The sequence below is a fragment of the Tursiops truncatus genome, chromosome 1, assembly GCF_011762595.2.
Source record: "Tursiops truncatus isolate mTurTru1 chromosome 1, mTurTru1.mat.Y, whole genome shotgun sequence".
Taxonomy (NCBI): Eukaryota; Metazoa; Chordata; class Mammalia; order Artiodactyla; family Delphinidae; genus Tursiops; species Tursiops truncatus.
Window position 1 is genome coordinate 169,489,747 of NC_047034.1, and position 139,828 is coordinate 169,629,574.

At 53.9% G+C, this 139,828-nt stretch overlaps 3 protein-coding genes across 6 annotated transcripts; all 3 read left to right on the plus strand.

Annotated features, from left to right (window-relative positions):
- Nucleotides 1–3,847: 3,847 nt before the first annotated feature.
- Nucleotides 3,848–53,020, plus strand: IFFO2 (intermediate filament family orphan 2). Of its 3 annotated transcripts, XM_033842328.2 has the most exons (9): nt 3,851–4,821; nt 37,710–37,770; nt 39,004–39,099; nt 40,262–40,402; nt 41,766–41,905; nt 45,990–46,110; nt 46,247–46,339; nt 47,272–47,402; nt 48,607–53,020. In XM_033842328.2, exons 1-9 carry the CDS (start codon nt 4,166–4,168, stop codon nt 48,710–48,712), a joined length of 1,545 nt encoding a protein of 514 aa, XP_033698219.1. In that variant the 5' UTR covers nt 3,851–4,165; the 3' UTR covers nt 48,713–53,020. The 3 variants fall into 3 exon arrangements, with proteins under 3 accessions (XP_073651242.1, XP_033698222.1, XP_033698219.1); XM_073795141.1 differs by lacking the exon at nt 40,262–40,402 and having other exon boundaries at nt 3,848–4,821; XM_033842331.2 differs by lacking the exons at nt 39,004–39,099; nt 40,262–40,402 and having other exon boundaries at nt 3,849–4,821.
- Nucleotides 53,021–54,875: 1,855 nt separating this feature from the next.
- Nucleotides 54,876–87,346, plus strand: ALDH4A1 (aldehyde dehydrogenase 4 family member A1). Of its 2 annotated transcripts, XM_073795146.1 has the most exons (16): nt 54,945–55,024; nt 55,791–55,961; nt 64,945–65,038; nt 65,747–65,839; nt 72,390–72,437; nt 73,274–73,429; nt 74,993–75,142; nt 75,221–75,295; nt 76,412–76,599; nt 79,047–79,120; nt 81,591–81,787; nt 81,918–81,965; nt 82,751–82,903; nt 83,659–83,780; nt 84,968–85,086; nt 85,848–87,346. In XM_073795146.1, the coding sequence occupies exons 1-16, from the start codon at nt 54,960–54,962 to the stop codon at nt 85,958–85,960; spliced, it is 1,866 nt and encodes a 621-aa protein (XP_073651247.1). In that variant the 5' UTR covers nt 54,945–54,959; the 3' UTR covers nt 85,961–87,346. The 2 variants fall into 2 exon arrangements, with proteins under 2 accessions (XP_033698229.1, XP_073651247.1); XM_033842338.2 differs by lacking the exon at nt 55,791–55,961 and having other exon boundaries at nt 54,876–55,024.
- Nucleotides 87,347–91,483: 4,137 nt separating this feature from the next.
- TAS1R2 (taste 1 receptor member 2) lies at nt 91,484–116,445 on the plus strand. Its single transcript, XM_019918966.3, is given in 8 exon segments — nt 91,484–96,659; nt 98,167–98,467; nt 101,214–101,699; nt 101,702–101,995; nt 114,347–114,470; nt 114,936–115,310; nt 115,313–115,546; nt 115,549–116,445. Coding segments are annotated over 8 exon segments (2,307 nt in total). The 5' UTR covers nt 91,484–96,477; the 3' UTR covers nt 115,860–116,445.
- Nucleotides 116,446–139,828: the final 23,383 nt, after the last annotated feature.

Here is a 139,828-nt window from a genome sequence, read left to right on the forward strand (position 1 = left end):
TCTGTCTGGCTGACATTGATGACCATGACTTCTGGCTATAGAAGTCTCAGGAACTATATGGACTGGAAGAAGAGTGACCAACTCATCCCGGTTTGCCTGGAACTTTCTGGGTTTTAGCATTGAAAGCCCCACATCAAGGAAAACTCCTTGATCCTGGGCAAATGGGGACAGTTGGTCACTCTAGCTGCAAGGGCATTAGGCTGGCCTCCCCTCTCATCTTGCCCACAAAGAGCAAGATACATAGCATCTCGCTTTTGCACCTATGTGGCCACAGAACTACTTTCTAGCCATTTTGTTTGTACAAATCATGCTTCTAGGACTCAGTTGAAAAGCCCTTCAAGTCCAGGTACCACCTCGTCCATTTCCTTTGGATCTCCTGGCCTTGCGCAGCCGTCTCTTCCTGGTCAGGCTTCCCTCCGCTGCACTTCGGCCCCCCGTCTCAGGATGGTCCGTTGGGTTGTCTGTCTCCATTAGCTCCCCCAGGGCTCCTGGAGCTCTTGCATTGCTCACGGCTGTTTCTCTAGTGTTAGGGCAGGGTCTGTGCTAAAGCAGGAGCTCAAAAAATAATCTTGGAATGTCTGCATCTCTCCAGGCCCAGGACAGGGCTGGGTGCCTCCCACCCCACCCCGCCCCTCCAGGAGGGCTTCACACTCCAATTCCAGGGCAATGCTGTTGTCAGGGCAGATCCTTCAGAGAAAAGACAGCAGGGAACCACTCCCCAGGTGTGGCTTCTTAACCCTTTCTGTGGGTTGAGGCCCCTTAGGCATCTGGTGAAGCCTGTGGATCCACCTCATAATAAAGGTTTAAAAATTGCATTTGGACAACAGTGAAAACAATTTTACTAAAATACAACTATCAAAGCACTAAAAAAAATTGTGATATGGTAACATGTGTTAATACATTAAGTAAGATTTAGTGGTGAGTCGAATACGATCTCAATTTCAGAGCGTGGTAGCTTAAGTGATACTTTGAGATATATAGAAACTGAAGGTGATGTGAAAATACCTGTGATTTCTATTCGTGACAAAATCACAGGGACTTCTACTTGTTGCCTGCATTCATGATCAAGGGAGATGCTGAATGCCATTTAGGGATTAATGAAAATAAAGATATAATTTTTGTCCATGGCATGGACCTCTCAGAATTCTATCCTCATCCCCCCCAGGGTCCGTGAACTCCTGTTTTAAGGCAAAGGGTTTTGATTCTTTAGGTTAAACAAGAAAATCACCAAGAGAGGAGAGAACAAAGAGTGAAGAGCAGTGACCACATTGGGTTGGGTTAAAAAGAGAAATGTTTCAAGACAGGTGAGTTTCAGCTCTGAGTGTTGGAAAGGTGAGCCTATTTTCAGAAGGGAGCAAGGAACTGGGGGGTTGAGGGAAGGAAACTGGGGAGGGTTTGCTCCTGTGACTAAACAGCCGACTAACGTCACAGCCACGACCTCACCCCAGAGTATGCCTGTGTCTCCTTTGTGTCTCTTCTGTCACTGAGAACCTCAAGCCATTGTCCCTGTGAGAAAGGGTACCTGCCCGCAAGCTTACACACAAAGAAATGGAACAAACACAAAAATTAATAACAAGACAAAAATTAAATTGCAATTCAAAAAATGCAGCCTGAAGAATGTGGAACATGCCACATATCTGGTTATGTGCACACAGTGCAAGCCGCAGGCGTTCAAAGGTACGGGTTACCTCCCCTCTGAGGTTTTTTTTTTTTAGACATCTTTATTGGAGTATAATGGCTTTACAATGGTGTGTTAGTTTCTGCTTTATAACAAAGTGAATCAGTTATACATATACATATGTTCCCATATCTCTTCCCTCTTGCATTTCCCTCACTCCCACCCTCCCTATCCCACCCCTCCAGGCGGTCACAAAGCACGGAGCTGAGCTCCCTGTGCTATGCGGCTGCTTCCCGCTAGCTATCTATTTTACATTTGGTAGTGTATGTATGTCCATGCCACTCTCTCATTTTGTCACAGTTTACCCTTCCTCCTCCCCACATCCTCAAGTCCATGCTCTAGTAGGTCTGTGTCTTTATTCCCATCTTACCCCTAGTTTCTTCATGACTTTTTTTTCCCCTTAGATTCCATATATATGTGTTAGCATACGGTATTTGTTTTTCTCTTTCTGACTTACTTCACGCTGTATGACTGACTCTAGGTCCATCTACTTCACTACAAATAGCTCAATTTCGTTTCTTTTTATGGCTGAGTAATATTCCATTGTATATATGTGCCACATCTTCTTTATCCATTCATCCGATGATGGACACTTAGGTTGCTTCCATGTCCTGGCTATTGTAGACAGAGCTGCAATGAACATTTTGGTACATGACTCTTTTTGAATTATGGTTTTCTCAGGGTATGTGCCCAGTAGTGGGATTGCTGGGTCATATGGTAGCTCTATTTTTAGTTTTTTAAGGAACCTCCATACTGTTCTCCATAGTGGCTGTACCAATTTACATTCCCACCAGCAGTGCAAGAATGTTCCCCTTTCTCCACACCCTCTCCAGCATTTATTGTTTCTAGATTTTTTTGATGATGGCCCTCTGAGGTTTGTGGTGAGGATCCAACGGGGAAATGGACACGAGGCCAGCAGCATCGGTAGGCGGGTTAGAGCATGTGTTTGGGGATGGATCGCTCTTCCTCTGGTCTCAGCTGTAAAATCGGGATAACAACTATGGCACCTGACATATACTTAGCACTCAATAATGGGAACTACTATTGGCGTTCAAAAAATTACCATAGATGTTTGCAAACTGGTTTAAGAGACACCAGGACACTGGAGAACTTCGTCTTTACGGTGGTAAATATGAAAACAGATTTGAATGAATGAGTGAATGAATGAATGAATGCGTCCTCTGGTGGGCTCCGCCCTCTATACCTGTTCTGCCCTCAAGCTGCCCCCCAAGCAGTTCGATGGCCCGCTCTGGGGTCAGCTGCATCTCAGCATATGAGTGTGCGGTGGTGGGGAGGTGGTCATTCAGGGCGGGGGCGCGGCAGCAGCCCAGGCTGAGCTTGCGGGTGTCACATTCCGGGAGGGTCTTCGCTCAGTCTCCCCACTCCTGTCCCCACCATCCGTGCGGCACATCTTTGGACCCGAGGACCAGCGGGCTCGGCATTGCCCAGGCCAGTCTCGGGACGACGAGGCCCGCAGTTAGAGGCGGGGGCAAGCGGTAGAGGAGCGCTCCCGGGTCCACCGCGTGGGGGACCTGCCGCTGGAAACGCTGCCTTATCTTGGGAAGGTCGAACTAGGCCGCCCCAGGCTGGAGTGGGGGTGGGGTGCGGATACACCTTCGGAGGCTCTGGTCCCCCGGCTCTTCCAGGCCGAGGTCTCCCTCACCTCGTGGTAATCTGGGGCCGGGGAGTTGGGGTGGGGTGGAAGAGAAGCGGGGTCTCCTTGACAGAGGACGTGGGGGAGGGGACTTCCTAAAGGGGGAAACGAGCGCTGCCGTGGCTGCTTGTCCCTTTAAGAGGCCGGGCTGGCTCTGCGGCGGTTCCACCTAACCGCGTGCCTGGTGCAGCTCTGCGGTCTGTGTCCCCGGGCAAAGAATCCGAGCCCGGCTGGAGGGCTGGACCCGGCGCAGGGGAGGGAGTGGTCCAGCCCGGAGCTGGGCGGAGCCAAAGCTGCAGACAGCAAGTCCACCGAGCCGAGAAAACGGTGGAGCCCGGGAATGGGAGGAGCCACGGGGCCGTAGGCGGGGCCCGGCGCTGCGGGCCTCGGGGACCCTGCCTCCAGCTTTGGGAGCGCCGCAGAGGAGGGCGGGGTGGGCGGGGCGAGCTTGGGAGCGGGGCCTGTGTCTGCAGTGGGCGGGGCCCGCCGCAGAGGGGCAGTGCAGGCTGAGAGTCTTCTGCGCGCTAATACCGCGGAGCCTCCACAGCGTCTCTGACAGCCCCGGCGCCGGTACCAGCGATCCTCGATACCTCGCGCAAGCCGCCGCGGCCTCCACCACGACCGAAGTCCAGTCCCTCGCCTCGGCGCCCACATCGGGGGGCGGTCCGGCTCGCTGTCTCTGCGGAGGCCGCATCTGGCGCGCATCTGGAACCGACCGGCAGGTCGCGCTGGATCCTGCGCCCTCCCTGGCCCGGCCGCGCCGGGATCCCTGCCCGGAGCTGGAGCCGCACTTGGAGCCGCGGGCTCGGGTCCCTGAGCCGCGTAGCCGGCGCATGGTGAACTCGCTGATATTCGGGGAGATGGCCTTGGCCTCCGGCTGCCCGCCGAGCGGCTCCGGGGGGACCTGCCCTGGCGCGGGTGGCGGCGGCGGGGCCGGGCCAGGGCCATCGCCGGTGACGGCGGCGCTGCGGGACGACCTGGGCTCCAACATCCACCTACTGAAGGGGCTCAACGTGCGCTTCCGCTGCTTCCTGGCCAAAGTGCACGAGCTGGAGCGGCGCAACCGGCTGCTGGAGAAGCAGCTGGAGCAGCAGCAGAGCGAGCGCGAGCGGAGGCTGCGCTACAAGACCTTCTCCCGCGAGCAGGCCGTGCAGACCGGGCCCGAACTGCTGCAGCCACCCGCGCCCGGCGGCGGGCACGGCAGCGGCGCGGCGGCCGGAGCCAACGCCAACGCCGCGGCTCTGGGCGGCCTGCCCCCCGGCGGCGGCTCGCAGCCGCAGCACTACGGCCGCCTGCCCGGGACCATCTGGAGCTACACGCAGGTGCGGCGCACGGGCGGCGGCGGCGTGGAGACCGTGCAGGGCCCTGGCGTGTCGTGGGTGCACCCCGACGGCGTGGGCGTGCAGATCGACACCATCACGCCCGAGATCCGCGCGCTCTACAACGTGCTGGCCAAGGTGAAGCGCGAGCGCGACGAGTACAAGCGGAGGTGAGTGGGGCCCCGCTCCTGCCCCCGCACTCCCGGCCGGGGGGGGTCTTCCCTGTCTCCGCGGCCAAGGAATGTGTGCGTTCGGGAGGGGCCGGGGGCGGCAGCTGGTCCTGGCAGGTGGGCTGGAAGCTGTATTTGCAGAACGCCCTACACACGCTTGGAAAACTCAGTTATCTAGTTCCAAGAATGGGAGCGGGTGCTAACTATGGTGGGGGACACCTCCGCTCCGTCACTGGACCAGGCACATTGTTTTCTAGGTGACATAGTGACCATTGGTGTTTTCCGTGATCTCATCTAATCCTCATGGCAACGCAAAGTGTGGGGCATTCTTATCCTCATTTTGTAGATGAGAGAACCGAGGCACAGAGATGCAAGTGACTTGCCTAAGATGGCTTGGCTAATAGGTGGTGAAGCCAGGATGTGAACTACTACCTGGCTAGTCTGTCTTCCAGCTTAGGTATTTTCCCAAGGATGTAGGAGGTGGGCTCTCCTCTGTCAATGGATGAAAAGAAATAACTCTTAAGTAATCCACTGGCTTCTTGTTCCTTGAATTAAAAAGTCATGTGTTTAAGAATGGTCGGATCTGTCCACTGAGGCCAGGGTCTGCTGTCTTGCTCCAGCTCTGTAAGGTCCAGCTGGCTGGGCTGGATAACCAGACCTACATCAGACTGGCCACGAGCTTTTAGAAACAGCTACCTTCACCTCTCTTCTCCCCACCCCCAATTCTCATGGTTTTTTGGACCCCAACAAACTCAGCCCTAAAGGCCCACAGAAGGAGATAACCTTAGGCTGGAAGACTGGGCACCGAATGGACCCAGACCACTGTCTCTGCTGGACTATGGCACAGACTGCCTGCTGAACTGGCTGGCACCTTCCTGCCCAGCCCAGATTCCCTAGCTGGGAAACTGACATTGCTTCCTGCCTGCAGCCTGGCTGACAGTATTGTCAAATCGGCCTTCTGATAAGAGTAGAGGGGTCTGTCTGGAGCATCTCAGGCCTGGATAGGGGCAGGGCCCTCTGCCATCCCAGGCATGGGCAGCTCTGCCTTGGGAGCTGTGGCTCTGAACTTCAGGGCTTGGAGGATGCACTGAGAAGCTTCTTTCCTCCATTCCTCGAGTCCTAGTGCTCACATGAGCACAGAGAGCTGGGCATGGGTCTCCTTCCTTTTCCTCTACTGGCAGGCTGGCCACTGGGCGGGATTCAAGTTCCAGCTCCATTAGCTGCCTGTGAGAACCACTGGCTGAACCACGTGGTCACGGAACCACTCGGAAGCCTGTTTACTTATCAGAGAAATGGGAATAATAAAATCCATCCACAGTTGCCCAAGGGGTAGGTAGGCTGGTGGTGCTTTTTGGAAGGTATACAGTAATCAACTTGACATTATTAAAGATGATTGGCTCTGTCAAGCTGTCAGGGAGCAGTTGCCTGGAGTCTCAGGTCTCTCATGCAGGGCCTGGCTTCCTGGAGGTAGGTCTTGGACCCTGCGGGGAGCAAGCTACTCTTCCGGGCTGGTTGTTTCTCCTGAGGACTTGAGAATGGCCTGGCGCCTCGCCATGCAGAGGCCACCTCTCTGCCCCTGCTGGGCAGCTTCCTCGGGGTGGGGCAGAGAAACAGGCGCTTGGTCTTGATGGTGAAACTTGGAGGGATGGGCCCTTCTGTCTGCCACTGTTGATTGTGTCGTCATGCCCCAGGCTTGCGCTGTGTTTGTTTTATTGTGTGTGTGCTTTGGGGATCTGGCTACTAAGGAGATGAAAAAACTGTGCCCAGTCTTAGAGGGAGATGGGTCGGCATTGAGCAATGCCCTGTTCAAGTTGCACCCAGGGTGTGGGGTGTGATGTCAGCTTCTGGCACTGGCCTGGAGTGACATGGGCGCTGCTGAGACAGGTGGAGTGTGGGTGTCTCTCTTCCCGCCCTTCTGGGGTGAGTGTGTACCTTCTCTTTCCCCATTTTTTTTCTTTTTTTTGTGAACTGGGGAGACGCATCTTTTCTGAAGTTGATTCAGGGCTCAAGTTGGATTTTTTCAAAGCAAGTTTACTCCCGTCTTTGAGCCTCAGTTTCCCTATCTGTAAAAGCGAGAGGAGGGTGGTCTAGAACTGTCCCTGAAGCCCCTGGCTGCCTCAGAGATACCTTAGGCAGTTCCTTGAATATTAAATAAAAGTTAATATTAAATAAAAGTATTTTAAAAATGTTAAAATGGTCATAAAAGTGTGCTCAGTCACTTTTAAGTTCTTACTGTTAACTCATGGAAGTCTACTTAACATTGATTTGTTAGTACTTGGCCTCAAGTTAGAGCCTTCCCCTGCCTTCTCTTTGTCAGAAGAGTACTCTGAGATTACAAAGCAAACTGCTTAAAGCTGGTCCCGTTTGTAGCTACTAATCTGTGTGAGTCAGGATTTTCTTAATACTCTGTAGCCAAAACCAGAGATAGAATTAAAGCGAAGGTGGACCTGTCATCCATAATCCCAGTTCTAAATGTTAATGGATCAAAATAGCCTCATCAACCTCATGGATTGAATTTAGAGTAGGTAACTGTTATATCATTGAGCCTACAATATAAATTTATACAAGTAACATTCTGTTTTTACTTGTTTCTGTATTTGGGTTTATCATAAGAATTTTCTTTTGGGAAGAGGACAGGCGTATGATCAGCCTTTTGAAAAGCTTAAGAACCACTGGGTTAGATGATCTCAAAGGGTCTTCCCAGCCTTGACAATATGTAAATCTGAGTTTGAACTCCCTGCGCACTTCTGATCTCCTGTTCATAAGAGAATGAGACCAAGGTGTTTACCTGGGCTCTTGGCCACTGAAGGCTTCAGATCGTTCCAGGATATCTAGCATGGAGCCCCAAGCAGTGGCCAACAGAAGGAGCCTGTGCCGGGAAAGGAAAGGTTCCAGGCTTTCCTCTGGTCCACCTGGAGGAACTCGCAGCCTTGGAGATGTTCATTCTGCGTCTCCAAAGGGCAACCTGGGTTGTGTAGCTCAGTGTTCTCCAAGCTGGGGACTTTTGGGGTTCCACCTCCATGAACTGTGGCCATATTCATGTACCACCATCCATATTATTTCTTACGTAAAATATTTTATATAGCCTTATGGGGTATAATTTACATATCATAAAATTCTCCCATTTTACGTGTACAATTCAATGATTTTTAGCCAGTCCACTGAGTTGTGCAACTATCAGCACGATCCAGTTCTAGAACCCTTGCAACACTTCTGCCCTTTTGCAGTGAATCCCTGTTCCCACCCCAGACCAGGCACCACTGATATGCTTCCTATTTCTATAGATTTGCCTTTCCTGGGCATTTCATATACATGGAGTCATACGGTATGTAGTCTTTTGTGTCTGGCTTCTTTCACTTAGATGATGCTTGTGCAGTCCATCCATGCTATAGCTTATATCAGCCGTACATTCCTTTATAATGCTGAATGATATTCCACTGTATGGGTAGACTACATTTTGTATATCCATTCACATACATAGTCAATAAAATGTAAATTTAACAAGTCACCTGTGTGCTACGTCACATCATCTTGTGTGCTGTCAGTGCTACAGGATCCGTGCTTTGGAAATACCAACCCAAACCAGAGCCCCTGGCCCGGGGGTGACTGGGCCCTGGCCCCGATCACTCCTGCTTTGGTTTCCTTTTGGTCCAATCAGCTCTGAGCTCTTTACCATGAGGGAAATGTGGTCACTGAAACTGTAGCCGACAAGGTTGTCAAGCATTGATTTGAAAACCAAAACAAACATCTCTACCCTGTCACCATGCAGTGCTACCAAAATACCCTGCTCTGAGTTTGCAAGCTGGGGGGCCTTTCCCTGGGAGATTCCTGCTGAAACTAGATAAACTTTAGACAGGCAGAGAGTTTTCTAAATGGGCATCCTAGAGACCCAGACTCCAGGTCTGGCTCTACCATTAGGCGCTGTGTGACTTCAGGCCAATTCCTGCCCTCTCTGAGCCTTAGGTCCCCTACCTATACACAACAGGTTTCCTTTAGGTGATCCCTGCCAGCTCGCTCTACATTTCGGTCTGTGATTTGGAGGGGCCCAGTTCAGGGCTGCTCTTTCTGCCTCCTGAGATGACAGTGTGGCCTTTCTCTGTTCCGGGCCTCCCCCTCTCCTGCCTCAGGCCCCGTGTGGTTTGGAACCAGCTGGTTTTGTTGCCTCCCCTTGCGAGTTGCTGAGTGTCTGTGCCCCTGACTCCAGTCAGCCTGAAAGTCTTGGTTTAGTTTTCCCTGGAGATTTGTTTGAGAGCCAGGATGACCACAGTGATCATTTAGCCTAGTGGTTTGCAAGTGGACTCTTTGGAGCCCTGGAGTCTAGAAGAGGGTGATTCTGGGGACAGTCGGGGGGGCTGACCACCTAGGATTCGGCCAACAGCGAACACAGCAGCTCCACTTTCATGATTCTCAGATTAGTATTCTGAGGGAGATTCGATTGGAAACCAGGGTTTTACAGTTTAGAAGAAAAGAAAGCAAGAAATCGCTGATCCAGCTAAATACTTTCATTTTAGAGTTGGGGAAACTGAGGCCCAGAGGGAGCTGACCCACAAAGCCGAGCCAGGCAGAACTTCTGTCTGCCGTTGAGAGCTTTCTTCCCTGCCCTGAGGGGATGCCCGCATCATTTGCCTTCCACTGGGGCTTGGCAGAATTCTCTCCACCTTTTTATGTGTCTGCCTTTAAGCATTTTTTAAAAGCCACTTTCAGGGATAGGCGGGACTTTTGTCACAGCTATTTCTGATCATGAGCCGGAAGCGGCTGGGCCCGAATGGAGGGCTCCAAAAAGGGCTGGTGGGTGAGCCAGCTGGAGCGTCCCTTGCCTTTTCCCGTCATGTGCTGGGAGGCCCTTGAGCAGGTGGGTGCTGGCCCCTAAGTGCCCCAGAGCCACAAGACTGCCCCGGAAAGCTGGTCAGAGGGCTCCGTTCCCTGCCTCTTCCATTGTTTCCGAAGCTGCTGATACGGATTCTTTATTTCCGATTTTCCTGGGAGGCAGGCTGGGATGGTGGAAAAAGGGATTGAATCCCGGTTCTGCCACTCTCTGTGGGACTATGGGCAATTGCTTGGCCTCTCTGAGCTGCCTGAGACACTGCTTTCTGTAAAAGAGGGAGAATAACTCCCCTAGGGATCGGAAAGGAGTAAATAAGCTCATGTGTTAAGGCACATGAAGCTCCCGGGACGTCCCCCATCCCAGAGCCCTCCCCCCCGCCCCTGCAATATCTGTTCCCTTCATTTACAAGGATTTCTCAGCACAGCGCTGGACTGACACATCCATTTCAGGACCCGTCGTCGCTCTCTGTCCTGTGGAAGGCGCCAGAGATGGTGCCGGGGGCAGAGGGAGAAAGGGCTACTTCTTTGTCCAGCATCTAAGGAGGCTGTTCTTCCTACTCTTAGTGGTTGATTGGTGCCTCCGGGAATCTCTGGCCACCCTCTGCCCTTTCTCCCAACCTCCTTTAAAAGAAACACGCCCCCCCCCCCCCCCCCGCCCCCAACCCCAACCCCAACCCCGCCTTCATTTAGCTCCTCAGTATTCCAAGTCTCTTGGGTTAGGCTGGCAGACTCTTTGGGAACAAATTTGGGAGGGCTTTTCAGAGCCTCATGCTAGAAGGAGGGGAATGAGGTCCCAGAAAAGAAAAGGAAACAGGAAGCAGGAAGCAGGGATACAGCTGACACTGAAGATTCCTTCTCCCAGGAATTTGAGGCGGGGCTTTTGCCTTGGCCACCGGATACAGGCCCCTGGGCCCCACCAGCTTACATACACACACACACAGACACACACGCATACGCACACACGCACGCACGCACGCACAAGCGCGCTCTCAGGCTCTCTCTCCAAGCCCGTGGCTGCATCCCCACACATGTCGGTATTTGAAAGACATGGAAGGGTAGACCCAGAACTTTCACACATCCTTTGCTGCTAAGAGATGCATGGACTTCCAAGGGTATTGATTTGAACCATGCCATGTGTCAGTGATACCGGAGGCTGCGGACTTTGCATGTGGAGTCCTGGCTTTCGATCACGTTGATGAGATTCAACCGGGTTGGTGCTCCGTTTATTTCCCAGGCCCTAGATGGCAGGAGGCCCACGGCAGGGAAGGAGGCAGTCCTATTGTAACCTCAGGGTCAGGATATGTTGCTCTCCCCTGACTTTCTTGCATCGGGCATTCCTGAGCACCCACGGCCTCCCCATCACAGGACCGTACACCCTGAATTGTAATTGCCTGGGATGTATCTGCCCCCTCCACTGACTGTAAGCTCTGTGGGGGCCGGCTCCGGGTCTGTCTTCTTCGCCGTGTACACAGAGAACCCATCCAGGGCCTGGGCAGAGTCCATGCTGAGCAAGTATTTGTGCAGTGAGGGGCGCTCTGTGCCCGGCTGCTGCGTGCCGGTAGGCCCCAGTGAGGCTGGGTTGACACAATAACTGACACGCATGGACTCCACATCGGCGGACTCACAGCTTGTGGAGGGCAGGGTCTGGACCTGGAGTCAGGAGACACGCGCTCCAGTCCTGACTCATCAGTTCAGCAAGTTTGAATGAGTACCTGTCTCCTGGTGCCACATGCTGGGCCGCCGGTGCAGGAGTTAGAAGCTGAACGAGCCTGGGCTATCACTTTGCCTCTCTGAGCCTCAGTTTCCTCATCTGGAAAAGGGGGATGCTGAGCTCTGTGTCCCAACATTGTGAGAGCAGTAAAGGGGCTCACAGAGCTACAGTACGTTGTAGGTGGTGAAGTTCCAAGAGTTACGCAGCCAGATTTCACAGGGCAGAAGGGGGGAGCAGTGCTGGCTTTGTGAGTTGGGCAGAAGTCAAGAACGGGGCTTGAACCTGGGGAGAGGGTAGTCCATGACCTTGCTGGCAGCATCTGGGGGTTGTGAAGCCTCTTGGCAGGACTGGTGCTTAGAAGATTCCAGGCCAGGTGGGAGGCTGGTGAATATTTCTGATGCTGCCGCCTGCCTGCCAGGGCAGTGCCCTCCCAACCCCAGTGGGCACCCATGCTTGGCTTCCTGGGCAGGATGTAGTTTCTTGCTCTAGTTCTTGGTACAAGAGTAGTTGTCACCCAATACTAAATCTGGCAAATGCCTCAGGTTCCCTTGAGGGCCTGTGGCCTGGCTGAGCCCCCTGGGGTGTAGCAGGGGCCAGTTAGAGCCCTGTGGAGTCCAGGTCGTGGTCCTGGCTTGCCTAGGGTGTTGCCCACCTGGGCGTGAGGACACTGGGAAGATGGGCTCGCCCAGTGCCCTAGGAACAGTGTTGTCTCTATAACTCTATTGGAGTGATCTGCATTCTGTGCATGCCGTTTAATCTCTTGCACCTTGATGTGTTGCTCTGTAAAGTGGGGATAAGTTTTCTTATGCGTTCTGCTCCCCAGTGTTGTTATAAGAATCAGTTGAGGGGCTTCCCTGGTGATGGAGTGGTTGAGAATCTGCCTGCCAGTGCAGGGGACACGGGTTCAATCCCTGGTCCGGGAAGATCCCACATGCCGCGGAGCAACTAAGCCCGTGCGCCACAACTACTGAGCCTGTGCTCTAGAGCCTGTGAGCCACAACTACTGAGCCCGTGTGCCTCAACTACTGAAGCCCTGCGAGCCTAGAGCCCGTGCTCCACAACAAGAGAAGCCACCGTGATAACAAGCCTGCGCACCGTAATTAGGGAAAGCCCATGCACAGCAACAAAGAAAGACCCAACACAGTCAAAAATAAATAATAAAATAAAATAAATTAATTTAAAAAATAATAAAATAAATCATAGTGAGTTCATAGCCACCATTAATTGAGTACCTACTACGTGCTAAGCTCTGTGATGAATTCTTTAAATAAGTGAGATTTAATTATTAGAGCAATTCCAAGAGGTAGGATTGATTCTGTTCATTTTACAGATGAGAGTTTCCGAAGGGTGAAGAACTCTGCCCCAGATCTCCCAGCGAGTCCAGCCTGGGTCTCCAGACCCCAAGTTCAGTGCCCTGCCTGGCAGAGGCGCAGGCTGGCTTCGTCTCATGCGGCCTGGAGGCTGGTGATGCTGGCACAGGGTGGAGGAAGCAGACGAGAGGCAGGCTGAGGTGTGGGTCTCCCCAGCACCTGTCACAATATTGCTGGGGCGGGTGGCGGAACAGGAGGTGGCCACCATGCAGGGAAGACTTCCTGCTGTGACTTTAGAGTACTTCTGGTGAAGCCAGTGAATCACTGGCAACGCAGGCAGATGAGCCTCCTGGGCCGCCACAGAGGGCAGGCCAGCCCCCCTGATCTCTGAGGATTGAGCTCTGGGGAGGGGGAGTTCCTGGGTTGGCAAATCTAGGCTGGGAGACCTGGGGGTGAGGGTGGGGGAAGGGATGGCGAGCTAGGAACACTAATCGTTACCTGTCAGGCACTTTCCATGTGATCTGATTTAAACCTTGTGAAAACCCTGCACGATGGAAACCGAGGCTCAGAGAGGAAAATTAACTTGCCCCAAGTCACACAGCAAAGCCAGGACTGGATGTGGGTCTCAGATTCTAAGTTTCAATGCTCCTTTTCACGCCCAGCGCCTGAGCACTCCCAGGGCAGTGGTCAGGGGCTCACTGCCTGATGACGAGCAGGAGAGAGCAGTGGACATTCTGGTGGCCAGAGGGAAGCTGGGCTCAGGTCTGACTTTTGCTTTCGGTTGGTGCTGTGACCTTTGCCAGGGTATAGGGAACTTGTTACAGTCATTCTGTGCCTCTTGTTGGGGAAGATGAGGTTGCTGGGTGTGGGTGTCTGAGAAACCAAGGTTCTGTTCTCTGGACAGTGGCTGGGCACCCACCGTGTGCCAGGCCCCATGCTGGGCACCGGGGTGAAGCAGACACAGCCCCTGCCCTCAGGAGCTCGGTGTCTGGGGACACAGACAAATGGGACAATGTCACGTGACAAGTACCTGCCCAAATAGTGCATATGCATACCAGAGGCACAATAAATAGTAATTAATTTTAAAAATATTTATATACCATGTACCCTTTGCCAGGCTCCATTCAAAGCAGTTTACAAATATTTAATTTATATGACCTCATAACAACTCTATGAGTTGAGTACTATCATTAGCCCATTTTAGAGATGCTGAAACTGAGCCATAGAGACATTGAGGGAAGCCAGGCCGAGACAGGAAGTGGGGAGCCAAGATTCGAACCCAGGAAGTCAGGCTCCAGATCCAACCTTTTATCCTGTGTGGTACCCGGGAAGGGGCATGTGCATTGCAAGCAGCTTTCCTGCTCTGAGCCTCAGTTTTCCCTTCTGTGTAATGGGGGTAATAAATCTGGCCTCATGAGGCCGTTTGGAAGATTAAACGAAGTGATGCCTGTGGAAGCATCTTATAAACTGTTGAGTGCTGTGCCCATGGTGACTAAGTGATCGGAAGCCCTGGGCCACACCCACACTGCTGTTTCTTCTCCAACTTCTCATGCAACCTGGGGCTACTTGAAGTTCCATGAAAGGTCTTGTCCTCCCCTTGCCTTTATATCACATCTCCCCTAGATCCCAAGTCAAAGGACAAAAACCTTTGGAACTAAACAGCTCGGAGCAGAGCGTTTGTGTGGAACTTGGAAGCTGGGAAGAGAGGAGTCCAAGAGTGTTTCCACTGCTTATCAGCTCCGTGACCTTGAGAGAGTCGTTGCTTCCTTACCTGCAACATGGGGATGGATAGACATATTGCATGGGTGGCATGAGAAAGGGACTGAGGTGACGGCCCTCAGACACTGGCAGCTGCTGTGATGATTTTTAAATTAATTTTTATTGGAGTACAGTGGCTTTACAATGTTGTGTTAGTTGCTACTGTACAGCAGAGTGAATCAGCTATATGTACACATATATATCCCCTCTTTTTTGGATTTCCTTCCCATTTAGGTCACCACAGAGCCTTGAGTAGAGTTCCCTGAGCTATACAGTAGGTTCTCATTAGTTATCTGTTTTATACGTAGTAGTGTGTATATGTGCCAAGATGATTCTTCAGTGAGGCTGGGGGTCCTGGGGAGAGAAGCAAGGGGGCACTCCGGTGGCACTGGGGCCCTGGCCTGGGCTGTGCTGGGTCGGGGCCGTCTCCAGGGCGGCTCTGAGATGCTTGCTCAGCGCTCTCTGGCCTGCGTGCTCTGACTGCAGGATGTGCAGGTGCACACAGCCCCCTGCTCATCTGCTGCGCGACGGAGAGACGCCCCCACAGTGGAGACACTGCCTTCCACCCTCTTAATTGGCATTTTTATTACTTGGGTTATTTAAGGAGTTTCTTGGCTCGCTGCCACCTGTTTGCCGTCTAGGGGGAGGGGAAGAGCTGGGTCTAAGTGGACCTTGTGAAATTCCCCAGCAGACAGGCCTCTCTCTGGGCAGAGTCGGTACATCTTCCCGGGGCCCACTGGCGCCCCCGTTTTGTCCCCGCCTGCTGTGGTTAATGGGCAGAAGGCCATCCGGGGGCAGGGTGTGGGTGGAGACTGAGACTGGAATAGATGTGGGGAAAGCTTGTTGCAAAGTCAGAACACTGGACCAGAGAGAGAGCCTTGGAGCACTAGGCGGGACCCTGGTGGGACCCTGTAGTGCCTGAAATCCAGGGATTCCGGAAGACAGCTGAGCCAGCTTAGGGCCAGTCAAGGAAGGCTTCCTGGAGGAGATATCAGCTGAGTTGTGTTTTGAAGGTCCAGTAAGAGTGGAAGAGAAGGGGGAAGGGTGCTGCCGGTAGAGAGAACAGCTTGTGCAAAGACCTGTAGCTGAGATTGCCATGCTGGTGCACAGCCCAGGCCCGGGCTGGAGTCAGGACACAGCCAGAACCTGGCCTGCCTGCTCTTTCTTCTCCACCGTTCTGGCCTGCCTCCCTCCTCATGGCCTTCTTGGCTCTCTTTGCTCTGTTTTGCTGTCTCTCCTCCTCTCTCCTTTCCCTCTTTCCCTTCTTTCTTGTTTTGGTCTCTGTTCCCTATGGCTGGAGGCAGGGGAGGGCTGTGAGGGGTCTCTGTCCTCCACCCCCGCCCAATGCCAGGCCTTGGTGGGGGGCTTTTTGTTTGCTGCTGGGCGTTGTGAGCCCGTGCGTGAGCCCATGGGTGTGCGCGTGTGTCTGTGAGTATGGGGCCGAGAGCCTCTTTCTACCCGCTGTGGACTTGGAGGACCTGGGGTCAGGACCCCACCTCTGTCCAAGGCAGACCCCTTGTACTATGGGCCTGGGGTCTTGACATCAGTTTGGGTGACAGGGGAGGTTGCCTGGTGAAAGGGATAGCTGCCAGGTTAGAGGTCAAAGCCGTCATGGGGGCCTCAGCCTCCCCCGCCCCTATCAAGGTCTAGGCCTGTGATTAGACACCGGTTGGGGAGTGAGCTGGGGAGGCTAGGCTGCTCACCTTACCTCTCCCGCCTGACTGCCCCACCTGCCCCTTCTCCCTCACACCTGTGCCTTCTTCATACCCTCTGGTGGGCCCAGAGGGTTTGAGGCTCTCTCTGAGGTCATTTAATCTATCCCCCTGCTTCTAGGAGACGTCGTTCCCCTGTCATCCCAGATGACTAAATGTGCCTGGTGTCTTTTGAAGAAGACCTTCTGAGAGTCCGTCCCTCAGTGTTTTATCTTTTTCTCTCTACCCCCACCCACATACCCATGACCATTTTACAGATGAGAAAACTGAGGCCCAGAGAAGGAGAGCAGCTCCCTTGAGGTCACACAGCACAGTAGGGGCTAGAACCCAGGTCCCCTAAACAGGGTTCCTTTGAAACCCTTGGGCTAAGGGATCCTTCTGGAGGCTGCTGGTCCTTTAAGGAGGGCTTTGGAAAACTTGCAGAGGCCAGAGAACGTAGAGTGAAGAGGCCTCAGAGCCTGTCAAAGTGGAGCCCACACAGACCGATCCGTGCCCCTTGACCAGACATCCGGGTCCTCAGTGCTGCAGATGAGGCTCTCTTGGCCTACAAAAGAGACACCTGAGGTCACCTTGGGTTTGTCTCCTCGTAACCAGAGGCAGTTTCCTGAGATAGGCCTGGCGTTGGCATCTTGGGGTGTTGACTGAGTGGCCGACTGACCTACTGTCCCTGTCTGCCAGCCGTGTGCTCAGCTGTGCATTTCTCTGTGCCTTGGTTTCCTCTTGTGTAAAATGGGATGACGAGACCCAGAGGGTTGTTGATGAGCCTGGCCCACTGAGGGCCATTCCCATCCCCTTTTCTCTGGGGTGAGCCCTGGAGTTGAAGGTCTGAGAACTTTGCCCACAGTGAGGAGTTGGGTGAACCACAAAGGCTGATCCCCCAGTCTTTACAAAGACCATGTTTCTTGAGTCCCCAGCCTAGGGCTGGGCCCTAACAAATAGTATGTTTGGATCTGTACACAGTTTTCTATGGAAAGTCTTGATATTACATTGCAACTGGTTTGACACTTGCCTTTAAAGAAAGTGTTGATGTTTAAAACATCAGGACTTACTCAAGTTGGGAAAACTGGGGTCAGAGCTCACCAGGCTACTGACAGAGCCACGATTAACCTGATGCTGAGTTCAGGGAAGCCCCAACGTGTAGGTTGTTCCTTTCTGGGCCTTAAGGCATAATACATCCATGGGGAAATTAAAAAGAAATTATTTGTTCACTCTTCCTCGGCTGCATTGTCAGCCTGCGATCGGGGCCTTCACTTGGGTGGGAGCTCTGATCCTGGAGTGAGATCGCCTGGGTTCCCATCACCACCCCAGGGATGGGTGTAAAATGGGGATGACATCTGTAAAATGTCTGTAAAATGGGGATGACAGCCTTAGCTCACGGGTAGTAAAGAGGGTTCAGTGTGATGGTGCACGCCGAGGGCTAAGTGGGGTGCCGGCCCCTGAGTTGTTATTGCTCTGTCCCTTCTGTCCCAGCCTGGCCCTCACCAGCCCCCAAGGCCCCACACAGTGAGAACTGCCTCTTCCCTCCCCGTTCCAGCTGCAGAGTGGCCTTTGTGTTCAGAGCACTTCCTTTCCCCAGCAGAGCTGCCTGCTTGGCTGGCAAGGAGGAGGTCACATCCCCTGTCCTCCCCAGCAGACTGTCAGCGCAGGATCACTGGTAGGGCAAGACCTAGCATTCGAGGCTGTGGCCAGCACAGTGTGTCACCTGCAGCCTGTGGCTTCCAGTGGCCTTGCTGGAGAGCGGTCTTGAATGGGGAGTCTGTCTGTGTCCCTGCCTCCCTGGGGAGGGGCCCCCTGAGTCCCAGCATCCTTGTGCGGATACGGAGGCAGCCTTGGGACCCATCCCTGGCCTGAGGTCTCACTGTGAGGCCGGGGCAGAGCTGGGATTTGAACCTGAATCTGGTGGACTCTTGCAGAATAATTCCGGCCACACTCCCAGGCTCAGTCTTTCAGGTTGAGGAATGGGCTGCACGTTCCTGGCCCTGGCCCTTGGGCTGAGATACAGGAGTTCAAGTCCTATCTTACACCTCAGGGATCACCGGGGCAGCTCTTATTCCTGAAGGCCATGGGAATATGGCTCCCGGGTTCTTGTCCAGCCCACTGACTATCGCTGCAAGGCTTTGTGGGTGAAGCACCCGCTCCCAGACCTTGGCAGAGAGGTGATGGACGTTGAAGGCTGTCCTGGCATTGTTTTTCCAGAGTTGATGTCAAGGCAGCTGGTTTAGGGTTTCGCCTCTGAGACAAAGGCTGTTTTGTAGCTTCTGTTGGGTTTTAAGTCCAGGCATGTCACCCTCGCAAGGTGGGAAATGAGGTGGAAGGGATTGCAGAGAAACTCTGGGAGGCTTCACTCACCCTCACCTCCTCCAGGAAGGAAGCCAGGATCTCATAACCCCATTATACTCCTCTAGCCGTTCCCCGAGCACATCCCATGTGCCTGTTGCTGTTCAAAACTTCACGGATGTTTTGAACTGCACAAGACTCTTGAACCTCGCAAGACTCTTGAAGGGTAGCTGTGGTTAATGCCCACTGTACAGATGAGGACACAGTCTCGGCAGGTGAAATGACTTGTTACTTGTCATGGCCAGAAAGTGGCAGAGCTGGCATGTGAACTTGGGTCTTAAAAGATCGTCACTGGGGTTCCATTACTGTCTAGTCTCATTTCAAACCCAGCTTTGGGAGGGTGCTTCAGGAGGTTGAGGCGCCCCAGGGAAAGGCTGGAGCAGATAGCTGATGGGATCCATAGCTTCCCTTCTCAGGATGTTGGGTCACGGTGCTTGGAGCATGTGTTGCATATTTAAGAATGTGTGTGTGGGTGTGAGCACAAGTTAGAGAAGGGGGCTGGACGCTGGAAGGTCTATAGTCATGGAAAGGTGATTCCAGGGAGCCCTTGAGGGCAAGTGTAAGGAATCATCCCAGGGGACACCTAGGACCTTCTGCTCTTCTTTTTCAGGAATTACTCCGCTTGATCATTCATTCATCCATCCATCCATCCATCCATCCATCTATTCACTCATTCACCCATCCATCCACCCATCCATCCCTCATTTTTAGGGTGCTTGTGCTTGGCCCTATGCTTGGGCCCTGGGGATGATGCTGCGTGGACTGGAAAGGCAGACTCCTATCCCTAGGCAGCTTGCCAAATGACTGTGAAATCAGACTTGCAAGAGTCCTTAGAGATGTTTGATTTCTCCCCCAGCACACACTTTTCAGAGGAGTAGTGACTTGCTAAAGGTTACACAGCAAGTTGGTGGAAAACCTAGGACTCACAGCCAGGTCTGTGGATCCCAGCCCCGTGTTCTTGCATCTCTGCTGTGCTGACAGACGGCTCCACTCCTGGCTGGCAGCCCTCTCACCTGGCCCTTCCTTCCTTGGCTATTTTGATGTGTTCTCGGGCTTTTCTGGAGTCCTCTGCAGCCTCTCTCCTGAGAGACATCCAGAGATCCTGGTTGGACCAGCGTACAGGCCCCAGGCTGGAGCTGGGCCTGGCTGTGCTGTACCCTGAGATGACACCGTTGTCCACTTGGAATGTCAGGTTGGCTGGGCACCCGAGTACAGAGACTCTGAGGCCCTGCTTTGCTTGTGGACTCCAGCTTGCTGTCCCCAGAGGGTCTCCAGGGGTCATCTGTTCCTCCCTTGCCTTGAGGGTAGGACCTCTGCAAATCCCACTTAAAGGTTTTACTGCCTGGGAAGGACATTCCAGGGCCTTCTAGCATCCTTGTAGGCTTTCCCATTGGGAAATGCTTCCTGGTCTCTAGCCATAATCCCATACGCTGCATTTCCCCTTGCTTAGCCTTCCATTGAGTAGGGAAATGGGTGGGCACTGGCTGGTGAAGACCCTTCCTGAGTTCTCCAGGCAGCATCCGTCCCCCACTGAATCTCAGAAGCTTACCTTCTTCCTGCCTGAAGTTCCTCTTGACTCATGCATGCTCTCGTTGGGACATGCTTTTTGTGTAGAAAGGATCTGGCTGGTCCCTCTAGGATTCCACAAGTTCCTGGGGGAGCTGGGGGCGGGGCACGGGGAGGAGGTACATGTCTTCTCCTGGAGTCATGGAGCCCTCTGAGCCGGAAGTGGCCCTGGAGCCCAGGGATCGCCCTGGCCCCACCTTTCCTGATGGGGAGACTGAGGCCCAGAGAGGTTGAGCAAGCATGTCTGCGGCCATTCAGACAGCCTTCACAGGGCAGTGCTGTTTCTGGGGTTTGGGTCGGGGAGTGGGTTTTCCAGCCTGCTAAAGGTAGCTGGTGGCCTTCAGACCTGGCAGTCCCTGCCCCAGATGGGTGTCCTGGAAGCGAGGCAGCTGGCTTCACTGTGCTCCGCGGCCAGGAACCAGTACCCACCCCGCTCACTCTCTGGGTTGGCAGATTCCTGGCGGGCCAGGCCTCCCCTCAGAGCCGGGCAGTGGCACCTCCTCCACTCCCACATGCTCCGTGGTTCCCTCTCACCCCACTGCCTCGCTGACTCCCTTTTGGCCCCTGGGAGGCCTCTTACCTCCAAGGGTGGAGGGCAGGAGGCCTGAGTGTTACGACAGTAAGTAAGTTGCCAGGGGGATGCTAGCTCCCGTGCTGGGGCAGGAAGGGGTTAAGCAGCTCTGTGTGCTGGGGCAGGAGTCCCAGCTGGTGTCCTGGCCCCTCAGGCCAACCAGGCCATCTGGCTTGGCAGACGTCACACCGAGTTTCATCTCTCCCAAGGCAAAGTCACCAGGAGGAAGCCGCCTGCTCCCTTTGTGGGCCTGCTGGGGTGGGCGTGGACCAGCCGTCTGTCCCTAGGAGGCCAGGCAGGTTGGGAAAGGGCCCACCACTGGCAGGCTGCCCAGGGGGGTGGCTGGTGGAGGGAGAGTCTGAGCTCCCAGGGATGGTCAGAGCTTCCTTGTGCAGATGGGTCCCGGGACGGGCTGGAACGCAGGCAGAGCGGGACTTGCACCCGGGCCCTGCTAGCTGCTCCTCCCTGGGGCTTCAGCCCCCAAGCTCATCCGTTCGTCCAGTGCATAAATACCAGCTGAGGGCCTGCATGTGCTGGGTACTCGGTATCCAAGTCTACCAGACAGCGCCCCAGTCCCAGTGTGGGGGAGAGGGACGCAGAGAATGAAGCCTCTGAGGGGCAAAGTGACATATCTCAGCCAAGCCCAGGACCCAGGACCCTGGACCCTGGACCCACCCCCTAGCCCCAGCAGCTGGAAGTGGGATCTGCTCACTAAGGTGAGCAAAGTACCATGAGATGCTTGGTACTCATGATCTTGTATAATCTTCACAACTCAGTGAGGTAGGTACTGTTATCCCATTTTACAGATGAGGAAGCTGAGACTCAGAGAGGTAAAGTCGCTTTTGCCAGGTCACCAGCTGGGGCATGGCCATGGCTGAGTCTCTCTCTCTGACTTACAAATCTTTTGAGATAAAGAGGCAGCAGTGGGGCCGTGGGAGTGGCCTCACCCCTTCCCCCAGGCTTCTCCTTCTCATCCCTCTGTCTTGGACCATCTCGTTTTTGGCTCTTGCTGAGTCCAGGCCAGGGGTTGTGTGGCTGGAGGACCAAGTCTCAGGGGGAGAGAGGCCCCGATTGGCTTTGAGTTGAGAAGGGAATCTGTGCTGGTCCCTTGGCGGGGCTGGGATTGGTGATCGTCTGCCTCCTCCCCCTGGGCTGGGCACCTGGCAGGATCCAGGCAGCTTGGGGACCTTTAGTGTCTGCAGGAAGCCCTGCCCATCCGAGGGTCCTCGGGGCTGGGCCAGGCCTAGGAGAACCTCACTTCGGCAACCCCTCTGTCGGGGCCTAGTGGGGCCCAGGGTAGGGCCTCTGGGCTTCGCTCTTACAGTTTGGAGGTGATGCCACTTGGGGTCTATTCTGACCCCCAGGAGACTGAGGTACATGCTCCCTGACCTTCTCCATCATGACGCCACCTGGCACAGAGAAAAGGAGCCTAGGCTTTGGGGTCAGAGAGACCCGTGTTCTACTGCAGCATCTGCTGCTGCATATGGAGAGCAGAGGCAGGCGAGTCTGGTGGTTATGAGTTTGGGCTCTGGAGCCAGACTGCCTGGCTTTAAGTCCTGGCTCCACCACTTCTGAGCTCTGTGACCTTGCGCACGTTGCTTCACTTCCCTGGGCCTCAGTTTCCTCATCTGTAAAATGGGCATAATAATAGCACCTGCCTCATAAGGCTGTTGTGAGGATTAAATGAGTTGATGGTGCCTATCACATCCTAACATTTCATATCGTTAACTGTTATGATTAGGGAACCTGGACAAGTTGCCTTACCTCTGTGAGCCTCAGCTTCCCCATTGGCAGAATGGGGGTGAGGAAACTAGAGGCTCCAATAAGGTGCTCTGCCAGGGGTGTTACTGTCGCAGAAGGTTCTCTGAGAGTCTGCTATTTTTGACCTCTCTCTCCTCTAGAGGTGTACCCCAGCCCTGTGGATGGATGGGAGGAGCGCTGTGTGTGTGTGTGTGTGTGTGTGTGTGTGTGAAGTGCCCTTCCCACTGGTTCACATCATGTTGAATGTCAGGGCTGCATGGTGGCAGGAGGCTGGTATTAAGTCATGAGTCCATCCCCTTGAGCTGTGTGTAGTCACTAATCCCGCTTGGTGCGGTGACTGCATTCTAATTACCTGTCCGGGCTGTGCCTGCAGCCTTCCCAGCCAGTTATGACACTGATGGCGCTCCACATGCAGGTGGTGGCGCCATGACCCATCCCTTGTTGCACCAGCTGCACATGTAATTGGTTCCTGGGGTCCTTGTCACTCTTCCCTCCTTCCTTCCTGGTGACTGCTCAGGGCTGTCCTCCTCCCTCAGCAGCAGCATGGCAGGACACATACAGGCTCTGGGTTGCAGTCCCTGCTCTGCCGCTGCCTGGCTGTGTGACCTTGGGCACGTCACTTCACCCCTCTGCGCTTCGGGCTTCTCATTTACAAATGGCCTGGGCTTCTGAGCATCCCCTTCTGAGGTCCTGAGGGCTCATGTTCTGTGATTTTTTTTCCCCCCATTACGCCTGGAGCCTGATGTACTTGCCAATCCTCATTTAATCCAAGAGGGGGGTCATTCTCCCCCATTTCACAGGTGAGGAGACTGAGGCACAGACAGGTGACCTGGGGAGGTTTAAACCCAGGATGAGGTGTGTGCCAGCCCTTGCCTGGTGGGGTCTGCTTGGTTGCCGACCCCTCATTGGTCCAGGCGTGCTTAGCTCGGAGTGAGTGACATGGCTGTGATGGGGAGATGGCGTCGAGCTGCAGACCCGCAGTGTCGTGCATTTACCTGCAGGACGGCACGGGTCACTTGAAATAAACAACAGAGAGATCCAAAGTGCACATTAGGTTTCCAAAATAGCCTTGGGAGTTGCTGTTTTTCCTCAAAGCTATAAACATATCCTTGGGTGGGGCTCCCCCAGCCTCCTGGGCACAGAGCCCCTGGGCCTCCAGCTTCTTGGCCTGGTGTCCAGACCCCCTCCTGGCTTCTGGATTTGAACAAGAGATGGAGTCCCAGAGGCTGAGAGCTGCTGACACCAGGGATGGGGGTTGGGTGGAGGGTCCCTGGGGGCTCGGCCAGGCCTGGGCAGAGAGGCTGAGTCCTGGGGACGGAGAGCTGTGAGCACTAACCTGCCCATCGGGGGCCCCATGGGAGGCAGGCGCGGGTGTCAAGGTGAGGGAAGGAGATTGTTGGAGGAGATTAGAAGAGCTGGCAGGGACTGTGGAGGTTGTCTGGGAAACTGAGGCTGACAGGGAGGGGCGGGGTGGGCAGGGAGGTCATGTTCAAGGCCACACAGTGAGTTGGTGCTACACTGACTCCAGATAGGGTCTCCTAAGGAAGGCCCTGGAGGGGATATTCCATGAGCCCTTTATCCAGCGAACATTTATTTAGTTTCTACTGTGTACCAGGATCTATACTGCACTCTGGAGTTGCAGCTGGGAGCCAGAGATGGGTCTCATCTTACAAGGGCTGAGTTAAGTAGAGGAAACGAACAGGTGAACAGATAACCTCAGTAGCAAATGACCAGTGCCTTTGGAGTACAGAAGAGGGGCGTTTGACCCTGACTGAGGAGCCAGGGAAGGCTTCCTGGAGGAGGGGGTATACAAACTGAGGCCTGAAGTTGGCATAAGCTTCAGAAAAAGCTTCAGAGAAAGAAATGACAAAGTGGCATGTAGAGGGAGCCTTCCAGGCAGAGTATACAGCACAGGCAAAGGCTTGGAGGTGTGATGCAGCTTGTCCGGCCGGGCTGGAGGTGCCCTAGGGGACGCTGTTTTATCTTGCCCCACCCTAGCACGTGGCCACTTGCTCCGGGGCTCATCACACACCAGGTGGGAATGTCTGCCCTTTTGGAAGAGAGGTGACGGGGCCCATTTCTCATATAAGCCTGATCGCACAGCCCTTGCTCCTTGGAGAAGGCAGAGTGCCACCCAATGAGGAAGGACAGTATTTATGGTGGGGTCTTCCTCCACCCATGGGAGAGGCAGCCTTTTGACTAATGGGGAAACTGAGGCACAAAACAATGTTGCTGCTGAGCTGGAGTCAGGACCCAGGGACCCTGCTTTTCCTTGGCTCGCTGGGCGGCTGCTGAGCCCCACGAGAGTACAGCTTTGTCACATCCAGAGCTTTTGAGGTTCACAGAAGCCTCTTCCATGTCCATACCCTTGAGACAGCAACCCACTCCATGGAGGTAACTAGACAAATATGCAGATATGTGTGTACTAAGATCCTCTTACAGTGTTGATTAGATTGCCAGGACTTGGGAATGACACTGCAGGACCCGTTAGATCAGTGGTGCCACGGCCACCCGCTGTATCACCTGCTGGGAAGGGTGCTTGCTGTGTGTTGTTAAGTGGGAAAAGCACACTTGAAAATCGCACATGGTCTGATCCCACTTTCACTCTTAAAAGATCTCACACGAGAACAAAAAAATCTCATAAGAAAGCATTGGGAAGGATGTGCAGCCAGTGTTAATGGCGATTCTCTCAGGGATGGAGGACTGGGTGGGTTTTTCCATTCTTTTTTTGTTTGTTTGGCTTACCTGATTTTTTTTTTTTCTGTTTCTTGTGTAATCGTAAAATACTCAGGCAATTTAAAATAAGGGGAAAACGAATGGGTATTTTTGTCTTAGTGGCTTTGGTTTTTTTGACTAGGAGATACATTACATGATTCGAAATTTAAATGATACGGAAGAAATTTGGATGCCTGCTACAACAGGGATGAACCTTGGGGACATTATGCTAAGTGCGATAAGCCGGTCACAAAAAGACGAGTACTGTATGATTTCACTTATAGGAGGAGCCCAGAGCAGTCAGATTTCTGGAGACAGAAAGTATATAGAATGGTGGTTTCCAGGGGCTGGCGGGGAGGGGGAATGGGAAGTTACTGTTTAACGGGGACAGAGTTTCAGCTTTGCAAGATGAAGAGTTCTGGAGTTGGGTGGGGTTTCCATAACAGTGTAAACGTACTTAATGCCACTGAATTGTACACTTAAAAATGGTTAAAATGACACATTTTATATTATGAGAATTTTACTACAATTTAGAAAATGGTACAGAAGGGGACAGAGTAACGAGTCTCCCTCCCACCCTGTCCTCAGCCACAAGGCTCTCCCTCTGGAGGCAACCACTGTTTTCAGTGTCCTGGTGGAGACTGCTTGCTTTCCTCCCTCCTGCCCTGGGTACCTTGGGCAGGGGCAACTCGGATGAGGCCCCTTCACTGATGAGCAGAGCAAAGATGCCTTCCACTCCAAGAGCCTGGGATGAGCACCCCCTCCCATCCCCACTTCCAGGGCACGAGGCAGCGGTGCCCAGAGCTTCTAGCCCTGTTGGGTTGGGGGATTGAGGACCGGAGGCTGGGAGGTGGGGCAGAGGTCCTGCCTGGGGAAAGCCCCGGCACTCGCTGTCCCTCTCGCAGGGGGAGGAGAGTGTTCTTAATTCAGTCCTGTGCTTCTAAGTGGGCACTTGGGAAATGTTTGTTGAATCTGTCGTGGGAGAAAGAAGATAGAATGTAAGCCCACAGCCAGAGGGGTTGGGCTGCGGTGGACGCCGAGGCTGCTGGGCTGGGCATCCCAGAAACACCCCACACTCACTTACTGGGGCGTCCTCGGTGCTGGGTCTCATGCCAGCGCTGGAATGTGGCGCCGGATTGGACACGATGGGGGAGAGACATCCTCCTGAGGTGAGACAAGCCTCCAAAGACTTGTTTGACGGCCCCATGTGTCACCAGGCGTTGAGAGCAGGGAGTCTGGTTTGGTACCCGGGGATGCTGCCTGGTGCCTGGGGCCCTGACCGTCCACTCAGCAGAGCTGCCCCCCCAAGCTGAGCTGCCCATCCTCCATGGCAGGAGAGACAACATAAAGACCACGTTCCGTGGCTAACCGGTGTCCATCTACTGAGCGTTCCTAGGAGCTGAGCTCTGTGCTAAGCGCATAGCGGATGCTGACTCATTTAATACACCAGCCCCACAAGGCAGGTGCTTCCACTGGCCCCCACCTTAAAGATGGGAATCAGGAGCACAGGAGGTTCAGTGCTTTGCCGCAGCCACGTAGGGGTGGGACGGGTGGCAGGGCTGTGGGCAGGTGTGTCTTGGCCAGTGGAGGTGGAACGCTAGGGCGTTTCTCCACCTGGGTTCTGGGGCCCAGGAAGTGAGTAAACAGGCAAAGCAAATGCCTGGCTAAGCGGCTCTCTTCCAAGTCAGTGACTGTGATCCAGGGGTACACATCGGTGCTGACCCTGGCAGGGTAATTTGGGGGTGTTTCCTGAGCAGCGTACTGGGAGGCATGGTAGGCAGTGGGGTTTACGGAACCGATGAGATGCTCTGACTACTGCGAGGCTGCTCAGACATGGGAGTCAGATGGACCTGGGCCTGGAGCAAGTCATTTCGCCTGGGCCTCAGTTTTCTCACCCGTAAAGAGGGAAGGATAACGCCTGGTTCACAGAGCTATGGTCGGAGTAAAGTGACTAGACTAGCACAAAATAAGCAGTTTACAGTGAAAACAAGTCCTCCCTTTCTCCAGGAGAGCAGAGTGATGAGAGAGGCAGAGAAGTGAATATTTAACAGCACCTGAATGCCATGAGGAAGGCATGTGCTGGGGCTGGAAATACTAGGATGGGTGTAGTGACTCATCCTGGGGAAGTCCTGAAGGGCTTCCTGGAGGAGGTGATGAAGGTGTCGCAAGCCTAGAAGAGGTTGGAAATGGTGCCCCAGAAACTTCACGGTGGCCTGCACTTTGGGACACAGATTCCTCCTCACCATGAGATACTCATTGAGCCACTTTCCTTCTCGGAGCGGCCTGCTTGGTGGGGGACAGTGCCCACTTGGGTGTGGTTTCTAGACAGACGCACTGGAAGGACAGCAACCTAACCCTCCCCCCTCCCCACCCAGAGTTCTGGGTTACCGGCATCCACGGAGCTGCTGGGTCTCCAAAGGGGCTTTCAATAAATGACCCCAAGGTGGGAGTGATGCTATGCACCTGGGCAGGTATGGACACTGGGTAACTGGAACGGAAGACTGGTGTAAACAGCTGGAACCTCGGATTGGCATTGGGACAGGCGACCAGGGGCACCTGTCGGCCGGGAGAATGGCCTTCAATGCCTTGTGCCTGCTGGGGTGGCCCCATGAGAACAGCTGGGCTCTGGCTGGAGGGACCCCTCCTGCCTCAGTCTCATCTGCTGTCATGGCAGCCCTTGTCAGGACAGACTTCAAAGCCTGAGCACGTGCCCATTCATTCTTGGGGCACGTGTGGGGGCATGGCGGGCGGAAGCAGGACACTTGCTGGGTTTTGCTGGCAGTGGAATCGGGGGTGTCAGCATCTGGCTTCCTTGGCCACCCCCAGCCCCCTGTGCCCCTGGTCCCCCAGCCAGGTGATGGTGGCATCTAGATCTTTCCCCTCATCATCATCAACATGATGGTTTTGGCAGCATAGAGGCTGTGGGGTCAGCCAGTCCTGGGTTCAGGTCTGGCCCTGTCACTTGCAGTGTGGTCCAGGACCATCTGCCGTTGGGAGGTCACGGGGGTGAGAATGATGTCACTGACTGCACCTGTCATACACGAGTCCACTGACTCTTTGCAAAACCCCCTGTGAGATGGGTGGTCTTACCGAGGCTCAGAGAGGGTTGGCAGCTTGCACCAGGTCACAGAGCTGCAAGATGTACAGCTGGGGTTTGACCCCAGGACCTTGAGGCTCCAGAGCCCCTGCCCATCCCTCCACTACACACACTGGTTGGAACCCAAAGGCTGACGTCCCAGCTGGCTTTGGCACTCTGTGGTTTATCAGATAGCTTTGCCGTCAGCGTGGGGTGTTAATCAAACTGCTTATCCAGTTTGACACCATTGCATTAAGAATGGGAAAGTGATGCTAGAGGAGGGGAAGGGACTTGCCCGAGGTCGCACAGCAAGTTAGGGGCAGAGACAGGACCAGATACAGGGCTGCCTGCCCAGCGCAGGCTGCCTCGTTGCCTGAGGGGGTGTGGGTCTGGGGAATGCGGTCCAGGGACAGGCTTGCCGGTCTCTCCCTCCCTCCTCTCTCAAGGCCTGGTGGCTCCCCGCAGAGAGCCCCAGAGGCCAGCCAGCTGCCCTGTAAGGGGTACCCGTGGTCACTGAAACAGGTAGGGAGCGTGAGGATTACTCCACGCAGCTCAGCACCGCTGTCCATTGGCCAGACTTGCAATCGCCAGCTTGCTGGGAAAATTCATTCGCCACCTCTCTCAGTTGCTTCTAGATCCCCAGAGGGTCAGGGCAGGATGGAGAAGTGTCCCTGCTTAGGTGGTCCAGGCCTGACGCACCCACCTGTCCCTGCCTCCCCCAGACAGGCGTAGGCAGGGCAATGCCAGTGATGAGAATGGCCATCCAGCAAGGGCACCTGTGTACCTTTGCTCGAGCTCGTTTAATGTCCGTGAGCCCTACAGGGTAGGATTGCTGCCCCCGTTTCACAGAGGAGGAAATTGAGGTTTCTAGCTAGTGGTAAGCAGGCCTTCCAGGGACCACACAGTGGCAGACGGCTTTCTCAGTTTCCTGCCCTTCTCAGTGGGGCTGGTAGAGACTCCCGTAGCCTTTGATTCTATCAGGCCCGAGCAGCTCGTGGCAAGTGCTGCAGAACCAATCATGGAATGAGTGAGTGGACAAACGTTGAATCAGTGCATGCTGCCATCCCACCCCCTGCTTGCTGGTCACTGGTGATGAGGGCAGGGGCCAGCGGCCTGATGCTGTTACCCAGGGTATCTCTGGATGGCGGTGACGTCCCTGAGGCTGTCTCCTCTTTCGGGCTCCAAGGAAGGGCCACATCCAGGGTCTGCACATCATATCCAGAGGGACTCTTAGAGATCATATTACAGATGGGGAGACTGAGGCCCACGTGGAGAAGGGTCTTGCTGGGGTCGTGCAGTGAATTAGCAACAGAGCCAGGACTTGAACCAGGATCTCCTGCCCCCTCGCCCAGAACCCTCTTCCCCACTGGGTACTTCCCCATGGACCCTAGACCCCCACCCACCCCGAGTATCCTTGCACAGACCTCTCCGCTGGGATCCCTGGAGGCGCCTGGTGTTTCAGGTTGAGAGCAAGTCCGTGTGCGCGCGCGCGCGCGCGCGTGTGTGTGTGTGTGTGTGTGTGTGTGTGTGTGTGCGCGCGGTGGCAGCATGCTGGGAGAGGTGCCCACCTGATATGGTGGCTGCTCAGCCCGGCCCATCACCAGCTCCCAGCCTGTGCTCTGGCCTGCCCGGGCTGTTACTGCCCGCCTGTAATGGAATCAGCTGGCCTGGTTAAGTGTTCACATTAAATTAATACCTCCTCTGCAGAGACAATCAGCTGACATTTAATTTGTGTTTCCTTCCGAGCAGCAGAGTACAGCTGGGCAGCTGGGCCTCGGATCGGCACGTCTGGGAGGAGTCCCTTCCCCGGATGAGGGGCTGGGTGCCCGTGGGAGCACCAGAGTCCACAGGGAGGGGGCCGGGAGGTACCCGTGAGGGCGGGGCTCGGGGGGATGGAGGGCCTCTTGGCTCACAGGCTGGGCGGCCCGGCCCTCTTTTTACTGGAGAGAGAAGATACAGCAAAGCAGATGAGAGGAGGCAGTCAGGAGATGAGGCTCCACGTGTTTCAGCATTGGGCTGCCCGGAAGGAGGATCTCCCTCAGAGAAAAGTGGGTTCTCACCGTGTATGCCTGGCTCCACCCCGCTCCCACTGCCCTTTTGCTCATCTGTATTTTTTTTTTCTGCCACAGACATGAATTGTTTGTGATTTTCAACAAGGGTGGTGGCGTGGCATGAGGAAGTTGACCCAGTTGTGATTTTGAAGCTCTCTAGGGGGGCTCAGCAGAAGCTAAGGGGTGGGGGCCCGCCGCGTGCCCACTCTGATCTGTTACCCATCGGCTTCTGCAAAGGGTCCCCCTGGTCTGCCTCATCCTCCAGCTCGGATGTAAGTCTAGAGAAGGACCTGCCAGTCAGGACCCCAGCTCAGCCCCAGCTCTGCAGCGAGGGTGGCTCAAGGCACATCCACGCGGGGAGGGGAAAGGCACCTCTGCACCTGGGTGGGCTCGCACAAAAGCCAGGGGCAGCGCAGAGCCCTGGGGACAGGTGCGCGGAGTGGCTCCAGCACGCCCCCGGCAGCCTGCAGCCAGCTGTGCTGCTGTGGGGTGAGCTCCCCGTGCCCGGGTGAAAATTACCCTCTGCCCATCTGCCCTCCGCCAGAGGCAAGGCCCGTGCTTGGCCCAGAATGAAGTTTTCCACTGACAGCTCTGGCCTAGCCTCACCTGAGTTTGCTTTCCATCACCTGAGTGGGTCGGCCTGGGCGTGCCGGCGGCTGCCCTTCCTTGGAAGTGTGCGGGCCATCCCTGTGAGGGCCTCCCAGCTCTCTGTGGTCTGGCCACTGGAGCCAGCTGTGGGAGCATCAGTTGTCTGCTAGGTGCCAGAGGTGGGACTGGGTGTTTTCACCCACACCACCCCACTTCATGTAGTTCTCACAACCCACCCTCGAAAGGGGTGGTGTGCTTCCCATCTCACAGATGAGGCAACTGAGGCCCAGAGAGGGTAATTAATTGACTTTCTCAAAGTCACATAGCTGGGAAGCGGCAGGGGCAGTATTCGAACCCAGTCTCTTGCTGCCCAGGAGTCTCTAGGACTTTCTTTTCAGAAGCCCCAGGGCTATCCCAGGAGCCTAAGTTGTTTTCCTGGGGCTGCACCCACTTTCCTCTGGAGCTAGAGCCCCGGAGCCTCTTTCTGTGAGTGCACAGGAAGTGCAAAATCTGTGAGTCAGTCCCGCTGCCAGTGACTTCAGCTTGGCTTTCCGCCCCTCAGTAGGCCAGGCTTTGTGGCCCCTTTCCGGTGGGTCTGTGTGTCATCCTGAGCTGATGGGGGAGGGGAGACACTGGCCCTGAGTGTCAGCTGGGGGTGGGGACTGGCATTGAAGCTGCCAATCCCCTCCCCCCAGTGGCTTGCTGAGACTTCCCGTCCATCACGTGGTCCAGCGGTGGTTCCTCAGGAATGCGGGGAGACCACATCTGGCTGAGGCGGGGCAGCTACCTCCCCCTCCTGGCCACCTCTCACACATGTGCTCCTTCTGCTAAGATGGTGGCTGAGCCCCGCCGAGATCTCAGCAGCGGTGTAGGGCTGGGGAGTCATTTCCTCTCCCCGCTCGTTGCCCTGACATCCCTGCTTTCCCATCCCGGGCCTGGAGCTGTGGGAAGTGGGAGAGGGAAGCTTTCTCCTTCTCCCTGCCCACTTCCTGCCCTGGCCCACCCTCCTGCTGGCCTGGCCTCTCCCAGGGGAAGCTCAGGAGCCAGTGGACGGAGCAGCCGAGTCCCCAAGCTGGGGCTGTGCAGATTGAGGATGTCCAAGGGGCCCTGGCTGGGGAGGGGCAAGCAGTGGGGCTGAGGAGTGATTGCGGCTGGGATCATTCATTCATTCAACAAATCCATTCAATAACTCTTTGACTCCTTACCAAGTGTGGGTGGGTTTAGGTGCAGGGAGAACAGCAGTGAGCACAGTTCTCCGGCTGGGGGAGTGGGCAGCCCCCCAGCTTTAGACCCGACTCCTCCGATGACTTGTATAGTGGCAGCCCTCCTGTGCCCCTTTTCCCACCTAGAACAGGTGTCTCCCCCATGATTCCTCTGTGCTCCAACAGGCCAGGGCACCTGGCCTGGGCACCAGGGTGCTACCTGTACCCACATTCACATTCCCGATTTGTGGGCTCCCCAGTCTGAGCCCCGGCCAGTCCTTTGCATTGGCACAGAGGCCCCCCAGGACTAACCCTCATCCAGCACTGCCGTGTTGTGGGTCACACCCAGCGGGTTTGGACACTGGTAAGCAGGGGGATTGGAGTGACTGAGTCCAGGGGCAGGAGGCTGGGCTGGGGCTGGGAGATGGGCCCTGGGGTCCAGTCCAGCCAGAACCAGCCCGTGACTGGGGGCCAGTCACATGACCGTCAGAGAGTGTGGGAACAGAGTGGCTTTTCTGGAGCGAGCCTGGGGTATGCTGGGCTCACACTGTGTCTCACTGACAGATGGAGAGATGGAGGCTCTGAGTGGGGGAGGCAGAGCTGGGGTCCAGACTCGTGTCCTTCCACCTCGCTCCTCATGAGCGCCGCTTGGGCTGGGGGAGGGGAGGGCACTCTGCTGTCCACTCCCTGGGCGACCTGCACCTCAGTGTCCTTATCTGTACACTCAGAGGCGTGGCCTAGGGGAACCCTGGTCCCCTTTCAGCCTCGGCTTCTGGAGCTTCTCTGAGTCTCTCGTTTCTGTAAAATAGAAACAACCCCCCCTTGCTGGCTGTGTGATTTGGGGGGAGGTGCTTCGTGCTTTTGGACTTTAGCTTCTTCATCAACGACACGGAGAAAATAATAACCCGACTTAGAGGTTACTGTGAAACGAAAATGAGGCTCTGCCTGTGAAGCCCCTGAGGACGGTGCCAGGCACATCGTAAGCACTCAGTCTGTGTGAGCTGCCCCATCACATCATCATCATCCTGAGCGTCAAGCAGCGTCAGTATCACCACCGCCATCATCCATCCCACCTGCTTCAGAGGCTGGCGTGAGCGTCCACAGCCTGAGAGCGTTTTGAGGAGCTGGCATGCCTACAAGGCTGTTGTTGAAGGGTGTCTGCAGATGGGGGGAGAGTGAGAGGATGCTGGGGGCGAGAGAAGGTCCCTGTGATGTGGTCGGGGCAGGAGCTAGATCTGGGTCCTGAGCACTCTTTGGAGGTAGAGAAGATGGAGGGTGGTCCATCGCGGTCCCTGGCATCGTGGGCCGGCTCTGGGTGAGAGCCATGCTTGATGACACGCCACAGCCAAGCCGCCTGGGAAAGATGGCCTCCTGAGGTCTGCTGCCTCAAGCCTGAGCTCAAGGAGGGAGAACAATGGAGGTGGCTGCGGAGGCTCCGGGAAGAGATGACATTTGAGACAAGCCTGGGAGAATGGATAGATTTCAGAAGGCTGAAGAGGAGGGAGGGAAAGGGGAATCAAGTTACCTCTGATTCTCTGTTTCCTCATCTGCAAAATGGGGACCATCCTTAGGGGAGGATTAAGTGATATTTTATCTTTTTTTATTATTAATTAATTAATTTATTTTTGGCTGCGTTGGGTCTTCGTTGCTGCGCATGGGCTTTCTCTAGTTGCGGCGAGCAGGGGCTACTCTTCGTTGTGGTGCGTGGGCTTCTCAATGCAGTGGCTTCCGTTTGTTGCGGAGCACCGGCTCTAGGTGCGTGGACTGCAGTAGTTGTGGCACACGGGTTCAGTAGTTGTGGTGCACGGGCTTTAGAGAGCAGCCTCAGTAGTCGTGGCACGTGGGCTCAGTATTTGTGGCTCGCGGGCTCTAGAGCGCAGGCTCAGTAGTTGTGGCGCATGGGCTTAGTTGCTCCGCGACATGTGGGATCTTCCCGGACCAGCAAACGAACCCATGTCCCCTGCATTGGCAGGCAGATTCTTAACCACTGCACCACCAGGGAAGTCCCTTATCTTTTATTATGTATATGAAGGCCCAACATGGTGTACACCACCAAGAAGGTGACCAATAAATGTCCCTCTCTCCACTCCCTTCGAGAGAAAAGAATCTGGGGACTTCCCTGGTGGCGCCCACCACCAGGGAAGCCCTCACACCACAATGAGGAGTAGCCCCCGCTCGCCACAACTAGAGAAAGCCCATGCACAGCAGCAAAGACCTAATGCAGCCAAAGATTAAAAAATAATAAAAATAAATTTAAAAAGAAAGAGAAAAGAATTTGGAAGTTTTATGAGCTGGTGGGCCAGGGCGGGCAGGGGTGGATCTAAGTGATTCAGGCTGTCTTGGCCTTGGCTAGAGTTTTCTGTGTGCACTGGGCCTTCATTTTCCCACCTGTAAAATGGGGAGGAGGTTTCTCTGCAGCTTCACAGCTCACTGTGTGAGCTCCTGTGCTCAGCCGTGGGCCACACATGAAAGTCAGGAGGGCAAAGGCTTAAATGAAATGACGCCCACCAGCCCCTGACCCATAGTAGGTGTGTCCCCTCTTGGTGGCAGCTGGCTACTCCCTGGCCTTCCTGCTGGCCCGTCTTTGCTTATGTTGGTCCTGCTGCCTGAAACTTCCATCCTGCTGAAACCTTACTCCTGTGGGCAGATCCAGGTCAGGAGAGGGGGCTGTGCCTGGGAAGCAGGTTTTGGGATGTCAGAGCCCACAACTTGGTTGACCAGTTTTTGGTTAAGCTGCATGCTCCCTCTCTCTGGGCTGAGTTGCAGTAAATGCAGGGCATCTGGGGTGCCTTAAGAAATATCACTCAACCATCCTTTCACCCCAGTCAGCCAGAGCAGCTGAAGGGCAAAGCTTTTCTGCACTGTCAACATTGAGGCCGGCAAAGCCAAGCTTTCCCGCTGTGGCCGGGAGGGGAGGTCAGCGTAGGCAGCAGGTTTGGTCTGTCAAGCCAGCTGCTGTCAGCACACAGGGGTCCTTCTTGCGTCTGCTGGGGGCAGGTGCACCGGCTGCCCACCTATCCAGCTCTGGTAATAAAAGGCCCATGAAGTCATTTGTGCAAGCTCAACTGGGGTGCAGCTTAGGCGAGGGGGCCACCGAAGTGCCTTCTGCAGGGGAGCTCATTAGAAATGAGCCCCACACCAGACCTGCTGGATCCGGGTCTGCACGTGAACAAGCTCCCTGGGTGATTCCCATGCATATCACAGTTGGAAACTGGATGCTTTAGAGCATGAGCTTGGCTTGAGTCCCATCCTTGCTTACTAGCTGTGTGACCCTGGACAAGTTACCTCACCTCTCTGAACCTCAGCTCTCTCATCTACAAAATGGGTTTGGGGAAAATTTCTTTACCCGAGAGTGTTAATAATTCTCATGAAAGCCGATGAGATGTGTACAAGGCACTGAGCCCAGTGCATGGGACTCGGACTGTGCTTGCCAGTCAGCGGCTGCTGCTACTACAGCTAATGTGTCTGGAGATCCAAAGACGTGGCTTAAGTTCTCGCTCTGAGTTGACTTGAGACAAGTTGCTTTCCTCTGCTGGGCCTCATTTTTCCCGTCTGTTCAATGGGTCTGTTGACCCCTGCCCCACCTTCCTCACAAGAAGTTTGCTTAAAGGAAAAGGGAGGAGGGGCTGGGCCTTATCCCCAAAAGCCTGTCTTGGAAATGAGTGTGTGTGGAGGAGAGATGTCCCCGGATGCCCACATCTTCAACCCTCACTGCCCACTCCTCTGCTGCCCCTGGTGTTGCTGCAAGATGCAGTAGTGAGGCTGGCCTCAGGAGCCAGGCTGCAGCCAGTGCCACACCGGGCTCTCCCTTGTCCCTGCTCTGCTCAGCGGCTTTGGAATTGAGCCCCCTGCCCCCCTCAGGGCAGCGTGGCCAGTAGAGGTGATTCAGCTTGGGACCTGTGGTCTGGGCCTTGGCCTCCCTCCCTTGAGGGGAGCCCCAGATGCCCCATGCTGCTGGGCGAGGTGAGGGCAGCCTTGAACTTCTCCCCACCTGGGATTCCTGTTCCCCACACTGGGCCTGGGGCTGGACTCAGTTTTCTGATTTGTACAACGAGGGTGTTCAGTGAGATGATCCCACCTGGGTTAGACCCTTAGATTCTCTTGCTGCCCCTCCTTAGCTTCCTCTGTGTTCCTCATCCCTGCCAGGACCCCTATCCCAGCCCCACTGCCCACTGGGTTCTGAACTCTGCAGCCCACAGAAGATCTAGGCCTGGCCACCACCACTGGGGGCTGGTAAAGACCGAGGGGAACGGGGGATGGGGGGTGAGTGGCGAGTGTGTCCTCTGGGAGCCCTGGCCGGGGCCGTCGTGTCTCATGTGGGAAAGAGGAGGAATTTTCCTCTGTGTGTGCAAACAGTATCCGTTTTCTCTTGTTTCCAAAAGCTGGTGACGTAACCCACTCTTCAGCCATCCCTCCCCTCTGGCCTATTTTTAGCTGGCCCCGACAGCATCCTAAAAGGCTTCCAGACCTGCCTGCTCTGAGGCCATGTAGGGAGGCAGCCGTAGGGTGAAGAAAGAGAGAAACTCCTGGTCGGTCTGTCCCAGGATGGGGGTGGGGGGAGAAGGACCTGTCCCTCTGGGGAAGGAGGGGCATCTGGGTGGGGAGTGGGTTAGGGCTCTGATGGGTCCTGGGTCTACAGGAAGCCTGGCAGGGTTACAAGCATTCAATCTGGAGTCTCCAGCCTGGGTTTGAGTCCTGGCCCCACCTGTCCTCACCCTGACCTTGGGTACCTGACTCTTCCTTGCATGCTTCCCCCGTAACGTGGGGATCATGGTGGCACCTAGGCTAGAGGGTTGTTTTGAGGATTGAATTACATCACGCAGAATGGTGCCTGGTACAAAGTAGGCACTCAGTTAAGGTGGGCTGGTATTGTTGTGGTAACTCTATTATCATCCTGTCCTGCCTCCGGTTAATGCTGGGGGTACACTCAGAGCCCCCATGTGCCTTCTCCCCTTTGTCCTTTCCTGTTCAACTTCAGCCCACATAGATACAAACGAGATGACGTATGTAACACCCCTGGAATAGAGCCTGGCACTTAATAAGCATTAAATAAGGGAGAGTTATATTTATTTTTTGTTTTAATGTAATGAAACAGACCTGGGTTTGAAGTCCAGCCCCACCCCCTAACTAGCTGTGTGTCTTTGGGCAAGGTATTTAACCTCTCTGAGCCTCAGTTTCCTCATCTGTAAGATAGGGATGATAACAGCTAGGTAGGAGATGTCTTTGTTGGTTAGAGTAGGTTGTAGGACAAATTGACTCCGAGATTGCGATGGTTGGCACAATCAGATTTGTTTCTTGTGGTTGCAAAGGAGAGCCTGAAGGTGGTGCTGGCTGCAGCCTTGACCCTGAGCGCAGCTTCAGTACCATGTCTTACAGGAATGGAAGGAGCAGTAGCATTTGTACAGTGCTTTACAGTTTGTGTGGGGGGCTGGCGGTCCCTCCTGCCGTCATCTCCCAGTGGTGCTGTGCTCATGCCTGGAGTCTGGCACCCGTCACCACCACCTGGTATCATGGGTCACCTGGCTGTCCCACACATCTAGCTCCCTAGACTGGGAGCTCCCGAGGGGCAGGCAAGGATAGAGTCGCTGCTGCACCTTCCTTGCCCAGCCCGGGGACGGGCCCAGGGTGGGTGCTGGCATTGTGTCTGAGGCTGGACTGGCCTGGGGAGGCCGCCCTCTGACCACCTGTCCCTCTTGTCTCTTGCAGATGGGAGGAGGAGCTCGCCAAGCGCATGAACCTACAGACCATGGTGGACACGCTGCAGGAGGTGAGAGGTCCCGACCAGGAGAGGCTCACAGGAGAACCACGTGGCCAAGGGGCAAAGCCGGGGGCAGTTCCCAGCACAGCCTCTGTGCTCTGCTACCTCCTGCTGCCTCAGTCTCTCCTCGATGGAGCCGGAGGCCTCTCCCGCCTCCCCTCCTTGGGGCTGGGAAGGCACCAGCACAAGAGCTGCAGAAAAGCTTGGGCACGGGAATCCTGGTGCTGCCCCTGGCGTGCAGGAACAGACTCGGGGCTGAGTGCCCTGCAGAGGGCGGGTGGCCACATCATCAGGTGGGCTCCCAGCCCTGGCAGGTGCTCAGCAGCGGGCATGAGGACATTCTTCTGCTCTTCTGGCTCGGTGGCTCTGTGTTCTGGGTGGGCCTGCTTCTCACTCGCCTGCTGTGTACGCTGGGCAACAAACTTTACCTTCTCGGCCTCTGTTTTCCTCTCGGCCAAATGGGCACAAGAATGGCAACCCCATGAGAAGGCATGGAGAGCTCTTTAATTGCCTTCTGATATCTAAAGTGTTGATCCTCTGAATAAATAAATAATAACCAAAAAAAAAGAAAGAAGAAAGAAAATAAACACTGATCTTCTAAGGAAGTTAGAGACAGACTAAAATAATGTCAATATGCGGAAGGAAAAGGATGAACGTCCCCCCACCCCGCTTTCTTTTATAAGAAAAGTACTTTTTGCTTTATACACATAACATGCTCATGGTCAAATACCTGGAAAATTGAGAAAAGCACAGAGAAGAAAATAAAACTCACCTCCAGTTCTCCCTGCTCCACTGTGGATAGATTGGTGTGTGACCTTCTGGTCTTTTCTGTGCGGACACACACAAGCCCGAGGGGCACATGCTCGGTTAGGGTGGCACGTGTGACGTTGCCATTCTGGAGATCGGAGATGGTCAGATGTTTTGGCATTTTCACATGAATTGACCTACTACTGGGATCCCTTTTACATCCACTTTTTCTCTTAACGTCTGCCATGGATTTTTCCATACAATAAATAATCCTTGGAGAAGTGTTTTAGGCTGAACGATGCCCTGTGCTGAGTGAGGGCTGAGCGGGGACCCAGGCTGGGATGAGGTCCTTGGCACCCCTTCCTTCCCTGGCACAAAGGCACCCGGCTTGGTTGGATGTCAGGTGTCCGGGGCTCTGGACCCAGGTGTCCATCCCCTCCCCTCCAACAGGGAGACCAGCCCCCCTAAAACCTCCCCCATCTTCATCCCCCGTAGGCAGCGCAGGAAGCAGAAGCCATCCAGGAGGAGATGAATGAGAAGATTGAGCGTCTCAAGGCCGAGCTGGTGGTGTTTAAGGGGCTCATGAGTGACGTAAGTGCCACCGACCACCACCCCCAGGCATCATGACTTCCCCCCACAGCCATCATGCAAAACGCTTCATTCACTCCGAGGCTCCAGAGCTCGGCTTCTAGTTAGAATCCTGGCTGGCTGCGTTTGACCCGTGAGGATGACGGATGCATCGGAGACCAGGCCCCCCTCCCTGTCCCCTCCCCACTTCTGCTTCCCTTGGTCTGAGTAGAGATGCATTAATCCGCTGCTTTAACCCATCCCGCCCTCCCTGGGGCTCTTCTGATGGTCTGTGTGTGTTTGCTTCATCTCCTGCCAGCTCACCACGGTGAGGGCGGGTGGTGGCCATGGGCCTCTGTGTCTGGGCACAGTGGCGGCCAATGGCAGGTTGAAGGAGACCCCGGGTCTGATCTGCGCCGGCCTGAGAGGCTCCCTGGGCCAGCGGCCTTCAGCAGGGTTTGCTTTGTAAAGTCGGGACAGGCCAGTGTGCACATCCTTGGGACGATCGGAGCCCCTCTGAGTAACCGTGGGCAGGGGCAGCTGGTGGCAGCAAGGACCTTCTTCCTACTGGGGACCTGGTTTCCTGCCACCTTCAAGCAGTGGCTAGTATGTAGAGAGAGTCTCCACAAAGGAGAAGGAGCCCAGTCCAGGTGACTCAGCCTGGAGCAGTTCTGGTCCCGAGAGGCGTGGAGCTGGGGTGGCTGGAAGAGGCCATGTGGCTTCCCCTCACCGGGGTCCAGTGGACCCCCCATCCTAGGCAGCCCCAACCGTCAGCCGTGGGAGGAATCTCTTTTGTGGGGTACAGCAGGCCCGGTGGGAAAGTTGGGGGGTCTTTCAGCAGTGGGACTTGTCTTTCTTTTTTCTCTGCTCTGACAAAATAAACACTGACGCTGTATCTGCTGAGAGGATGCCTTCCAGCCCTTAGGGTGACCAGCAAACACACTGTCCACTTGGCGCCGAAGCCCTAGGCTCCCACAGTCCCTCCGCCCCCTGCCCTGAACCCGAGCAGCTGGCCCGACCCTTCAAGTCCAGAAAAGGCTCAAGGACCCCCTCGGACCGCGGGGCCTCCCGCCCGACACCTGGGGGTCTCCCCACCCCTCTGTCCAGTCGGAGCCTGGGAGTGCCTCCCCACCCCCATGCTTGCTCCATCCCTCGCTCACGTAACCCCCTGCTGTCCTCCCTGCAGCCCATGACAGACCTGGACACAAAGATCCAAGAAAAGGCCATGAAGGTGGACATGGACATCTGCCGCCGAATCGATATCACGGCCAAGCTGTGCGATGTCGCACAGCAGCGGAACTCGGAAGACGTGTCCAAGATCTTCCAGGTGACTAGGGCTGCCCTGCTCACCAGCTGCCACTTCCAGCCGCCCACCGCCCTCCGCCCCTGCCTGGCCGCCCAACCCCCGTTTTCCTCGCACCCTGCCCACGCCCCTTCCCCCCGAGGTAGCGTTTGCCCAGCCCTCTGGCCTCCCCAGGAAGACGTAGAATCAGGGACGCATAGACTCATAGGCACGTCTGACTCCATCATCAAGGCTGACCGCTTCATCCTATGGCTGAGGACGCCGCTCCCCCGGGCGGGTGGTGGGCGTGACAGGCTCCAGGACGGACATGGCAGAGCTGGGAGTAGGACTCAGGTCTCTGGACCCTCCAGGGCTCAGTCCATCCGTCCACCCTGTGTCCACTGCCCTGCTTCCTGCCTCTTCCTCTGGGAGCCGGAGCTGGCTACAAATGCCATGGTCGGGGAGCCCTGGCCAGGCTATGGGAGCACTGGGTGAGCTGGCCTGAGCCCTGGTCCACGAGCCTCAGAATTCAGAAGAGGAGCTGTTGACTGTTGACTCTTTCAGTCCCACATCGAGACTCACTCCGTACCGTCCCCCCCACCCCGCCTCCAACCGGCAAGGGACTGGGTGTGTCCCAAGCGAAGGCGATGGGTTAGCACTGGCAAATGTCCTCCAGGGAGGGCTTGGGGGCCGGTCCAGCTGCCCAAAGGGCGTGCGTCATTCTCTGAAGGCTGCTGCTTGAGTTTTGGGTTGTGGTTTGGCTTTTGCTTGAGCCCAGGGCAGTATGGCGTGTTGTCGCTTTAAGTATGTGACTTTGGATGTAGTGGGGTGAGGTCTGGGCTTCCCTGGGGCCCGTTGTCCACCTCGTGCCTTCTTGCCGCCCCTTTGTGGGGAAGCAAGGGACCATTTCAGCCTTCGTCTGGTTTGTCGTGTCTTGTCTGCTTGGAGTGGAGGGAGCTTGTTGAACCTGGGGCTGCCTGCCTGTCAACTTTGCATGTGAACAGGAGGGCTCTGGGAAGTGCAGAGCCATCTGCGCCTCTGTAAGGGCTTCTCCGTCTCTCTGGCTGCCTCTGAGACATACCAGGCGACTCAGTGCCCCAGTCTGGCCTGCTTTTCACCCCAAATGATGGGGCTGCCTCTCTGGTGAAGGGGTGAGCTGAGCTAGCCCAACCGCCAGGCCTCCCAGGGCAGGGAAGGGTCCAGGCCATCTGCCCCTCCATCCTGCATGTCTCCCCACCTCACGCTTCCTGCGAACGCCGCCCGCTTCTTAGAGGACCCGGCATCAAGCAGTGGCCGCACCAGCCATGCTCCATCCATCCTATGGGACGCCGGTTCCCTTCCCAGTCCACCCCGCCCTCCATCCCAGCAGAGCCTCCCAGTGACCTTGATCTTTTCCTTTCCGGGTCAGGTGGTCCCCAAAAAGAAAGAGCGTAAGGTGGCTTCGGATGATGACATCTCTGAGCAGGACGGGGAGGTGAACCGTTTCTCAGATGACGAGGTCGGCTCCATGAACATCACAGACGAGATGAAACGCATGTTTAACCAGCTGTGAGTATCCCTGCTGCCTGGGGCCTCCTCTCCGTTTCCCCAGGTTGGGCAGGGCAGGGGTGGCAAACCGGAAGTAGCCTGCAGATGTTTTCTTTGGCCAGCACGTGCTCTGAAAGAATTTGGATTCGGAGTTTCACGTTTTCAGAAAGGGTCAGATTGGCAATGGTGGTCCTATTTGTGGGCAGTTCTTTTTTTTTTTTTTTGTATTGAGATAATATGACGGACGTGTAACATTCTGTTAGTTTCAGATATGCAACATCATGTTTTGGTATTTGTATATGTTGTAAAATGCTCACCACAATAAGTCTAGTTAACATCCATCACCATAGAGAGTTACAATTTTGTTTTCCCTTGGGATGAGCTGCTGCCCGGGTTAGTGGCAGAGTTGGGCTGGGTATGGTCAGTGTGGGCTGGAGCTGGCTTGTGCCAGCTTGTGAAAGCTGATTGTATGCATGTCTGCCCACTCCAGGTTTAGCGATGGCATATTAGTAGCTTAACATTTGCCACGATGGGAAATGGTCAGGGGCTACCAGTCTGGGCAGCCCTCTCCCACCCCTGTGGACAGCTGACTTACTAGAACCTGGCTGCGTACGGTCATCCGGGGCAGGGATGCATTGTAGCCTTGGTGTCCCCAGTGCTATACTTGCAATCCTGATCCATCTTTGGCTCTAATCCGTAGAGGATCCCGGTGTGGGCTTGGGGAGGGTAGGGGTGCAGCTGTGGGCATTGGCTGACTCACCTAAGGGCCTTGAGTCAGAGAGCAGGCTGGGACTGGGTCTCTGGAGTCCACCTTTCCCCCTGCCCCACTGGCCTGCTCTTGCCTGCTCTCTCCCCTGAGCCCTGGGAACTCAGCTTTTGCCCAGGACTGGAGTCCTCCCTCCCCACCCCTACCTCCCCCACCCCTTGCGTCTGAGTCTCAGGGCCCAGCACACTTTCTGGCCTGATGTCCGTTCTCTGGAGTCCTGAGCTTCCAGCCGCGGGGCTGGCTGGATTCGAGTGCTCGCCTCTGATGGCCATCACCGACCTTCCAGGCCCCTCCAGGAGGGCCCCTCCTCTCAGCAGGCGCTCCTGCCATCGTACTTATTTCCAAAGCCAGGGGCACAGGCCTCTCCTAATGCTTCCTGCAATGCTGGAGGCTGGCCTAGCATGGTAGAGTCCCAAGATCACTCTGCCCAGCCCCTTCATTGCACAGATGAGGCTCAGAGAGGGCCGGGCAAGTCAGGACAGAGCCGGGCCCCTGACTCCCGGTCCAGCACTGTCTTCGTGCTCGGAAGAGATTTCCTCTTCTGTTTCCTTGCCACACCTTCCCCACCCTGGTGACTTGTCAGGAAGACGGGAATCGGACCTGGGTGGGATGGGTTTGCCCAGCACTTACCTATACTTGCTGTTCCCTTGAAACAACATGGAGATGGGGCTGTGTTTGGGGCTTTGCTGTTTTGAGGGTGACAAGGAGATTCCTAGACCCTCGATTCATCTTTTACCATCTCCCCCCACACCCAGTTCTCATAGTCTCATCTTTCGCTGATGAGAGGGGCTTTGGAACAGAACCCTTGGTCGGGTCTAGGTTTTCTGAACGTTGCTGTGGGCATTTCTGAGTGTAGGGCAGGGCTGTATGCCCCAGAGACCCAGGCTGGGTTCATTTGGTTGAATTAAAGGGCTGCTTTGAAGAAAGTGTTGTCCCTGGTTTTCATAAAGTCACCAGGAATCCATAGACTGCCCAGGAAGTGGCGTGAGCTAAAAAGCGGTGCTCCCAGGTGTATGAAAGAGCTTTCTTTCCAATGCTGCTAAAATGGGCACCTGAGCGTTGACAGGTCTGAACTGGGTTCAGTATCCAATTAGGTTGATCTGGTTGTAAAGTTGCCTAGTTCAAAAAAAAAAAAAAAAAAAAACGGCCAACCTCTGATCACCCCTCCACCCTTGTAGTTCTAGCCAATGCCACGCAGAAGGCACCAGGGCAGGGCCCTGGCCCCCTCCCGCTGACATCTCCACGGGCTGCGGGCTGAGACCCAAGCTAGAGCCCCCACTGCCCCGGGCCGGCTCCTCTGAGCTCCTTGAATAATGAATGCACCCGTGTCAGGGCTGTTTTGTTTTGATCAAAATCAGTTGCTTGGGCTTCAGGCCCAGGAGAAGGGGAGAAATTTGCTACTTTCTCTGCACTGTGGCCGGCCTTCCTGCTCAGCCCCGCCCTCCAGATCTGGGGGGGAGGGGGGCGCCTCTTCCCAGCCCTCTCTCTTGTGCAGGCAGCTTCCTATCCTTTCTAGTTCCCCATTACTCAGCTGGGGTTTCCTTCTTGTCCCAGCTGCTGGGAAGGAAGTGAGGTCAGCAGTCTAGTATGTGAGGTGGCGATGGGTCGACGACGCTCGACCCAGGGGCTCGCCCCAAGCTGTCTTGCTGTGGGGGGCGGGGTGTGGGCAGCGCCTCACCCTGCAGCCCTGCCCCAGCTCTGGTCCTTGGCTGCAGGGAGCCACCTGCAGGCTCCCGCAGGAACCGCTTCTTGGTGGGGAACCTGGCTCCCGGGGGTGCTCTTGGGCTCTGCCCGGTGGCTCCAGCCTGGTCCATTGTCAGCAGGTTGGGAGCAGTGCCCTGTAGGATCCAGAAAGTAGTTGAAGGAGTGAGCGTAGGCAGTGGGGAGAGCCCTGGGATGGGAATCAGGACTTGGGACCCACATCTTCCTCTGCAGCTGATTCACCAGGTCGAGCAATTTAACTCCTGCAGGCCTCAGCCTTCCCATCTGGATAATGGGCATATTGGGCTGAATGATTTTTACAGTCCCCTCCAGTTGGGGTAACCAGTACACCTCCAGAACCCCTTCAGTCCCAGGCACACCTGTATGGTCCATCACCCTACTTCCAGTTCTAGTGAATAGGGAAGGCCAGAAATCGCTCAGGCTTTGCATTCAAGTCTGATTTCCAGCATGTATTATTCTAGAAGTCCACCTAATCCCTCTGAGCCTCAATTTCCTTCCCTGTAAAATGGGACTAACAGTCATGCTCACCTGACAGGATTGTTGTGAGGATGGAATGAATTGCATTTTAATACATGCATGGTGGCCTGTCCCGTGCCCAGCACATGATAGGTGCTTGGTGATGTTTTGATGGGCAGGAAGAAGCCGTAGGAAACAGAAAGATCTGGCTTTCAGCCCTAGGTTCCTTTTTTTTTGTTTAATTTTTTATCAGAGTATAGTTGATTTACAATGTTGTGTTAGTTTCAGGGACACAGCAAAGTGAATCTGTTATACATATATCCACTCTTTTAGATTCTTTTCCCATGTAGGCCATTGCGAAGTATTGAGTAGAGTTCCCTGTGCTATACAGTAGGTTCTTATTAATTATCTATTTTATATATAGTAGTGTGTATATGTCAATCCCAATCTTCCAATTTATCTCTCCCTCCCTTACCCCCGGTAACCATAGTTTGTTTTCTACATCTGTGACTCTATTTCTGTTTTGTAGAGAAGTCCATTTGTACCCTTTTTATAGATTCCACATATAAGGGATATCACAGGATATTTGTCTTTCTCTGACTTACTTCACTCAGTATGACAATCTCTAGGTCCATCCATGTTGCTACAAATGGCATTATTTTGTTCTTTTCTATCAGCCCTAGTTTCTGGTACAGCCTAGCTTAGTGCGGCTTTGGACAAGGGAATTATTCTTTCTGAGCTGTAGTTTCCTCATCTGTAAAATGGGAATAATAATAATACCCACCTTGTCAAGTTGCAGAAAAGGTTATATGAATCACCTCAGGCATAGCAGGGGCTCCGGGAATGAGTTATTAAATGAAAGGAAAACAGTCACAAGATTGAACTTGGGAGGAAAATATCTTTAGTCTCCATTAATGAAAGCCTGGCATCTTTAGGAATATACATTTTAAATTGTATAAATAATATGTAAATACACTCTGCATTTGAAAAGAGTTAAACTCCAAGGAGAAGGCATGCGTCCCCTTTGGCCACCGCCCCTGCCTTTTTGGATGGCCACCTGGCAGGAGCCCAGTCATCAGGGCAGTGTCCCTTGCTCTCCCCTGTCCAGGCCTCTGGAGCCTGGCTTTGTTCACTCATGCCCTCCTGTGTCCCCCCCAACAGGCGGGAGACCTTTGATTTCGATGATGACTGTGACAGCCTGACGTGGGAGGAGAACGAAGATACGCTTCTGCTCTGGGAGGACTTCACTAACTGCAATCCGAGCATTGACCTGCAGGGCGAGGTGAGCCGGGCATGGCTTCTTAGAGGCTGGGAGGTAGGCATTGGGAGCACTTCCTTTCCACGATCCCGCATCCCCCACTCTTTCCCTGCAGCCCTTACCACCCAGCTAAGTTGTCCCCTCTGTTCTGTTTCCCCAGCAAGAGGAAAACCTGGGCAACTTGATCCATGAGACTGAATCCTTCTTCAAGACGAGAGACAAGGAGTACCAGGAGACCATAGGCCAGATCGAGGTGAGGCCTTAGCTGGTTCACATCACCCGGTTGTGACCCCCGAGACTCACGGTGATTAGGTGCCCGTGTGGACAGGGGCTGGGAGAGCGAGGCAGATGCAGGATCGGAAGTCAGGACATCTGCTGATTCTCTGCCTAGTGTTGGGCAAGTCACACCCCTCTTAGGGCCTTAGTTTCCTAATCTGTGAAATGGGGGTGGTGATCCATGTTGGCCCCAGAGAGGTTTTTTTTTTTAAGTTATTGACTGAGATGATGATCTCAAAATAATGAGAACTGACATTTGAGTGACATCAAGCGACACTGGGCACTCAGCCCTTTAAAAATACACCCTCCCTGGTATCTGCATACCTTATGTATGTACCTAGAGGGACCTGGGTGCCTCCACGCTATGCAGTGGGTACTGTGTGCCCCACTTTACAGAGGAGGAGTTGAGGTTAAAAGAGACCAAGTGACTTGCCCAAGGCCCCCCAGCCAGGAAGCAGCCTGTAAGCCCAGTTCTCCCAGCTCTGGAGCCTGTGTGCTGGGCCACATCTATCAGTGAGAGTCACTGCTGTTGTCACGCTGGAGAAAGAGAAGGCCAGCTCCTTTCCTGGGGGATGTATCACTTGGTAGAGGAGAAGGGTCAGAAACACGAGAGGCTTCAGAACTTTTCTAATCCCGTCCACAGAAAGGACTGCAGGGATGCTGGACAGGGTGGAGTTGCTAGGGCTGCCCCAGTAGTTGCTAAGCAACCATTCACCTTCCACCAGAAGTGGTTCTAGGGGCCCTGCACCAGTATGTAGAGAGCAGAGAGCGGAGGGAGGGCCCTGAGGGCGTGGTGTCCTGGGGTGGCCCCGATGCTGCCACCACCACGGAGGACGGGAGGTTGCTGAGTGGTCTGCTAGGAGGGAGGATGACTTGGCCTCCCCTTTATGCCACGTTGGTTCCTCTCAGCTGGAGCTGGCCACGGCCAAGAGCGACATGAACCGACACTTGCATGAGTACATGGAGATGTGCAGCATGAAGCGGGGCCTGGACGTGCAGATGGAGACCTGCCGCCGGCTCATCAAAGGCTCTGCAGACAGGTACCTGGCCTTGTCCTCCCTGGCAATGCAGTGGTGGCATCCTTGGGGTGGGTGGCGGGATTTGTGGGGCTGCAACTTATAGCCTGGTGTTTTCATCTGCCCAGGCCATTGGTCCATCCGTCCGTCCACCTATCCATGCATCCGATGACTATTAGCCTCCTACTATGTGTCAATGCCTCACACATCTAATCTCACGTGACCACTCACAACAACCCTGCCCCCATTGATTCAACAGCTACTGTTGAAGGCTGGCTCTGTGCAAAGCCATGGGGATACAGTGATGAGCAGAACATTCGCAGCCCTGGCCCTCCTGGAGCCCACGCCCCACTTCCTGCTGAGCTGGTGGGTGGAGGTGGTGGCCGGGGCTCACGTGTGTCCTTAGGAAGCCATTTTCCTTCCTTTCCCGTCTTCCAACCCGAGGCCATGTGGGTCTGTCCCCGGGAGACTGACATGCATCAGGCCTCTTTTATTTGCTGGGGGACACCAGAACCAAGACAGAGCCCCTGCCCTCAAGGAACACGCAGCCTTTCGGGGAAGACAGACATGCTAATAATAAAATGAGATAATACACATAAAATGCTTGGCATCGAGCACAGATCCATTAATTATAATTGTTCTCTTATCATGACGACAGTCTTGCAGGCCGTTGTTTGGGCTGTAAGAGAGGGAGAGGCAGGGGGAGGTTGCGTGTGTGTGGCCCTGGGCTTATTAGCATGTCACCTTTAGCTCATTGACTCCCAGAAGCCACTGTTGTTATTTCCATTGTTGGGATGGAGGAGTGCCCCGTAGGCAGGGAAAATAGCTTGTGCCAGGCCCCCCAGCTCAGCAGTGATAGAGTGAGGATTCAAAACCACTGTCCTGTGTGGCCTCCCTTTGGGCTCTGAGTTAATTGTCCAGACGTGTGTTAGGTGATGGGAGTGTAAAAACTGAGCTTGACCCGTGGTTTCTGCTCCCAAGGAGCTCTCAGGACCAAGCAATTACAGAGGCGGGTGCAGGGCGTCCCAATAGGTCTCTATGGCCATGTTCAGCTCCTGGGCTTTGAAGATTCTAAGGCAAGTGGTGCAAGGCAAGTGGGCCTCGGGGCAGGATCCCCCTCTGAGGCTAGGTTTTCTAGGAATGGCTGCTCCATCTTTCCAGCTCTTTGAATCCCTTCAGAGGTCCTCAGGCTGCCCTCTGATGTCCCCCATTCTCTTGTGCCTTCCAGGAATTCACCGTCGCCTAGCTCCATGGCCAGCAGCGACTCAGGAAGTACAGACGAGATCCAGGATGAGTTTGAGCGGGAGGCGGATGTGGAGCCCATGGTCAGCTGATGACTGAGGTCCCCCAGCCCGTGCCTGGTGGTCTTGGTGATGGGGCCTCTGCCCGCCTCTCCCCACGGGGCCAGGAAGTGGGGCTCCAGCCCTCGCCACGCAGACTTCCTATGCCCTCCCTTCTCTGGAGGCCCCAAGGGACCGCTGCTTCCTTCCTTCCTTCCGCCCACCACCAACCAGTGCCCCTCCTCCATCCACCCACCCAAGGAATGGTGCTGTCAATTTCTATTGTTCTCCACATTACAGATACAGACTTCTGTCCGGACGATGCAGTGTTAACTGTGCCTTTTCCCTTAAGCTGAGCCACTTTGAGCTCCAAAGAATTATTCCTAGCAGGTGTTTTTATACAAAACTCTAAGGTGAGGGCGGGGGGGCCCCTGGAGTGGTACAATGCCGTTTTCTACCCTCCCACCTGCTCCTCTGATTGGCCAGAAGCTCTGCCCTCCCTCCTCTGCTGGAGTTGGACTTGGGATGGCCCACCTCCCCCCAGGAAGGAGCTGTTGGCCTTTGCGAGCTCTCCAGGCCTGGGAGCTGAAAGAGAGAAAAGATGGAAGGAGGGAGGGAAGACAAATTTTTCTTTTCTTTCTGGATCGAGTGGCAAAGCAGAGGGACAAGGCACTGTGGGGGAAGGCGGAACCTCACTGTGTTTAAACTACTATGCAAAAAACAAAACAAAACAAAAAAAAGCAGCTTGCCTTATACCCATTGTGGAAGGTAGGCCCTCTCCTAGATCCCTGGTTTTCCCCTGGAGCTGGGAGGGAGGAAGCTAGGGCGATCTCTCTCGCAACCTCTGGGGGTGAGCACTGACTTGGGAGGGAGTTTGGTCAAGGTCGTTAGTGAGGCCTGGGCCCCGTAAGGCCCTCGGCCACCTGACTGCTTGCTTTCTTGGGACCTCTGTGGGTTGGGGTTGGGGAGCGGGTCTCTTATTGCCCTGATGACTTGATGTTTTTCCCAGGCAACAGTAAGGGGTTATCGATCTGTAATTTCTCTGTGAGAAAGTCTGGAGGGGGCCAGGCCTGGTATCTAGCCCCTCCACCTCGGAGCTGGGTCGGTACCGTCCGCCGCCATCTTGCTTCTCCACGGTGCCCGCAGTGGCCCACTCTTTGGCCACTGGCAGGCATTGGGAAGGGAAGGGGAGGGAGCTAGCGGGGGCTGCTGGCAGAGGAGGTGGTGAGAGGAGGAGCTCGAGTGAGAGCCGTCCTTGTTCTGCTCATGGACATAAGCTCACCTTTTTCCATAATTCACTGATTGACCAGTTGGGGAGTTCAGCTGAGCCATATCTCCCCAGACTTGAGAGGGCCTGAGTCAAAGGGCACTGTGTGGCGGCCACCCCCAGATCTCAGCTTGGGGCCAGCAGAGCCAGCTTTGCTCGTTTTTTAAATTTCTTTTTGGACCCACTACTGTGGGTGTGATTGCTGATTTTTGTTTTTGTTGGCCCAGGAGCTCCCCCTGGAGGTCAGAGGAGCAAAATGTGCCCAAGGACCAGAGCTCCTTGCTACCCACTGCTTGTGTCTGCAGGCAGAGGGGGAAATCTGGCCTTGTGTAGATCAGGCCCGCTGTCTTTTCTCTCCCAGGGTACCAGTGATCTGTAAGGACTTCCTCTCTCTTCCGTTTTCCCCCACCTGTTTTTCAGTCTTAAAATCGTTGTACATAATATTCATATTATATAAATATATATATATGGAGAGAGAGGAGATTGTTAGTGATTGTGTGTAATTTTATTTATCAGAACTTGGTGGCCTTTATTGTGAGTTTTTTCCTTTTTTGTTGTTGTTGTTGTGGAGGAACCTCCTGCTCTTTCCCTGTGAAAGTCTGGCTGAAAGTCTTCCATTCCCAGAATCTCTTATTAGCCAAATAGTCCCTTGTTGGGTACGTGGAGGGACGAGGTTTCGGAGGAGAGATCACCCCTTCCCCTCCTCCTCACTGACACTTGTTCTCAAGGTTACAGGGTTCAAACATATCAGATTATTATTGTCATTATTGTTATTGTTGTTTTAGTTTTAGTTTTAGTTTAACCAAAGGTTATCAGAGCCAGTTGGGCTTGGACCTCAGCTGCTGAAAAGATTTTCCGTTTCTGGGAGGCTGGGAAACTGGCCGCCTCTTAGGCCTCCTCTGCCCAGGGTGAGGGAGGCATTGAATTCCATGGACAGGTAGGCAGAGTGGAGGCCTGCCCCGGGTTTTTCCTCAAGGTGGTGGGAGGGTGACAGACCTATCTTTAGAGTTAAGACAGTTAGGCAACAATGTAAGTATTGGGGGGTAACTAAGGTTACCATGGTGATTGCTGTCCAATGGTATTATTTTTGCTTTCCCCCTTGGATACATAGGATATTTGTCTTTGAGGACTAGCGTACTCTGAATTTATCTGGGGAGTATGGAAATGGCAGGAGCCAGAGTCAGATGTTGGCTAGAAAGATCCATCTTGCTGGTTTTCAATAGCTGTTCTCGCTGGGGAGCAAGGACTTGGGGCTGGTGGATGGGGGGACAACAAGAGTGTTAGTGACCTGCCTTCAGGGTGCGATCCTGGTTTTGGCCTGGCTGCCTCCCTCCCCACCAAGTTCTTTTTTGAGTTAGTTGCCAGTGGGCCCCGCTTGTACCCTTGCCATGGGCCCACAGCTTGCCGAGAAAGACCCTAACGCTCGCTGGGGCAGCACCAGGTCCAGTCGGGATGAACTGGTCCATCCTTTGTAAAGATGTAAATACGTAATTTTGGTTTTCTATTTCTCAGCCCAGTGTCATATTGACATTGGTATTTTAGAATTGGTCTCAGATGGGCTCTCCTGTGCTGCCCTCTCTCACTCTCCTATTTTGGGGGGTTTTATAAAAAGAGAGGATTGGGGAGGGACAGGGAGAGTAGCTTCCTTTGGGCTCCCTGGTTGTGGAGCACACACACACACACACATACACATACTTCTCTGAGACTCTGAACAGGGAAAAAAATGATTTGCAAGTAAACACATTTTGTTTTCTTGTGGCAGTATGTCTAGAGGTGTCTGACGGGCCTGTCCATCATGGATTTAGCTCTGTGGATGTAGCTCATATGACCTGTGGAGAATCAGACCACTTTGGCTTGGGATGGGGGAGAGGGTGTGGGGCAGGGGATCATATAAGGTGTAACTTAAGCTAAATGTAATCTATTTATAAAGGAAGAGACTCTCATCTATTTTTATGAACGTTTTTTTTAAAATCTAGGGTAGGCAGTTATGGTAGCCCAGCATTTTTCTGTGGACAAGATGCATGTTGCTGCTGGATTTAATATAATCAGTACCCCTCACCTGTCTCCGCATCATCACCACCTACTCATCCACACCCACGAGTGGCTTCAGCAGAGTGTAGGTCACCCCTCACCTCATTTCCTTCTCCCTTGATCCCCCAGCTCCTTGGTCCTTGGAAGTCCAGGGGGCTGGGCACTTGTGGGAGTGGGTGGACAGTGGGGAATTCAGAACGGAGGTGGGTGGTGGGAGGGAAGGGGGGCACTAGGTAGGGGACAAGCTCTGCTTCAGAAGGTGGGCTCCGATTAGTTGCTCAAACTCTGGTCTGCCAAGATCCATTGCCAGGTCGGCTGTATTTGGAGAGAGCTGAGAAGCAGTAGGGTGTGGGTGGCAATGGGCTGTTGGTTCACGGAGCCCACAGCTTCCTTGGGGCCTGGGCCTCCGTGGGTCCAAGGTTGTCAGGCAGCTGGAGCAGGAGTGCAAATGCCATGAGATGCCTACAGCCCAGCCCTGGCTGTGCCAACCCCAGGCCAAGGCCTGGGATGTAGTCCTTGCTGTGCTCTTCCAGGGACCTGGATGAGGAACTAGGGTGCTGGGAGCTTCCTGGGTCCTCCACCTTGAGACACCAAGCTCTGGTTCTAGAGGGCACTCTCCTAGAGTGGGGAGTCTGGAAGCAGCCAGGTGGGTGTCAGTAAAGGCAGATTCTCTCTGGAAGGGAATTTTCCATGAGTGGAAGATTTCCAGGCTCGGGGTGGGCTGCTTGTTAGTCTCAGGCTAAATCCCTCACCATTCCCTCTGCCAAGCCCTCAAAGAGATGAGGCAAAGGCAACCCCACCCACAGACCCCTTCGTGGACATTTTAGCATCTACCTGATTTTTAGCCCCATCCAGGGAGACTTTCTATCCTGAAGTCCCATCCTACCCCACTGTTGCTGTTTGTCTGCCAGCTGGGTCTAGCGTCAAGGGGAACGGGGGGTTTATATTCATTGAAAGACTACTGATCCTACCGGAAACCAACCTGTTTACTGTACTGTTGTAAATATCATGCCCTTTATATCCTGTATATTGGCTTCTTTTAAATAAAGTGAAATGTCTTAGAATTGATGGTGCCTTTTTTTTTTAAATTAAGGATAAAAAAAATTAAGGATAAAGAGGTGATGGGGAGGGGCAAGAGGATGGTGGGCCACATAACCACTAAAGTAATTAGCTGATTAGTGATCAAATAGGGAAGTTTCACATCACCTGTTATATTTGCATCTCACAATAAAATCTTCACAAGTAGTTAAAGCAGAAATTATTATACATATTTTACAGAAGGGGAAGAGAGCCAGAGAGATCACAGACTGAATAACTGGCATAGCCTGGTTTGGAGTTGAGGTCCTGTTAATCAATCGACCCCATTTCATAAACCTCCTCACAGTGCCCTTGAAAGGCTACCTCCTAGGCTCTGGATTTGACACTGTCCAATATTCTAGTTTCTTTCTGTTAATGGCTGAATTCAGGGAGACATTGACCTGTGTGAACTGGGCCCATGACTAGGGTTTTCTTCAAGGATGAAGAAAAACAGCCACTGCCAATTCCAATTAACTTTTTACCATCTCTAAGACTTGTGCTTAATGTACAAATGGCTCTCCAAACCTGCAAGTTTCTCATCCTTGGAGAGGGAAGGCTGACTGTACTGTGCCACCTTATGTAAGAGACGTGAGCATCGTGAATTTGGTATCTGCGGGGGCTCCTGGAACCAAGGCCCCACCAAGACCGAGAGACGACTGTAGTTTCCTTTCCCACTCCCCATTCTGTTTAAATTCTCCAAAGTGCCTTAAAGAGTGTGCCCTCCTGGAGAAAGGAGTAGCATGAAATAATGAGGGCGTTCTAAGGTGGGTATTATTATCCCCACTTTACAGGCTTGGAAACTGAAGCCCAGGAAAAATTACGTATTTCGCCCTTGTCATAGGGAGAAACCATGATCAGCAACTGAACTCTGACTCCTAAGCAAGTTCTCGGTACACGCTGCTAGAGGAAATATAAACAGATATATTAGAAGGGAGCGTTAGAAAAGCTGTAACAGTACTTTAGGAATCGAATGGGTCCCTAAGATTCCATCCTCTGGAAGACTTCAGAAACCGAGTTTTAAATAACGTTCACGTGTTCATCAGGCAGAAAACTTCCCCGAAAATTCAAATTTTGGTGCGGGGCGCAAAAATAAAGCACAGGAGCAACTGGTTCCGCGTCCATAGGCTTTGAAGGAAAGCCTGAGCATAGACTGGCTCCGGTTTTATCTTTTATTGATCGTAATCTGCAAAGAAGCAGGCTGATTTATCTAAGCGCTAGGCCTCAGGAAGCTGGGTGGCCCCGCGCCAGGCCGGGAGGTGGAGGGCGGCTGAGTCCCAACCAGGAGGCTAGAGCCAGGGGCAGCAGGCTCATTCCAGGGGCTGCAGCCCCCGAGTTGAGGTGGGGGGCTGGCCGCTATGCAGCCCTGCACGGTCGAATAGTCTAGCAGCCACTGGCCAAAGACAGCGAGAGTAGTAGGGCTGGGACTCTAGCTGTCCCTGACTGGCAGACCCGCTGTCCTTCCGCGCCGCCTCACACGTGCCCTATTCCCGCTCTCTTATTGGCTGCTTCAGCCCCTCTATCCCGGCCTAAGGAGAATGCTACATGACCGCCCCTCTGATTGGTCCAGGAGCTTCCATGTGTCATTCTGATTGGTCGATGGAGCTCACTCCCTTTTGCCCTCGGCCCCCTTTGGAGGGCGACTGGGTCATACCATAAAGAGAGGAGGGGGAAGTGTGTACATTTCAAGGCTTCTCTTTCGGGCAATTTTGCCCTATGTCACATAACGTCCTTTATCATGCCATAAAAAGGTAATTATTTTATTAGCAGAAGGTAAATACAGAGGCGTTTCGGTTGAGCCTGGCTTGGAGGACGGATGGGGTGACGTGTTCCCCCCGCCAGCCGAAGTGGTACGCTCAGGGCGGGGCAGCGCAGTAGAGCCGCTCTGGGGGCGAACGGTCCAGCAAACAGCAGTGCCGAAAGCTCAAGATGCTGCTGCTGTCGCCGCCCGCGCTCCGCCGCGCCCTGCTGACTCGCCCGTGGAGGGCTGCCGGGTGAGTGAGTACCAGGCCTGGGGAGGCCCCTCGCGGCGCCTGCTGCCCCGGGGTCCCGGGAGTCGTTGGGCGCTCCCTCGCCCCCGAGCCGGACTCCCTCCCTGCCAGACCCTCGCCGGGTTTCCTAGGGGCTCCCCTCCGCCGGGGGTCACTTCCTCTGATGCCGCCCGACCCCCACGCAGGCCTTCCTCCCATTGCTATACCCTCGTCTCCCAAAGTTCTTCCTTCAGCTAGGGGGACCCCCTTCCCGAATCCTGCTGCGGGGTGGGGGTGCCTCGGTGCCCTGTTGGCTCCCACGCTTAGAAATTAGCCGCTTAATCACTTCTCCTTCTCCTGATGCTGGATCTTCGAAATTTGCCCACCGCCGGAGTGCAGTGCCTTCCTCCCAGGGCACCTCTATTTTTAGCACACCCCGCTTCTCACCTCCCCACCCTCGGTCTCACATTCAGGACCCTCCCTGGGTCTTCCCTCTCTTCTGTCTACCGGCATTTCTATTTCTCTCTTTTCTCCTTCCCCTTTTTAAAAGTTGTGTTGGGCAGAGAAAAGGACCCCTTTCTTCTGATAGGTGGAATAATAATACTTACGGAGTGCGTAGAACGTGCCAAACCTGTGCTACGCACTTGGGGTATGTGCCTTATTGTGATGATTAATAAATAAGTTGCTACATGTAAAGTGCGTTGAACAGTGCCTGGCACATAGGCAGTGCCCAGTTACTATTAATCATGACCATCATTATCACGCTTATTTAAACTTCTCCCGGGGGTAGCTGTTATTCCAAATTACAGATGAAGACACCAAGGTGCAGTTTCAGAGCGGAGCTGCCCTGCAAACCCAGATTTGCAAACCCCCGCACTGTGGAGTTGGGTTCCTGGACCCTTGCCCACTCAGCGACAAATGTTCTCAGAGCCCCTTTCTGCCTCTGGGCTTGGTGGAGAAGGTAGGTAGCACACAGATCCTTCCCCAGAGGGGCTCACAGTCTGGTGAGGCTGCACCCCTATGGACCCGTGTTTCTGTCCATCTCCCTTTCAGAGCTAGGCAGCCCCTGCCCCCAGTGTTTGCCTGACCTCTAGGACTCACCAGTTACGTCTCGCCTGCTGAGCTATGCCCTTTCTGAGTTAATCAGTGTCCTAAGGGATGGTGCAGGGGTGCCCTGGGCATGGATGAGTCCCAGCGCTGCTGTGTATTCTCTATGGGGGAGTGGGACAGGGAAGAGGACATGGCCAGGAAGGGCTCTTTTTCCAAACTGAGGACGGGGGCCATGCTCACTACACCCTCAGCGTGGTCCTGTTTGCAGGCCTCTCCCTGCACTCTGAGACCATCCCTCTCAGACCCTAGATGGAAGCCACATAGATTTACCTGTTTACTGAGTACCTGCCGTGTGCACGTGCTTTGCTAAACGCTGCGGGCCGGCGGGGGGTGGGGGGGGTGGGGGGGTGTACCCAGGGGATTTACACGTGGATGGGAGCCTTCCAAGAGTTTTCAGTGTAATGGGGAAGAAAGCCTTAAACATTAAAAAAACACAAAAACCCCTCTAATATCTGGTAGAAAGAAATCCCTATTCTGAAAAAAAAAAAAAAAAAAAAGCTCATAACAGCAATAGCTATCAAGCAATCAAGTACCATAGGCCTGATTGTGCAGATAAGCCCTGTATTATTACCATTTTACAGATGGGAAACTTATCTGCCTGTTCAGACAAATGTGAGACTAAAATCGCAGTCAGTCTGACTCCAGACTCATGCTCTTAATTACAAAGCCTCCTGAGCGGAGAAAAAGCATTTTGCAATCCGAGAAAGCGTTTTGCAACCAGATCTGCCAGTTCAGGTTACTTCTTCAGATACAGCAGCTGGCCCGCTGCCCCAGACCGGGTTTCCCACCTCGGCAGTATTAACATTTGAGTCTGATAATGCTTTGCTGTGGGAGCTGCCCTATGCATTGCAGGGTGTTTAGCAGCGTCTCTGGCCTCCACCCACCAGATGCCAGGGCATCCCCCAGTCGTGACAACAAAATAATGTCTCCAGACATTGCCAGCTGTCACCTGGGGGGCAAAATCACTCCTAGTTGAGAGCCATGGTTCTAGAAGAACAGTTTCGGTGTTTGGTCACTTGTTTATTTAGTCGACAGATACTTAGAACACTCCTGTGGCATGCCGTGTCTGCATGTACGGAGAGACAGCTTCAGGACATGTTTAGTGGTATCTCTCAGTGTCCTGTACATGAAGCTGAGAAAAACCATCTCTTGGGGAACTGGGATGGGTGCTGTTCTCTAGTGTTTCCCTTTCTGCCTGGAGTGCCAGGAATCTCAACCAATTTTTAAACATACTCTTGATTGTACATTTTCTTTTTATTGAATTAGTAGGTGTCCATTGTACAAAGTACAGATAAAGCAAAAAAGGGTTACAAAAAATTGCCTGGCAGCTCACCACACAGAGGTAACCACTGCTGTCACTTTGATTACTAGCCTTTTAATATTCCAGGAGTATATATGCTTTAGAAAAATAACATAAAAATGGGCTCCCCTGCAAATCCATTTTTGTAGCTTGCTTTTTCACTTGAGACTTCTCTACCTTATTATATGTCCCCAGGGCCTAGAACTGTGACTGCCACCTGGTAACCCTCAGCAAACGTTTGGTGAATGAAAGAACGATCACGTGATTCCTTACTTGCCAACAGAGATTTATCACAACCAGTCTGGGAGACAATCATGACAAACACCTGGCCTTTACGGATGGCCCAGGAATGGTCACTACGGGCTACCATTTACCTTTTACGTGGATGATGTTACTTAGCTCCTCAGCAACCTATGATGTGGGTGTTACTATCCCCACTTCACGGATTAAACGGCTGAGGCCTGTGGAAGTTAAGGAAAACTTGTCCAAGGCCTTAAGCTGGTAAACACCAGACCTCCCAATTGATTGCCTTTTGTCTCCTTTGGCCCTGACCTGCCTGCCCTTTTCTCTATTTCATTAACTTTTTCATGGGTGTCCTCTGCAAATTCTCTTTGGAAACAGCCAAGATGCACATTTATATATAAATTTAATAAATAAAAGAACTAACCCGGGGGACTTCCCTGGTGGCGCAGTGGTTGAGAGAGTCCGCCTGCCGATGCAGGGGACACAGGTTCGTGCCCCGGTCCGGGAAGATCCCACATGCCACGGAGCGGCTGGGCCCGTGAGCCACGGCCGCTGAGCCTGCACTTCCGGAGGCTGTGCTCTGCAACGGGAGAGGCCACAACAGCGAGAGGCCTGCGTACTGCAAAAAAAAAAAAGAACTAACCCGGGCTCATAGGAAGCTTACAATAAATGTTAATTTTTGTCCCTTACATACTCTTGTATCAGACCTCGCTGGGTGCCGGGGTCCAGAGGTGACTCCAGTTCAGCACCCCCCCAGTGTCAGGGGGCTTGCGGGCTGGAATTCCCCTGCAGAAATCCTGGTAACTTTGGACCCCTCTCAGCCCACCAGCCTGTCTAATTTTCCCCATTTCAAAACCCCCCAGTGCTTGTCCCAGCCTGCCCGCCCCTGGGATGGGCAGAGGCTGTGCAGGGCGGGGGCCTGGTACCTCCCACCATTCCCTGGACAGACTCTGCCCTTTCACTCCTCCAAGCGGTGGCCAGGGCAGTGCCTCTTGCCTGGAATGTCCTCCCCTGGTGAGCGCATGCTCACCCAGCACTTTGTGGCCGTGCCAAGGCAGCTCTCCTTTGGCCCTTCAATGCCCTGTCTGTAAAATGGGAATAATCCTATTAACAGGCATGGAGCACAAGGGTTAGAGATGACGTGACAAGTGGCTTGGTGGGGGCCTGGGACTCTGTGCGCTCTGTGAATAAGTTGAGTAAAAGAATAAGTAGAACCTACAATGATCATACTACTTGCTTCTAAAGGTGTCAAAATCCCCACTCAGGCAGCAGTCGGCACCAGCACACGGACCCTGGGGAACTTGGCTTCCGGTGCCCAGCACCTGGTTCGGCGCACAGCAGGTGCCGAACAGTTGCTGTTGGAATGGCCCACAGGACAGCCCGGGGTGGATCCTGGCTCTACCTCTTAGCAGCTGTGTGGCCCTGGGCAGGTTGCTCGACCTCTCTGTGCTGCCTCTTGTTCCCGCGTGGAAAAGAAAGATAATAGTGGAATGGTCTTGGAGAATAAACGAATTCATATGCGAAAACCACTTTGAAGAGTGGCCAGCACCTAGAACATGTAATGTGTTGCTTCAAGCATTATTTTGATCCCTTCCCCCACTAGCGGGCATTGTTATGCAGTGAAAGCCCTGAGCTTCCCTCCCCATCTCAGGGTGGCCTCTTTGCTCCAATGGGAAGAGAGGAGGTGCCAGCTGGGCGGTTAGGAGGATGAACCTGTCCCATCAGCAGGCCAGAGGTGTCTGAGATGCTCCCCATGCTCTGCCAAAGCGTGTCTCCTAAGTGAGGGAACCTGGCTTCCGATCCTGCACCGTCACTCCACCAGCTGTGACCATGAGCCCTTAATCTCTGAACCTCAGCGTCCTCCCTGTACAATAGGTGTAATAAGAGTTTGCAGGGTAATATATTTGTAGGGTGGATTCAATGCGCTCATCACTTAGCACTATGCCAGAGGCATGCCGTAAATGCTTCAGAAAAGTTCTTTGAAGTTTTCCTCAGCCTGGGCTTCAGGCCCCTCCCTTCTGGCCCTGCCCTGGGCTCTGTACTTTCTCTCAGCTCACCTCCATCACTGGTGCCTTATCTCAGTGATAAGGAGAATTGGTCTTATCAGGTCCCAGATAACAGCCTGGAAGCTGAATGGAGCAAAGGCAATTTCCTTTCTATTCCTCTCCTTGGCCTTGGCTGCCCTGACCCCAGCCGCTGGGGACCTGCATCCAGCAAAAGAACATTGCCTGGGAGTCCCGTCCGTCCTGGGGGCCTGGTGTCCACTTGTGTGTTAATTGTTTTAAAGGTATTTTTCATATGCTTACTGTGGTCTGGGCAGTGTGGGAGCACAGACAATCAGAGCTCTGTAATGAGGGTTGTCACCTGTGAGATGATCTGATAGGGGTCCCATCCAGGCAGGGTGAGGCTGGTATCCCCTGCAGAGGGAGATGGGGGTGGGGTGGAGTGGGGAGACCAGGGTGGCAGGATTGCAGCAGATGAGGTGGGAGGGGGTGGGGGGTGATGGGAAATGAGTCTGGAGGCCTCAGTAAGGATTCTGATTCTTTTCTTTTTTTGGCCGTGCCACGTGGCATGCGGGATCTTAGTTCCCGGACTAGGGATTGAACCTGTGCCCCCTGCAGTGGAAGCGCGGGGTCCTAACCACGGGACCGCCAGGGAAGTCCCAGGATTCTGATTCTTTATTGTAGAAGAAAATGGGAAGCCACTAAGTTATGAGCCGAGCACTTACCCTCCATCTCTCTGCGTTGATCATGTTTTCATGTTAAGACTATGAAAACCAGTAGCTGCTACCTTTTGACCTTCTGCCCTGGGTGGGATGCAGGACTAAGTTTATTCCAGCAGTTTTGAGAGGAGCTTGGAGTCAGTGGAGCCGGAATGACTGTTGTAGTTGTCCAGGCAAAAGCTGATGGTGCCTTGGACCAAGGTGGAGGCCGAGGGGTGGCCTGGGAGCTCAGCCCCTGGCAGCAGCCCCCTCAGTTTTCCCCTTTGTAAATTTCAGAGCTTGCAGGCTCTAAATTTCACCCACTGCAGGCTATGTTTTGGTGTTGCAGCCTACGTTTTGGTGTTGCAGCCTTTTTAGCTCAGATCCTGGTACCTGCCGAGGGTGAGGAGGGGCAGCTGGGGTCTCAGGCCCAGGCCGTGAAGTCCTCAGGTGAGCAGAAGGGGCACCCCGGGTTGTTAGGGGAAACTGAGTCAAATTCAGACTCTGCCGTATGCTTCTTTCCTGAAGCGGGAGGGCTGAGAGCTGCCCTAAAAAGGTTGGATTGGATTCACCTCTGTGTCCCAGAGCCAGGCACCTGCCAGGTGTGATGAACACATGGTTTGGGTGAGCTGTTTGACCTCATCTGAGCTATCTCTGCATCCTTGCCATGGGGGATAGATCTGTGCTGACTGACTGAATGGGAATACAGTCCTGCCTAGAAGGGCCTCGCAGATCCTTGTAGAGGCCCCAAGTCCTGCAAGTGGTTCACGCTGCCTTTCCCTGAGCCAGTGGAAGGGTGCTCATGTTATCCCAAAGGGCACATGAGCCAAAAAAAAAAAAAAGTTTGTCAGGCATCCTTGGATTATTTTTGGCTCTAGTTGACTCAGGCTGATCTTTGAACTAGTCTCTGTTCCCTAAGCTACGTTCAGACTGATGGACAGTGGGGCCGGGGCCTGGAGACTTTCCAGGCAGAGAGAAAGCCACGGGGGCATGTGATCCTGAGGTCACAGTGGACCTCTGCCCTGGGGAAGGTCGGGGGAGACCTGTAGGATTTCTGGTTCTGACGTTGCTTGGGAGGGAACAGGGAGAGGAGGGCTGGTAGCTGCTACCTTTTGAACTTCTGCCCTGGTGGGACACGGGGCTACGTTTATTCCAGCAGTGTTTGCTGAGCCCCCAGGCCAGCCCCTGATCCTCGGGGGGTGTCTGGGAACCATTTTGCCTTTGAAAGCCTGGCCTGGTGGAGTAAACATTCTGGAAGACCTTTACAGTTTCTTAGGAAAACCTAAGAGCAGGAAGGGTGAGGAGAGGCAAGGCTTGTCATCCTTACAGTGACCCTGTGCGGAACATGGTGTCACCCATTCTTCAGGTGAGGAAACAGAGGCCTGCGGAGTTTGTAATAATGTGCTGAGGTCTCGAGCAGGTGTGGGGGTCCATCCGGGCTCTGTCTGTTTCCAGAGCCTTTGCTTTTCACACCCGCCAGGACTTGGGGTCAAGAGGGGGCTTGGGTGGCCCCGCTTCTGGCTCCCAGCCCAGCACGCAGCGGCTCTCTCCTGGCTTGAAGAGGACCAGGTGATATCTGATTCACTGCTTTGTGGTGGTGCGCTGCTACTGAGGCCCAGAGAGAGGCATCTGGAACCTTCCAGGTGGTGGGGGGTGGAGGAGTAGACGCCACCCTCCCCTTTCCTGCCGGGCTGTTGAGACCTGTGGCCGCTGACATTTTCTGGCCTCTGCATTCTTCCCCACCGCAGTAGGTGGAAGGGGGCCGTGTGGATTTTCAGGTTTTGGGCACACGTGTAGCTTTGCATTATTATTTCTTCAGATCTCCAGAATAACCCCAGGAGATGGGTGTCTCCGTGTTATACCGAGGAATCCAGCTGAAGGTCACACAGCTCCACAGAGGGCGAAGGAGCCTCACATTTCTTCCTCTGTTTGGGGAAGGGTGGGGCCTGAGGCTTGCTGGCTTCTTTGGGTGTGGTGGGTAGGGCTGGGGTGGACCTGGAGGGAGGGGCAGGAGAAAGCCCCAAGGCTCAGTTTGCCCTCCTGGGCGCCCGGCCCCGCCACCCACCCCCCCAGTCTGTTCCCTCCCCTTCTGCCGCACAGGCCCCTTTCTGCTCTTCCTGACTCATGCTCCCTGTTCTGGGCCTTTTCCCTTGCTTGTCCCTCTGTCTGGAACGCTCTTTCCAGCTCTTTTCAGACCTTCTTCAGGTCTCTGACAGAGGTCGTCTCCTCCGAGAGGCCCTCCCTGACCACCCCCGCTGAAGCAGCCCTGCCCTTCCCGTTCCTCATTTTCCTGTCCCCTTGGTCACCGCTGTGTTCCTTTCTTACCCGCGTCCCCCACTGGAGGTCAGCTGCATGCAACCACAGGCCTTGCTGTCTTGGTCACCGCTGTTGTCTCCAGAGACGGAGCAGGTGCCCAGTAGTAACCTTGTAGAATCAATGAAGGATCTGCCCTCACGGCCCCTGGTTTTGTGTCCTTCCTCCTGGCCTCCCAGGCTGGGTCTTTGAGCCCCCAGACCCGGTCTCAGTGAGTAAGAAAAAAAAGTGCCCAGTACTCGTAGCCGTTGTGTTTGGATCTCTTGGGCATAAACAACCTCGCAGAAACCCAGCCTCAGACAAGGTCACCGGAGGCCATGATGAAGTGGACAGAACAGGCCCTCTATAGTTTTGTCTAAGCCCAGAGGTCACCATGCCACCCCCAAAGTACCAGGCATCCCCCCCTCGCCAAGTGAGGAACTGCTACTCTTTCACCCCACTGTAGAATTGCCGAGCTTCCTGATCCAGAGCCAGCCCCAGCTTCCTTAACCCTCCCCAAATTACCCCTCTATAACCCAAATCCTATGACAGGTTCTTTCCAACACCTTCATCTCTGGAGGTCCTATGGTCCCCCAGGTGTGTGTCCTCCCTACCTCGGCGACCAGTTATCCGACTCGTCCACCCACGGGTGCTGCCCGTGGGGTGTTGACACCAGGGGAGATAGATCTGGGTTTTTCTGGATTCAAATCCAGGTTTCTCTTGATCTTGATCTAGTCTTACTTATAGGATCAAAATTACCCGATTTCTATCACCGTGCCACTGGCGAGGCCCTTGGGATGCCACGATGGTGTTATCAAATCTCATGTGCCCCCTGTGCCCTAGGTGGCCTTTGTCCTCACTGTTGTCCTCATTTACAGATGGGGAAACTGAGGCCTGGAGGGGAAGTCCCACCACTGGGGTTCCTCCAGCTCTGGAATGCCTGACTCTTTTGTTTTGTTTTTGAAAAATTTTAAGGCTGTACGTACAACTCTTTTCATTTAAGTGTATGTTATTTGTTTATATACCATTTTCACCAGTATTAAGACAATAGAATACTGTGTGGCTTATTTGGGACCACTTGTGAACAATAATTCTTCATGAACAAAAAAATTTTTTAATTGAAGTATTGTTGATTTAGAGCGTTGTGTTAATTTCTGCTGTACAGCAAAGTGATTCAGTTATACATATATATACTTTCTTTTCTTAAATATTCTTTTCCATTATGGTTTATCACGGGATATTGAATATAGTTCCCTGTGCTCTACAGTAGGACCTTGCTATTGTTTATCCGTATATCCGTACGGTAGCTCACATCTACTCCCAACCTCCCACTGCATCCCTCCCTCAACCCCCTCCCCCCTTGGCAACCACAAGTCTGTTCTCTACCTCCGTGAGTGGAATGACTGATTCTTACCCACCTGTCCTCCCACCCTGGGACCTGCAGACACATTAGGGGTGGAGGCCACTGCTGGGCACTAATCAGTGAGGTCATACAGGTTAAGGTTGAATGGCGTCTGCAGAACAAGTTCTTGGAGCTCAGTGCCCAGGAATCAGAGCCCATACCCCAACAGCAGCTCTCCCTGTGTCTGTGAACCGAGCTCAGAGTACTCCTCCAAGTTCACGGCCCACCTCTTGGCGCTTCTTGCCCACCCGGAGCTCAGCTCTTTGTGCCAAGGGAGTCTCAGCTGTTTCACATTCTGATGAGACCGAGCTCTGGAATGCTCTGACTTTCCTGCTGAGAGAAAGAAGTAACTCGGGTCTGTTTGGAAGAAAGTCTGCATTGTGGGGAAATACAGGGAGAATAAGACTTCTCTATGTGCAAAACGCTAAGGCATGGTTTTGCACCTATGAACTTAAACTTCAGGCAACCAGGGACTTCTCTGGCGGTCCAGTGGTTAGGACTCTGCGCTTCCATTGCAGGGGGCACAGGTTCAACCCCGGGTCGCAGAACTAAGATCCCACGTGATGGGCAGTGCGGCCGGGAAACAAAACAAAAAAGAAAAGAAAACAAAAAAAACTTCAGGCAACCGTGTGCGTTTCTATGATGATTCTCACTTGATAGGTGGAGAAATAGGCTCAGAGGAGGCAGGTCACATGCCCGAGGACACAAAGTGACAGGATCTGGACTTGAACTTGGGTTTTGGATCCCAAGGCTGGTTCTTGTCCCCCAGTTCTATAGTTGCCCTGGATTTCAAGATGCTGGGCCAACCTAGGACCCCCTGTCAGAGACAGAAGGGCTGGGGCTGGTGGTGGCCGCTGCTGACCTGTCCACCTCTGTCCCCCACCCTCGCTCCCCAGGCTGTGTTGGAAGCACGTCTCCTCCCTGAAGGTGGCCAATGAGCCCGTCTTGGCATTCACGCAGGGCAGCCCTGAGCGAGAGGCACTGCAGAAGGTAATGGGAGGGTGGGGGGCTCCCAGTGGTGTAGGGCCTGGGGCAGAGACGGCCTTCAGCAGCCCCCATGATACCTCTCCGTGCCGACAGCCACCCGCGCCCTCCTGCCTCTGCTCCCAGCCACGGGAGGAAACTGGGAATCCGGGGAGAGCTGTGCATCTGGAGGGGGGTGGGGGACCTAGGAGCCGCAGGGTGGCAACCTGGGTCGCTTTGGGGTGCCAGGTCAGGGGTCATAAGTCCACAGATATTTTATGCTTAAACACATTTTCCCGGGAATTCCCTGGCAGTCCAGTGGTTAGGACTCTGCGCCTTCACTGATGAGGGCGTGTGTTCAGTCCCTGGTCGGGGAGCTAAGATCCCACAAGCCGCAAAGCCGCAAGGTGTGGCCAAAAAAAAAAAAGCTCCCGTTAATTGCCAGTGTTCTAAAATTGTGAGATTTCAGACACGGGTTTTTAAATCTTTTCTCTAATGGGAAGACCTGGCAACACTGGCCTTACCTTCCTGCAGGACAGGAAGTGACAGTGTGGGAGCCGAGTCTGCCCCCGCCCCTGGGGAGCAATCACAGCGTCTCTGACCACAGACCCCGCCCAGCCCCCTCCTCATTTCCATTCCTTCCTGGGCATCTGCCTTGGCAGACTCTGCATCGGTGTTTTAGGCGGGGAGTAGAGGCGAAGGAAGTGCTCATCTGACCTCTCCTCCTCTCCCCAGGCCTTGAAGGAGCTGAAGGGCCGGACGGAAGCCATCCCGTGCGTGGTGGGGGACGAGGAGGTGTGGACTTCGGACGTGCGGTACCAGGTGTCTGTAAGTCCAGTGGGCGGGCAGGGCTCAGCCTCTCCCCTGAATCTGGGGTCTCTCTCGGGCAGCACATGAGCATGCAACATGGGGTCTCTGCCTCCAAAAGGACTTAGAGTCCCTGCAAGATTTTGAATTCCGTGCACCGGTATAAAACTTCCAAAGGCAGTCTTAGGGGACTCTCGTAAAAGGTGCCAACATTGCACCTGCCAAGAAGTTAAAAACAGCAGCTGTCCCCAGCTTTGCCATCGCTTTGGAAAAGTTGACCCGCTCACCAGCCTAGGGAGTAGGAAGCAAGGGTAGAATGTCAGAATCAAAGAGAATCCTTCCGTCAACAGGTACACACTACTATATATACAGTAGATAAGCAGCAAGGATTCACTGTCTAACACAGGGAACAATATTCGATACCTTGTAATAGCCTGTAATGGAAAATAACCTGAAAAAAAAATGTATAACTGAATCACTTTGCTGTACACCTGAAACTAACACAATATTGTAAATCAACTATACTTAAAAAAAAAAAAAAAGATAATCCTTCCAAAGAAAGACAGTCACCAAAGTCCTGGTCTGTATTTGGGAACCAGTGGTCTAGCTGACAATGAGCTCAGCCAAGGTAAGCACCCAGGGCGCGGCCAGGTGTCACCTCCTCCTAGAAGCCCTCCTGTTGGAGCCCAGACTCCAACCACAGACACATCTGTTGAGACCCTGTCCCCTCTGCACAAGCTCCTCCCTCAGTCCCTGCCAACCCCCTTGGAGGCTGGAAGAGCAGGAGGTTAGCTGCCCATTTTGCAGATCAGGGGAGAAGCTCAGAGACAATCAGTGACCCTCCTGGGGTGGCACAGTTAGATACGGAACAGGGATGATGGATGCAGTTTCCCCAGAACCATATCCCCTTGATTTTGATTCAAGTGAATTCATTCACACCCTGACTTTGTCTAAAGGGGATTTCAAAGCAGAGTGTTAATTAGTATATGGCAGCAAGATAATATTCTTGCTGTGACCTGCTGGTCACAAAATCCTGAGGCCCTAGGCACTTGCTGGAGATGGCCACAGACTTGCCTTTAGGCCTCCTGGTCTCCAGTGGAGAGGAGAACACATCATTTGCCCTAGTCAGAGTGTTCCTGAAATAAATCCCCCACTGTGTGGTTGGAGAAGCACAGCCATTTCTGCTGCTGGGCCCAGAGGGAAATTCCTCCTGAAAGTGTCAGAAGGACACAGTGACGTGACAGATCCCCGCAAGAGTCACACGTCATGCACGGATGTTTCGTGGGGCTGCTTCTCACACACTGTCGTGTGGGCTGAGGATGTCACCAAAGCCCAGTGCCTGAGGATGCCCAGAGGTCGCCCTGCAGGCCCCATGGCCACTGCTGGGGTGGGCTTTCCATCCAGAGCTCAGGCTGCAAATCGATAGCTGGTAGCTTTGTTTCCAAAACCTAAACATGGGGCGATTTCATGTACAAATTCAAATGTCTGGTTTCTCTTGAGAGAAGGAAGATGTGGCCACACAAGTGGCCTTCCTGTGAGCCCGCATGTGGGGTGACCCTCTAGCGGCTCCAGTCCCCAGCCCAGCCCTCTCCACTCATCCCTCTTGCCTCTCTGGCCCTGGCAGGCCTCTCAGAGCCCCGGCCAGAGCAGTAGCTGGTCTGCGTGTCCCTCCTGCATTCTCCTTAAGTCTTTCTCTCCGCGGGGATTTTGCTGGATAATGGGACAGCGAGAAGACAGCCTGCCTTTCCTAGCAAGTCGCTGGGAGGCATCTAGTCTGGCTTGACAGTTAAGAAATGGCACCCCTACTGCTGCCAGTCTGTTCAAGAGTGAGAGTGACATTCTTTGGTGACAGTTGGGGATCTTGACCAGGACTCACGGCTGAATGGAAGTCTGCGGTGCTTCCCTACAAGGTGGCCTGAGGGTGAACCCCTGGGTCTGCTCCAACCCCAGGCAGAGGCACCACCCCATCCCTTTTTATCCCTTGTTATGGTCATGACAGTTTTAGCCCAGAAAGGCTTAAAGCAAATAGGCACCTTGGCTATGAACAAAAGGGAAGTGTATGTGTGTCTTTGTGTGTGTACACACATATATACGTTGTTTTTTTTTTAATTAATTAATTTATTTTTGGCTGTTTTGTGTCTTTGTTGCTGCACACAGGCTTCCTCTAGTTGCAGCGAGCGGGGGCTACTCTTCTTTGCGGTGCAGTCTTCTCACTGCGGTGGCTTCTCTTGTTGCGGAGCATGGGCTCTAGGCGCGTGGGCTTCAGTAGTTGCGACACGCGGGCTCAGTAGTTGTGGCTCACGGGCTCTAGAGCGCAGGCTCAGTAGTTGTGGCGCATGGGCTTAATTGCTCCGTGGCATGTGGGATCTTCCCAGACCAGGGATCGAACCCGTGTCCCCTGTATTGGCAGGCGGATTCTCAGCCACTGGGCCGCCAGAGAAGCCCTATATATACGTTTTGATGTTATGGATACATAGGGAGTTTCCAGCTTTGTGCAAATGGAACCAGTTGCAAAATAAATGCCGCGGTATGTAAACGAAGTGGTTTCCTCTGTGGCATTATTAGCTAGAAACCTGTTTGAAGTTGGAAAACAGTTTCCAAAAGGCTGACTTTAGCCCTTTCTAGGAGGGGTACTTGTAAATCATGATAATAAAACCCACCCATCCGTCCATTCATCCATCCAAGCCTCCTCGGCCCCAGACCTAGGGCTGGGACACAGCGGTGAGCATGGCACATGGCTCTGCCCTCATGGTGCTGACCTAGGGGAGAGTGAGATTGGTGTACATGTCAGCAAAGAAACAAACAATTCCAGATGGTGAGAGGGGCTGTGGAAGGCACAGGTGATGGGCTGGAGATGCGAGGCCACGTAAGACGAGGTGGTCCACAGGCCTCTCTGAGGAGGTGACATCTGAGTTGAACCCCAGGGATGAAGATGGGCTGGGGACTCATCGCCAGCAGAGGGGTCTGTGGGTGCAGAGTCAGGAGGGGGCTGGGTGAGCTGCAGACAGAGAGGAAGCCGGTGGGGCCAGAGGGTTCGGGTGTGGTTCTTTTATTTATTTATTTATGTGTTTATTTTTGGCTGCGTCAGTGAGTCAGTGAGCGGGGGCTACTCTGTTGCAGTGCATGGGCTTCTCACTGTGGTGGCTTCTCTTGTTGCAGAGCACGGGCTCTAGGCTCGCGGGCTTCAGTAGTTGCAGTGTGCGGGCTTCAGTAGTTGCAGCACGCAGGCTCAGTAGTTGTGGCTTGCGGGCTCCAGAGCGCAGGCTCAGTAGTTGTGGCGCACGGGCTTAGTTGCTCCGTGGCATGTGGGATCTTCCCGGACCAGGGCCCGAACCCGTGTCCCCGGCATTGGCAGGCGGATTCTTAACCACTGTGCTACCAGGGAAGTCCCACGTGTGGTTCTTGTTGGCTGTGGTTAAGAGCCTCTTCCAAGAGCCCAGGGAGCCATTGGAGGGGGTTAAGGAGGGTGAGACCTTCCGGAAAAGCCCATTGCTTGCTGGAATGCTTTCTGATTTCAGGACAGAGGAGGGATTAGGAGTATGGGCTTGACAGAAGAAGTGAGTCTGAACATAGATGTTTGGAGGGCCTGGTTCCCCTGGGCAGCCAGGGAGCTGGGATGGGAAGGTGGGTGGAGGGCCACGATGAGGAGCCCACAGCAGGTGGGTGGCCTGGGAGGCCGGGGAACAGCTTGGAACAAAGCACTGAGGGTTCCATGCGAGGTAGAGAGGCGCAGTGGGCGTCTGGGGGGGCCGTGTCTGCTCAAATTGATGAGCTCCTCGCCTGCCCCCATGCGGTGAGCCAGGGCAGCCTTTGAAGTCGTGTGGTGCTGCTACCTGAGGGATGCTGGGTCCAGGGATGGGCACCTGACCCCAGCTGGGCCAGTCGGAATTACCTGCCCTGGAAACTTGGAACCAGCCACAAGCATCTTTCTTTGCGGGGCTGGGAGCTGTGGGGAGGGCATTGAACACCTCCCCACAGAGGATGAGAGAAACTAAGGAAGCGGGTCTGTTGAAAGATGCAGGACACCAACTCTCAGAGGAGCAGAGGCAAAGGAGAAGGAGCCCCAGGGTTTTCAGGCTGGGCCTCTCGGATCTTCCTAAGACCCAGCTGCATCCCACCCTAGTCACCGTGAGGAGGCCCCTTTCTGCCCACTTGCTGGTTATGTATCTTGGAGCTGCTTGACCTCTCTGTGCCTCAGCTTTCTCATATGTAAAATGGGGCAACAATCACGCCACGGAGGGATGTCGTCAGGGTTCAACGGATTAATCCGTGTCAAACACTTGGTGCCTCTGCGTGCGGGAAACTGACTAATGTTAGCTTTGACAGTAACTATCAGTGTTCCTTAACCAGGGGCCTGCAGCTAGTTCATGTAAAAAAGAGCTAGTTAAGGGCTTCCCTGGTGGCGCAGTGGTTGAGAGTCCGCCTGCCGATGCAGGGGATGCGGGTTCGTGCCCCAGTCTGGGAAGATCCCACATGCCGCGGAGCGGCTGGGCCCGTGAGCCATGGCTGCTGAGCCTCCTCAACGGGAGAGGCCACAACGGTGAGAGGGCCGCATACCGCAAAAAAAAAAAAAAAAAAAAAAAAAAAACTAGTTAAAAAGAAGTGAGAGGCAGAACTGTTTTTAACCACTGGAAGTTGTTCACTACCTTGTCAAGAGACTTTCTGCTAACCCACCCCAGTTCTCACGCAGGTGCCATGTAGGGTTTTGTGATATCACTGAGTCCTGTCCGCAGGCAGGAAAGATCCTGAGGGGTCCACACAGCATCTTCCGTTATTCCTGATGGATTTCTCCACAAGGCGGTTTAGGGGCTAACGGTGGGCTAGGGTGGGAAGGTGGGCTCCAAGCCCCATGATGACGTTGGCCTAAGAAACCCACCTGTTTGGAGTTTATGAAGCCAGGAACTGGCATGTGCTTTGGACGGATCAGGAAACTCACAGGTCTCTGATTTAGGGGAGTGAAGGGCTGGCCCTTTTGCAAATGGGCTGAGCACACATCTGTCCAGATGGAGCCCTGAGCAGCAAGTTCAGGGTTAAGGGGGCGGGCCCAGGGCCCCTACTCTGACGGTTCCGAAGATGGCCTGGGGCAGGGGTCACCCACAGAGGCATCCTAGAGCCCCTGCAGCTGGATCCGCAACCAGAGGGCCCACACTTGGAGTGTCAGCACAGCCTGGGGTCTGCAGGCTCTGCAGGTCTGCACGGGTGTGTGCCAGGTGTCAGCCCAGAGCGGCTCCCACGGTCTCGCTCACCTGGTCTCTGTAACCGCCCAGAGCCCGACCTCACCTGCAGCTCTGCCGGCCTCCATGGCCACTGCAGCACCTGAGTATTTTTCCAGACACTGGGATTTTGATAACCCCCTGGTGGGCACTTCCGGTTTTCGTTTCCCATACCACCTCACTGACCTGGCCACGTGTCATCCTTGCAGCCCTGGCATTTGGGGCCGTGGCGGCGTGAGGGCAGGAGCTCTGTTACCGGGATGTATTGCTGACTTGGGGTGTCCGCAGTCCACTGGGATTGGATGTGCTGAATAGAAGGGCCCGGGTCCCCAGCTTCTCGGCCCCTGAGGCTCACAGGCCAATCTCAGGTATAGACAGGATACAGGTGACCATGCCGGGGAGGCCACTTTGCACTCAGACCAGACCAGTGCTGCCCAGTAGAACGTTCTGAGATGATGGTGGAAATGTTCTGAATCTGCTCTGTCCTCTTCGGCAGCCACCGGCCCCACGTGGTTATTGACCACATGAAACCTGGCTTGTGCCACGTGAGTTGAAGTTCCAGTAGGCATGTGTGACTAGCGGCTGCCTTATTAGACTGAAGGCCCTAAACAGTCCATTGGAAGACTTATAGGTGGCGAAAGTGCTGATAATTATGGTGTAAAAAATAGGTCGGGAAAGAAGTGGTGTTTCCCCCGCCTTGTTGCCCAGGCTGACATTCAGCACTGCCGGGTTGTTTGTAAACGTCTGTTGGGGTTTCATCCCTTTTAGACGAGTTAATCTGGGTCCCAAGCACGGGCCTCGAGAAGCAGTTGCTCTGTTCCTTTAGGGCCTTGGGGGGTGGCAGAAATCCTGAGTGTTTCACAACGCAGTGCATCGCCTAGGGCCTCCCGTGGTGACAGCCCACCACCGAGCCTCACGCCAGACCCAGGTGTAAGGGCAGGAGCTATGTTGGAGGACTTTTCCCCTGTGACCCCATTGGGTCCTCCTCTCCGTGCTTTCCCTGATGGGGAGACTTGGAGAAGGAAAGTCAGCTTACAGAAAGCTGCACAGCTAGTAGGGGGCAGAGCTGGGATTCGAACCTATGTCTGACCCAAACGTCCATGCTTTCCCTCAAAGACTGTTCTGTTCATACCTTTCTCCTGCACCGTGAACCTTCCAGAGCTCATCAAACAGCAGGTGCCCCTGTAACTCTCAAGGTGGAGAGGTCAGCGTGGGCCTGGGCGATTGGAGAAGGCATCATGGGGATTGGAGGGCAGAGAGCAAGTGGCCTGGAATTCCAGCTCTGAGCCCAGCTCCATCCCCACCTGCCCTGGCACCTCCCTCCTGGACAGCGACCTCACTCTTCTCTCTTCTTTCAGCCCTTTAACCATGGACACAAGGTGGCCAAGTTCTGCTATGCAGACAAGGTGAGTCCCTGGTGACTTTGGGGTTGGGGTGCTACCCCGTCTTGTCCGGTTAGTTGCTGCCATGGCGGTAGAGGTCAGTCACTGCTCCCCTCTCGGGCCATGGAGGGTGGGGGCGTCCGGGGGGCGGCTGCCACTGAGGGCGTCCCCGGGCATGTGTCTTTGACTGGGCCAGGCGTGCCGGGGTTACCTTGCGCCTAATGAGAGCTGCCTTGGCCAGGGCTGGGACATCCGTGCACATGCCCCTTGTGAGACTACCCTGATTTAGGGAGGGGGAGGGCGTTCTGGAAGGCTGAGTCAGGGAAATTGGAGGCATCGTGGATGGGAAGCCAGGCAGAGAATTGGCATCAGGGAGGGCCAGTGAGAGGCCACGGGGTCAAGGCGCTGGTGTCACGTGGTGATGAGGGCAGTGGGCAGCTGGGATGCCAGCGGCAGGTGTCTGTCTCTGGCTGCAGTTCTGGCCTGGCAAGGGCAAGGTCAGGCCCGGACCTCAAGGGCTGGAGGCTCTGGACAGCGGGTTCAGGAGCACCAGGCCCCAGGAGTAAGAGGAGGCCCTGATGAAACCACGAGAGAGAATGGAGCAAGTCCTTGGCATGTTGCCCTACCTGGCAGGCCCCTCGGACTCCTCCAGACTGTAGCAGGGCAGGCTCGGAGCCTGGGGCAGCCCAGCTGGCCATGGGACATGGCGTCTGCCGCTGTAGGGGGAGGGGACTGAGGGCCGAGGGAGCCAGGGGTCTTCCCTGGGTGAAGAGTGACCTCCAGATCTCTCCTCCCTCCCTCGCTCCTCTGGGACCCTTCCTGCTGCAGGAGGAAGCCCCCAACCTTTCCCTCTTCATCAGGCCCTGCTTCACAGAGCCATCGAGGCCGCCTTGGCCGCCAGGAAAGAGTGGGACCTGAAGCCTGTTGCAGACCGGGCCCAGGTCTTCCTAAAGGCAGCAGATATGCTCAGCGGGCCGCGCAGGGCAGAGGTCCTGGCCAAGACCATGGTGGGACAGGTGAGATGCCCACTGGCACAACCGGGGATGTAGGGGAGGCAGTCGTACCCCATCCAATTCAGCAGGCATCAGCTGAGTGACTTCTGGGTGTCCAGACCTGCTCTGCGTGCAGGAGCCCAGGAGGTGTCCTTGAGGGACCAGGCCTCGGAGAGGGGACAGACCTATATACTTTGTAGACAAGGTGGATTGAACTATGCTTTGCGTGTCCTACTCTGGAAACGGCCCCTCCCATCCACTTCTGTCCCCGCCCTGGGCCAGGCCCTTGTCGTGCTTTGCCTGGACTGACAGTTGCCCTACGCGGTCCTCCAGGCTCCATCAGACCTCTGCAGCCCTCAGAGCGGTTTCTGTGACACCTCCAGCAGGCCACTCTAGCCTTATGAACCACCGAGATCTCTCTCTGGCTGAGGGTCACGTCCCAAGTCCTGAGCCAGCCCCCAGAGCCCTTCCATTCCCACCTCTGTCCAGCTCACCAGCCGCTCTGCCCTTTCCTGCCAGGCCATCCCGCCCATGATGTCACCAGCCTGGACCTAGCAAGGCTCCTGGACACCTCAAGCATCCCATCTCCTGCCTCTGCCCCGGGTCCCCTGCCTGCAATGCTCCCTGTCTTCTCTGCCTCATGAACTCTTAACTGTCAAGGTCTAGCCCAGATAGCGCCTCCTCTGTGAGGCTTCTAGAACCTTCTTAGTTCATAACGATCTGTCCTACCTCTGTGCCCGCCCCCCTTCCCCAACATGCTGTTCCTCTGTCGGTTATAGCTCAGATTCCATTGGGGTGTAATGACTTACTTTGTGTTTGTTTCCCCTTTACAAGTTTTTTGGGCATTGTAATCACATGCTAGTGTTCTCTGTCTTTCTGCGTCTTGCACCGTGTCTTCCTGGAGTCACAGAAGAGCCTGATAGATGTTTTTTGAGTTGAATGCATGTTGAGCCAGGGAGTGGCATTAGCAGTTGAGAGAGGGTTAATTTCGCCTTAGGGGGTTTGGGTGACCCCAGCGCTCTTCCGGTTCGCCATCACGTAGTGAGAGCGCCCTCTGCTGCACGGAGCTGGTATGACAGCTCCACGCCCGGCTAAGTGTCTCCTGATTCAGCAGAGCCCCTGGGGTGGGTGTCGGGCTCCAGAGTGTCCCAGGTGAGCCACAGCTGGGCAGAAAGAGGCGCACACACTCCAAGACCAGGTGAAGGTGCCTCTTTATTTGATTTAAGACTCAGGAGCTTGTAGGACGCATGGTGGCCACGCAGAGCAGGAGGCAGTGTGTCTTAGCTCAGCTTCCCCTGCTGTGCGTCCTGAGCAGGGTTAGCAGCTGCCAGTGACCCAAGGAGGGGCCCCCCGACCCGAGAAAGCCCGATTCTTGCTGCCCAGAGTCCTTTCCTCACGGCTCACGTTCGCTGTCAGGAGAAACAGACAGTCTAAGGAAATGTTTACAGTCCTCAGGTCTCCTGGTTCTTGGCCCAAATGCACCTGCAACCCAGTGTCACCATGGGCTCAGGGTCCAGTGAGTGTCAGAAGAGGGCTATTGGGAGGCACGTCCTCCACCACTGACCCCCCGGCCCTCCCGCCTCACAGGGGAAGACGGTGATCCAAGCAGAGATCGATGCCGCGGCCGAACTCATTGACTTCTTCCGATTCAACGCCAAGTTTGCCGTGGAGCTGGAGGGGGAGCAGCCCATCAGTGTGCCGCCCAGCACCAACAGCGTGGTGTACCGGGGGCTGGAGGTACGCCCAGGTGGTGGAGCGGGGGTTGGGGGCTGCTGGAAGCCCTGGGCTTGGCCTCACCACCTCCTCCCTCCCCAGGGCTTCGTGGCAGCCATCTCCCCCTTTAACTTCACTGCGATCGGCGGCAACCTGGCGGGGGCGCCGGCCTTGATGGTGAGCTGTGGGCAGCAGGCGGGCGTGGCAGGAACAGGTCATCACTCCCTGTCAACAGACAGGAGGCCACGTCAGAGCCCATGGGGTCCCAGCCCTCATCGCAGGGAGAAGCACAGAAAGTGGAGGCAGCTGGGGACTGTGGAAAAGACTTGGGGGTCAGAGGCTGGTCTGGGTCCCAGCTTTGCCCCACTCTGTCTGGGTGACCCCAGGCAAGTCCCCGCCCTCCTCTGAGGCAGTTTCCTCACCTACAAAGTGGAAGTAAAAGAAAAGCTTACATTACAGGGTCATGAGGAGCAAAGGAGGCCACGCTTGTGACGCATCTAACGCCAGGCAGGTCTGGCCCGGCGCGGGCTTAGCGTTATACAGGGGCAGCTACTAATGATGATACTTACAGCCCACCTTTGAGTGCCTGCTCTGTGCCTGGCGACTAATTTGTCAAGGTGGCAAGGCTAGCAAATGACGGAACGGGTACGGATCTGGGCTTGGTCTGTCTCTGGGCAGGTGGTCTCGAAGTTGGTGGGCTCCACTGTCGTTATCAGGGTGAAGGTGGCCATCGGCTCCCAATCGATGGGGCAGATGCAGCCCTACCCACGGAGGTCCTGGGTGGCTCGGGGCACAGCAGGAGGAGGGCTGACAGCTGTCGGGCAGCTGGGTGATCTGGAAGCGTGCTCGTGCACAGGGCCATCCTCGTGCATCTGCACTCAGACGCACACACACCCGGCACCCACGGGCCCTCGTCCAGGACACGTGCAGACAGAGCCCTGTGAGCACGTGCCCAGCCTCGCCCCGTGAGCACCCAGCGAGTTGAAAACACCCAGAACAGACCTGCCCAAGGGGTGCTGGCAGGACCAGTGGGCACAGGCTTCCGGAGGAAGGGAGGCTTTCGTAACCAGAGTGTGGGAGCAGACAGGGCAGGGTGCGAGCTCACTGACAAGGGCTACTAGGGCCTGGTGTGCAGCACCTGGGCACCTGTAGGAATGGGGCTGGGTAGGGGATAGCCTGGCCTGCATGGGGTCCTGGTGGCTCCAGGTGAGGGATGACCATGCTTCAGGGTAGGGTGGGAGTCAGGGCTGGCGGCCCCTGACCTCATGAGTCATCACTGTGCCTCCCGGGCAGGGCAACGTGGTCCTGTGGAAGCCCAGTGACGCTGCCATGCTGGCCAGCTATGCTGTCTACCGCATCCTCCGGGAGGCCGGTCTGCCCCCCAACATCATCCAGTTTGTGCCAGCTGACGGGCCCACGTTTGGGGACACTGTCACCAGCTCGGAGCACCTGTGTGGCATCAACTTCACAGGCAGCGTGCCGTAAGTCCCTGAGGTGCGGTGGGCAGGGTGACCTGGGGACGCTTACCAGACCTCGTGACCTCTGTCCGGGAGCTGGGGCTGTGAGCCCAGAGGTCAGGTGCTGTGTGGCCCTGGGTGAGCCACTTCACCTCCCTGAGCCTGTTTCTTCACCTGTATGACAGTAGTCATGATTCTTACCTTGCAGAGTAATCGTGAAGGCCAAACTAGTTAATGGACAGGAAGGAGTGTGACAGGCTGGAAGTGGCCTACAGTTGTTTAGTGATATGGATTTCGATGCCACTACCATCTCTGGAAAGGGCACAAGGGAGCTTGGGATAAACTGGAGGAGGAGAGGCAGGAAGGCTTCCTGGAGGAGGTGGCATCTAAGCAGACGAGTAGGCCAGGCAGAGGTGGAGGAGAGCGTTCTAGGAGGGGGAACAGCATATGCAGAGGCATAAGGCTGAAGCTGTTGGGCTCTGGGCTGTGGACGTGGTCCCGTGGGGCTGGAGTGTGGAGCTGGGGGCCGAGGGTCAGAGGGTGGGGGCAGGATATGGTTCGATCACAACTGCTCATTCACTCACTCACTCACTCAGCTGGTGTTGATCGAGCCCCCATGTGTACCAGGCTCTGCTGGTGCTAAGACTGGGCAGTGAACACGTGGACTGGGCAAGGGCCTACCTCTTGGGGGATTTAGTCTTGTGACTATAAGGCCCCATGAGCCTCCTAAGGTGTCTGGACTTTATCCTGAAGAGGATGGCAGCCACGGAAAGTTACATGCAGGGGGCGTGGCTTAATCAGACTTCTTTTGTTTCAAACAGGGATTGCAGATGGTAGCTCTCCAGTTGGCCCTGGCAAGTGGCTCTGTGTTCTTTGACTCCTAATAGGGATGGACCAACCTTGTACCATTGGGACAGTTTCATGTAAAAATCCAAATACTGGGCCTCTCTTAAGAACCGGGTCCCACTGGGCCTGCATTTCCATGTGGCACCATTGGCTGGAGGCGGGTGGGAGGTCTCTGGTTCCCCCCGTCCTGACAGGCCCTGGGCCTCTGCCTACCTGGACGGCCTCGCTCATTCTCTGTCCGGCCCCTCCGGGCCCCTGCGTGTGCAGCCTCTGATCTAGATGATCGCTCTGGCTACTCTGAGCACAAGTGTCCGGTGGGTAGAAGCAGGAGACGGGTTAGGAGGCGTCCACGTCCGGGGAGGGATGGTGGGCGCCTAAACTCGGGTGGAGTCATGGGAACGGGGTGAGGTGGGCTGTTTCAAGTGAGGAAGTATCAGGGAGACTCGATCACCTGTCTGTGGGGTCAAGGTTGGGGGTGTTCAGTGGGAACATCCAGGCTCGGGGCAGGATGTGGGCATCGTTCACCAAGGTGGGCAACCCAGACGGCTGGGCACCTGGGAGCCTAGGGAAGAAGATGAATCACATGGTGGTCACTTTGAGTTTGAGGTCCCCATGGGCCATCTGGGTGGAGATGTTGGGGTCTGCACTCCGGGCCTTCCAGGTATCCTAGGGACACCTGCGGTGGCTTCTCGCCCTCTCTGCCTGGCCTCAGGCTCCCTTGCAACAACAACCCCTGCTAAGGTTTGCCGGGTGGCGGTGGCAGCGTCAGAATTGCTGAGGAGGGCTGTTTTCCAAAAGGCCCGCTCTGCCAGCCACGGGCCCCATGGGTCTCTGCCTATTAGCGGGTGGAGCGGGCCTGGCCCCCATTTGCCATGCTCTGATGAGCAGCGGGCTTAAAGGTAGGAAAGTCATAAATTAGTATTAGCTACTGTGTCGCCAGCTCCCTGGTGATTAGCATTTTTATTGTTTTGTGGTGCTGAGGTTGGTCACACTTGGAGCCCAGGGAGGAGGTAGGGGCCTGAGCTGCCTCTCCCAGGACCCTCTTTGGTTCTCTGGAGCCTGGGCGTGAGCTCGTGGTGCCCCTCGCAGACCACGGTGGTGCCTGTCCCCCATCAGGCACCCATAGCATAGCCAGCACTGGCCCAAGCACTTGACTCACATTAGAGCCATCGCAAAACAGCCCTGCCAGGTGGAATTGTTCTTTCCAGTTCCCAGACGTGGCACGGAATTTGAGGCTCACAGAGGTTAAGCGATGGTCGCACGATCACACAACCGTGTATGCCTGAGTCAGGACTCAAGCCCGGCATCCCCTGGCCTCAAAGCCTGGCCCTTCTCTGCACTATCTTGCCGCCAGGCCTCCCCTTGCTCCCTCCTTGTAAGCCCAGAATGCAGTCCATTTCCAGCTGCTCCCACCTGCTCGGTTCCCCATCCCCATCCCCACCACCACCATCACCAGCACCGCTGTGACCCCTGCCCGCCTCCTGTGGGGCTGCTGCCCCTAGCGCTCCTCCCTGGGCTTTCCAGCCTCTTCCTCCGCCAGGGCCTACTCCCTGCCCCCCAGGCCTCTCACCCTCTCAGGTGCCTGAGCCCGGCTCCCTAGTCACTGCCCTGTCCTCTGGTTTTAGCACCTTCAAACACCTGTGGAAGCAGGTGGCCCAGAACCTGGACCGGTTCCACACCTTCCCGCGCCTGGCCGGAGGTAAGGGCCCTTCTCCCCGTGCCCTGCCCTACAGCCCTAGGGACCCCTCCCTGCCCTGGCCGCCATGCAAGAGAAGGAGGCGGAGGTGATGCCCCCAGAGGTGGGGCGGCCCTGCAGACGCAGAGAACTCCTTCAGGGTGGAGCCCCTGCTCTGGCACTTATACAGAGCATGTATGCCTCAGAGTGTGCAGTTTTTCTTCCATTCATCCATCCATCATTCAGCAAGTAAATTATTAAGTATGTTCACAGGCACTTTTTGGACACTGGGGATGCAAAAGATGATGAGACCCAGAGACCCAGCCGTTACGAACCTCTATTCCAACAGCGGGAGGCAGACAGTAAACAACTAGATAAATGATGTCAGGGAGTGAGAAGGGCTGTGGATAATTAAAGGAGGGCAAAGACGTGACAGGCAGGGACCCTCAAGGGCTGGGCGTGGTGGGACTGTGACTTAGGGTGGCTGGTGGGGTGGGAGGCCTCTTCAGGGAGGGAACATTTGAGCTGAAACCTGAGCAATGGAAAGAAACCAGCTTCGCAAAGGTCCGGAGGATGGGCCATCATGGGCACCCGCACTGTCCGCTAGAACTTTCTGCAGTAATGGACATGGGCTATATCTGTGCTGTCCAATAGCATAGCCACTCGCCACGTGTGGCCGCAGGGCACTTGAAACGCGGCTGGCATGGCAGAGGAAGTGAAAGTTTTGTTTCATTTAATTTTAATTAATTTGAACTTAAATAGCCACGTGTGGCTGGTGGCTACCCTGTTGCACAGCCCAGATCTAGGCCAAGGAAATGGCAAATGCAGAGACCATGAGGTGGGAATGAGCTTGTGTTTGAAGAAACAAGGCCAGTGTAGCTGGGGAAGGGAGGGAGGGCGGGTGGCAGGAGATGGGGCTGAGAGGTCAGCAGGGCCAGGTCTTGTCAAAATAATAATTTTCCCACAAAGAAACAGTTTCATGGTCAAGGACATTTGGCGTGCACCATGTTTAAAGTAAAACGGATTCCTCACCTGCAGGACTTCTCAGAGCCTTTAAAGCATTAATATATGCATTGCTTATCTTCAAGAGCAAAGGCTGATGTGCAATGTTTCCCAAACTCTTTGGACTACACAACCCTGTTTTGACAGAGGACCCCCTGGACCATGTTTTTCATGGAACACACTCTGGGAAGATGCTGAGACCTCTCGAGAGGGAGGGCTGTCCAGGCTCACACAGTGCAGTAATGGCAGAGCTGGATCTGGTGGTTCAGCATTCTTGCTCCTGGGGGTGAAGTGGGGGGTCACAGGGAGACAGGACCCCACGCCTGAGCGAGTGGGAACTTTGTAAAATTTTATTGAAGTATAGTTGATTTTATAATACTGGGTTAATTTCCACTGTACAGCAAAGTGATTCAGTTATACATATATATATATTCTTTTTCATATTCTTTTCTTTATGGTTTATCACAGGATATTGAATCTAGTTCCTTGTGCTATACAGTAGGACCTTATTGTTTATCCATCCTATATATAATAGTTTGCCTCTTAAGCTGGTGGGAGCTGTGATGGGGGTGTCAGGGCAGGTGACCCTCCTCAGGGCCAGCTGTTGCATCTCCAATTTCCAGTTCCCCAGTGTGCCCCAGTCCAGCCTTCACGAGATGGGGGACAGTGAGTCCCTTGTGTGAGCTGTCCATGGTTTTCTGTTCTGTCTCCTTCCCACCATCTCCCTGAGGGAGAGAGACCGCTACTTTACCGCTCCCCCCCTTGAGTATGAGACTTTAATCTCTCTGTGCCTCAGTTTTCTTGTCTTTAAAATGGGATAATAATGCGAGGTTGCTGTGAGGCTTCAGCGAGACGGAGCTCGAAGTGCTTTGACCCGAGTCTGACAGTTAGTGCTTTGTAACAAGCTGCTATTAGCTGATGTTTAACCGAGTGAGGAAACCGAGGCCCGGAGGGTGGAGTGATCTGCCGAGGCTCCGTCATGCCAAGGAGATCGAGGAGGGGTGTCCCCACCGTGGATCAGGCAGAGGGGCCAGCCCTGGCCGTGGACCTGGGGTGGCCCCCTCTCCTCTCGCTGGGTGGGGGTCAGGGGAAGGCTCAAAGGAAGCCACGCCCACTGCAGGGAGTGGACCAGCTTTGGGGAGCCTTGGGTTCTGGTCCTTCCTCTGCCTTTATGTTGGGCAGCAGCCCCAGGGCTCAGTTTTCTCATCTGTGAGTTGGGGGAGCTGGTCCTGATGACCCCTGGTGCCCTTCGCCCTTGCCTGGGCCTCCGTTTTCTCATCCCTAGGGTGGGAGGACAGGCCTGGCTGATCAGTTTCTGGGAGGTTGTCGGGCTCCGACTCTGCCTTCTCGTGCCCTTGTCCTGCCAGTACTGGGGCTGGTCGCAGGGCCAGTGTAGCTGCGGACGGGTGTGGGCAGTGCGTCGGGCCCCTCGCTGGCCTGGGGAGCCCACCCCCTCCTCATGCTCCTCCACCGCCCCGCCCCACCCCTGAAGAGTGTGGCGGGAAGAACTTCCACTTTGTGCACCGCTCGGCCGACGTGGACAGCGTGGTGAGCGGGACCCTGCGCTCAGCCTTTGAGTACGGCGGCCAGAAGTGCTCGGCCTGCTCCCGCCTCTACGTGCCCCGCTCGCTGTGGTCGCAGATCAAAGGGCGGCTGCTGGAGGAGCGCAGCAGGATCAAAGTGGGCAACGTGAGTGGCGCTGGCCTCCCTGCCACGGCCCAGCGGGGGGCTGATGGGATTGGAGGCTGGTGGGGGGGTGCGGGGAGGGCGCTCCCTTTGTCTCCGACTCTGTCTCCTCCCATGTCTCCCTTGCCTCCAGCCTGCAGAGGATTTTGGGAGCTTCCTCTCCGCCGTGATTGATGCCAAGGTATGAGCAGGAAGCAGGCCGTTCCCGGGGTCCCGTGCCTGGACTGGGTGGGAGGGGAAGGAACAGCTATAGGGGCGACCCAGACCTGCTGCTTCGAGCAGGGCAGCCTGATAGCCACGCATACACCCGCACCACCCCTGCCAGCTCTGAAAAGGGTGGAGGCATCCGTACCCAGAGGGCAACTCGCCTCCCGCACACCCTGCCCCAGGCTCGACAAGACCCCTTTAAGTGCCTGTGTTCATACGCACACGTACAAATAGGCCTGCGCACCGCATGCATCAACCCGGACGCGCGCGTACATGCACAGCCGCGAGCACGTTCATTTCGATCTCTGAGCGGGAGCATGCCTGTAGATTCACCCACGTGCACACGCACGCCCGCGTGCACACGTATCCTACACAGAAGCATTCGTGTGCAGGTTCCCATGTGTATATAGGCGCCCTTGTGGGTCTGCACGCACAAACACATACACATAACAAACACATCCATGTAACGCAGGCATACGTGTGCCGACGTACGGAAACCTACAAGTTCATGGCCATACGTGTATATGTGTGCTTGTGATGTTTGTAGTTGTGACACACACATACACACACACAAGCGTGCACATCTGCCCTTGTCTCTGCCCTGGTTCAGCCAGGCCCCGACTTTTGCTGTCAGGCCTCCCCTCACTTCAGAATTTGGGCCCTTCAGGGGCAGGTGTTTGGGGTGAGCGTCAGGGGGCTGCTGCTGGGAATGGCCTCCAGCCAGCCCTTGATGCCCCCTACCCCACCCCACCCCCACAGTCCTTCAGCCGCATCAGGAAGTGGCTGGAGCACGCCCACTCCTCGCCCAGCCTCACCGTCCTGGCCGGGGGCCAGTGTGACGACTCCGTGGGCTACTTCGTGGAGCCCTGCATCATCGAGAGCAAGGACCCCCAGGATCCCATCATGAAGGAGGTGATGGGGCGGGCGGCCCGGGGACGGGAGGAGGCAGCCTCTCCCCCGAGCATGGCACACGCACAGGGCCCTGGTGCTTCACGGGGCGTCATCCCATCTCACAGATGTGGAAAGCGAGGCCCTACGAGGGGACCATCTCACACCCGGTGAGAGCAGAGCCAGGCCCTGAGCCAGGGCCTCCTGACCCCACATCCAGTGCTCTGTCTTCGGCACTGCTGACCCGGGCTGGTGTCATGGCGCTTGCGCTGTCCGCAGCCACTGAGGTCCCTGCGGCCGTCTCAGTGGCTGACACTTGTAGACTCTTAACTGTGGGCCGGGCATTTGACAGAGATGAGGTGGGCATATCGTTCCCATTTTACAGATGAGAAACTGAGTCTCCGAGAGGTCGGGGGGGTCAGGAGGACAGTGCAGGGGTGGGGGTCTTCCCCCAGCCCCTCGATGGCAGAGGGGATGGTGATACCATCGGGCAATTCCTGGGCCGGCTGTTGCCAGAAGTCTCTCCTTTCCAAGGGCCTGGGCCCTTGGCTCTGGGTGTGGGTCTGGCTGGCAGGGAGGCCAGAGACTCCTTGGATCTTCTGCCAGGTTGGGGTGGGGTGGGCCGGGTGGAAGCCAACCCCGAGGGAACCCAGCGGGAGGCAGCGCCTGGCCCTTCCTGCAGGGGCTGAGGAGGGGGATGGGGAGAGGCGGAGGCCAGAGCAGGGAGACGGGAGGCCTCGGGGTGTTGGTGGGGCCTGACCCTGGGGCTTCTCTCCCAGGAGATCTTCGGGCCTGTGCTGACCGTGTACGTCTACCCGGATGACGAGTACAAAGAGACGCTGAGGCTGGTCGACAGCACCACGAGCTATGGCCTCACGGGGGCAGTATTTGCCCAGGATAAGTGAGTGGCCGCAGCCCCTCCACTCTAGTCCTGGTGTCCTGTCCCCACAGGACCCTGCTGTCCCCGGAGACTGCCTCCTGGGTGCTGATCCTAGTAATAATGCTGCCCTTGCTTCTCTCCGTTCTCCTCACCTCTGCCCTGACCGGCAGGTAGACACAGGCAGTGGGCTCTTTGTTAAAATGCAGATTCCGGGGCCCCACTCTTGGCTGCTGAATGTAGGTGTCTAGGGGTGGGGCTGGGGAATCAGTGCCTTTGACCTGCTCGCCGGGTCTGATGGGGCTGCAGAGTGGACGACAGAGGCTCGGGCCCAGGTGCACTGCTTGGCTGGCAGAGGCAGGATTCCAACTTGAGCACCGGGACACTAAACCCCAGGCTTTGCCCTTTCCTTTCTCCGTGGTACTGCTTGTCTCCCCGTGTCTGCCTTTAAGAGTGGAGGCGGGGGCTTCCCTGGTGGCGCAGTGGTTAAGAATCCGCCCACCAATGCGAGGGACACAGGTTCAAGCCCTGGTCCGGGAAGATCCCACATGCCGCGGAGCAGCTAAGCCCATGTGCCACAACTACTGAGCCTGCGCTCTAGAGCCCGCAAGCCACAACATCTGAGCCCGCGTGCCACAACTACCAAAGCCCGTGTGCCTAGAGCCTGTGCTCCGCAACGAGAGAGCCACCGCAATGAGAGCCTGTGCACCGCAACGAAGAGTAGCCCCTGCTTGACGCACCTAGAGAAAGCCCGCGCGCAGCAATCAAGACCCAGCGCAGCCAAAAATAAATAAATAAAATAAATTTTAAAAAAAAAGAGAAAAAAGAAAACACTGAATTGTTTAAAAAAAGAAAAAAAAAAAGAGTGGAGGCGGGATTGGAACCTGAGGGGCAGGCTGGGGGTCTGGAGGTTCCCCAGCTCCCAAAGGCAGGAAAACTGGACCGAGATGGACCACTCCCTCGAGTACGTACAGCCTGAGCCTCATCCAGCCCTCACAGATGCCCTGCGGGGGAGGCGTGCTAACCCCCTTTTCAGAGGAGGACGCTGAGGCTCAGAGGCTCCTGGGAGCCTGTCAAGGGCCCATAGCTGGCAGCTGGCCTCATGCTCACCAGGGTGGCCCATGTGGGCTGGGACGGGGGTGTTGGAGGTTGTCCCTGGGTCTGGAACGAGGGTGAGCTGGCCGCCCTCTTACCGCTGCCCTGCCTTGTAGGGATGTTGTCCGGGAGGCCACAGAGATGCTGAGGAACGCTGCCGGCAACTTCTACATCAATGACAAGTCCACTGGCTCGGTGGTGGGCCAGCAGCCCTTCGGGGGGGCCCGAACCTCTGGTGAGTGGGGCCCCCTTTCCAGAGGGGGGCCGAGTTCCCGGCGGGAGACCCTCGGTCCTTCATCTCAAGGGTGTTAAGAGGAACAGCAGTAGCACCATTTACTGAGCACCGTGGGCCGGGCCCTGTGCTAACTCAGTCCTGCCAGCAGCCTCCTAAGCCCAGGTGCTGCCGTTCTTCTTCCCATTTTATGGAGGGGGAAACTGAGGCCCAGGGAAGTGAAGTGACTTGCCTAAGGGCACATGGCTAGAGAGTGGTGGCGCCGGGATTTGGGTCCCAGCGCCCACACCTTTTACTGTCATACTCCAGGCTACCAAAGTCCATCCCCCTCCTATTTACAAATAGGGAAACTGAGGGCCGGCGAGGGGCGGTGACTTGCCAGAGTTCCCAAGGGCCGGAAACCAGGTCTCCCAACTCCCAGTCCAGTGCCCTCCACGGTGCCCCCCTGCCTCCCAGACACCTCTTGCAGGTGAGGTGCAGGGACCTGGGGAGCACGGGCGTCCTGCCTGCTCGCCAGCTCCTGCCTTGCCCGACCTCTGGCTGAGTGCCCTCCGCACAGATGCGCTCGGGAAACCCTGGCCGCTGTGACTGTGTTAGGGTTACTTTGGCAATTTGCTGCCCGTGCTGTTGCCCCATTTATTCCTCCTCCCCACTCCTTTTCCCTCTGCCCATGGTGCCCCATTTATTCCTCCTCCCCACTCCTTTTCCCTCTGCCCAGAGCCGTTGTATCTTTTTGGAGATAAACAGAGCTGTCTTTTCCACAGGGACTAATGACAAGCCAGGAGGGCCCCACTACATCCTGCGGTGGACGTCACCCCAGGTCATCAAGGAGACCCACAAGCCTCTGGGGGATTGGCGCTACCCATACATGCAGTGAGCCCCGCTCGGCGCCTCTGCCGTCCACCCGTCTGTCTCTCCAAACGACTGACCTCAGTGCACTGACCCCACCCCAGGCCCTCCATCCGCTCCCCACAGGACGACCCTCTTTCTAGGGTTGAGGCCTGCCCCCTGCCCCCCACTGGCCTGGCCTGGCCCACCCTTGGAGTCAGATGCCGGGCTCTGGTTTGAGATTATGCAGTGGGGAGAACAGGGCTGCCACCCTTGACCCCATCGGCTGTCCTAGAAATTCCATCTGGTAGGTGTGACCTTGGTGCCCGGCTGGTTCTCCATCCGTCCCCTTCCCTTTCCTCTACACTGTGGCCCAGTGGCTCAGGGACCTGAGGAATGGTGGTAGAGTAGCTCACGGATCCGTGGAGGAAAAGGAGGCAGCGGGGGCCCCTGGCAAACCTCACCACCCACAGAGGCTCCTGGCCTTGGCCCCGGCTTCTCCGGGTGTGCAGGGTCGCGTGTGGCCACAGTGGCCTACAGGGCTGGCAAGTCGTGGCTGCAGGGCATGGGAGCACCAGCTGGCCTTGCCCTCTGTAGTCCGGGCGGCTCACTAGCTCTTTGCCCAGGTACGCCTGTACCAGCAGGTACCTGTGCCCAACCAAATGCCTTAGACCCCGTGTGCCTTGCTCCAGAGTGCCTGAGCTCACCTGAGACCCACGGATTCCTGGCTATCTCCGTTTGGGGGTCTGGGGGGACTGCTGCAGGCCACCTGCCAAGATGTGGGATGTGCTGGTCCTTCCTGTTTGGGCTGTGAGATTGGCAGACTTTGGGGGGCCCTTCCTGCTGCTTCCCTTAGCTCTCGGGTCCTGCCTCTAGAGCCTGGGGTTTCCTGCAGGAGCTCAGCACCCGCTGGCTGTGGTTGAACAGGCCCGGGTACATGTTGCTCCCACCTTCCCCAGCACCCTGAGACCTCTCCTTGGGTCCCCGTCCAGCCCGGGCTGAGGCTTGCCTCTAGAATTATCCCTCCTTTGCACGTTAGTGGCTCTGTGTGGACTGGCCCCTAAGAGGCTTGTTCCTTGACGCAGCCAATCGGTGGACACTTGCAAATGCATCCTGAGTAGATTCTGGGTGGCCAGGGAATGAGAAGTGGTGACTTTGGAGGACAGCTTTTAGGGGGCCCCGAAAGGGCTGGACCCTCCTCAAGCACAGCTGGCAGGGGGCCCCCGCGGGGCTGGGGTGGCCGTTCCCCAAGTGCGCGGTCACACGCCTTGGCCCCCGGTCAGGGGTGGGTCCTGATGCTGCCCGGGTTGTTTCCCACAAGGGGCCAGGTCAGGCGGCGGGGGCTGGAGGTATTCTGATTCTACTGGTTCTACACTGTGAGGTGGCAATAGGAGCTGCCTGATGCCACCTAATAAAATGCCTCTTACTTAACCAAGTCGGTGGTCTTTCTGGTGGGGTTGGTGGGGACTGGTCACCTTCTACATCCAACGGAGTTGCCAGTGTGTCATTAGGTGTCAGGAGGGCAGTGCCCTTGGCGTGATGGAAGGAAGGGTGAGCTCTGATGCCGGGAATCCCTGCTGTGGGTGGCAGGAACTCTGGCGCCGGAGGGCCTGGGTTCAAATCCCGGCTCCAAAAAGTTGTGCAAGCTCTCTGACCCTCTGCCTCTTCATGTCTTAGATGGAAATAACCACACACACACACACACACACACACACACACACACACACACACGCACGTGTGTGCACTCACGTGCACACAGGTTGTCTTGAGAATTCAATGAGTTAATTCGTATAAGTGCTCAGATAGGTAATGATTCAACAATGTAACCCATTTATCCATTGTTATAACAACCACTGTTATGTACTGTGATAGTTAAGTTTATGGGTCAACTTGGCTGGGCTATGGTGCCCAGATATCTACGTAAGCATTATTCTGGATGTTTCCATGGAGGTGTTTTTTTGGATGAGAATAACATTTAAATCAGTGGACTTTGAGGAAAGCAGATTACCCTCTATAATGTGAGTGGGCCACATCCAATCAGTTGAAGGCCTTAACAGAACAGAGACTGGTCTCCCCCAGGCAAGAAGGAATTCTGCCAGTGGCTGCCTTTGGACTCAACTGCAACTTCCTGCGTCTCTGGCCTGCTGGCCGGCACTACAAATTCTGAACTTACCAGCCTCCATGATCACGTGAGCTACTTCCTTACAATAAATCTCTCTCCCTGTGTCTGTCTCTCTACGCCTCATAGAGGTTCTGCTTCTCTTCAGAACCCTGAGTCATACACGTGCCAAAGACTATGCATGTTTTCTTCACTCACAAGTCTTACGAAGTCACTCACAAGTCTTACGAAGTGCTGCCGTGCTCCCATGTTGCAGATGAGGATACTGGGGTGTAGAAAGGTGAAGGGACTTGCTGAGGGTATGCTATCAGTGGGGTGGAAACCCAGGTCTGTCTGATTCCAAAACCCATTCTCTCTCTTCCACCCAGATGTCCACACATGGCTCGCAAAGATCGGCTCAGTTGGCCAGGTGACATGGCAGGGAGCAACCGTGGCCAGTTAGCTTGAGCCTGGAATCCGTGGGTCTAAACCCACCTGGGCCAGCTGACTTGGAGGGGAAGACACATGTGTCCTGACCTGTCTCCAACCACAGGTAATGTAAACAGAGCTGGTCCTGAACCACACAGACGCCACCCTGTCTGAGGGTCCATTGGTTAGGGCTGTTGGCTGGAGGCTCTCAGAGCTGTGGGGAGGGAAGGGGACTCAACCCCGGGCAGAACCCCTGCCCTGGCTCGTCCAGGGGCTGCTACTGATTTGTGCCAAAGGGAGCTTGAGTCAGGGACAAAGGGCAGCCCCCAGAGTGCTCTGGCTGGAGCTCACGGAAGGGAAGGGAGGCAACTGCCTTTTGTCGTTGGGGGATACATAGGCCTCATTAACATTGCTGAATGGAGTGACTTACTCAAGGTCACACTGAGACAGCCGCAGAGTTGGCTGATGACTGGTAGTGTTTTACCTACCTAGTCTCAGAGCCTTGACATTGACCTAGGTAACTATTATTACAGCATTCTATGGAAGGGCTATGGAGGTCAGAGGTAGAATGACAAGCCCAAGGTCACATAGCTGGTTAGTAAAGGGCCGGGTTAGAACCCAGGGCTATGGGTGCTACAGCCCATGGTCCTTGCCACCTGCTTCATCAGGTCCCCGACTCCCAGGGACCTATGCCTCCCAGGGGCTATGCCTCTACCAGTGTCACTTTATCCTGGTGCCTCTGACTCCACTGAACGAGGTCAGGGGGTGGCTCAAAGCTATCGTTCACTCCGTTCTGTCTGCCCTCCCTTGTCCCCCAGACTTGGGGCTGGTGGCTTCCAAAGGCCCAGTGCCCACCCGGGTGCCCGAGGCCTCTTTGCATGGTCACTGCAGTAAGTCCCCATGTCCACAGTGACCCAAGGAGCCTCTTCATTTCCCTGCTGTGGCCAGGGGCCCAGCCGCAGGCCTGGGCTGGAGCGTGAACCATTTGACTGAGGCTGGATGTCCCTGCCACCGCGGTGCCGCCAGTGGGGTGTGCATGCTAAGGAAATGAGGGGCCACCAGTGCCCCGGTCGCCAGGCAGACCTGGAGCTCCTGGGGGGCAAGAGGAAGCAGCAGGGTGCAGACCCACACTCTTCACAGAGTCACGCCTTCATTTTCATTAATTCCCCTACCGACACATTCGTTATCACGGTTCCTGTAGGTCCTCTGTCTAGAGGCGGTGTAGGAAATAGGAAGAGTCGCCATTGCTTGAACGCAGGCTGTGTGCTGGGCGTCGCGCTAAATGCGTTAGACACCACAGCCTGGATCGTCATCGCAACCCCCGGAGGTACATTCCGTTAGTCCCATTTTACAGATGAGGAGACTGAGGCACGCATGGGTGAAGTAACCAGTGCACCAGTAGGAGATGACTGCCTGGGTTTCTGTTCCTCGTGTCTGCCTGCCTGGGCACTGAGCACAGCCCTGATGTCCTGCCTTAACCCCTCTTACCTGTGCCTTAGCCTCCCCAATCTCAGAGTTGACGTTTCTGTGGGAGCTGAGGATCGAATGACATGTTTTAGAACAAAATGCCAGGTCCCGTGCCCCGCACGGAGTGAGATGCTCAGTGAATGAGAACTTAACCTTCACCCACCCTCTCAATACCCTCATCCTGGATGCCTGTGCCCAGGAAGGAGATGAAGCTGGGCTTCCCTGAGCACCTGTCCATGGGCAGGTGCTTCTGCTAATTAGCTTGGACCACACCAGCCTGGGAGGGAGGGAGTAGTAGTTTGGCCCCATTTCACAGATGAGGAAACTGAGGCTTAGGGAGCCTCAGGGAGACTTGTTCAGTAAGGGGCAGGTACAGGGGCAAGAGCTGGCTCTACAAGCACCCCCTTGTCCTGGTCCCTCGAAGGAATGCAGCAGCTTCTGGGAGGGAGCCATCCAGCAGGTGGCTGGGGGTCGGTGTGGCTGACACTGGCTCCAGACATAGCCAGCCTTGTCCCCCTCCCCCGGGTTGCTGACAGCCACCCTGGATGGTGGAGCAGGTACCCTATGACCTAGGTGCCGGGGTACATGAGCATTCTGTTCTGGGGCTCTGCCATGCCCTCCCTCCAGGCCCCAGGTGCCTGGCAGGTACCCCTCAGCCTCGTGAGCATGTGGCGCACAGAGGCCGGGGCGAAACGAGGGAGCTGATGTTCTACCGGGCACCTGCTTGGTGAGGTGCGTCCGGGCAGGTGTTGTCGGAAGGAGAGTGAGGCTTGTGGAGAGATCTGAGTCGTAGGAAGGAGAGTCATACAGAATCACAGACCCTAGCCCTTTCCTGGGCCCAGAACCGAGGGTCGCGTGCCAGTTCCGTACTAGGACAAAAGCCATCAACGCTGTGACGTCATATTCACCATCACGTATGAGGCAGGTGCTGATGTATTCATCCCACTTAATCACCCTTGTTTGAGGTGCGCATTTCACAGGCGAGGAAGCTGAGCGGAGTCAGGGCCTGCTGGTCGGCCCCTGTCCAGAGCCCCACAGAACAGGACGAGCGCCCTTCCCCATCCCAGCCCTTTACGCTCCCTTTAGCGACTATCACCTTTCGGGCTCTTATTGGGCTTGTGGTCGTTTGGAATCTTCAGATCTTTTTCTGAATGAGACAAAGCTGGCTTGCATGGATCTCTGGACTCGAGAAGGTGTCCCAACCACAGCAGAGTCCGTCCTTCAGGCCTTAGCTGACCCCCAGGTCCCCAGCTTCTAGGGGTCACCCTACCCATTACACTTTTGACATCTCAGAGGGGTGACCAATGAGGCTGGGTCCTCTGGTAACCAGCTCTGAGGCCTATCCTGTGCCCTCTTCCAAGGTGTCTCTGAACCAAGCCAGCCGGCTCAGGGGCTGTGCAGCTCCCAGACCCTCCTTGGGGAAGCCCTGCCTGCCTACCCCTGCTCTACCCTCAGCTGGATTGGAGCTAGGTTTCCAGCTGCCCAATTTTGTCCTGGAGGAGGCAGTACTGGTAGGAAAGAGACAGGGGAAATGGTGGGCGGGGGGTGGGGGGTGGGACACAGAAGCAAACAGGATGTACAAAGGTGGGGTAGGGGAGAGGAGCCGATGCGGCCCCCAGTCCCTGGGGTCATGCCACTTTTGGGGGCTCCCCCCTGCGCTCTAGGCCCTTCCAACCACCATGGCAGGGGGAGGAAGGAAGTTCAGGGCGGCCCCCTCCAGCCCAAAGCAAACATGGCCAGTTCCTTTCTGTAAGCACCCAGGGAAGCAGATGTAAGGCAAATGGGCAGCATCTCCCGGGCCCCTATTTCCATGGCTCGCCCCTGCCCCATGAACTTTGCATAAGTCTGTCATGGTTCTCCATCACCTTGGCAACCAGTAGCCCCACAGGGGTGATCATGGGGACCTCGGGCGCTGGACTGGGCCTTGAGGATGGCAGTGTGTTCAGCCTGGGCCACCGTGGGGCATGTGCTCTGGGTGCAGCCCTGAAGGAGAACTGCAGGGCCTTGGTGTTCCTGGACATTTGTTCTCAGGGCAGCCAGTGCCCTAGCCTCACCCACTTGCCCTTCTTAGGTGATGTCAAGGCTAGAGGGGACCGCGGAGATCATCCAGCCCAGGGCACCTCAAGGGTCACAGACTGAGCCTTGTGTCATCCTGGATCTGGGCGCACGGCTGCATTTGTCGGTGTGTGTATTAGTGTCCAGGGTTTTCATCAGAATCTCAAAAGGATCCTTGCCCCTGAAATGTTAAGAAGCACCGAGTCCATTTTACAGGTGGGGAGACTGAGGCCCAGAGAATGGAAGCCACTTGTGTGAGGGCAGCCTTCAGGTTGGGGCAGAGCTGAACCAGAAGCCAAGCCTTCTGACTTTCTATCCAGAGCTCCTTCTTCAGATTTTAGTCTTCAGAGAAGATCATCCATCTGGACTAATAGCCCCCCTAAGCAGGGGGACCCCATCATTCCTTCCTCACTGGAGCGCCTTGGTCAACACCATTCCCATGAGCCCCCATTAGGGTCTTGGATTCCTCCAATCCACATACTTGCCATGTGGCTTTGAATAAGTTACTGTCCCTCTCTGAACCTCAGTCTCCTCATCTGAAAAATGGAGAGATGATAACAGCACCTCAAAAGGTAGTGAGAATAAAATGGGACGGCAGCCTGGCGTAGAATGAGCCCTGCAAACGTGTTAATGATAGAAATAACTTGTGCTCATTATCTCCATCCTCCTCCCATTCTTCGTGGCACAGACGCTGCCTCCCCCATGGAGCTCTTGGCTGGCCCACGCCTTCCCTCCTCCTTACCCCTTCTTGACAGCCAGCACAGCGTGGGTCATCATAGAGCTGTCCTGACATGCTTTTGACTTGATTGGAGTCCAGGGGAAATCCACCTGCTTTTCCGGCCCTTTGGCGACTGGCCCTCTCTGGGCCTCAGTTTCCCCATCTGTATAATCGGTAGGTTTGTGGAGCTCTGCAGACCCTCTCAGCTCTGATACAATACGCCACACTATGGATGGCCCTGGTGCCCCTGGCATCTTCCAGCATGTGCTGCCTTCACGAGCACATGGCCCTGATTTCTGTCTCCAGACCACAAGCCGTATCCCTTGTGTGTCCTGGCTGTGTCCCTTGTGCCCCACCCAGCCCTGGCACATAGTGGGCTCTGCTAGTGCCCTCTGGATGCATGGCTTTCTCAGCCACTCTTGTCCTCCACAACGCCACACCCAGGGGGCTCCAGTTAACTTAGATGCTCTTTTTCTCTACCAACCCCTTACCCCCAAGCTTTGCTAAATAATCTGACTTGACTGGGAGTCTCCAGAACATTCCAGGGCCACCCAGCAACTGGCATCTTTATTCTCCGTCTTCAAACTGACGCACACACTCATCGTGCCTGGAACTGGTCCTTCACCAACACCTTGGCCTTGAGGTGGGACCTGCACTGGGAGAGGGCGGCACCAGTCCCCACCCCCGTGGTGGGTGTAGCGGTGACAGCTCCTGAGGGCAGAACACACCCAAATCACACAGTACAGGGTTGAGAGCTTGGCAGCCTGGGTCTAAATTCTAGTGTCATTGGGAATTCCCTGGCGGTCCAGCGGTTAGGACCCGGTGCTTTCACTGCTGTGGGCCCGGGTTCAGTCCCTCGACCGGGAACTAAGATCCCGCAAGCTGTGTGGTGCGGCCAAAAAAATTAAAATAAATAAATAAATAAATTCTAGCGTCACTCCCTATTAAATGTGTGCTTTTCGGCAAGTTGCTTAACTGTTCAGCTTCAGTTTCTTCACTTTAAAAATGAGAGTAATAGGGCTTCCCTGGTGGCGCAGTGGTTGGGAGTCCGCCTACCGATGCAGGGGACACGGGTTTGTGCCCTGGTCCGGGAAGATCCCACATGCCGCGGAGCAGCTAGGCCCGTGAGCCATGGCCGCTGAGCCTGCGCGTCCGGAGCCCGTGCTCTGCAACGGGAGAGGCCACAACAGTGAGAGGCCCGCGTACTGCAAAAAAAAAAAAAAAAAAAAAAAAAAAAGGAGTAATAATGGCTGCTTTGCAGGGTAGCTAAACGATACGATGCATAAAAAGTGCTTGGCACTGTGCCTGGCATATAATACATCCCAGAAAAGTGCCATTTAGTTATTGCCTTCACGACTCCCTAAGTATCTGGCAGGGCAGAGGACAGTGGTCTCGGGGGCTCCTAGAACGCCACCAGGGACCACGTTCCAAGGAGGCCAATGTGGCTGTAGTTCGGGGCACACAGCGCAGGAGAGAGCAGGCGGGGAAGGATGGGTGAGCTGGGGCCAAGCTGGGGAGGCCTTGAAAGCCAAGGCCGGGAGCTCGGCTGTGATCCTATGGCAATGTGGAGTCCCAGGGGGTGTTAGAGCCGAGGTGTGATAGACTCAGAGCTGTCCTTCAGGGAGTTAAACTGTCAACCTGAGGCAGACGGGGAGGTCCAGACAGGAAGTTATCAGGGTCTGAGCTTGGGGTGTGGCAGAAGGGGGAGGAGTCTGGAGAGAACCGATAGACACTGTGAATTAGTGCTGGGGCTTTTGACCTGCTGACACGGAGGGTGAATAATGTCCAGAGAGGACCTCCCCATTGTACAGATAAGGAAACTGAGGTCAGGAGAGGGGAGAGCCTAGGACCAGAACCCACACCTCCAGACACCCCGTGCAGGGCTCTTCCTTTCATTCTATGGGTTGGATCTCCCCACGCCCCACTGGTTTACATACACCCAGAGAGGGCCAGGGCCAGGCCCCAAATCCTGCATCTTTCCACAGCACCCAGAGGCCTCTCCCTGTTGTTTTCAATGTCTGTGGGTTGACTCCACCCCAGGGGAGGTCAGGGGCGAGGGAGGGGGTGCTCCCTCTGGAGTTGCTAAAGACACAGCCAGTATCTTTCAGGGTAACTTCGAGAAGATTTGGGCTCTTTCAGCTGGGCTCAGAGCCCGGGGTGCCCCCCGGGGCGGTTCATTTCATTACAAGAAAGGACAATCTCGCACTCTGGCAAATTCACCTTTCTCCAGGGTCTGCCCTGCACCCCGCCGTTCACACATGCCTTTTTATTTAATCCCCACACCAATCTCATGAGGCTAGAATTATTATTCCTATTTCAGTAGCAAACAGAGGCTCAGAGAGGTTAAGTAACCTGCCCATTCTCACACAGCACACAGAGCTGATGTCCAGTCCAGGCCGGCTGGAGTCATGCTGCCTCAATGTTCCTCGAGTGTAGACACACACGTCAGCAGGAGCTGGTCAATGATGTAGGTCTGTTACCAGGGGCGCAGTGCTGATACAGATGGAAGAGTCACTGCAGCGCAGAGCAGAAGTGTTCCCGTGAACTGGCACCAGGAAAGGGTTCTAGGAGGAGGTGAGGCTCCAACTGGCCCTTGAAGGAGGATTAGGGTTTGGCAGGGGTGGGCAGGGGGACAGTACTGAGTTTCCAATCCCCTTATTGTCCCTTGGAGCCTCCTCCCCCCATGAGCCTGGGCCCCAGGAGCAGCATTCAGGCCTGTGACATATCCACCTGGGCTGGGCGTTTTACAGCAGGCCCCCAAGGCTCCTGCTAGGCCATATTGTTGGGGCAGGAAAGGACCAAAACAGCGTTCTGTGGACAAGGGTCTTTGCTTAAAACAGGTCCCTGATTTGCTGGAGCCGTCTCCCTCCATTGCACTCCTTGGGGGCAGTCACCTTCAACGCTAGGAATTTTCAACTTTCCTTTCTGCCAACACCCCTGCCCCTGGGTCCTGCATCCAAGGGGGGATACCTAGAGGGGGCTCCCTCTGCAGAGGTGATGGTGGATTATGGGGCTGACAGATGGCCCCCCTCGCCCACTCCCACTTCCCAATCTCTTTGCCGCTGTTCCGCTACTTTTACCAAAAGCAAGGTGCTCGCGACGTAATATGGCGTGGAGGTTAAGAGCCAGGCCCTGAGGTCTGGCTGTGTGATTTGAATCGCAGCTCTGCTGGTTGTGCAACCGACACTGAGTTTCTTAACTTCTCTGTGCCTCAGTTTCCTCACCTGTGAAATGGGGTTAGTAATAGTCCTAGTTACTGTGAGCGTTAAATGAGATGGTGAGTGACAAGCACTCAGCGTGATGCCTGGTTCTTAGAATCAGTGGCTGCTGTTGTGGAACAACTACTATGGGTCAGGGGCGGGACACATGACCACGTGCCAGCCCCAACTTGGTCAGGCTCTGGAGTGTGGGCTCCCTTTGCCCCCCTACTCTGTCTCCTGATGGGAGCATCTATGTCCTTTACTCCCAAATGCTTGAAACATCAGGGAGATGTGACCTGACCTCATCTAAATGGCAGAAGGTGTAGGTGTGGCCAGGTTAGCAGGACATGCTCTGTCTACTGTCAGATGGGGTTCTCCTGGACCACCCAGGCTCTGCTGTGCCCTAAGAAGGGATCATCCTCATTCCAGCCTCCTCCCCTTCCTTCAGAGCCCTCAAACCTCTCTACCTGTCCCAGGTGCTTTCCTGCTCCTTGGACAGTGACAGGACCCATATGTAAATGTCTGCGCAAATCCCCTGGGGTTAGGTTGCCAGCTCTCCAGGGAGGCAAAGCCACCTCTGGGACCTCCACTTCACAGCCATGGGAGCCCAGGGCAGGGTGGTCTGCTCCCTGAGCTTCCTGCTGATCTTCCTGGCTGAGCTGACTGAAAACTCGGAGTTCTCCTTGCTTGAGGATTACCTCCTGGGTGGCCTCTTCACCCTCCATGCCAACGTGAAGGGCACTGTCCACCTCAACTACCTGCAGGTGCCCAAGTGCAATGAGTGAGTCTCCAGTGTGAGGCTGGAAGTGATGGTGGGGGCGGGGTGGGAGCCGAGGCTGGTCCTCGTCTGGCAATGAATGCGTCTCGTCATTCATTGTCAAACCCCCATCCTGGATGCACCCCATTGGCTCTCAGGGAGGCCCGGCACAGTCCGCGTTATTAAAATCTATGGCGACTATGTCCTGAAATTTTGAAACCTGGTGTCTCAATGTCACGTCTCTTACTAAAGAGTTATGGGATGTTTGAGCCTAGAGGGGTCTTAGAGACCATCAAAATCAACCCCCTTCCCTCTGGCAGCAGCGGGACTCCCAATGAGTCCGTGCCAAGGCCCGGCTGTCATACCTTTGGGAGGCAGGTTCTCGGACTGGAAGGAAGGTTTGTATTTCCCCAGGGCTGTGGTTGGGTGGGCAGGGTTGTTTCCAGGACTGGGGGGGCTTTCCTCTGCACTCCATCCCCTGTGAACCCACTGGGGTGGCAGCATCATTCAGAGATTGAGTGGGCCACCTTCAGGCAGGCATGAAGGCTGGGATACTGGAGCCAGCCTGGGATTATAAAATAGTGATCTTGTGCAGAGAGGGCGAGGCATTCTGAGAAAGAGAGAAGGGAAGGAAGGAGAGTGCAAAGATGATTAAAGCCTGACTATAAGAAATGAGCCATTTATAAGATGTTGGGGAAGATTATATGCTGGCTTGAGAATGGTGAGGGTGATGGTACTAAGCATGATGTTGTATATTTTGATGCTTCTGATGATGGTGGAGAGTCTAGTGAAATGATGGTGGTGATAGAAGTGATGGTGATGTTGATAATGTTGGTAGTAGTAATACTGGTGATAAGGAAAATGGAGTACAGTAATGATGGTGGCGGCAGTGGTGACGGTGATGGTGGTGGTGGTGGTGATAGTGAAGGTGGTGATTGTGATAGTGATGGTGGTGATGGTGGTGATTGTGATAGTGATGGTGGTGGTGGTGATGGTGAGAGTGATGGTGGTGATGGTGATGGTGACAGTGATAGTGCTGGAGGTGATGGTGATGATGATGGTAGTGGTGGTGGTGATGATGGTAGTGGTATTGATAACGATGGTCACAGACATGGGGTGACTGTGATGGCAGTGGTGATGATACCCATAATAGGAATAGTAGGTGTTGATGGTCACAGTGACGATAGTGATGATGGAGGCTATGGTGGGTAATGGTGGTCACATTGGTGGACATTGATAGAGTGATGACGGAGGTCATAGGGACGGTAGTACTGGTGGCAGTGGTAGTGACTGATGGTGGCCACAGAGATCATAGCGTCAGAGGTGGTCATAGGGACGTTGGTGATCTCAGAGCTGTGGGATGGTGAAAATGATGTAATGCCAGAACCCTCTGGAGTGGTTCCTTCTTGGGCGATGCCTTGGCTTTCCTACCGCAGGCAGGAGGGACAGGCTGGCTGTCCCCTCCACTCCCCTCCCCTCACCTCCTCACTCTGGACCCGTTGCCCACTCCACCCTACTGCGGCCTCTCCAGGTACGAGATGAAGGTGCTGGGCTACAACCTCATGCAGGCCATGCGCTTTGCGGCGGAGGAAATCAACAATGACAGCAGCCTGCTGCCCAGTGTGCTGCTGGGCTACGAGATGGTGGACACCTGCTACATGTCCAACAACATCCATCCTGTGCTCTACTTCCTGTCACAGGATGACTATTTCCTGCCCATCCAGGAAGACTACAGCCACTACATACCCCGCGTGGTGGCCATCACCGGCCCTGACACCTCCGAGTGCCCTGTGACCGTGGCCCACTTCCTCTCCCTCTTTCTCCTTCCACAGGTGAGGCCCCTGGGCCCTGGGAGAAGGGGCTGGGAAGGAGGGTAGCCGAGCGCTTTTCCTGAGGGCTCACCACCCCCACCCATCCCGGGGGTGTGGGATCGGGGAGCAGAAGCAAGGTCAGGACATCCACCCCAGCCCTGGCAAGGTAGCCAGCCTAGTGGTTAAGAGCTCAGGCTTTGGAGGCAGAAAGACCTCGGTGTGCATCTTGCCTCTGAGTCTTGGCCAGTGTGAGGCCTTGAGCCAACCTCTTAACTTTCCCAAGCCTCAGTTTCCCCATCTCTAAAGTGGGATGATAAGAGTCCTATCCTTGGACTGTCTGAAGATTAAAGCGTTCAATTTAGAATTTCTAGTGCACAATAGGTAGTCAATAATGTTACTGTTGTTACGTGAAGCATCTTGCGCGAGGATAAAAACTCAGAAAGCGCTCAATATTATCCTATATAATTGCCTAGCACAGAATCTGCATCACAGCAGGTCCTCAAAAAAGTGCTATAGAATTACTACTGCTATTCGAACTATTTTCACCATCATGAACAAAAAGGCGTGGTCCAGAACTGGCATAAAATATCTGCTCATTAAAGAGCAGCTAGCACAAGACTTGGCCCGCAGTGGGTAGTTACAAATACTTTAATTTTTTTTTTTTTTTTTTTTTTTTTTTTTTTTGCGGTACACGGGCCTCTCACTGTTGTGGCCTCTCCCGTTGCGGAGCACAGGCTCCGGACGCGCAGGCTCAGCGGCCATGGCTCACGGGCCCAGACGCTTCACGGCATGTGGGATCCTCCTGGACCGGGGCACAAACCCGTGTCCCCTGCATCGGCAGGCGGACTCTCAACCACTGCGCCACCAGGGAAGCCCCAAATACTGTAATTTTTGCTGTTGTTTTTATTATATCAAGCACCAAGGATCTGACTCAGAGTAGGTGCTCAATCAGTGTTAATATTCTTACGTGAAGAATCTAGTCCGGGACTGAAGTAATTGTTTCATTCATTTAACAAATATTTATGGAGCACCGACTGTGCCAGGTCTTGCTGTAGGTGTTGGGGATGCAGCTGGGGAAATGCACAGAAATTTGCCCTCATAGAGTTTATCTTCCAGTGGGGAGAGACAGACGATCGATGTAAATAAGTATGTGATATAGGACGATAGGAAGTGAGAAGTGAAATGGATAAAAGGAAAAGTCAAGGTTAAGGGAGGTGGGGCACGTCGGCGGGCAGGCGGAGGGGTACAGGGAGATTGGATGGAGGCTTGAAGGGGGTGAAGGAGGAAGAACAGCCTCCACGACAAGGGGTCAGCAGATGCAGAGGCTGGGAGGTGCCTGGTGTGTCCATGGAACTGGGTGAGCAGAGCTGGGACGAGCGGGAGAGAAGGAGATGAAATCAGAGCGGTGAGCGCTGGGGTCAATGATGGAGCCCCTTGGGGACCACTGACGGACTCTGGCTTTTCCTGAGTGGCATTAGGAACTGTTGGAGGGTCTTGAATATGTGACTGATGTGTGTGTGAGGAGGGTCACCCTGGAGCCACGCTCAGTGTAGATTGTAGAGGGGAGAGGGGAGAGGATATCGGGGTAACTCATAGCAGGAATGATGGTGGCTGGACTAGGATGGTGTGGGGAGGTGTAGGCACTGAATGGACACACTTTGAAGGCAGATCCAATGGGATGTGCGGATGGCTTGAAGGTGGCATGTTTGAGAGAGACAAGCCAGTGAGGACTCTACGGTTTTGGCCTGAGTAACTGGAAGGATGGATTCACCATCTGGGGAGATGGGGAGATTGTAGGTGAAGCCGGTTCAGGGGAGACAGCAGTTCAGTTCTGGCTACGTTAAGTTTGAAATGTCAAGGAGGCAGTTGCAGGTATGAGTCTGAAATTTAGTAGACAGGTCCGGGGCAGGGCTGTTGGGAGTTGTCAGCATGGGTATGGTATTTAAAGCCAGGAGCCTGGATGAGATCACCAAGGGAAGGGGAGCAGATGGAGAAGACACAAGGACTAAAGACTGAGCCCTGGGGTCCTCCAGGGTCAAGAGGTCATAGAGAAGAGGAGAAGAAGCAGCCAGTGAAAGGGGAAGAAAACCGAGACTGTGCCATCCCAGAGGCTGCGGAAGGAAATGTGACTAATCTGAGGAGGAGGATGGTGAGGAGGAAAGCTTTATGCTCAGGGGCACACAGCAGGCACTCAATAAATGTTACTAGATCATGAGAATGATAATGATGGAAATCACCTAGCCTAGGGCCTGGCACACAATAGGTGGTCAACAGCGTTGCTAAAGGCTGAGGTGGGGCTGACGTCGATGAGAAGCATCTTGCCCAGGGCCTGGCATGTGGTGGGTGCCCACTAAAGGCTACCAGGCTGATGACCATCGTGAGATGGTGTACATCACTTAGCCCAGGGCATGGCACACAGTAGGTGCTTGGTAAGTGTTACTACAAGGGTAATCATGATGATGTTAACGTAAAGCACCTAGCCTAGGGCCAGGCACAGGATAGATTCTTGTGAAATGTTATTTCAGTGATGACCATGGTGACGATGGAGTAAACCACCTAGTTCAGGGTCCAACACAGAGTAGGTCCTCGTTCATTGTCATTACTGTGATGTCCATGATGACGGTGGAGTAAACCACTTAGCCCTGGGCGTGGCTGGCGCTATGTCCTCCTCAAATGCCATAAGGATGACGGCGGTGGGTGGAACCCCCCTGGGGGGGGGAACCTGTGAGGCCCTCGCTAATACCTGCTGGACCCTCCCCTCCGGCAGATCACCTACGGTACCATCAATGACCAGCTGCATTTCCCAGCGGTGCTGCGCACGGCGCCAGGTGTGCATCACCAAATGGAGGCCATGGTGCCGCTCATGCGGCACTTCCGCTGGAATTGGATCCTTGTGTTGACAAGCAGCGACGACTATGGCCGCGGCAGCAGCCAGCTGCTCAGCGAGTGCCTGGCCCACCGTGACATCTGCATCGCCTTCCGGGAGACGCTGCCCAGGCCGCAGCCCGACCGGACGATGACGCAGCAGGAGCGTGAGCGCCTGGAGGCCATCATGGGCAAGCTGCAGCAGAGCATGGCGCGTGTTGTGGCCGTGTCCTCGCCAGACCTGGCCCTGTTCAACTTCTTCCGCGAGGTTCTGCGCCAGAACTCCACGGGCGCAGTGTGGGTCGCCTCCGAACCCTGGGCCATCGAGCCGGTCCTGCACCACCTCACCCAGCTGCAGCGCACAGGCACCTTCCTGGGCTTCACCACCCTGGGCATCACCACCCAGAGCAGAGCGTGCCCATCCCGGGCTTCAGCGAGTTCCGCGTGCACCGCTCCCAGGTGAGCCGGCCCGCGCTCAACAGGAGCAGCCCGGGGGCCACCTGCAACCAGGAGTGTGACACCTGTATGGACACCTCTGAGTCCTTCAACACCATCCTCACGCTCTCTGGTGAACGCGTGGTCTACAGTGTGTACTCCGCCGTCTACGCCGTGGCTCACGCGCTGCAGAGCCTCCTGGGCTGCAACCAGACCGGCTGCCACAAGGAGGTGGTCTACCCTTGGCAGGTGAGGTCTGGCCTGTGGAAAGCCAGGGCCCCACGGAGCAGGTGCAGAGTCCGTGGTTCCATGGAGACCGCAGAGCTGCCCACTGCTGTGCTCTATCCTCCCCTTCCCTTGGTGGGTTCTGGGCAAACGGGAGGGAGAGGCCATGGACCACGCCCTGCCTCCAGACACACAGGAGTCCTTCGTGGTGACAAAACAAAATTCCTTTAAAAAAACAAATTAACTTAATCATCACCACCCATGATAGTCTGTCCTTGGAGATTTGGGTGAAATTCCCTAGAATGAAGCCCCGCAGGCTGGAGCCCCAGTTCTCCCCGCAGCCTCTCCAGGGTGGAGGCCCTGGGGATGAGCTCGTGTATTCCCGTCAGCTCTCAGGTTCACGGTCCCAGTTCGGCATCACCTAGATTCAGGCCTGGAACTTAAAGCTGTGTTTTCCTGGTTTTAGGCACAGGCACACACACACCCTACCTCGGGCCTGTGGAAGGTGTAGAAGGTTTTACTGAGGATCCAGAGGAGAAGAGGAGATACACACCAGAGATGTGCGCTTTCTACTCAGCATTAGACATCTCTGCTTAAACAGTTCACTGACTTTCCCATAGTTTGGAACCAGCTGCCTACTCTATCGCTCAGCCACCCCGCATCCCCATCTTTATCCTCCCCTGATACCCGTCAGGCATCTCTGATACAGCCCATCTGTTAGGAGGCAGGTGGTGATGATCTGAGCAGAGCTTTGGAATCAGGCAGCCTGGGTTCAAGTCCCAGTTCTGCCACCACTAGCTGTGCCACTTTGGGCAAGTTATTTAATATCTCTGAGCCTCGGCTTTCTCATGTATTAAACAGAAGGAGTAATGTGTATGCTGCTGAGTTATTAGGAGGATTAATAATAATGTATGTACATTACCTGGTGCAGAGTAGAAGCTGAGTGTCTCCTCCTCTGTTTCTGACCCCAGTGTCTGGCCTTAGGAGAGAGGCTGGGGCTTGGGGGTAGAGCCACTGCTGGGGTTGGAGGTGGGGTAGGTGAGGAAGGGGAAGCAAGGCTCAGACCCAGAAGGGGAGCCCGGAGAGACCCAGGCCCCTGCCAGTAATAGGCCCTGCCCTGCCTACTCAGGAGAATTACAGGGAAATGCTTTCTGGCCCCATGTATTGGACCCCTGGAATCCAGGTTCCTCAGCCCAGCTTGGCCAGCAGATGGTTTATCCCAGGATAAGATCTGGGGGAACAGGAGGCTGGGGAGTATTTAACAGGGAAAGAGTCAGTATAAGGGGATGTTCTCAAGCTGGGTGCTGCTGGGAGCCACGGGATCTCAGTCTTACCTGGACCTTCTCAGAAGTCACTTTAGAGCAGTCCCCGAGGGTGGGAAGAAGATGGCACTGATCCATTGGCTCCGTATCTCCCAGTGGTCAAGGGTTGTGCCCGGGGGTATGAATTCCCTGGCGTTTCCAGGTTGCGCTCGTGTGATACCCAGCAGCTCCCTGCGGGCGTCTCACCCTGCAGCCCCTGGGCAGAGAGCGGCCAGGTTGGTCTCTGCACGAGGGGAGTCGAGTGAACCCAGCCACGGGCCCTGCTGCTGCCCTGGGCCCCGGGTGGACCTGATTCAACCTCTCTTTCTGCCACCGTCCATTCTGGATTCCTTCACCCTCAGCCATTGGCTGCTCTGGGTCATTGGCATGTGGGGTGATCCAGACATTCACCCCCAAGGTGTCAGAGGCTGTGTCACCTTGTCCGGGCTGGCTCGTGGTCCGGTGGCTGTCTAGTAGCAGTCATCACTGGGCTAGAAACACCAAGTGCTACCTTGGGGAATCGCCTGGATCCCAGTCCTACGCCTTCCTACCCTTAGCAGCACTCCTAGCCCCTCCTGCTAATCCAGGTCATTTACCTCTCCTTTCTTGGCTTTCTCGTTTGCTGGCATGAGACCCCCTAAATGACCAGGTGGTAACCATAGAGCCCTATTGTGTCTGCTGGTGGGAGTATTCCCCCTTTGGAGACCATGCTTTATTCTAGCAGAATCTAAGGTTCTGGAGATGAGAAGCCCTGATTCTACAATGGACCTCTGCAAAGAATGATGAGTGTGGCCAATCCTTTTTCCACCCTGTGGTTGCTGGACCCACGTCTTCTAGAGTGATCAAGTTCCTTGTGGAGTCTGTCATGACAGACAGTAGCAGAGTACACAACTCTGCAACAAGGTAGTGAATGTGATTTGAGGTCTTTCTTTTTAAATGTGGGCATTGACAGCTAGACACTTCCCTCTAAGTACTGCTTTCATTGTATTTCATAAGTTTTGTTACTTGAAAAAATTATCTTTAACTATGGTAAAAAAAACCCATAAATGTTACCATCTTAAAAGATTTTTCCCAATGTTTTAATTGTGGTAAAATACACATAACATAAACTTTACCGTCTTAACCATTTTTAAGTTGACCGTTGAGTAACATTAAGTACATTTATACTGTTGTACAGCCATCAAGGCCATTCATCTCTAGAATACTTTCATCTGGCAACATTGAAACTCTATGCCCATTAAACAGTAACTCCTCCTTCATTCCTCTCCTCCAGCCCCTAGAAAGCACCATTCTACTTTCTATCTCTGAATTTGACCGCAATAGATACCTCATATAAGTGGAATCATACAGTATTTGTTTTTTTTATTACTGGTTTATTTCACTTAGCATAAGGTCCTCAAAGTTCATCCAAAGTTCAAAGTTCATCCAAAGTTGTAACATGCATCATAATTTCCTTCCTTTTTAAGGCTGAATAATATTCCATTTTATGGATATATAATATTTTGCTCATTCATAAATGGACACTTGGGTTGCTTCCATATTTTAGCTATTGTGAAATTAATACTGTTATGAATAGGAGTATACAAATATCTCTTCAAGACTGCTTTCATTTCTTTTGAGTATATACCCAGAAACGTAATTGCTGGATCATAGGTTAATTCTATTGTTAATTTTTTGTGGGACTACCATGTTCTCCACAGTGGCTGTGCCATTTTACATTTCCAGCAGTGAACAAAAGCTCACTGTTCCAATTCCTCTACATACTCACCAACACTTGTTATTTTCTGTCTTTTTGATAGCAGCCATCTTAATGGGTGTGAAGTGGTCTCTCATCGTGGTTTAGATTCTTACTTTCCTAATAATTACTGATATTGGGTATCTTCTCATGTGCTTATTATCCATTTGTATATCTTCTTTGAAGAAATGTTTGTTCAAGTCTATTTTTTTCTTTTTCTTTTTTGGCGGTACGCGGGCCTCTCACTGTTGCGGCCTCTCCCGTTGTGGAGCACAGGCTCTGGACGTGCAGGCTCAGCGGCCATGGCCCACGGGCCCAGCCGCTCCGTGGCATGTGGGATCCTCCCGGACTGGGGCACGAACCCGTGTCCCCTGCATTGGCAGGTGGACTTCAACCACTGCGCCACCAGGGAAGACCCTATTTTTTTCATTTTTTAATCAGGTTGGTTTTTTGGTTGTTGTTGAGTTTTAGGAGTTCTCTGTATTCTGCGTATTAATACCTTGTATACCTTATTTGCAAATATTTTATCCCACTCTATAGGTTGTCTTTTTACTTGGTTGATAGTATCTTTTGATGCGTAAATTTAAAATTTTTCATTAAGTCCAATTTGATCACTTTTTTTCTTTTGTTGCCTGTGCCTTTGGTGTCATCTCCAAGAAACCATTGCCAAAGTCAGTGTCGTGAAACTTTTGCCCTGTGTTTTCTTCTAAGAGTTTTTATAGTTTTAGATCTTCCATTTAGGTCATGGATCTGTTTTCAGTTAATTTTTATATATGGTGTTAAGTACAGGCCACTTCATTCTCTTGCCTCTGGGTATCCAGTTTTCCCAGAATCATTGGCTTAAAACACTATCTTTTCCCCATTGAATGGCCTAGAAACCTTTGTCAAAATCATTTGACCAGGGCTTCCCTGGTGGTGCAGTGGTTGCGAGTCCACCTGCCGATGCAGGGGACATGGGTTCATGCCCCGGTCCAGGAAGATCCCACATGCCGCGGAGCGGCTAGGCCCGTGAGCCATGGCTGCTGAGCCTGCGCGTCTGGAGCCTGTGCTCCGCAACGGGAGAGGCCACAACAGTGAGAGGCCTGCGTAGCGCAAAAAAAAAAAAAAAAAAAAAATCATTTGACCATATATGTGAAGTTTTATTTTTGGACTTTATTTTATTCCATTTGTCTGTGTGTCTCTTTAGTCTGGTACCACACTGTTTGATTACTGTCACTTTGTAGAAAGTTTTGAAATCAGGAAATGTGATTTCTCCAGCTTTGCTCTTTTTCAAGATTGTTTTGGCTATTCAGGGTCCCTTGAGATTCCATATGAATTTCAGTTTTTGTATTTCTGCAAAAAAACCTCATTGGAATTTTGATAAGAACTACATTAAATCTGTAGATTGCTTTGGGTAGTATTGACATCAAAACAATATTAAGTCTGCCAATCCGTAAACATGGGATGTCTTTCCATTTATTTATGTCTTCTTTAATTTCTTTTAGAAATGTTTTGTAGTGTTCATTGTACAAGTCTTTCCCTCCTTGGTTAATTCCTAAGTATTTTATTCTTTTTGATGCTATTGTAAATAGAATTATTTTCTTAATTTCCTTTTTGAATTATTCATTGTTACTGTGTAGAAAACAACTGATTTTTGTGTGTTGACTTTGTGTCTTGATACTTTGCAGAGTTCACTTATTGGTCCTAACAATTTTTTTGCAGAATCTTTAGGATATTTTACATATAAGATATCATCTGTGAGAAGGTAATTTTATTGATTACTTTCCAATTTAGATGACTTACTTTTTTCTTGCCTAATTGCTCTGGCTAGGACCTCCAGTACTGTGTTAATAGAAGGGGTGAAACTGTACATCTTTGCCTTGTTCCTGATTTTAGAGGAAGAGCTTTCAGTCCTTCTCCATTGAATATGATATTCACTGTTGGCTTTTCACATAGAGCTTTTATTATGTTGAGGTAGTTTTCCTCTACTTCTTGTTTGTTGAGTGTTTTTCTATCATGAAAGAGTCAAATACTTTTCCTTCATCAATTGAGATGATCATGTGTTTTATTAAATTTATTTATTTTTGATTGAAGTATACTTGATGTACAATATTATATAAGTTACAGGGGCACAATATAGTGATTCACAATTTTTAAAGATTATACTCCATTTATAGTTATTATAAAATATTGGCTATATTCCCTATGTTGTACAATGTTTCCTTGTAGCTTATTTTATACATAGTAGTTTGTACCTCTTAATCCCCTACCCCATATTGACCCTCTTCTCTTCCCCTTTTCCCATTGGTAACCACTAGTTTGTTCTCTATATCTGTGAGTCTGTTTCTTTTTTGTTATATTCACTAGCTTGTTGTATTCTTTAGATTTCACATATAAGTGATACTATACAGTATTTGTCTTTGTCTGACTTATTTCACTAGCATAACATCATCCAAGTCCATCAGTGTTGTTGCAAATTTCATTCTTTCTTATGACTGAGGAACATGTGTTTTTTTCCCTTCATTTTGTTAATGTGGTGTATTACATTGATTGATTTTCGTATGTTGAACTATCTTTGTATTACAGGAATAAATCCCATGTGATCATGGTGTATAATCCTTTTAGTATGCTGCTGAATTCAGTCTGCTAGTATTTTGTTGAGAATTTTTGCATCGATATTCATAAGGGATATTGGTTTGTAATTTTCTTTTCTTGAAGTCTTTTTGACTGGCTTTGTTATCAGATTGATGCTGGCCTCATAGAATGAGTTAAGGAGAGTTCCTTCCTCTTTAGTTTTTGGTAGAATTCACCAGTGAAGCCATCAGATCCAGGACTTTTCTTTGTGGGGGGATTTTTTGATTACTGATTCAATCTCCTCATTAGTTATAGGTCTATTCAGATTTTCTATTTCTTCATGATTTAGTATTAGTAGATTTTGTGTTTCTAGGAATTTGTTTCATCTAGTTTATCCAATTTGTTGGTGTATAATTGCTTATAGTACTCTCTTATAATTGTTTTTATTTCTGTAGAATCAGTGGGAATGTCCTCACTTTCATTTCTGATTTTAGTAATTTGAATCCTCTCTTTTTTTCTTAGCCATTTTAGCTAGAGGTTTGTCAATTTTGCTGATCTTTTCAAAGAACCAACTTTTGGCTTAATCGATTTTCTCTAATATTTTTCTATTTTTTAATTTGTTTCACTCTGCTTTAATCTTTATTATTTCCTTCCTTCTGCTAGTTTCAGGTTTAGTTTGATCTTCTTTTTCTAGTTCCTTAAGCTGTAAAGTTAGGTTGTTGTTTTGAGATCTTTCTTGTTTTCCAATGTAAGTGTTTATAGCTTTAAATTCCCCCCTTAGCACTGCTTTGCTGTATCCCGTTTTGTTCATTGTGTTTTCATTTTCATTCATCTTTAAGTATTTTCTAATCCCATTTGTGAGTTCTTTGATTCGTTGGTTGTGTAAGAGCATTGTTTAATTTTCACAAATTTTCCAGTTTTCATTCTGTTATTGATTTTTAACTTCATCCTATTGTGGTCAGAGAAGATACTTTGTGTGATATCTATCTTTTTAAAATTTATTTTTATTTATTATTATATTTATTTATTTATTTATTTTTGCGGTATGCGGGCCTCTCACTGTTGTGGCCCCCCCTGCTGCGGAGCACAGGCTCCGGACGCGCAGGCTCAGCGGCCATGGCCCAGCCGCTCCACGGCATGCGGGACCCCCCCCGGACCGGGGCATGAACCCGCGTCCCTTGTATTGGCAGCTGAACTCTCAACCACTGCGCCACCAGGGAAGCCTGATATCTATTTTTTAAAATTTATTCACACTTAATTCATGGTTTAACATAAGGTCTGTCCTTGTCTGGAAAATGTCCCAGGTGCACTTGGGAAGATGTATATTCTGTTTTTGTTGGGTAGAATGTCCTATGTATATCTGTTAAATCCAGTTGGTTTATTGTGTTGTTCAAGTCCTCTATTTCCTTACTTATTTTCTGTCTGGTCGTTCTATCCATTATTGAGAGTGAGGTATGGAAGTCTTCAATTATTACTGGGGAATATTATGTGTTGAATTGTCTTTTCTCCCTTTAATTCTGATGGTCTTTGCTCCATGTATTTTGTGGCTCTCTAGTTAGGTGCATATCTGTTTATAATTATTATATCTTCTTGATCTTTTTTTTTTTAATTTATTTATTTTTGGCTGCATTGGGTCTTCGTTGCTGCACACGGGCTTTTCTCTAGTTGCAGTGAGGAGGGGCCACTCTTCCCCGCGGTGCACGGGCTTACTGCTGTGGCTTCTCTCGTGGAGAATGGGCTCCAGGCACACGGGCTTCAGTAGTTGTGGCTCGCGGGCTCCAGAGCACAAGCTCAGTAGTTGTGGCTCACGGACTCAGTTGCTCTGCAGCATGTGGGATCTTCCCGGACCAGGTCTCGAACTCCTGTCTCCTGCATTGGCAGGCGGATTCTCAACCACTGCGCCACCAGGGAAGCCCTCTTCTTCTTGATCTTTTGACCCTTTTATTGTCATAAAGGTCCTTCTTTTTCCCTAGTAAACGTTTTTGTTGGTATTCCGCCTGCCCCACCGGCTTCCTTTGAGACTTTATCTTTTTTTTTTTTTTTTTTACATTTTGAATATTGTATACCTAAGAGTAGTTTTTTAAAAGTATTTATCCCACTTGGTGTTCTCTGAACTTTCTGGATCTGTGATTTGGCATCTGTCATTAATAATTATAAAATTCTCAGCCTATATTCCTTCAAATATTTCTTCTGTTCCTTTCTTTCTTCTCCTTTGAGTATTCTCATTATATGTATGTTACATATTTTGCAATTGTTCTATAGCTCTTAGATATTCTGTTCTCTTTTTTTCACTTTTTTTTTTCGCTTTGCTTTTCACTTTGGGATGTTTCTATAGATATATCTTCAAGCTCACTGGCTTTTTCCTCAGCTATGTCCAGTCTACTGATGAGCCCATCAAAGACATTCTTTATTTCTGTTACCATAGGTTTTTTCAAAATGTGTTGCATTTCCTTTTGGTTCTTTCTTTCAGTTTCCAGTTCTCTGCTTACATTACCCATCTTTTCTTGAATGTTGTTCACTTTTTCAGTTACAGCTCTTAGCGTATTAATCATAGTTATTTTAAACTTCCTGTCTGATAATTGGAAAATCTCTACCATATGTGAGTCTCATTCTGATGCTTGTTTTGTCTCTTACTTTTTTTTTTGTCTTTTAACATGCCTTGTAATTTTTTGTTGAAAGCCAGACATGATGTGTTTGTTAAAGGAACTGAGGTAAATAAATTTTAGCATGAGGTTTTATGTTTATTTGGGTAGGAGTGAGGCTATGTTTACTCTTTGCCATAGCTGTGGTGTCAGAGGCTAAAATTTCCTCTAATGTCTCCCTCTTTTGGTCTTCCCTGCTGGCTTTGGGTTTTCCTAGAGACTCCTTCTTAAACAGAATTTGAGCCTTGCAGTTCTTTTGGTTGTAATCCCCTGTTATTATATAGGAGCCTGAATGATGTGGTGGTAAGATGTGGGAGGAGGGGAAGAATTCTGGAATCATCTGTGACCAGGTTTTATTCTTTTGGTAAGCCTGTGCCCTGGGCTGTGCCCTTCACAAGTGCCTCTCAGCTCTCCCCACCTTCGGTGAGACAGGAAGGCCAGAGGGGGGCTGCAGTTGGGTACTTCCTTTCCCCTGTCAATTCAGCTGTGGTAAAATAGTTTCCCTTGAGGGCAGGCCTTTGTTAAGGAGAACAGAATGCTCTGGGTGTATTTCAGAATGGTTGCTTTTTCCTCTCCCCTTGCTGGAGAGCAGTCTTTACCCTGAGAAGCTGGTGGGGCTCCTGAGGTTAAGGATGCACCCCTAGAGCCCTCTCTCAAGCTAGTCTGAGCTCAGTCCCAGCAACTGGTCATTTGCTCTCTAGCTGCTCCTACCAGTTGCTGCCTCCAGCAGCATTTCCTGCTCCTGCTAAGCTGTGACTCTTTGTGTGCACCTGTCTCCCCGGTTTTGGGATCTGTAGTTTGCCCCATGACCCCAATTCTCTGATGGACCTAAGAAGGGTTGTTGATTTTTAGCTTGTTCAGCCTTTTCCTTGTTGTGAGGATGGAGGTGGTGACTTCCAAGCTCCTTACATGCCAGACCAGAAACCAGAAGTTCCCCATTCTCTCCTGAATCTACACCAGCAAGGCTTTCCACCACATCACTCTTCTGAAACTGCTTTTGTGAAGGTCACTGATGTCTAGATATTGCCAATCCAACCATCATCATTGTAGTCAACCTGTGAACAGATGTGACACAGCTGATTACTTCCTCTCTTTGGAAACAATATCTTTACTCGAATTCTGGGCCAGTCTCTCTCTTGGTTCCCCTACAGCTATGACTACTCCTTCTAGGTCTCCTTTCCTGGTCCCTCCTTATCCCCTTGACCTTTAAACCCTGGAGGGTACAAGAGGTCAGCCAATGGACTTATTCTCTTCTCTGTCTACAGGGCTGGAAATATGATCCATAGGTTTATAACTTCCAATTTTATATCTTCAGACTGGACTTCTCCCCTCAACTTTAAGTCAAATATTCACCTGCTTATGCAAAGTTGCTCCCCCACGGTCTTCCCATTCCAGTAAAAGGCAACACCATCTTTCTGTTGTTTGACCAAAAGCATTGAGTCATCCTTGACTCCTTTCTTTCTCATCCAACCCAGCAGTAAATCTTGTCCAGCCTACTTTCAAAACACATCCAGAATCTGACCACTTCCCACCTCTTCCACGGCTCTCTCTTTAGTCAGAGCCGCCACCATTTCTCAGCTGGGCTATTACAATAACACCCTACCTGGTCTCCTGTTGTGCCATTACCCCTCATGATCTATATTCAGACAGGGCAATCCTGTTAAAATGAAGGTCAGATCCTGTCACTCCTCTGCTTGGGATCCTCCAGTAGCTTCTCATTTCATTCAGAGTAAAAGCCAAAGTATTTCGACTCCAACTCTTTTTTTTTTTTGCGGTACACGGGCCTCTCACTGTTGTGGCCTCTCCCGTTGCGGAGCACAGGCTCCGGACGCGCAGGCTCAGCGGCCGTGGCTCACAGCCCCAGCCGCCCCGCGGCATGTGGGATCTTCCCGGACCGGGACACAAACCCTCATCCCCTGCATCGGCAGGCGGACTCTCAACCACTGCGCCACCAGGGAAGCCCGACTCCAACTCTTTGAACAGATCCACTGTTCTTCCTCTTGCTCATTCTGCTAGAGCCACGCTGGCCTTGCTGCTCCTCGACTAAGCCAAGTCTCCCAACCGCAGGACCTTTGCACATGCTGTCCCTGCTGCCTAAACAGATATCTTCATGACCTGCTCCCTCCCAGCCTTTACATCTTTACTCCAATGTCACCTGCTGGATGAGGCCTTCCTTCCCCTCTCACCCAATGTGAAAGTGAAATCAGCTCCTCCATCATTCTCCATATCCCTTGCATGGCTTTATTTTCCTTCACAATATTTATCACCGTCTGTTGTATCACAGATTTATATGTGTGTTGTCTCTCTTCCCCATGAAAATATTCATTTCATAAGAACAGAGACTTTGTCTCATTTGGTTCACAGCTATATTTCCAGTGCCTGGCATCAGTATGTACTCAATACCTTTTTGAATGAATGAATGTGTGAATATCAGGTTGAGACTCCATGGGTAAGAGGTAGGATTAATTTGGTTACTTAGGGGCTCAGAGTTAGTGTAGAGATGAATTTGGAGGAGGCGGGGAGTACATGGCAAGGGAGTGGTGGGGTGTAGGTCTGGATAAGGTGTGTGCGTGTGCGTGTGTGTGTGTGTGTGTGTGTGTGTGTGTTGGTGGGCATAGGCCTGCACATGTGTGTGGTCCCACAGGAGGCAGAAAAGACCACAGAGGGAAGGCTGGCAGGGGATCAGACTTAACTTGGCTGATGGAGAGCCTCTTCCATGAGGTTTCAGGGAGTGAACAAGACATCCAGAAACATCACCTGATGCATGTGCAAGAGAGACTAGAGGGGCGGAACGGGAAAGCAGGTGATCTCTGAGAGGCCAGAAGAGAAGGGCTCTGAGGTCGAGTGGTCCTACCATGGCTCCTCTTGTCTGGCCCTTGGTCCTTTATCTGTGTACTCTTGCAACACCCTCCTCATTGGTTGTCAGAATGATTTCTATACAACCCGAATCTAATCAGGCCACTCCCCACTCAAGAGCCATGGCTGCTTCCCACCACCCCTACATTTTTAGTGTCATAGTTCAGTCTTCCACCCTCTCCCACCCTCTCCCCATGCAGCCTGACTTCAGCCAGGCTCGGACACACCCTCTTCCCAAAAATGCCATCCCCATCCTCTCTTCCACCTCATTGCTCTTACAGTTTCCTCTGCTTGTAATTCATTCATTCATTTAATAAACAATCATTGGAGGCCTCCTCTTTGCTGGGCACGCTTCTAGTTTCTAGAAATATAGCAGGGACTTCCCTGGTGACACAATAGTTAAGAATCTGCCTGCCAATGCAAGGGGCATGGGTTCGATCCCTGGTCTGGGAAGATCCCACATGCTGTGGAGCAACTACTACTACTACTACATGTGCCACAACTACTGAGCCTGCACTCTAGAGCCCGCGAGCCGCAACTACTGAGCCCACGTGCCACAACTACTGAAGCCCGCGTGCCGCAATTACTGAAGCCCGCACGCTTAGAGCCCATGCTCCGCAACAAGAGCAGCCACTGCAATGAGAAGCCTGTGCACCGCAATGAAGAGTAGCCCCTGCTCAACGCAGCCAAAAATAAATAAGTAAATTTATTTTTTAAAAAAGAAATATAGCAGTAAAAACAGTAGACATGGCCACTGCCTACCTGCTCTTGCTCACCTGAAAACCCCTGCCCCTCCATAAAAGATGTGTTAATTAGGACTCTTGGTGGTAAGCGACAGAAAGCAATGTAACCAAAAAGTTAGTTTATTGCCTCACATCATTGAAAATTCCAGGAGTTGACCTGAAGGGGAAGCTTCAGGCAAGGCTGGATCCAGGGTCTCACTCTCTCCATCTCCCAGATCCTTCCTCAGGCATGTTCTCCCCCTGGAAACCAGCGGGCTGCTAGCAGCTCCAGAGTTATATCCTATTCACTCAGCAGCCTCAGAAAGTCTCCGTCTCAACAGCTGGGTGCTGTTACCCGAAGAAGGTGGATTAGGTCTTTGCTGGGTGAAACTAAGAAGGTGCCTACAGAGGTCCAGTTCTAATGGCAATCCCAGCACCCCTCCCCCTCCCAGACAGAAGCCAGTTCCCCTCCCCTGAGCATCCTGCTGGGGATGAGTTAGAGAGGGTAAGGGAGCCCCCAGAGAGTGGGAAAGAGGACTCAGGGTCTTTTGCTCTCCTCCCTCCAGATCGCTGTGTCTATGTGTTCCAAGGACTGCCATCCTGGGCAAAAGAAGAAGCCAGCTGGCATCGACCCGGGCTGCTTCAAGTATATTGACTGCCTCTCTGGCACCTTCCTCAACCGAGCTGCAGGTATGATTCCTGGGCCCACATGCTTGCCTTGCCACTGCCCTGCCCTGGGAGGGGGGTGGTCTCCAGGGCCCTTCACCTTTGGCAGGGTCTCTGGGGTCTCCCCCATGGTATGTAAGTGTCCAAAGGCCAAGAATTATGTCTTTCCCACCAGAGGGTGAGGTCTTGGGAGGAAGGAATCATAGTTATTAGACTCTGAGTCAAGGAGTCCTCGGTTCAAATCCTGCCTCTATAACTTCCTGGCTTTGTGACTTTACCTGGCTGAGCCTCAGTTTCCTCATCTGTGAAATGGGGTTGCTGTGAGGAGTTGATGAGTCGGGGGTGTAAGGGACTCAGTGAGCATTGGTCGCCCTTAGCTCTCTCTCTCTCTCTCTTTCTCCTGCCGTGGCCTGGCCCAATGCAGGCCCAGTGGATGTAGATGCTGAGAAGGCAGGTTCTGCTGATGGGAGTTGCTGTGGGCTCTTGCAGGTGAATTCGACTGCCAGCCCTGCCCAAGTTACGAGTGGTCCCGCAGGAAAGACACCTCCTGCTTCAAGCGGCAGCTGGCCTTCCTTGAATGGCATGAGGCACCCACCATCACTGTGGTCGTGCTGGCTGCCCTGGGCTTCCTCGGCACCCTGGCCGTCTCGATAATCTTCTGGAGGCAGTTTCAGACGCCCATGGTTCGCTCGGCTGGGGGGCCCGTGTGCTTCCTGATGCTGACGCCGCAGCTGATGGCATACATGGTGGTCCCCGTGTATGTAGGGCCGCCCATGGTCTCCACGTGCCTCTGCCTCCAGGCCTTCCTCACGCTCTGCTTCACCGTCTGCATCTCCTGCATCACCGTGCGCTCTTTCCAGATCATCTCATCTTCAAGATGGCCAGACGCCTCCCACGGGCCTACGGCTTCTGGGTCCGCTACCATGGGCTCTGTGTCTTCGTGGCATTCATCACGGTGCTCAAGACAGTCATCGTGGGGAGCAGCATACTGGCCGTGACCACCAACTCCACTGCCCGCACTGACCCCGATGACCCCAAGGTCACGACCCTGTCCTGCAACCCCAGCTACCACCGGGGGCTGCGGATCAACAGCAGCCTGGACTGCTCGTCTCCGTGCTGGGCTTTGGCTTTGCCCACATAGGCAAGGAGCTGCCCACCAACTACTACGAGGCCAAGTTCATCACCTGCATGACCTTCTACTTCACCTCCTCCGTCTTCCTCTGCACCTTCGTGTCTGTCTACGAGGGGGTGCTGGTCACCACCCTGGGCCTCTTGGTCACTGTGCTCTACCTCCTGGGCATCACCCTGGGCTACTTCGGCCCTAAGTGCTACATGATCCTCTTCTACCTGGAGCGCCACACGCCAGCCTACGTCAACAGCATGATTCAGGGCTACACCATGGGGAGGGGATAGCACTCCTATCATCTGCCCATTGGGATGAGGGCCTCAGCGTTGGGAGATGGAGGCCGGCGGCTTGCTTGTTCAATTCCAGATGTCTGCAAGGAAGCCACCCTCAACGATTACCACCATGCCCTGGTATCTGATTTGGCGTTCCTCCGAGGTTCTCTGCATCCTGGCCATTTTTACCCACCTAGCGATGGATGCCTAGAAACATTTGCCCTTCGTTCCTTTCCCTCGAGCTGTTTAGCTTGCCAGGCATGCCACCCCGTTCTAGAAAAACAACCCAAGGTGACCTATTGGTCTCCAAGGACGGAGTCCAGTTTGACAGCCTACAGCCGCCATCTGGTGGTCACTGTGGGTACCTGCAGGTTCACGGTGAAGGGACGCCTGCTGGAGGGCTGGGCTGGGGTTGGAGGATGTGAGCTCAAATAATGCTGCCCTGCCTCATTCACTAGCTGCCCGTGTGTCCGCGTCTCATCCCCGAGATTCCCCCAGAGCACGAATCCCCGGCTTCTCTGTTGTCTCTGAGTACGGCTGAGCCCATAAATGCTCGGGAATAAACCTCGCTTGGGTGAAACGAATGAGTTTCCTTCTTGTTTTCCGGAGGTCCCCTAAGAAGATGTGGAATTGGAGACCTCGGTTTCTATCCCAGCATTGCCACTTCTGAGCTGTGTACCTTGGGCCAATTATTTACTGCCCCTGAGCCTACACTTCCGCGTCCCTAAAATGGGAACATTGAAGGATCAGAGATAAGGGGTGCAAAGTGCGTATATTAAGTACTCAGTAAATGCCAACCGTTGCAAATCCACATGTCCCTGGAACCATCAGGGGCAAAATAAGACTGTTTCCTTTTTACACCCTGATGTCCATGGTATATCTTCTAGCCCATGGTACTAGCCTCTGTTGGAAACTGGCCCCCACCCAGTAAATACTGGGTGTTGTTATGGGGTGCTCGAGCCTCTCACGTGCTCCAGAGCCACTGTGTACCATGGCACTGCCAAACCCGGGAGAGGCTGCTCTGCTGGGTGTGGCCGTATGCATGTCAACCACCCCCGATGGTGGGCTCCAGCTGCAGGAGGGGCCCTGTCTTCCCTGTTCAGGGGTCAGACCTGGCCTCTGACAGCTCACCAGGGAGCCACAACTTCCGTTCTGAGGCCTCCAAACTGCTGCCTGCCCAGAGAGGTTGAGTGACCGGCTCAGGTGCACCCAGCTCCAAGTTGGGAGAGGGAGTGTCAGAGCCTCAGTGCACTCAGGCAGGGAGATGGGGGCTCTGAAGAATCCATAACTGCGGTGACATGGTGGCCTTCTCAGAAATCCCCGGGAGTGATTGAGAGCTTGGCCAGCCCCAACCCTGGCAGGAACAACTTCCCTAAGCTTATGTGCCACTGGGAGGGCAGGACTGAGTCCTTGTCCTGAATTTACCTCTTTCATGCTTCAGGGTGGTGGGTGGCAGGATCTTGGCTTGAACCATCTGGGATTTGGGCCGCTTCTCCGTGGACGGTCCCTGTTTCTCTTCCCTAAGCCTCTTTCTGGAGCCTGGCACAGAGCAGGTGCTCTGTGGATACTGACGAACCGCTAAGTCACTGTCGGCTTCCTCCACCATCTCCTCCACCGCCCACTGCCCCTTCCCCAAACCATCACATCATTCATTCAGTTCATTCTTCATGGCCTGGGGTACTGGAAGGACGCTACAAATATTTGTACTTATAATTGATGAGGACAACAGCTAACGTTTATTACCCTCCCTAAGAACTGTACTGTAATTTTATCCATTTATTCCTCACTAAACTCTATGAGTTGGGTGCTGTTAGGGTCCTTATCTTACAGATGGGGAAAAAAAGAGACTCAAAAGGGTTATGAAACGTCCCCAGCCCCACACAGCTCACCCCAGGAACCACGGCCCTCTGTGGAGTGAGACCCAGACAGCCCTGCCTGGAAAGCTGGTGCAGGGGAATGGCAATCACGGCTGGGTGGAGGGGGTGCAGTGTCCCCGCCAGGGCCCTGTGGTGTGCTGGGGGGCTTCAGATTTTAGAGAGATGGCTGGTGGATGCAGTGACCAGGGAAGACTTTGGGGGAAGCTGGCATTTGAAAAGAGCCTTGAAGGACAGAGAAGTTTGGGAAGCCAGGAAGTATGAGTGTTTGGGGAGGAGCAGGGGTGGGGGAGGGGCGGGGTGGGTGGGACAGGCAGCAGAGCAAAGGCAGAGTGGAGGGAGGCCCGCAGGAGCAGGCGGCTGAGGGTGGCTGGGTAGTAGAACCGAGCGTGGAAGGATGGCTGGGGCTACATGTGGGGGACCCTGACCTAGGTGTCTAGACCTTGTCTTCCCTGGTGGCCACTGTCGGCGTCCCCCGCACAGACTGGCTGGCCCTGCTCCTGGGGTTGCCTGAGGTGCTGTCCCTGGATGTCCCTGACCTCTGTGACCAGCCTCCTCTCTGGCTCCATCCTCTTCCCACAGTCTTGGGTGTTGGCCTGGTGGGCTGGAGACTTGCTGGGACGAGACCCCAAGGACGGACTCTTGGTGTGACCATCCCTTTTCTGTCCCCTCCGCTTGCCTCGCAGGGGAGCCCAGAGCCTCGGCTGAGACCCCATCCAGCCCTGAGTTTCTGGGGAGCAGCTCTGAGCAGTCTGTTCCTGGATGTGCCTGTGTTCCGTGCCCCCCGCCCTTGGGACCAGCTTGTCAGAGGCTCAGGGAGTTTTAAGCTCTTAATTCTCTTTTCTTGCAAGCTTCTGATGCCTTGGTTTAAACATCTTTTTTTTAAGAGATAATGACCTCATTTTCCTGGTTCTGCCTCACAGACCACCATTAGAGAGAGAATCCAGGAATCCCACTGACCTCAGAGGCGTCTGCTCCGCACCGCCTTCTATAGCCACCCCGAGCTGAGCGCTTAATCCCTTCTTGTTCCCCTCCAGTGACAGGAGGCTCACTGAGGACAATGCCAGTTACCATGTTGATAAAATTCTTCTTAGCTTGAATCAAAACCTAACTCCCCGGGGTTCTGAAACATCTGTGGCCACTAGTTTTATTTTTGGGGACCACAAATTAAATCTCATTCCTCTTTCTCATGAAGGTCTTTTATATGTAATAACAAAAAGCACAGTGCCTTTGGAGGAGCACCTACTGTGTGCCATCTGCTTCACATACATGATCTCTAATCCCCATGATGACCCTGCCTGATGGGTACCTGTGACCCTCGGTGGCCACGTGCTGATACCTCCCAGCATCCCCTTCCTCCCTCCCTCCCTGGCAGCCCCTGGTCTCCCGAGGGAGATCTATGTGGTTATAGGGAAGCTGCCTCCCGTGTCCTGGCTCCAGGGGATGGAGCAGGTGACCCAGGCCAAGCCAATCCACAGACACCCCTCCTTTGGCTGCAGTGATTGGCTCAGGGGTGGGCACGTGACCTGGGTTGGTCCAATCAGAGCGACTTTCAGGATGCTTGCTGGGATAGCTTCTTTCTGAGGAACCAGCAAGGCTGTTGACCCAGGAGCTGGGGGCAGCTCTTGCAGGACCACAAGGCAAGTCAGCCTTAGAGGCAAAGTGGAAGGATGGAAAAACTGGGTCCTTGGAAACCTTTGAGATGATGGATCTTCGGGGCAGGCAGCCCTACCTCTGAAATCTCCCGTTTCACGAGTCCATTAACGTCCACTATTGCCCCAGACAGTTTGACTTGGATTTTCTGCCGCTTGCAACCCAATGCATCCTTACCCTAGGGAAGAGGAAACTGAAGCTCAGAGATGCTGATTAACTTGCCCAGGGTCACCAGCTCATAAGTGATGGAGCTAGGATTTGAGTTCAAGGGGTAATTGGGGTGGGGTTCAGCTATTGTGCTCTCCTCGGATCATTTGTTTTTTTGGTCTAAAGGTTCTCAGTTGCTCTTAGGACCTGATTGTGACCACCGACCCGGAGGTCTCCTTTGGTCCTCTCCTTACTCTCTGACCCGTAACCATCTCTCCTAGAGCACCTCTCCAGTCTTCCTCTCCAAGGCCCCTGTCATCCTGCCCAAATCCACACTCTGGCCAGCTGACTGACGTCCCCTTATTCCAATCACAGTCACGGGTCTCCCCTGCTCAGAAACCTTCCGTGGCTCCCCAGGGCCTCCACGATCCTGCCCCACCCCCTTCGTGTGCCAATCAGATCCTTCAAAACCTGGACCCTGCTCGTCTCTCCAGCTTCATCTCCAGCAGCCCCCCAGCTAGTCCCCAGACACACTGCTTGGTTTCACACCTTTGCTCAGGCCCTTCTGTCTTTTCCCCAGTGGACTTACATTTGTCCCCTAAGGCCCAGTTCAAATGCCTCCTCCCCTGGGAAGACTTCCCTGCCTTAGGCCGAGGGCTTCCTTCGTGCTCCCATAGCTGCTTGGGCTTAACCTCTGTTGGTCCAGGACTTGTGACATGGCCGCTGCCTTTCTGGTCTGCTACCGCCTGCGGGGGAGGGCAGGAACTGTTCTCTGTGCAGCCTTTTTCTCCCCTGTGGTCCCATCTCCAATGCTTTCCTCGCTCAAGGCATTGTTGCCTGAGCAGTGAGATGCCCGGGGCCTTACTCAGGGCTGGAGTGGACCTGGTGGGAGCTGGCTGTGATCTGGGGCTGGGCCAGGAGAGAGGTGTTGCTTTCCCCGGTGGCAGGGGCTGCGGGGGGAACGGAGAGGGTGAGAGAGGGGAGCCAGCAAGCTGGGACTGAGCCTCCCAGGCAAGCAAAGTCTCGAGTGCTTCCTGGTCTCCCACAGTTTACTTACCTCAGGTATACTTTATAGAACTCTTAACTTGGAAAGAGAAAATCCCAAAGACTAAATTCCATTGTTTTAAGAAAGAAAAAGCAAATATCTGTTCCAGTTTCACCAGGTAACCGTTTTACTTGGGAAATTTCATAGAAACAGTAGGATATCTTTCTCTAAATCTCACTTTTTGAAGAAAAAAACAAACATGGCAGCATCTCCATCACTCGGACCAGAACCCTCTGCATCCTCTCGACTTCTCTTTATCTCTCATCCTACATCCTATCTGTCAGCAAACTATTGGCTCTACCTTCAAGCTATATCCTGGTTTAAACCTACGTTCCAGCAGCAGCCTCCTAATGGCTTCTGCCCTCGTCCCCATAGTGCCCAAAATGGTTCTCTTAAAACCTAAGTCAGTTCATTGCCTTCCTCTGCTCAGTACCCCGTGGCTCCCCAGCACCCTCAGAGGAAGAGCCAAGGTCCTTATGTGGGCGTGTGTCAGACCCACAGGGCTCCCCGTCACCTCCCTCCTACACTCCTCTGCAGCCACAGTGCCCTCCTCACCATCCCCCAGACATGTCATGTTTCTGCCTCAGGGCCTTTGCACTGGCCGTTCCCTCCTCTTTATTTTTTATTTTACTTTGATTTTATATTTTTGGCCGCGCCGTGCAGCATGCAGGATCTTAGTTCCCCGACCAGGGATCGAATCTGGGCCCCCTGCATTGGAAGAGCAGAGTCTTAACCACTGGACCTCCCAGGAAGTCCCTGTTCCCTCTTCTTGAAATGTCCTTCCTGATAGTCCCATGGTTTGTTGTCTCATGCATTTTGTCTTCCTGTTTAAGTTTTTCTCTTTAACACTGGCTACTAACACACTATATATTTTACTTCTTTGTCTTATTCATTGTGTTTCTTCCCCAATAGACTATACATTTCACAAGGGCAGGGAGTTTTGTCTGTTTTGTTAACGGACGTATCTCAAGCATCTGGGTAAGTGTCTGGTACAGAATAGGTGCCCAACAAATGCTGGTTGAATGAGTGAGTGAAAGAAACAGAACTATAATGGGTTGTGAGGTCAGAAGCCAGAGAAGCAGGGGCAGGTGGGGAAGTGTGGACGGTGATGGTCAGGCTGAGCAGTTCAGGTCTGTGAGTGAGGTGCATTCATTCGTGCACCCCTTCTCTCACTCCCTCGTTCATTTATTCACTCCACAAATGCTTACAAAACACCACTAGGGTCAGGCGCTGTGCGGCCCCGAGGAGACACCACCCCAGACATCAGTCCCTGCTCCCAGGCACTCATGTTCCAGTGGGGGACCCAGGACTCCATGTGACACTGTGTGAGGGGCGGGCTCCAGGTGCTGCAGGGGCACCCAGAGTAGATGCCTTGCCTTGGGAAAGGGGGGAAGGTGCCCCGAGAAGGTGACATTGGGCCAAGACCTGAGGGGTGTGCAGCCGTCGGCCCCGTGAGGGGGGCTTGGAGGGCGCACCAGGCAGGGGCCAGCCTGAGCAGAGGAGGACCCGGTAGGTCCAGAAAACAGAGAGAGGGTGTGGAGCTGAGCTTGGGAGTGAGGGTGAGTTGTGGAGAGGGGAAGGGAGAGGAGGTGGGAGGGAGGTGGAGAACGAGAGAGAGGGAGAGGAAACTAAGAGGATAGAAGAAAGGAAGGGAGGAAGGGAGAGAGGGAAGGAGAGAGAGAGACAGAGACAGATAGAGACAGAGAGACAGAGACAGAGGGGCAGAGAGAGAGAGAGAGAGAGAGAGAGAGAGCACACCTATCCAGCTGTGTGGCCTGGGAGAGTGAACTCACCCCTCTGCGTTGCAGTTCCCTTTTCTGTGAAATGGGGGGTGGTCGCAGGACCGCTGTGAGGATGACATGAGCTGCCCTTGTGAAGAACTCAGCAGGCTTCCTGGCACAGAGTGAGTGCCCGGCAGGGGTAAGCCGTTTGGTCCTAAGAGGGAAGTTTGAAGGCTTTCTGAAGGGAGAAAGCAGGCCGTGTGGTGTGAGACAGGAGGCGGGGAGACCCCTTGGGCATCAGGTCCAGGTGAGTGAGGACACAGGTGTGGACCTGCGGCGGCCGTGGACGTGGGGTGGCCGTGGACCTGGGGACAGCTTGGCCCTGGAAGGAGGAGGGGGCTCCTGATTTGGGCAGCCTCTGGCTGGGGAAGCTGTCAGGTGGGTGGGTCCGGCCCACTTAAGAGTCAGAAGGGACCCCAGAGGGCATTCACACCACCCCCTTGCTTCTGGGCAGGCCTGGGGCTCAGCCTGGTGGCCAGCGCTGACCCGCTTTATAAAGGTCTCCTGGGCAGGCTTAGAGCACTAGATGCAGAGAACTGGCAGAAAGAAGCTTGTGATATCCGGGCACTTGGGACCACTTGGGTGGGTCCCCATCCTGGCTCACTGCATAACCAGAAGCAATATTTCCTCCATCTCTCTGGGAGCAGGAGATGAGGCGGATTCTCCTTGGGCCTTAGATCTCCCCCATAAGACCCCCAAAGGAGGCCCTCAGAGCACCGACCATGGGGGATGTCCAGGGTGGGCCGGGCCCCTCCTGCCCCTTCTGCAGGGAAGATGGGAGTGTGGGGTTTTCCATACAATAACGCATAGGCCCATCTGCTTCCAGTTAGCAGCTCCGGGGGAGCCTAATTGGCAGATCAAACCATTCGATGTTCCACATTAGATAAGTAGTTAGAAGAGCCCCAGCAGAGTCTGATACTTTTTGGACAGAGCCCAAGCCCTGTGTTGACCACCATGGGGCCTGGGGTGCTAACGCAAACCAGATCCTCGTGCACAGAAGTGGCAGGATATTAACAAGTGTCAAAAGGCTTTGAAGAGCCTGGGCAGATGCGGCTGTGCCTCTGCCCCTGTGCTGAGGAGGGGCGCCTGGGCTCCTGAAACTTAAGCTTGAACTTCAAGGGGGAGGGAAGGGCTCTTGGAGAGTGGCGTCCTGACCCTGGCTGTGGCAGGGATGTCCGAGAGCCAGTGGGTCCTGCCCTGGCAAAGACACATGGTGGCAGGCTACAGGCTCAAAGAGGGGAGACCTTGGTTCTCATTCCCTGCATGACTTGCTGTGGGCCACATGACATAAATGGACTGGCTCTAGCTGTGTGACTTTGGGCAGGTTGTGTCACCTCTCAGAGCCTCAGCTTCCCCATCTGTAAAATGGGAGAAAACCGTCTAGGCTTATTCAAGGTGGATGGATTCCATTCAGATCCCAGCTTTGCTCGTTACTACCTTGGACATGATACTTAACCTCTCAGAGCTTTACTACCCTCATCTGTAAAACAGGGTTTAATAACTGGAACCATCTTATCAGGGTTGCTATGAGGGTCAAATGAGATTTACACATGTAAAGTACTCAGACTTCGCCTGGTCCATGGTAACTGCTGTATAAATGTTAGCTGTTGTATCAGTCAGCGTGTGCTAGGTTATGCTAGTGTGACAAACATCCCCTGGATCTCAATGGTTTACAGAAGCAAAGATTTCTTTCTTTCTTGTGTGGGCTCTCTGCAGCGCTTCTCCGTGTGTCTTCTTTCCAGGATCCAGGCTGAAGGAGCTGGCCTGCCTGGAAACACCCTGCTCTCACAGCAGAGGGAACAGAGCGATGGTAAAGGCTTATCATGCCTCTGAGGCTTCTCCTTGGGTGTCATGTCACTTGTGCTCACATTTCATGGGCCAGAGCAAGTCACATGACCTGGCTTGACGTTGATGGGCAGGGAGAGAAATCCTCTCAGGGGGTGGGGCAGTGAAAGTGAGGACAGGCAATATGATAGATCACGGTCGTGACTATGGTTAATTCAGGGGCCATGGGGATGTGGAGGCAGGGACTGTCATTACCCAGATGTTTTATTTCAGTTTGCTTTGAATTGTGGCAAAATGGTGAGTTTTTCAAACTTTATCGTTAGCGTGCCTCCCTTCCCTTGTTGGTACCCACACCCAACCTGTCTGATCCCTCTTGCTGAAGGGAAAACCTCACAGAATAAATTCACAAAAGGTGAAAGTCAGTATTCATCTGAGAGGAACACTGAGGGCGATGCTTGGCATGGTGGAATTAGGCATCAGCCAGAAGGAGGATAGTTTTGCCAAGGAGGTCTCTCAGCACATGGGCAGAAGAACAAGCCTGGAGAGGATTGATCGGGCCTGGTTACACCAGGCATCTGGCCTTGGAGCTGAGCCATCAGTAACAGTGAGGCCTGATTGGAAGTGTCACCCCCTTGATTTTGCTTTGAACCATGAGCCAGACTGTCCCAACCAGAGACCTTTAAGACCTGCCTTTAGGGGGACCTCTGAAATGCACCTGTGCGTTCTGTAGCTCCTTTCCCTATGGCTGGAATCTCGGGCTCCAGGGGAGGGGCAGACTTGCCCACCCGTGGGCTCTGCACTGTGTTAGTCCTGCCTGGTGCCTGATCCCAGCCCTGAGGCTCCTGCCCAGCTGTGATGTCGGGGCAGGTTCCTTGAGCATGAGTCATGAGCCCCCACGAGTGGGGGTGTCTTGCATCCCGCCCAGCACATTTCCAGCCCCAGGGAGGATCTGGTTCATGGCTTTCTCGTGCTGGTGAACTGAAGGTGTTTGATGAAGGTAAATGGCAACCATGATGGTGACAACAGGTACCATTTATGGTGTTTCCTGTGACCCGAGAGCTGTGTGGAGCATTTTACACCCATCATCCCATTTCATCCTCATAGCCACTACCTGAGGGTTGTTATTAGTCCCATTTTACAGATGGGAGAGCTGAGGCTCAAGGGAGTCTTGAGTCATTCATTTGATAAAGGATGGAGTTGGGATTGGGATCCAGGTCTTCTGACTGTAAAGTAGAAGTGGAAGTGACGCTTCTAGTGGGTAGGGTGGGGATAACATTGTAGTGGGCTTTGTAATGATGCTGTGTTAACAGGTAATATAAGAGCAGTACAAATCACCACCGAGGAGACAGCTCTGGAGGCAGAGCTGGTGGGGAGGTGTGGAGGAGGGCAAACCTTGTGTGTTAATACATGGGGTTCCTTCACGCATACATCATTTTGTTTCATCCTTATGACACCCTTGCAATGTATACAAAATTATATATTATAAATTACATACTTTCTGAAGAGGAAATTGAGGTCCAGAAGGGTATAGAGACATGTCCAAGGTCTTAGAGCAAGTGGGCAGCAGAGCCAGGGTTGAACCTGGAGTTGAACTTGGTGTTGGTGATGGTGGACACAGTGGTTATACTGTTGTCAGAATGGTAATGTAGGTGGTTGTTACTCAATTGGGGTAAACGAGAGTAGGCTACCACAAAGAGACCCCCTGAATGCTTATACATGGCAGAAGTTGCTTCTCTGCCATGTAACAATCTGGAAGTGTGCGGGTGAGAACTGGTGGGCAACTCTGCCACACTCCACATGTGGATCCAACTCTGGGCCCAGCATGGCTGCTCCAGCTCCCACCATCACATCTGCATCGCAGCCAATGAGAAGGTAAGTGGGAAGAGGATTACGTGCTCATTCCTTTTCAGGCACAACCTGAAAGTGGCAGACATAATTTTCTCTTACATGGCATTGGTCAGAATTTAGCCATCTAGCCACACCCTGCTACAAGGGAGGGTGGGAATGTGGTATTTAGTGGCATCTTTGGTGGACATGGAATGCATCACCCAGATCCCCTTTCAGGACTGAAGAACTTCTTCCCCCCGCTTCTGGGAGGGCTACTGGTTGGTAGTCCTCAGTCCTCCCTAGAAATGGCTCTTGGCTGGAGAGAGCTGTCTCGCCTAAAGTTACATCCCCATCCAGTGGGGAGCTTACAGGCAACAACTGTAGGCTGTGGGAATCTCGAGGAATGTCAAGGCCAGTCTCTCAACTGTAGAAAACCATCCAGTCTTCAGAGGTCCTTGTGGGATCAGCGGAGGCCTTTGCTGAGCTGCCTCTGCATCCAGCTTCTGCCTCTGCCCACTCCCATTTCTTTTGCTTCCTTTCCACAGGTGTCAACCTCGAGGGCACTCCCCAGTAAACCTGCCCACTAATCTCAGAGTCTGCTTCTGGGAGAACCCAACCTGCATCCGTCAAACATACTCGGGAGCGCAGTTGTAAGGGAAGTAGGGGAGAAGGTCTACTGATGGGCAGCAGAAATCTGCTTTGGGAATGGTGGCGTCATGGCGGGGCTAATTGTGGGGATGTGAGAGTGTCGATAGCTATGATGGTGTCATTCATGAGGCTTGTTGCCATGGTGATGGAGGTCATGGCCATGATAGAGAGTGGGAAGCCATGGTGTTACAATGTTGATATTCATTCACATGGGGGTAGGCTTACCTGCCTGCTGGACTCCAACTCTGAGAAGCTGCTCCCCCCTGGCCTTCACCTCACGAGCGGGCTCCTGTAGGGGCCGCTCTCTTCCTCTCTCTGGCGTTCCATGTAGATGACGGTCAACCTGCTTCCTGGCTCGTCAGACTCCCTAGTCCCTCTTTCTTCTAGCCAGCCTGCCCTGCCCTGGGTGGGGCCCTGTCTCCTGCTTCTCATCTCCCGTCCCAACTCTAGGTCCCTCCAGTCCTCCCAGCTCTGCTTCCCTGGTGACTAACTGAGCCATTTGGCCCTTTCTGGGGGCTGAGACAGCCTCACTCTCTTCAGCTAGATTTCTGAGTTCAGTGTCAGCTGCAGGGGATCCCCTTTCTTCCCTGGGGTAACCCAACCTAGATCTGGCTCAGTGGTGATGGTAGAAAGGTTGGCGAGGTGTGGAAGGTAGTGATGGTGATGATGGTGGTGGTAATGACAGTGAGGGCAGTGATAATGTTGGCGGTGGCGCTCTTGGTGGTGATGGTGTTGACGGTGGTAGTTATGGTGATGGTGATGGTTTGCTTATGATGGTGTTGTTGTTGTTGGTGGTAGTGATGGTGTTGGTTGTATTGGTGATGCTGGTGATGGTGAAGGTAGTGAAGGTGGTGGTGGTGATGGTGGTGGTGGTGACAGTGATAAGGATGTTAATTCTGGTCCTTTCCTTTCCAGCTGAATGCCTTCATTAAGTCTCTTTTTTTGGCGGGGGGTACGCAGGCCTCTCACTGTTGTGGCCTCTCCCGTTGCGGAGCACAGGCTCCGGATGCGCAGGCTCAGCGGCCATGGCTCACGGGCCCAGCCGCTCCGCGTCATGTGGGATCCTCCCGGACCGGGGCACGAACCCGCGTCTCCTGCATCGGCAGGCGGACTCTCAACCACTGCGCCACCAGGGAAGCCCAAGTCTCTTTTTTTCGAGGCCAAAAGCCAAGATCACTTGTCCTTGCTTACACCAGCAATATGTAGACCTCTCTCTTTGGCAGATCTGGGTCATTAGGGGATCCATCCAGATTCTGGCTGAAGTGGAGCAGACCATGGGCTAGAATAGAGTGGGGATGGAGTCTGGAAGGTAGAGCTATTTTCCTCTTCAGCCCCTCATCGTCTACCCCCTTCTCTAGAAGAGGGTGGGCGGGTCTGACCAGGCCCCTGACCCTCTGTCACCACAGTCCTAAGGGGCAGGCCTTGGGCTTGTTGTACAATATAGAGAGAGCACTGGACAGGGAGTCAGGAGACTGGGTCCGGTTCTGACTCCCTGAGTCACTGCAACTGAGTTTGCTGCTCTGAGCCTCAGTTTCCCCACTTGCATAATGAGGGGGTTGAACAGGAGCTGAGAGTTTCAGCTGTTCTTACAGTGGCACAAGGACTGCTTCTGGGGCCTCAGTGAAGCAGGATGTCCACACCGGGGTCCCTTAGTGACCCGGCCTGGGTGGGTCCAGCTGGCCCCTCACCCTGTGTGCAGTTTGATCACCCAGGGGACCAGGTGCGAGAGCATGAATGGTTTGGTGTAGCTGACTCCTTTACAGCTGAGGGTGGGTTCGCTCACAGCGTCACGTGTGTGTGTGTGTGTGTGTGTGTGTGTGTGTGTGTGTGTGTGTCTATCTTCAAAACAGATCACAAATATGACCTCTTCCGGCCTGACACACCCTGATCTTACCCTGGGTTCCTGGGAAGCCCCTCCCTGGTCTCCGACCATCTGCCCACGCCGCCTCTGCGGCTTATTAACTACATATTGTCCAAAGTGCCCTTCAAAACTTAAATAAGATCTTGCCACTTCCCTGCTCAAAACGACTCCCATCCCATCAGAGGGAAAGCCACAGTCCTGCCAGGGACCCACATGGCCCTGCCCGGTCTCCTTGTTCCCTCCCTGACCTCCCCCCTCCCCCCTCCCCCTCTGCTCCCTCTGCCCCAGCCACACCGGCCACCTCACTGTTTCTCCAACACATTAACCTGCATGGTCCCACCTCAGGGCCTTTGCACAGACTACTGGCTCGGCCTGGAAGACACATCCATGTACCCGGTTCCCTCACCTCCTTCAGGTCTCCGCTCAAACATTCCCTCTCAGTTACACCCCCCAAGCCTCCTTCTGTTCCTAGCCGCACCCTCCATCCCATACACACACGCTCCCTATCCTGCCTCTGTGCTCTCTTTCTCTCCACAGCCTGTACTGAAATCTGGTGAGATGTGTCTTTTGCTAATTCACCTTATTTATCTGTTTCCTCAGTAAAAGGGAGTTTTTTTGTTTTATTCTCTGCTGTATCTTCAGCATTTGGGATGATGCTTGGCCTATAGTAAGTGCTCAGTAAATACTTGGTAATGAACTCCTGGGTGTTTTCGGATCCGTGTTGCTGTGGGCCGTCAACACTGCTGAATGGATTCAAGATGCAAACACTGCCCTGGCCAGTATCTGGTAGTGGGGGCAGAGGAGAGGGGCTTGGGCTGGGGGCCACTGTCCCAGGGGTGAGACCTGGGGCAGTCGCTTGGGGGTGATGTGAAGTTGGGCAAATTAGGGCACTAAGCTGAGCCTTGTTTTCCTCATCCGTAGATGGGATAAGAAGGATCCATCCTGCAGGAGGATGGCCCCAAGCTCCTTAATGAACTGTTAATAGGGGCTTCCCTGGTGGTCAAGTGGTTAAGACTCCACGTTTCTACAGCAGGGGGCACGGGTTCAATCCCTGATTGGGGAGCTAAGATCCCACATGCTGTGTGGCGTGGCCAAAAAACCCCAGAGAAAACCATAATTCAAAAAGACACACTAGGGACTTCCCTGGTGGCGCAGTGGTTAAAAATCCACCAGGCAATTCAGGGCACATGGGTTCGAGCCCTGGTCTGGGAAGATCCCACATGCCACGGAGCAACTAAGCCCATGCACCACAGCTACTGAGCCTGCGCTCTAGAGACCGTGAGCCACAACTACTGAGCCCGTGCCTAGAGCCCGTGCTCCACAAGAGAAGCCACCGCAATGAGAAGCCTGCACACCGCAACGAAGAGTAGCCCCCGCTCGCTACAACTAGAGAAAGCCTGCACAGCAACGAAGAACGAACGCAGCCAAAAAAATAGTAATAACTAATTTTAAAAAAGACACACGCACCCCAATGTTCATTGCAGCACTATTTACAATAGCCAGGACATGGAAGCAACCTAAATGTCCATCAACAGAGGAATGGATAAAGAAGATGTGGTGCATATATACAATGGAATATTACTCAGCCATAAAAAGTAAAGAAATTGGGTCATTTGTAGAGACGTGGATGGACCTAGAGAGTGTCATACAGAGTGAAGTAAGTCAGAAAGAGAAAAACAAATATGACATATTAACACATACATGTGGAATCTAGAAACATGCTATAGCTGATCTTATTTGCAAAGCAGAAATAGAGACACAGACGCAGAGAACAAATGTATGGATACCAAGAAGGAAAGCGGGGAGGGTGGGATGAATGGGGAGATTGGGACTGACATATATACACTATTGATACTATGTATAAAATAGATAACTAATGAAAACATACTGTATAGCATGGGCAACTCTACTCAGTGCTCTATGGTGACCTAAATGGGAAGGAAGTCCAGAAAAGAGGGGATATGTATATATGTATAGCTGATTCATCTTGCCGTACAGCAGAAACTAACACGACATTGTAAAGCAACTATACTCCAATAAAAATTAATTAAAAGAAATAAAATCTACCTCACTGCCAAAAAAAATAAACTAGGATCTGACCATTACTATTATGAAGATCTATGACGTCCATCACTTAAAAGGAGGGAGGCAGGGGTAGGGGTTGGCCTAGGGCTTGGCTAAGGAACCTGGTAGAAGCCACCTTGTCCCAGGCCTCCTGCGCCTCCTGCACTGCCCTCTGCTCTGGGAGGAAGGCCTGACGGACCCTTTCAAGGCCTAACTCAGCCACATCCACCAGGGATGTGAAAAGAGCCCCCCACCTTAGAAAGGGTAATTCTGGGCCCAAGGGGATGAAGGAGCCGGCCACGGGGAAGACAGGAGTGCTGGGGTGGGACACAGAGGACCTGGAGCAATTCCTAGTTGGCCATTGGCTCCTGTGACCTCGGGGATCCCTCCTCCCTCTGGGCCTCAGTCTCCCCATCTGTAAAATCGTGGACAGGTCACCTCCACTCTGAGGCTGCTTCCCTCCTGCATTCAGCAGGCGTCCGCACGGTGGGATAGGAGCATCATGCCAGAGCCAGCCAGGGCCACCTTCCCAGCCACCTGTGGTCTCCCTCAAGCTCTCATCCCTTTGCGGTTTCTTGCCTGGGTCTCCCCGCCTCTGCAGCCCCCTTTCACAGGGAGTCAGGTGTGGGCACTCGTGTGGGAGAACACGTGATCTGTACAGTGGGCCTTCCCATCCTGGGCAGGACTCAATGTGTCTCTCATTGCTTCACCCCAAGAATTTGAGAAAAACACTCCATTTGTGACATGGCTGTGCCCCTCTTCCTGGGGCGACAAGTGGATCTCATCACTCCCTGACCTGGGGCGCCAACTTGGGTACCAACCTTCCCAGGAGGTTCTGACCAGGAGCCCCATTCTGGACCACAGGACTGGGGTGTCCCTGTAGTCTCAGCTTGTTCTCAGGATCTCAGGTCCTTCGGGAAAGCCAGCTGAGGGCCAGGCACGCTCTCTGCGGGGCAGTTCCAGAAACCGGCGGCAGGTGGTGCTGTTGACCCCGTTACTGGGCAAGGGGAGGGCCGGGAGTCTCCCGAGCTCCCAGCTCCAGGGCCTGGCAGTGCTGCTGGGGCCTGGGGTCCCCTCTCCTAGGAGGCCGGACTCTCGGGCACACCCTCCATGGCCCATCACTTGCCCTGGGGAAGCGCAGACTCACATAGACACATGCGCACACCAGACACACAGAGGCACACACAGGCTGTTCACCTCTGTCTGCCTGGCACCCAATGCCCAGCCTGGCTGTCTTCACGGATCACACGTGTGCTTCCGTGTAGCCCACGTGGCTGGGGGGCCTGCCTGGCTGGGGGTGTGTGAGGGGAGGGGGATGCTTGTGTGGGCTCGTGTGGGTCAGCGTGAGTGCACGAGAGCGCGTGTCTGTGGTCTGTGTGTCTGCACGTGCACACGTGAAAGGTGTAGCATGTGGGTGTGGGTGCACACGTGTGTGAGTGGGTGTTGTGTGTGTGTAAGCCCCCCAGCGCCCTGTCCCTCTGGGCACGACTGTTCAGCTGTGTGTGGGGAGGCGTGTGCGTCTACAGCTGCCCATACAGGTGTCTGTGCACACGTGTTTGGCTGTGTGTGTGCTTGTGTGGGCGAATCTCAAACTCCCGGCAACCTCTGGGCTGGGCTGATGGATGAGAAGGAATAATAAGTGGTTTGAGGAATAGAGAGGGTATAGACAGACAGGCTGCAAAGACGAATTGACCTCTTTGTTGGTGCCCAGAGACCCTGACCCGGCGGGGAGTGAGCCAGCGGTTCTCAGGCTGGGAGCAGGCAGCGCTGCCACCATGATTAAGTGCACAGAGTTATGTGTGACGAGGTGCCAGGCTCTTTCACACACGGCCTCACCTAACACCCTCCTGATGCCCCCCTTTTACAGATGAAGAAACTGAGGATCAGTGAGGTAGAGGAATTTGCCTGTGGTCAGACAGGCCTGGTGGAGCTGGGTCTTGCGCAAAAGTCCAGCCCTAAGACTTGTCACTAAATCTCCTCTACGCCAAGTAGGCCTGGGTGATGGGCTGTGACGCTGATGAGTGTCAGGCCCCAAGCCTGGGATGGGACGGGAGGACATTTTCAGGGTCAAGGGCGAGATGAAGGAAAAGAGCCATGACTCCTGACGTCAAAGGAGGCAACTCAGACAGTGGAAAATTCCCAGCTCTGTGGCAAGAGTGGCCTGGGAGCGTTGGCCTCGGCCTGCAGCGAGGGGTCAGCCTCTGGGAGCCTCAGTTTCCCTGCGTGCTGAGCTCCGACCTGGTGCAAGAAGCCTTGTTGGGTACTGCCCGCCCCCATTCATTCAGCAAAAGTTTATTGAGTACCTGCTATGTGCCACGCGGGGTTCTAGATGCTGGAGACACAGCTAGGAACGGGAAAGACATGGTCCCTGCGCTCATGCCACGAGAGACAGGAAAAAAAAAACAGCCTAAACGAGACCTGTTCAGACCGAGGTAAGTGCCAGGAAGAATGGAACTGGCAACGTGACAAGCAGTGGCTGGCCGCTCTGCTCTGCACAGTGTTGTCAGGGAGGGTCTCCAGGGGACGGCCCTGGGGCTGAGGCGGGGGAGGGGCCAGGAGGGGCTGAGCCGAGGCAGCAGCAGGTGCTTGACAGGGGCTGTTGGGATGGTGGCCGGAGGATGGAGCAGGCCTCGCAGGCCATGGCGAGCACTTGAGATTTTATTCTCAGGGCAACGGGGAAGCCGTGGAGGGGGTTAAGCAGGAGAGATCTGATTTGCCCTTTAAAGCTGGTCTGGATGCCGTGCAGAGAATGTTCCATGGCGGCTGATGATTCTGCCGAATGGGACCTGCACAGGTGCGGCAGAGACTCCCTAACCCCTTCCCTGGGCCCTCAGGTTTGGAACACAGGAGGCCTGGGAAGTTGTGGTTTGAAATTTGTATCCTGGAGCAAGCCCTCCTCCTGCTCTCTTCCTTCCCATAGGTCCTGTGTGTCCTGTGACTTCCAGCTCTTTCCCTGAGCTGGGAATTTTCTTATGCCTGGAGATGTTTTCTTCGCCACTGTGGACCCTGGGAGTGAGGTCTCCAGGTGCAGACTCTCTATCCTGCACAGAGGTCAAATGCCAGCTCGTTTCTGATTGGCAGGATGACTTTGGCCAAGTTACTTCTATGAAAGCCTCAGTCTCCTTGTCTGTAAAATGGGGATGATGATGCTTCTTAGAGTATCAGACAGTGCTGAGGCTTAGATGTGATGGAGCACGCAAAGGGTTCAGTACCGGGCCAGGCACGTGGCCGTCAGAGCTCCGTTAGTGTTCGCTGTTGCTATGGTGGTGATTACTTAGTTACCTGAATGCCTGGCGTGGGCCCCTTAACACTCTGAACTGCAGTTTCTCCACCTGTAGAATCAGACCCACTTTGAAGGTATAGCCAGTAATTCAAATGAGATGTGGGAAAGTGCGTGGTAGACTAGGTACTTGGAAATGCGGCTTTGAGGTGCTGCCCAAGCTGGCCCAGCCTTCTTTGGGGGGCGGGCACCTGGCCAACTCTGCACAGAGGTGGCTTCCGGGGACAGGGGCACAGCCAGGAGGGCTCCACGGGCCCTCCTCTGACTCACCTGGTATCTGCCCTCCCTCCAGCCCCCTCCTTCATCCTCTAGTGTGTCCCCGGGAGTGAGCCTTCGGCAGTCTCCCTGAGTCCCTTGCCTTCCCCCAATTTGCATGTTTAAAATATATCTGCAGACACATCTTGCAACTAAGGCCCAGCCTCCCTCCCTTCCTCCCTGCCGTGTCTCTGGGAGCTGAGCTATCTGCGTGCACAAGAGCCCAGAAGAGCATATCCATTTGCTTCTCCATGTCAGCATCTTCTGAGATGCCCTGCTTTTATTTGGGGGTGTCAGGTTTTCTTTAATCTCCCCATCTTTGCCTGCACCCGTGGGCCGTGCTCACTCATTGGCTGCTGGGTGATGCTTCCAGATCACAGGCTTGACATTTCAGTGTTTGTGTCTCTGCGCTAGGCAGGCACAAGCCCGAGCAATCGATTCTCCCTGCATAATCGCCAAGCACTGTCCATAACACTTCATCAGCCCCCATCAGCCCTTTGGGCTGCTTCCTCTGGGCCTCACGCTGGGTTGCCCATGCACTGTCTGCTGTGACTGGGTGCTCTCTTTCCAAATTCCAGAAAGAACCACCCCCCTGCTGCCTACTCCATCCTCCTTCTACTCCCCATGAGGCAAGTAGGGGTGCCTCAATTTCTGGTCACCTCCACCTTCCTCTGTGTCATCTTGCACCAGCCACATTGTGTTCCCTTTAATTCCTCTAAGAGAAGGTGCCATCCCACCTCAGGGCCTTTGCACATGCTGTGCCCTTCACCAGAACTCCTTCCCAGTAGCCTCAACACAATCTCCTTTCTACCTAGCTCACTGCCACTTGGCATTCAGGTCTCAGCTTAACTGTTACTTCCTTCAGGAAGCCCTCTTGGATTTCCCAGCCTAGGTTAGGTTATTCCATTCCACTCCTTTTTACACTCAGCCCGTTTCTTTCGTGCTCTGTCCCTCCTGTAATGATTTATTTGACATCTGTCCTCCTCACTCCATTTGAGGGGGCCTTGCCTCTGTTTTGTTTGCTTGTGTATCCCTTTGGCTCACATGGTGGTGCTCAATAAATGCTGATTGAATTGAATGAATGATTGAATGAATGCTTATTGAATGCAGTCTAACAAAGACCTGAATTTTGGGCCAAGAAAAATTTCCTTCCATAATCATGGGGCAAATGCTCCTCTGCAGGCCATCCTTCATATAATGAGGCGGCAAGCCTGGGGCAGGAAGAAGTGGTCCTGATGATGCATGTGATCCTGGCTCCCAGGGCTTACTCCTCTGTCTTAGGCTAATGTTCCCTGAGCTGAATCTAAAAATGGTGATGTGGCTGGTGGTGATGGTGGAGTCAGCGATGGGGAGGTCAATGGCAATAGCTCTTGGCAGTGGTGGTGCTGGCAATGGCAGTAACGATAAGACCCACGCTGCTTTTGGTTACTTTTTTGGTGGTGAAAACAATGACAATTTTGCTGTGGTTTTGGGGTGGTGATACAAAGCATGTTTAAGAAGATGGACTTTGGAGTCAGACAAACCTGGATTCCTCCCTTATCTCTATCACTTTAGAGATTCAAGAAACCCTTCAGTGTCTTGGTTTCCTCATCTGTTAAATGGGTACAACAAGAGTACCTACCCCATGGGTGCAGGGCTGGTACTAGGGTCGTCATGAGGAATAACTGAGGGGATTGCATGGAAAACTCTTAGCACAGAGCTTGGCCCACGTGAGGTTTTGGGTAAACATGTGTGGAAGGAAATCACGGGGACGATAGCTCTGTGGTGACGGCCTCTGGACTGTTGCTGTTGCTGACGATGACGATGGTAGCATTTGTGACAAAGGCGATGAAGACGGCAGCGTTGGTGCCTTTCCTGCTGCCGGTGTAGTTGATGGTGGTGAGGTGATGGTGCTGATGGTGACAGAGGGGATCACAATGTATTCATTCAACCTGTCAGTTAAAGAAACAGCGATGTGTTTAGTGCCAGCACATTTTGGGGAAAAAATTAAATAGAAGCCTTGATTTTCAGGCATCATCAATAAAGTAGCAACTATACACACACACACACACACACACACGCACACGCACACACACACACGCACACACACACCATGGTATAAAACATGTGGCCAGATGTCAAGTGGATGTTTTGCATCAGAGGAAAGCCAGGGGATGGAAGATCAGAGAAGGCACGAAGCAGGAGGTGGTTTCAGGGCAGGAAAGGTGTGGCGCTCAGAGACTCAGGGGACAGTGAGAGGCAGGGAGGAGAGGGAGTGGAGATGGAGAAAGAGAGAGGGCTGGAGAGATAAGAGCCATGGCCAAGTGTGAAGGGTGACAGTGCCTTGTGTCCCCACGACATGCCAAGTGCCACGTGAGAACCCCAGTCTCTAGTCTGGAGCCCTGGTTCCAATCCCAGCTGTGCCGTGATCCTCTGTGTGCTCCTGGGCCAGCTCTCTCCCTCGAAATAGGCCCTGGGCTCCCTGTGACTCCTAGGGGATTTAGCTCCCATTTTAAAGATGTACACACGAGGTGCATTTGGACTCCTGGTGTAGAAGGCAGGTGGTGACCTTGCAGAAGGCACCCTTGGGGTATCAGGACCACACGTTTCGTGGCAGCGTTGAGTCAATTTGTGAGGAATGTCTCAGCATCCATCCCTTCCTCCCATTTGCATGTATGAAGTGTATCTGCAGATGCATCTTGGGCTGCCAGCCCCCCTCCCCGCTCTGCCTGCCCCTCTGGGTGCGGACCTTTCTGCACACACACACTTCGCTCCTCCGCACCAGCGCCTCCCATTCTGATGTTCGCGTCCAAGGTGTGAGTCACAACCAGAGAGGGCAGTGTCTTGCCCAATGTCACACAGCTAGGGGAGGCAGAACAGTGGCTTAAGGGGCACAGGTGAAAGCCATTGTGTGACTCCCACCTTACCCAGGGCTCTCCCCACACTGGATTGACCACAAGGGTGGGGGGCAGGTGAGGAATGGGGAAATAGGGACGAGGGGAACTAACCGTTATCTACCAGACACTGTAGTGTAATTAAGCCTGTGGACTTTGGAGGCAGAAAGGCCTGGGTTTGAATCCCAGCTTTGAATCCCATGGACTAGCTGTGTGACAATCCACTCAGACGCTCTGTGCCTCAGTTTCCTTGTCTGTAAAATGGAGGTGATGACGATGGGACCTACCTATCTCTGAGGATTCCTGTGAGGATTAAATAAGTTTGCACATAGCCCCTAGGACGGGGCTGCCCGGTGGTGACGGTGGCTGGCGTTGTGTGCCCTGTACTTCCTAGATTCACACCTGCCTCTTTGGATGTCCCCCTCTTTGACTACCCTCGTCTCCACTTTACAAGTGAGAAAATCGAGGCTCCGAGAAGGGAGGTGGGAGACTCGCCTGGCCAGGATTCATGCCCGGGCCTGACTGGCTCCACACCCCCTGAGCTGCCTTGGCAGAGGGGCATGCAGGGGTGGGTCTGGAGAGCTGGTGGCGGGTGGAGGGGTCTAGAGAGGGGAGTGGGAAGCATTGAGCCTGACATAAGGCCCTCAAGAATGTAATCCACTTCCTCTGGGGTCCCTGGGAGCCTGGTAATCCTGGGGCGGCTGGGATGTGGGGAAACAGCTGTGCTGGGTAGGGTGGAGGGGGGGAAGCTCGAGGATCGTGGGCCCCGCTTCTCCGCTTTTCCTGCAGGGGTGGAGGCTACGGGACAATTTCCTCTGGTAGAGCTAGAGCCAGGAGGTGGGAGAGGAAGCAGGGAGAGGAAGGCTTGAGGTGGTGGGGGAATCAGCCAGGTCTGAACTAGGCCAGTGGTGAGCTCACCCCGGGGAAGCCTGGTCCCAGGTGTGGCCAGCTGGCCCTCCCGGGGAGGCGCTGGGAGACCGAACTTCTGAGCGTGACAAAGGAGGAGGGGAACAGGCTTTTAAGAGTGTCTCAGCTGGAAGGGCCATTGGGAGTCCTCTAGCCCAATCCCCTTGCTTTACTGAAGGGGAAACTGAGGCCCAGAGAGGGACAGCAACTGGCTTAAGGTCACACAGGAGTCAGTGACTGAGCTGGGAATAGGCCCAGGGCCTCCTGGCTCCTAGCTGAGAAATTCTCTGCTGCCCAAGTGGCACCCTATCCCTCCAACCTGCCGCGGGGCAGGAGGTTAACTGGACGGTGGACGCAGAATCTTTGGATTCACCTGAGCTACACCAAGGGTGCCTCCTGCAGGGTCACGTGTCCACCACACTGAGCTGAGTCTAGACGGAGGGAAACGTGTGGTCCCGCGGAAGTGGGCAGGGAGGGGATTTCTGGCAGGAGGCTAGGTGAGCTCGGGCAGGGAGGCAGGGAAGGGTAGTCATGACGGTACTGAAAGTATTTTGTTGCTTTTTGATCTTATACATGGTTTCTAGTTTTTCTAGTTTCTATTTTACTGTATTTTCTAGTTGAGCAAGCCCTTCACATCCTTTGTCTCATACAGCCCTCGCCACACTCCGTGTGAGCAGACGTTCTCACTCCCATTTTACAGGTGTGGACACTGAGCTTCAGAACGGAAGTGCTTTACTCAGTCACACGGCGACTGATAATAGCAGTGAGCCTTTATAGACACTTGCTGAACACAGGCTCCCTCCTGCGAACTCGTCCACAGACCCCGTGGCTCCTGCGGGCCGTGGGCATTTGTCCTCCGTCTTCCCTTCCCTGCACCCTCACATCCCATCCAGCAGCCAGGGGATGGTGCCTCCTGCACGTTTCCCAAATCTTGGCCCCGTCTCGTTAGTGCCGCCGCATCCTTTCCCCTGGATGACAGCTATGCCCCCCTTGCTGGTCTCTGCCTCTATTCTTGCCCCCTGCGGTCCATCCTCCACAAAGCAGCCAGGGGCAGCTTGCCAGAGTGGGAATTCGATCCTGTCACTCACCCCCCGCTCCTGCTACAGCCCTTCAGGACTTCCCATCCTCTTAGAAGAAACTCCATTTCCTGAACACGGTCCCCAGTGCGGCCCTGCTTCCCGCTGTTCTGATCTCTGACCTCATCTCCCAGGGTTCTCCCCTTCACTCTCGTCACCCGCTCCTTGCTTCAGACTCAGCGTCCTCCTTCCTCTTCCTTGAACCCGCCAAGGTTGTTCCCACCACAGGACCTTTGCACATGCTCGTCCTCCTGCCTGAACTGCTTTGCCCACATCCAAACATGGTTGTCTCCTTGTCAGTTCAGCCGGCCTTTGCTCACTACCCTGGCTAATGCTGATCTCCAATAGCCTCACTAGGCTTGACTTTCCTAATAGCACTTTCCAGCATCTGAAATCATCTGGCTTGTTTCTAGGTTTATGATCTGTTTCCCTGACTTAGAATGTAAATATTCTGAGAGCAGGGACTTCATCTGTTCTGTTCACTGCTGTAACCCCGCTCCCTAGAGTAAAGCCAGCACACAGTATAGGTGCTTGATAAATCCGTGATAATTGACTGACTAGGTGACCAGGGTTGTTGGGACCTGAAATGTAAGACATGTCCTCTCTATCAGCCTATCTGGCTTTCTGACCCTGATTCACTGTTGCTGTCAGAGAGCAGAGGACACTCTGGGCCCAAACCCTGGTGCACTGGGACTCATGCTTCTTTATGTAATATTCAAATTATGGACCCCTTGTTATGCACCGGGTGGCCTGCGAGGCCCAGAGGCAAAAAAGGCAAACAAAAAATAAGACCCTGGGGCTTCCCTGGTGGCGCAGTGGTTGAGAGTCCGCCTGCCGATGCAGGGGACGCGGGTTCGTGACCCGGTCCGGGAAGATACCACGTGCCGCGGAGCGGCTGGGCCCGTGAGC

What these genes read in the sequence shown, in the direction of transcription:
- IFFO2 (XM_033842328.2), top strand. Translation starts at nt 4,166, where the DNA reads ATGGTGAACTCGCTGATATTCGGGGAGATGGCCTTGGCCTCCGGCTGC. An exon ending in GCATTGACCTGCAGGGCGAG is followed by an intron (nt 46,111 to 46,246) that starts GTGAGCCGGGCA and finishes CTGTTTCCCCAG; the next exon opens with CAAGAGGAAAACCTGGGCAA. An exon ending in ATCAAAGGCTCTGCAGACAG is followed by an intron (nt 47,403 to 48,606) that starts GTACCTGGCCTT and finishes TGTGCCTTCCAG; the next exon opens with GAATTCACCGTCGCCTAGCT.
- ALDH4A1 (XM_073795146.1), top strand. Translation starts at nt 54,960, where the DNA reads ATGCTGCTGCTGTCGCCGCCCGCGCTCCGCCGCGCCCTGCTGACTCGC. An exon ending in CTCTGGGCTTGGTGGAGAAG is followed by an intron (nt 55,962 to 64,944) that starts GTAGGTAGCACA and finishes CTCGCTCCCCAG; the next exon opens with GCTGTGTTGGAAGCACGTCT. An exon ending in CCAAGACCATGGTGGGACAG is followed by an intron (nt 73,430 to 74,992) that starts GTGAGATGCCCA and finishes CCCGCCTCACAG; the next exon opens with GGGAAGACGGTGATCCAAGC.